At 38.9% G+C, this 144,179-nt stretch overlaps 1 non-coding gene and 2 pseudogenes across 1 annotated transcript; 1 reads left to right on the top strand and 2 right to left on the bottom strand.

The window, feature by feature from the left end:
• Window positions 1–18,675: 18,675 nt before the first annotated feature.
• On the bottom strand, window positions 18,676–19,349 carry LOC136338034 (large ribosomal subunit protein uL6 pseudogene; annotated as a pseudogene).
• Window positions 19,350–22,695: 3,346 nt separating this feature from the next.
• Window positions 22,696–22,771, top strand: TRNAT-GGU (transfer RNA threonine (anticodon GGU)). The gene has a single exon. It is a non-coding gene; the product is annotated as a tRNA-Thr (tRNA).
• A 17,695-nt stretch (window positions 22,772–40,466) lies between these two features.
• LOC136306615 (polymerase delta-interacting protein 3-like) lies at window positions 40,467–116,263 on the bottom strand (annotated as a pseudogene).
• Between the last annotated feature and the right edge of the window lie 27,916 nt (window positions 116,264–144,179).

Raw genomic sequence — 144,179 nt, 5'->3', positions numbered from 1 at the left:
GCCTCTGTGATTATTTTAAATCATAATTAAATCATGTCGCTTCCACCTTCAAAATTCTCCATCACACTGAGAATTAAATCCTAATCCTTCCTTACCTTGATGTGCAAGGCCTTGCTAGGATCTAGCTACTTGCTCACTCCTTCAGCCTAATTTCTTTCATTTCTTCCTTTCCTCAACCACTGCTAACACTCTGGCCTTTTTTGTTCTTTTTCAAAACCAGCAAGAATATTCCTGCTGTAGAGCCCTGACATTTGTTACTTAAGCTTAGAATGATCTAGATATTTGTGAGATTCCCTTCCCATTTCTTCTGTTGGTTCAAATACCCCCTCCTTTAAAGCCTTCCTTGGATAGCCTACCTAGCACAGCAACCCTGTTACCGTACTTTTTTTTTATTAGCAGTTATTTCCAAACGTTATATACTTGTTTGTTTTATTCACTCTCCACCCCACCGTAAACTTGATTAATATATGCCAAATGAATGGGTAAATTTTTGATCATTCCTCAATTCTTTCTTGATGTTCATGACATTGACAATTTTTTTTATTTATTCATTTTAGAGAGGAGAGAGAGACAGAGAGAGAGAGAGAGGAGAGAGAGACAGAGAGAGAGAGAGGAGAGAGAGACAGAGAGAGGAGAGAGAGACAGAGAGAGAGAGAGAGAGGAGAGAGAGACAGAGAGAGAGAGAAGGGGGAGGAGCTGGAAGCATCAACTCCCATATGTGCCTTGACCAGGCAAGCCCAGGGTTTCGAACCAGTGACCTCAGCATTTCCAGGTCGACGCTTTATCCACTGTGCCACCAAAGGTCAGGCGCTGACATTGACAATTTTGAAAATTACAGGCCACTTAATTGGGGCGTGGATGGGTCTGATGTTTTTTCATAATTAGACCCAGGTTCTGCATTTTTAGCAGGAATAAGACATGATGTGCTGTGCCCCTTCCATTGCATCCTATTAGGTGGCACATTCTTTTGATTTCTCCTGCCACAGAGGGTCTTCAGTTGGGGACTTAAGGTGGTGTATTATTGCTATATGAGGGAAGCTATAACAAAATCCCATTGATGGGGCTGCTGAAACTACAGAAATTTATTCCCTCACAGCACTGGAAGCTAGAAGTCCAAACTGAAGGTGTTGGCAGGATTGGTTTCTTCTGAGGCCTCTCTCCTTGGCTTTCAGATGGCCATCTTCCGTGTCCTCACATTGTTGTCTCTCTGTCTGTTTTCTGTGTTCTAATCTCAGAAAACTTGTAAGAACACCAGCCTTACAAGGACCCAGATAACTTCATTTTACCTTAATCACCTCTGTAAGGGCCCTATCTCCAAGTACAGTCTCATTTTGAAGTACTGGGTGTTAGGACTTCAACACACAAATTTTGAGAGGACACAAGTCAGCTCATAACAGATGGTGTCTCCCAGGCTTTTCCACTGTAACTTTCCTCTTTCTCCTCTGTTGGTTAATGAGTCATTTGGAAGAAGATACTTTGAAACTATCTAGGTATCCCATTGCTCATCAAACTTTTATTCATTTGTTTATTTATAATAGTATGGACTCATGGTTTCCTATTTCATTTAATGAATTAAAATCTATTACTGTTGTTATTTATTTTGATCGTGAATTCATTCCAGATCTGGTCCGTGGGAACCCCTCTGGCTGGCTACCATGTTCTTCTTTTTACATATCGTTATCATTTTAGGTCCTTGCTTTTAGCACAAGCTGTTCCATACTCATCTTTTACTTTCCCTGCCCTAGCCCTAAAATTAACATTCCTCAGGGGAGTCCTGGTTTCTTTCAGTGGAGAATGGTATTTAGAAGCCAAGATCTAGGTGCTAGGTGTGCATACTATTCCTGGGGTACTGCAGCTCCCAGGTCTTCCCAGTGGACAGGGCTGGAGAATATATGTATGCGCGCGCACACACACACACACATCTTTATTTGTTTTTGTCTGTCTATATATCATCATTATTATCACCATCACCATCATTGTCATCTCTCTAAAAAACTGTGAATTCTCTCCAATACCTCTGTTTCCATCCAATGCTACAGGGTTCATTTTAGTTTTCTCCCTTCCTATATTTGTTAAAAGTCCCTTCTTAGTCAGTGAGAAATCTGGCTCCCTATCTTTGATATATTTCCTTATTTGTAAACAATCTCTCATTGCCTTTGTCATCACTCTCTCACATGAGTGCTTTCTCTTTCCAGTCAGTTTCTGTCAGCTCATACTGGACCATCCCCTCCTACCAATACTTTTCTCAACCTGCTCAGGTGGGGCCACTCCATAACGTGGATGCCCCTTCACCTTGTGAGATTTGACTCCCCATGCCAGACTGTCCCTTCTCAATATGGAAGTACTCATGACCCTGCACAGGCTCTGTCACCTCATTCTACTAGGACTCCAATGCCCTGCACTGGGCAGCCGTCTTCCATGCAGGCTCACCCTACGCGGGCTCAGACTCCCGTTCTAGTCCTCTACAGACTTCCCACCACCAGTATCGAGGCCCAGATTACTCTGCCGCACCCCCCACCTGTGGCTTTAGAACTGAATTGTGTAGGAAGGGAGAAGGAGAGGAGGAAGAGAAAGGGGAAGAGCTATTCCTTTTTTTAAAATTTATTTTTAATTTTTTTTTAGTGGTTGCAGAGTATATCCTTTTTTTCAAATTTTACATTTATATTACATATAGATAAGTACAGTTGGCCCTTCCTTGTACTTGTGGGTTCTACATCTTCAGATCAACCAACTGTGGATGGAAAATACACTGGGCTGTGGGTTGGTTGGATCTGCAGATGTGGAACTCATGGATATGAAGGATCAACTAAAGGACTTGAGCATCCTTGGATTTTGGTAGCCATGGGAGTCCTCAGAGGAATCCCCCATGGATGCTGAGGAATGACTGTATACATATTTAAGATATACGTTTTTGAGAACCAGGTCACTTTCTAGGATAAATTCTAATTTAGCTTTAATAAATGAAGAATATTAAAATATTTTAGGCCTATGTTTTCAAGTTTCATTTTGATATTGCTATATTACTGATATTACTATAAAACAAATTAAGATCTGCTATTACTCTGATGAAGGGAGTAAATATTTATCTTTCCTTATTCCCATAATCTTTATTTTTATTGTCATGATCTAGTTTTGACCAAGTGAGTTCTGCCACATGCTGATTAGTTAGGGGACTTCTGGTCCAGTGGTGGACACATGACCTAGGAATGTCAAGTAGTCTTTTTGAAAGGATGATAGAGTCACAGAGAAGAAAGAGGTTCTTATTTTTTCTGAGATTGCATATAGAAAGGACTCTAAATATCCTGAGGGTCATCTTTGCTGCTACATGGAAAGTACCTTCTGAGAAGGAAGTGAGAACAGAGGAAAGCAAAGAGAAAAAGAGGGGCCCATTTCTCTTTTTAAAGTGAGAGGAGGAGAGATAATAAGACAGAGTCCCACATGCACTCTGGCCAGGATCCACCCAGTAACCCCCATCTGGGGCTGATGCTCAGATCAACTGAACCATTTTTTAGCATGTGAGGCTGACACGCTTGGACCAACCCCAAGCTATCCTCAGTGCCCTGGACTGACACTCGAACCAATCAAGCCACTGGCTGAGAGAGGGGAAGAGAGAGAGAAGGGAGAGAGGAAGCGGGAGATAAGCAGATAGTTGCTTCTCTTGTGTGCCCTGACCAGGAATTGAATGTGGGAGTCCATATGCCGAGATTATGCTCTATCCACTGAGCAAACCCACCAGAGCTGAGAACCATCTTATAATATAGTTTGATACTTTTCATTCACCCATGCCTAAAATTAGAAAACCTTCATTTGACTTTCTAGATACAATAGTCATAAAATCCTCCCACTTAAGCTATAATGGGTTTGCATTTAGAGTAAATTAAGTTTACAGTTTATACAGTATTGCAGATGAAACCATCCTAAAACAAATGGTTTTATAAATATGTGTGTACAGTATACATACTATATATATGTATACATCATGCACATATACATAAGCACTTTTTTTTTAAGCTCAGTAACATTTTCTGTTCCAAATGAAAATTTCTCTGGAACTCTAAAGCATTGTACATAAAGCATGATACTGAACTAGGGATGCGGTTCTGAAGGTCAGAGCTCCACTCACTTGACCTCCCTTTGCCTCTGAGGATATTCCCTAAGACAATCCATGGAACCCTAAGTCTCTGCAAGACAAAAATCACACTTGATTTTAGCCAAAAGTCCAAGAAGCAATGCAAGACAAAAGTTAAAGCACATCCTTACCGCAAAGAATATGCGATTTTAAGGAATTTCCTTTCCCTCAATTGTTAAGATCTAATATTAATGGTTTAAATACAAAATATCTACAACAGACCTTATTGAATGTTTAAAGAATCCAGTGTGTCACACAGAGCAAGTAAGTTTTTGGACAGCATCAACCATTAAACTTAACTTATATTTATGTAATTAAACCCGAGTCTAGCTGAGACAGGTAATTGTGCCCAGGAGCTTCTGGAAGCTTCCTTCCTACCTGGTGCAGAACTCCTCTCTGAGGCAGACAAGCCAGTGTGGGGTGTTGCCCCAGACAATGGGGCTGGCAGAGACATGAATTTTTTCCACAGCTGTAGAGCACAAAATCTCTGGTCAGTGCCAGGACAGATAGCCAGGCAGTCTGAGGCAGGACAGAGTTATGGCAGACTCATGGGACCTGGAGGGAGACTTTCCAGAAGTCTCCACCCCATTTTGGGGCAAGCTGGAGAAAAAAAGCATTTGAGGCCCTGAATATCTCTCATTGTTCATCTATGCTTGATTCTATCTTCTGCAGTCCACGGCAAGTCTGCGTACACAAGACTAAACACACAAACTTGTGTAACTCTGCGGAGTGGTCAATTTCAGCATAGAACACACCTCTCTATCACCTAGACCTAAAAGACATAATTTGACAGACTCTCAATAAGGAATTAGAGGTTCCACAATGCTGTGGTTTCACTTCTGGGGGGAGCAGGAGAAGACAGGTAGTAGTGCGTTTCTTCTGTAAACACACCCTGTCCTTTGGAGAGAATGCCGCTTCCCAGAATAACAACTCTCAGACTTTCAGAATGAATAAACCACACAGCTTTCACCAGAACAATGTAAGAAGTAACCCACTTTCTAACCATGCCCTGGGAATCTTAGTCTCTATTAAAGAAAACATTTTGATTTTTTTTTTACCTTGTTTTCTCTTTTCTTCTATTTATAGTGTGACTCTCAGCACTGGGCTGGCTTTGGTTGCCTGTGCTCAGTTCATTTTTGGTTTGCTATTTTTAGCACGTTCTTGAGGTAGTTTTGGAACAGAATCATGTGTATTGGCAGCACAAGCCATTCAGCTAACAAAGGCATAGTAATCACTGAAGTGATGACCAAATCAGATTTTTTTTAAATGTTCAGTTTTTATAAAAGCATTTCTAAGTGGATATGTGAATTCTTTAGAGATTTATTTGCTTTGTAGCAAGAAACATTTATTTCCTAGTACTGATCTCATTTCCTTCTAAAGTGGTCTCATCAAATAATTGCTTACATCGTTAAAAGAAAATTCATAGACATAAGTCAAAATCTGAGACCAAAAGTTCAACTTCATCTTCTACTAAGAAAGTAAGTAATGTCATATTAGCAGCTCTCTTTTTCGTTTTCCTTTTTTTTATAATGGGAAATTGCTATGAGGCTAGAGGGTTTAAACTTTTTCCTTTCTCTCTAATCTTCTGAATAAATTTCAATTCAGGTGATTTTGTTCTGCTAGTGTCATGTCATATTTATGAATAAAATTAAGCAAGTGGATCTGCTGGCATCAATTTAGAATACTTTTCTGATTAATCAACTGTTCTAGAGCTCAACTTTTGAGCAGAAACTTAAGAGACATTCATTCATTCATTCATTCATTCATTGGTTACTGAAATAGAACCTTTCTTAACAACCTTCTGGCTGGGCAGGGACAAACCTTATTTTTCCATGTTGCGTACCTCTCCTGTTTGGTCGCTCGTCTTGGGCAACCTCAGGTGGTCTGTTGCTGTGACCTCAGGGCAAGACCAAAGGTTACTACAAATCTTTCTTTCATCTTGAGCTAGGTGTCCACAGCTTCTTGAGGTGAAAGGACCATTACTGGTGAGTTAGGCTTCAAAGTTCTGGGTCCTGATGTTGGCTGATGTGCTTCTTTTGGAGGGGCTGCATGTAGTAACTGCCATATCAGCAGATTTGTACCTGACTAGTAATGGTGGTTGTCATTTCAAGAACTCTGATTTTACTAGGAGTTCTTTGCTTGTCCACTAGTGTTGATCTTTCTCCACATAGCTGGAATCTTCCTTTAAAATATCTCTCTCATTTTCTTCTCTGTCATCACTATTCAATCAGAATCCAGGTTTGTAAATCTCTTGTTTAGAACTAACATTCTCCAAGTCTGAAGCCACCATTAGATTGAGCTTCATCATAGAATACCCCTTTCATCATGTAATAGTTCCTTATTAGATACCAAATAAAGTTCAACTCCTTTGCTTGGAATTCTAGGCTTTCCACAGTCTGGTTCTAAATTACTGAAATTCCTACTTATCCCCTTTCTTCTAAGTAGATGTATATACTTAATGCTTTTAAAACATCCCATGACAGAAACTATTATTGTTCTTACATTTATTCTCTTCCTCCTTTTTTTTTTTTTACAGAGACAGAGAGAGAGGGATAGACAGAGACAGACAGACAGGAATGGAGAGAGATGAGAAGCATCAATCATTAGTTTTTTGTTGCGCATTGCGACACCTTAGTTGTTCATTGATTGCTTTCTCATATGTGCCTTGACTGTGGGCCTTCAGCAGACCGAGTAACCCCTTACTGGAACCAGCGACCTTGGGTCCAAGCTGGTGAGTTTTTGCTCAAACCAGATGAGCCCACGCTCAAGCTGATGACCTTGGGGTCTCGAACCTGGGTCCTCGGTACCCCAGTCCGACGCTCTATCCACTGCGCCCTCACATGGTCAGGCTCTTCCTCCTTCTTAGTAACAGAACCCCACGTTTATTCAAGCTATTAGCATACTCAGTTGAAAAACACATCCCCCAGGTCCTGTTGCAACCAGGTATAGCTATGGAACTAGGTTCTTGTCAAAAGAACATAAATCCAAATATTGTGTGGGACTTCTGGGAAGTATCTATAAATTTTTTTTTTCTTTGAAGATGGTGGTTTGGCGATTTGATGGCTGGAGGTCCAGTAGCCATCTTGAACCTTGAGGACAAGGACCACACTTTAGGCAAGGCAGACCAGAGGTCTGGAAGGAGTCTGGGTCCCAGTGACCTTGTGGACCTATCTTATCAGCTTTCCTTCAATATTATTTAAACTATCATTTTGTTTTCTTATTATATGAAGCTGAACCTAATCCCAACTGATATATATGCTTCATGGAGGAGGTAACAATAAAATGATTCTTGATGAAAGAGAAAGATTTAGATGGGCAAGAAAAGTAAAGAAACATCAGAAGCAAGGGGATACAATATTAATAATCCCCATTAAATTTATATTGCACCTTACAGCTTATAGAGTGCATTTATATCCACTATTTCATTTGTTCTCCATGTAACAATTGAGTATATTATATGCAAATACTGTATTATCCCCATATTACAGATAAGAACTATAAAGTCCATGGCTGGAAAATGATTAAATCGAAGAAACACTGAATTTGTAGTCAGAAAAGCTTGAGTTTGAGTTTCTTATTATGATAAACAAACTTTAGATGTGGCCTTATGATCCTTTTTTCTGGTATTTATATTTTTGTGTAGTCCTTTCCCCTTGAGTGTATGTAGACCTGTGACTTGCTTCTAACCAGTAGAATATAACAAAGGTTATAAGTTGTTACTCTCATAATTACATTGCATTGTATATTCACTGTTTTGTTAGCTTACTCTCTGTAGAGTCTTTTTCTCTCCATCACTGGCTTTGAGGAAGGAAGCTTCCATCAATACTACAGCTGTAAGGAACCAAATGCTGCCACAAGCCATGGAAGTGGGAAAGTAGTTGAGCCTTCAGATGAGACCTCTGCCCAGTCAACACCTCCACTGCAGTGCTGTGCTACTCTGAAGCAGAGACCATCTATACAGTCCAGACCCCGGACTCAGATTAACTGTGTGAAAACAATTATGCGTTGCTTTAAGAGTTTGTGGTAGTATGTTATACAGAAATAGAAAGCGATACAGTTATCTAGTAGTTGTGTAACATTAAGGTATTACAAAACCACTGTGCTGTGGCAGAAATGATTAACTTGGTCACCATAAAGTTATGCTTTCTCTTCCACAGAAGAACATTATCACTATGAAGTGGCTGGCTAGCCAGGGATTACATTTCCCCTTGCATCTAGGTGAAGCCATTAACTGGTTCTCACCAATGATATGTAAATGGAAGTCACTGGGGTTACTGCCAAGATAAGGTGGCTAAGAAGTAGGGGTGCTTTCTCCAATCTCTTTTTGCCTGTCTGCCAGCTGAAGACGAAGAATGCTAGGGGACGCTAGGGGACACTAGGTCTTAGGGACTGGTGGAGTCGCAGGCAGAAGGGGACTGAGTTCTTCAGTCACCTCAAGCAGGAAAGCCACTCAGATACCAGGAACACCTACACTATTATTGGGGATTATTGCTAGGTTAAGTTCCCGACTTTTGGGGGTTTATTATGGCTCTAAGTCTCCCCTTATACAGTATACATGTTCTGATCTATAACAAGGGGATAAAATTGTGATTAAATAAAACAATCAGTTTGAAACACATTGCATTATAAAATATTCTAACATGGAGCATTAGTAGTTTTTTTCACAAAAACTTTGAGATATGGATAAGAAAAAAATTATTTTCTCATTTTAGAGGAGATAAAAATAAAACAAAGGGGTGACTTGTGTGAGGTCGTTCCATGAGTTGGTGTAGGGGTAGGACGAGAACTTTTGATTTCCTGTCTCATCCTCTTCCACAACATCACGTCAAAAGGAGTGGAAGGGGTACAAAGCAGGGGAGGTTGCAGGCAATCATGAGCAGATGGATGAATGTAGTAACCTCAAGGCTGTCCTTGTGGAGCTGAACCCAGTACATTTCTCTGCAGAGGCTGTATATTCAACTGTCAATACATTGAGAAGAAGCATAGCCATACCTTACATATGTTTCAGTTAAATCAAGAGATTGACGTGTATTTATTTTGAAGTGATTGTTGAAATACCTTCCTTGTGTGTAATGGAATTTTCTCCTTGTGGCAGTGTGGGAGACAGCTCATTTAGCTACATATGTTGTCAGTAAAATTTCCCACATGCTTACATGAAACATTTGTCTTCTCCAGATGGCCCGTGTAAAGCCCAGTTGTTCTTCCAAGTAAATTTATGGTAATGACAAATGCGTTATCTCTCCAAAGCAGATGAGAGTTCTTTCTTGGGAGAGGAGGTGGTCTTCTACTACTCATATGGGGAAAGTGGACACTAAGTAGGTCCTGGTTAGCAGCCTGGGCTTTGACCTCAAATATCATGGGGTTGAAAACTGCCCCTCCACTTAGTAGCTCCATGACATTGGGCAAGTATATCCACCTCTGTAAGCCCCAGTTACTCCTTTGTAAAATGAGCCTAATTACACTGGTTCGTAGGGATGTTGGAAGAGTAAATGAGACAACTATGTAGTGATGGCAGAGAGTGCTTGGCAGAGACCAAGTATGAGTCGATGTGAGTTAAAAGTAAAAAGAAAATGTAGGTCTCTGTGTTTTTAGGTGACCCATTTAATTCCCCCATTTCTCCCTTCTCAAAGCTTCAGTGCCTTATCTTTGTAGTGAGGGGATTAGAAAGAATTCTTCAGGTCTTTCTGACTCTGACATTCACTGCTGCTAGACTGAGTTCCTGGGACTTCTGCTGACACAGTTCAACTCATTATTTGACTTGACAAAACCAAGTCCAAATGCCTTTGTTGTCTATTTTCTGTCTTCATGTAACACACAGATTAGTGTGGCAAGATAAAGTTGCAAATACTTTTCTTCCTTGCAGTTTTCTTATTGCCTCTTAGATTCTGCCTGTTGGCAGCATTCAATGGTTTGGCCTTGAGAAATGTAGAAAATGAGATTCTGAATCGACTGAGCAAATACATTACAGCAGTCATTATTATATTGAAAACCAGGGAAGGGTCAGATTTTAGGGAGAGCAAAAGAGTCCTTAGGCACTGAGTTTGTTTTCTAACTGTAGTCTGAAAAAGATACACAATAGTGTGGGAGTAGTTCCCCATGCGACAAGCATTGAAGTCTGTGTGACTGGTGGGAAGCCAAGACTGAGAGGAAATATGACCAAGGCTTTGATGTTGGTGAGTGTCAGAGAGGGGACTCCTACATAGAGCCATGTGGGGAGGTGGAGGATGACAAAAGACAGCACTTTCAATAAGTTTTAGAAGGTGTCAGGGCAGAGAGGACCTGCCCAACCACCATGCTAACGCGGTGCAGCTGAAGAAGAGCAGAAGTGGAGGCTGCATGAGTCCACAGCCCTCAGCCCCCTGCTCACCCACACGCATGCATGCAGTTGCACAGAACAGTCACCAAAGGGGACTGGATCAACTAGGAGGCAGCTAGGAACTTGCAGAGCCCTTGGAGTAAGAATGAGAAGGAGGCCTGACCTGGGGTGGTGCAGTGGATAAAGTGTCGACCTGGAAATGCTGAGGTCGCCGGTTCAAAACCCTGGGCTTGCCTGGTCAGGTCACATATGGGAGTTGATGCTTCCTGCTCCTCCTCCTTTTCTCTCTCTGTTTCTCTCTCTCCCTCTCTCTCTCTCCTTTCTAAAATGAATAAATAAAAATAAATAAATTGGGTATTATTTAAAAAAAAAAAAAAAGAATGAGAAGGACCAGGGAAGACTTGCTCGGGCATGGTGGCCAAAGGGAAGAAAGGATGCACAAGACACTTCTACATGCTTCAGTGGGGGCCACAGACAAGATGAACTATGTAAGCAACAAAACCAAGATGAGAGGAGACAGGAAGGGCTGGCCAACAGCATTCCTGCAGAAACCAGGATACTAGATGTTACAGCTTAGTCTGGCAGACAGGTAGACATGGTTACTAGGAATGCCATGTGTTATGTATTATGCTACATTATGTCCAGGGTACTGTGGCTTTGGGAATACAACAGAGGGTGGCTCCGAGGTGAAGGGCAATGTGAACTGGCTTGTAAAGAATGTGTACGTGCTTGTGATGTGGAAAAGAGATTAGCAGTCTTGCAGAAGAGAGGGAACTCGTCAGAGTCCCAGAGAAGTAAGGAGCATGGAATGTGTGGGAGATAGTAAAAAATTAGGTTTGCAGAAAGTCAGATGGATGTGGCAGAAAGGCCGGAAAAGAGGCTGGGCAGGGCAGGAATGCCAGATTTTAAAGGACTTTCTTTGATATGTTCATTTCCCCTAACCCTAGATCATTCTATAAAGGTTTCCAGAGGTGTTTTTTTTTTTTTTTTTTTAATGAAAGACAAATCTGATTATGTCATTTGACTTACAAATCTTATATTGGCTCCCATTAGGACAGGGATTCTTAACATATGCTTTTTTGATTAAAAATTCAGAAAAATATTTTTCAATGCATAAAATAAATAGGATCACAAAGAAAACTAGTTATATTGAAATAGTAATTAAAATAGTTTATTATAATACATGCACATCTTTAGTAGATTTGTAAGTTGGCCTAATAACTACTGTAAATTTGAAAGTAGTGATGAGTTTATATAGTATAATACTTCATGATATCTGCAACAACTGTAAAGTGTGTTGAAAATACTTGTGATATTGATTAGTTGACTAAGTCACAGATTACTGCTAACACTATGTGATTTTTTGCTTATATTCTTCCTTCCCTGCCATATATGACTTTTATTGCATTTTAAAAATATGCAAATAAGCCTGAGGAATCATCCAGCATCTTGCTCTTTCTATAACTGGGCAACTTAGATCTTACTCATCAGCTTACTGAATGGTTCTATTTTTTTTTCATTTATTAGCCAGGTTTAATTTCATACTCAATGTTTCACATGTTAAGCATTGACACTAAATATATGTATCAATATGTATACATATGTATGTATATATAAATGTATATGTATATAAATGTATATTTATATATACATGTATATGTGTGTGAGTGTGTGTATATATACACACATCTTTTGACATCTTTGCTCATGCTTTTTCCCAATTCTGGAAAGTTTTGTTATTATCTTAGGACAGATTTTAATATGATATGTTTAATTACATTGAGATGGAATTTCACGATACAAAAGTCCAAGAATTAAAGAATCACCCTGTCCTGACTTTTTTTTCTTTTTCTTTTTTAAATTAATTTTAATGGGGTGACATTGATAAATCAGGGTACATATGTTCAGAGAAAACAGCTCTAGGTTATTTTGACATTTGCTTATGCTGCATTCCCATCACCCAAAGTCCAATTCTTTCGTCACCTTCTAACTGGTTTTCTTTGTGCCCCTCCCCTCCCCCATCCTCCTCCCTCCCCTCCCCCCCACCCTGTAACCCCCACCCTCTTGTCCATGTCTCTGAGTCTTATTTTTATGTCCCACTTATGTATGGAATCATATAGTTCTTAGTTTTTTCTGATTTTCTTATTTTGCTCAGTATAATGTTATTAAGGTTCATCCATGTTGTTGTAAATGATCCGATGTCATCATTTCTTATGGCTGAGTAGTATTCCATAGTATATATGTACCACAGCCTTTTAATCCACTCATCCTCTGACGGACACTTGGGCTGTTTCCAGATCTTCGCTATTGTGAACAATGCTGCCATAAACATGGGGGTGCATTTCTTCTTTTCATACAGTGCTATGGTGCTCTTGGGGTATATTCCTAACAGTGGGATAGCTGGGTCAAAAGGCAGTTTGATTTTTAATTTTTGGAGGAATCTCCATACTGTTTTCCACAGTGGCTGCACCAGTCTGCGTTCCCACCAGCAGTGCAGGAGGGTTCCCTTTTCTCCACATCCTTGCCAGCACTTATTCTGTGTTGTTTTGTTGATGAGCACCATTCTGACTGGTGTGAGGTGATATCTCATTGTGGTTTTAATTTGCATTTCTCTAATGATTAGTGATGTTGAGCATTTTTTCATATGCCTATTGGCCATCTGTATGTTCTCTTTGGAGAAGTGTCTATTCATTTCTTTTGCCCATTTTTGATTGGATTGTTTGTCTTCCTGGTATTAAGTTTTACAAGTTCTTTATAAATTTTGGTTATTAACCCCTTATCAGATGCACTGTCAAATATATTCTCCCATTGTGTAGTTTGTCTTTTTATTCTGTTCTTATTGTCTTTAGCTGTGCAGAAGCTTTTTAGTTTGATATAGTCCCATTTGTTTATCCTGTCTTTTATTTCACTTGCCTGTGGAGACAATTCGGCAAATATATTTCTGCGAGAAATGTCAGAGAACTTACTGCCTATGTTTTCTTCTAAGATGCTTATGGTTTCACGGCTTACATTTAAGTCTTTTATCCATTTTGAGTTTATTTTTGTGAATGGTATAAGTTGGTGGCCTATTTTCATTTTTTTGCAGGTAGCTTTCCAATTTTCCCAACACTATTTGTTGAAGAGGCTGTCTTTACTCCAATGTATGCTCTTACCTCCTTTGTCAAATATCAGTTGTCCATAAAGGTGTGGGTTTATTTCTGGGTTCTCAGTTCTGTTCCATTGATCTATATGCCTGTTCTTATGCCAGTACCAGGCTGTTTTGAGTACAATGGCCTTATAGTATAACTTGATATCTGGAAGTGTGATACCTCCCACTTAATTCTTTCTTTTCAGGATTGCTGAGACTATTCGTGTTCTCTTTTGGTTCCATATAAAATTTTGGAATATGTGTTCTATATCTTTGAAGTAAGTCATTGGTATTTTAATTGGTATTGCATTGAATTTATAAATTGCCTTGGGTAGTATAGACATTTAATGATGTTTATTCTTCCTAACCATGAGCATGGTATATGCTTCCACTTGTTTGTATCTTCCCTGATTTCTTTTATCAATGTTTTATAATTTTCTGAGTCCAAATCTTTAATCTCCCTGGTTAAATTTATTCCTAGGTACTTTATTTTTGGGGTTGCAATGGTAAAGGGGATTGATTCCTTAATTTCTCTTTCTGACAGTTCATTGTTAGTGTATAAAAGTGCCTCTGATTTCTGAGTATTAATTTTATATCCTGCCACCTTGCTGAATTCATTTATCAGGTCCAGTAGTTTTTTGACTAAGACTTTAGGATTTTCTATATACAATATCATATCATCTGCAAATAATGATAGTTTTACTTCTTCTTTTCCAATTTGGATGCCTTTTATTTCTTTTTCTTGTCTGATCGCTGTGCCTAGGACTTCCAGAACTATGTTGAATAAGTGTGGTGAAAGGGGGCACCCCTGCCTTGTTCCTGATCTTAAGGGGATTGCTTTTAATTTTTGCCCATTGAGTATGATGTTGGCTGTGGTTTTGTCATAGATGGCCTTTATCATGTTGAGGTATGTTCCCTGTATTCCCACTTTGCTAAGAGTTTTGATCATGAATGGGTGCTGGATTTTATCAAATGCTTTTTCTGCATCTATTGAAATTATCATGTGGTTTTTCTCCTTCCTTTTGTTTATGTGATGAATCACATTGATTGATTTGCGAATATTGTACCAGCCTTGCCTCCCCAGAATAAATCCCACTTGATCATGGTGTATGATTTTTTTCATATATTGCTGATCTGGTTTGCTAATATTTTGTTGAGGATTTTAGCATCTAAATTCATCAGGGATATTGGCCTATAATTTTCTTTCTTTGTGTTGTCTTTGCCTGGTTTTGGAATCAGAATTATGCTCACCTCATAAAAGGACCTTGGAAGTCTTCCTTCCTCTTGAATTTTTTGAAATAGCTTGAGAAGAATAGGAGTTAGTTCTTCTTTGAATATTTGGTAGAATTCACTGTGAAGCCATCAGGCCCAGGACTTTTCTTTTTTAGGAGCTTTTTAATAACTGTTTCAATCTCATTTGTTGTAATTGGTCTGTTTAGGTTTTCCGATTCTTTCAGATTAATTTTTGGAAGATTATGTTTCAAGGAATTTGTCCATTTCATCTAGGTTGTCTAGTTTTTTGGCATACAGTTCTTCATAGTATTTTCTTACAATATTTTGTATTTTTGTTGTGTCAGTTGTTATTTCTCCACTCTCGTTTCTAATTTTATTTATTTGAGTCCTCTCTCTTTTTTTCTTGGTGAGTCTGGTTAAAGGTTCATCGATCTTGTTTACCTTTTCAAAGAACCAGCTCCTGGTTTCATTGATCCTCTGTATTGTTTCTTTAGCCTCTATGTCATTTATTTCTGCTCTGATCTTTATTATTTCCTTCCTTCTACTAACTCTGGGCTTTACTTGCTGTTCTTTTTCTAGTTCTTTTAGATGTAGGGTCAAGTTATTTATTTGAGCTCTTTCTAGCTTCTTGAAGTATGCCTATAATGCTATGAACTTCCCTCTCAGGACTGCTTTTGCTGTGTCCCATAAGTTTTGAGTTGATGTATGCTCATTATCGTTCATTTCTAAGAATTTTTAAATTTCTTCTTTGATCTCATTGTTTACCCATTCATTATTTAATAATGTGCTATTTTGTTTCCAAGTGTTTGAGTATTTTTCAGTTTTTCTGTTGTGGTTGATTTCTAGTTTTATGCCATTGTGATCAGAGAAAGTGCTCAATATGATTTCAATCTTCTTAAATTTGTTGAGACTGCTTTTGTGCCCTAACATGTGGTCTATTCTAGAGAATGTACTATGAGCATTTGAAAAGAATGTATATTCTGGTGCTTTAGGGTGAAAGGTTCTGAAGATATCTATTAAATCGAGTTGATCTAGTATGTCCTTTAAGTCTGCTGTTTCTTTGTTAATTTTCTTTCTTGAGGATCTATCTAGTGATGGTAGTGGGGTCTTGAAATCCCCTACTATTATAGTATTGCTGTTGATCTCGCTCTTTAAATCCATCAAAGTCTGCTTTATATATTTAGGTGCTCATATATCAGGTGCGTAGATACTTATAATGGTTATATCTTCCTGTTAGATTGCTCCCTTTATCATCATGTAATGACCTTCTTTATCTCTTACTATAGTCTTTGTTTTAAAGTCCAATTTGTCTGATATAAGTATTGCTACCCCAGCTTTTTTTCATTTCCATTTGCATAAAATATTTTTTTCCATCCATTTATCTTCAGTCTATGTGCATCTTTTTTTTTAAGGTGTGTCTCTTGTAGACAGCATATATATGGGTCCTGTTTTCTTATCCATGCAGCTACCCTATGTCTTTTGATCGGATCATTTAATCCATTTACATTTAAGGTTATTATTGATATGTAATTATTTATTGCCATTTTATTCTTTAAAATTGTATTCCTCTTTTGCTATATTCTTTTTTTCCTTTGATCAGTTTACAACAGGCCCCTTAGCATTTCTTGCAGCCTTGGTTTGGTTGTAGTGAATTCCTTGAGTTTTTTTTTTTTTTTTGTCTGTAAAGCTTTTTATTTCTCCTTCAACTTTAAACGATAGCCTTGCTGGATAAAGTAGTGTTGGTTGTAGGCTCTTGTTCTGCATAACTTTGAATATTTCTTGCCATTCCCTTCTGGCCTCAAGTGTTTCTGTTGAGAAGTCGGAAGTCATTCTTATGGGGGCTCCTTTGTAGGTGATAGTCTTCTTTTCTTTAGCAGCTTTTAATATTTTCTCTTTATCACGTAGCTTTGGTATTTTAATTATGATGTGTCTTGATGTGATTTCTTTGGGTTTCTCTTAAATGGAGTTCTCTGTGCTTCCTGAACATGTGAGATGTTTTCTTGCCTTAATTGAGGGAAGTTTTCAGCTATGATATGCTTGAACAAAGTCTCTATCCCTTGTTTTTTCTATTCTTCTTCTTCAGGAAGCCATTCGATTCTCAGCTTCATCCATCCTGCTTTTAATTCTTTCCATTGTGTTCTTCAGTTCTGATATTGTATTTGTCATTTCTGACCAATTCTTTTTTATTATTTCAATGTCCATTTTTATATCTGCTATCTCTTTATTTAGGTGTTTGTAATGACCACCTATTGTTGTTCTAATATCTTTGAGCATCCTAACAATCGTTATTTTAAACTCTGCATCTGGTAATTTGGTTATATCTGTTTCATTCAGGTCCTTTTTCTGGGGATTTCTCCTGACTCATTTGTGTTGCATTTCTCTGCCTTCTCATCATCTCTGTGTAAAAGAAGGTCTTGGCCACTGGTGTCCACTGGGTGTGGCCTCTGTTCCCTAGGTATGGTCTGTCTGCAGGCCTGCCACCTCCTCTGCTGTTGCTGTGTAGGGCGTTTGGGTATGGACGTTGCCGGTGCCTGCCCACTGGGGCTGTTGCTGTGGTTTCTGCCTTTCCTTCATGGGGTGGCTGTGATCACGTGCTCGGGTGTACAAGCCTTGGTGGCCTTGGATGTGGCCCCACCCCCGTGGGTGGCGTTATGCTCGGCCCTGACATCAGTGGTGGCACCTTTGCTCAGTTGGGGGTCTCTGCCTGTTTCTGGGCTTCCGCCTCACCCTTGCAGGAAGAGCCCGCTCATGGGAGGGCTGCAAGCCTTGGCTCCACAGGCTAGGTGGGACTGCATGCCCACACTCAGTAGCGGGACTCGCCTGTTCTGGGCTTTTGGCTCCACCCCTGCAGGAGAAGCCGGCTCCCAAGTCAGGCCACAAGCTTCGGTTCGGTGGGCAGGGCAAGGCTGTGCTCCTGCGCTCTTGCTCAAGGACTGATCTTCACCCCTTCCGGGGTTCCTGCCCTTCCCCCACAGGCTGGATTACAGGTGGCCCACAGCTGGGCTTGACCGCTTTTGCACACCCCTTCCTCCCCAGCCAGGCAAGACTGAGCTCACACCTGGGCCTCAGTGGTGGCCAGCCAGCTTCCGCCCTTGCCGACAGAACCACGCTTCTGCATCCCGCCGCCACCCGCCCTGGGGTGAACCCTCAGCCGTGTGGGTGTGGGCGCTGAAGCTCAGATCCTAACACTCACTACTGTAGCCCCCAAAGCTCCCTCCTTCTAAGCAACTCTGCTCTGAGTGCTGTGGGAGGCCTTGTTTGGCTGGTGTCCTGCTTCCCTTTGCTGGTATTGCTGTTTCCAGGGGAAATATTCACTTCAGATTTGGGGAGTGACTCGTTCTAGGGGTTAGGGTGGCTGTCTCCCAAAATGTTTCTCCCCGTGCCTCCTAGATTACACTCTCTTCCTGTTACTTCGGTCCTCTCCTCTCTCCCCATCCCCTGGAGCCCTGGGTAAGTGGTTGTGAGAGAGATGTTCTGCGCAGTCCCTTTAAGAAGAATCCTGGGTCTGAGAAATCAGTCTTTTTCTCACAAACAGTATCCTGTCTTGTTTCCAGCTAAATACTGTCCATATACCTCTTCTAGGCTCTGGGGCTGCAGGCTAGGGCTTTGTTCCTGGGACTCTGGACCCTCCCCTCTCTGCTAAACTCACTTCCTGCCACGCGAGTCTCTCCCGGCTGCCATTTGCTCCGGGGAGCTGGGCAGCCCTCTCCTTTTTTCCACTTTTCCTACCAGTCTCAGTGTGGCTTCTTCAGTGTTCCTTGGTTGAAGAGTCCTCTTAGTTTAGTCCAAAGTTGGTTTTTCCAGATGAGAGTTCTTAAAATTAGTTTGTAATCCACTTTGGTTCTGGGAGGTGGGAGTTGGTACGTCCGCCTACTCCAGCGCCATCTTGTCTTCCTGAACGGTTCTATTTTTAGAAACGCAGACACCATCCAAAAAAAATTTTTTTTTAACTGTTATGGCTTGCTGAATCAAAGCAGCTGAATTTGATATGAGTTCAATGTCATTTCCTTCAAGAATTAGCTCATCTTTCTGGCCTTGAGACACTGAACAAGTAACCCCTGACCTCATCCAAACCCTGAGGATGTATTTTTTACCCAAGAAATTTCTGACTCCAACAAGGGAACTACTCTCCTGAATAACGACATTGATGGGGAAGTGAGCATGCAGAGACCGCATCCTGTAACGGAAGCCCGGTGCAACACCCTTGAGCATGTTCTGTACAGGACTGCGGACAGTGCGAACAGTGGCCAGTTCCTTTCTATTTCCCCACCTCTTGTCAACCGCAGCCTCTTCTTTTTCTTTCTGAGGACAGAGTTCTACATTGATGTGATTGAAGTCCCTCTGCAGTGTGCCTCTGGGGAACAATAACTATACATTTCTTCAGAGTGATGTCCACATTTTCTCAGACCATTGCTGAGACTGGTCTTCATCCTTGAAGTAGTTGTGGCAAAGAGGGAATCTCTGTGTTGCTTATATTTTGAATGGAAGGAAACAGTTAAGTTAGTGGTTAGTGAAAATAAAGATGCCAAGTGTATGGCAGACATACTTCTGAGTGGTGGGAACTGACTAAAAGTCTGGAAAATAGGGGTCGGCCATTTTGCCTTTCCTGACTGGGCAGTGACCTCAGTTTGTGAGTGTGACAACTTTGCTACTCATCTTTCCCTCAGATGAGGTTCTGAGATCCAGACTTTGGGTTTAGAAAACCCATTTGACTCTCACAGTAGGTCTTGTTCATCAACCCAGACTTTCTGAATGAAGTTAGTATTTTGGCTCTGTTTGCTGTCTCACTTATCTCACTTTTGGCTTCATTCAAAGGTCAGGCAGAGAAGAGGAGTGTTTGGACCCCATCAACGATTCAATAATGGCAGATAGACGTATTGAAGGCTAGTCTCCCAACACCTGAGAAAAGTTTAACATAGTAAGCTCTTTTCAGCCTGTAACTTCCTCTCAGGATTTGGGTCATCAGGCTCCTTGTTCTATCATTAAAAAGTCCTTTAGTTGCCTGACCAGGTGGTGGCGCAGTAGATAGAGCATCAGACTGGGATGTGGAGAACCCAGGTTTGAGACCCCAAGGTTGCCAGCTTGAGCGTGGGCTCATCTGGTTTGAGCAAAGCTCTCCAGCTTGAGTCCAAGGTCACTGGCTGGAGCACAGGATCACTCAGTCTGCTGTAGCCCCCCAGTCAAGGCATGTATGAGAAAGCAATCAATGAACAACTAAGGTGACACAACGAAGAATTGATGCTTCTCATCTCTCCCCCTTCCTGTCTGTCCCTCTCTCTGTCTCTGTCACACACATACACAAAAAGCCCTTTAGTCATCAGGCTGCTGAACTTGAGGGAGGAAGAGTGGAGATGGGAAGAGAGCTCTGAAAGGGGGAAATGGTTTACAAGCAACACTTTATTAACAATAAACACACTATCTTATTTTTTTATGTGTGTAGCAATTTACTAAACAACTTTACATATATATCTTAATTGATCCATGTAAATTAGACTGTTATAGGTGAGAGACTAAGATTTCTCAATTGAAGCTCTTTTCACTATTTTAAGCAGGAAAAGGCAGTGCCTAGGTGTGTGTGTGTGTGTGTGTGTGTGTGTGTGAGTGTGTGTGTGTGTATCAGAGCAGGCTGAGAAAGGAGATCATTCTAGAGAGAAATAACAGTTAAAACAGAAAGAAAAAAAAAGGCAAACCATTGTGCCTCAACAAAGGCATGAATGAATGAGAGTGATTTGCTTCAGGGTTTGCCTGCATCTGGCTTTGGATATTTGACTTGTACCCATTTTAATTCCCACTTTCCTTCTGATATCCTCTGACATCATCAATTACCTATACTTGGTCCAAATGTCCTGGGAGGAACACCTTTAGGAGCAGCGCTCCAGCCCACCACTGTGGAGACTTCAGGGGAAGAACAGTCTATTTTCTTTACTTTCCTCAAGGATACATGGCACTTTAATACCCAGCGGGATGTATACTACATTTAGAGGCTCTGATGGACATCTGGACATAATCTATTTCCTTATTTTTTTTTTTTAGTAGCTGAAGCATTTCCCATGAATGGATTCTCCATGGGCTTGTCAACCAAGGTGCCCATCTCTGAATCAGTGTTGGTCACATGACCCTCTCTAGGCCAATCAGATGCTCTCTTTGGAATTGGAAGCTGGAGTGGAGTCCCCAAGAACTGAACATGAACTGGACTGGTTCACTTTGATTGAAGCATCTTGACAACAACCTTTTATTTCCTGTTACCCAGATCCTCAAATCTGCTCTATTTTCTCCTTGAGGACTGATTCTACACTTTTACTTTTTAAAAAAGATTTTATTTATTCATTAGAAAGAGAGAGAGAGAGAGAGAGGGAGAAGGGGGAGGAGCAAGAATCATCAACTTTCATATGTGCCTTGACTGGGGAAGCACAGGGCTCCAAACCAGCGACCTCAGCGTTCCAGGTTGATGCTTTATCTACTGCGCCACAACAGGTCAGGCCACTTTTACTTTTGATTCTATGAGTTATCACATGTCCTTCTAATATGTTGCTTTCTAGTTTAAGTTAGCCACAGGTCATTTTTGCTGCCTAAAACTGAATATCTCTAATGGGTATAGAGACAGTACTGGCCTTTGTCAGTATTCCTTTTTTGTGGGTGGTCTTCATATTCTATATAAATACTTCTGCACATCTGCATATTTGTAAAGAAAAAGTTCTTTTTAGCTGGGAGACAAGCTGGAGCGAGGTTAAACAGTTAATAAAAGTTTGGGAAATCTTACTCAGATCAACTGAAATCAGTGATTACTAGGAGAAAAAAATCAGGAAAGAAAGGATGATTAGAAAGATGTTAATTTATGAAGAGTTTTATGGAAGGCTGGGGATCAGGTTAAATGTGTTCCAGCAATGACCAAGAGAGTTAGTTGCAGGGGTCTCAAACTCGCGGCCCGCGGGCCGCATACGGCCCGCCGAACAATTTTGTGCGGCCCGCAGACTAATCCACGGGCTTACTTAATTTTATCCAAAATATTTTGAACTTCGTGGATTAGTCTGCGGGCCGCACAAAATTGTTCGGCGGGCCGCATGCGGCCCATGGGCCACGAGTTCGAGACCCCTGGTAGGGAGAACTCTGGGACAGAGACAGATCCAGAAACTTAGCCTCTTCCTCAGCTAGAGGAGAGTGTGTGGAAAGGGGTGGGATACCACTGCCCGGTCAGATCCTCGGCTTCCTGAGTGAGCTTTCCTCCCAGCCTGGATTGGGTTGGACTCTGGAACTGTACTGTACTGTGTACCTGCCATTGTTTATCAGGACATAAATCGTATTCTGATAAACAGTTGCATCTGTTTTTTAGTAACTCTCTGTATTCAGGAAATTGACTTAGAATTGTGACACTCTCATTTCTTTATTCATTCAATAAATATTTATTGAGTGTTAGTCATTCTTATAAATGCTAAATACATAATGGTGCAAAACAGATATGGTCCTTCCTCCTGGAGATAGTAATTGTAGACAGAGAGAGAAAAATATTAAGCGAATAGTTAAATAGAAATATATAATTACAAATTGTGCTAAGTGTTAAAAAGGAAAATTAGAAGCTGTGATCAAGATATAGCACACGACAGTGTTGTTTCACTGTCAAAAGAGGGGCAATGTAGAAGGACTTTTCACCCTAAAGAGGGTTTGCAAACATTTATTCTAGCGGTAGAATGCTTGTATTTTATTCAAGAGGCTTCGTCCCTGCATTTTCATGAACTCATATTAAAACACAACTCAAAGATAGAATCTGTAAGATGTAGTATATCTTTGTGTTGACCTATGTGTAGTAGGCTCTAACTGAAAACTGAAGACAGGCTTTAAGACTTCTTGGACCAATTGGCAGACACTAAATCTGGTTTAAAGACAGGAACATAGGCCCTGGCCGGTTGGCTCAGTGGTAGAGCATCGGCCTGGTGTGCGGAAGTCCTGGGTTCGATTCCCAGCCAGGGCATACAGGAGAGGCGCCCATCTGCTTCTCCACCCCTCCCCCTCTCCTTCCTCTCTGTCTCTCTCTTCCCCTCCCGCAGCGGAGGCTCCATTGGAGCAAAAGATGGCCCGGGCGCTGGGGATGGCTCCTTGACCTCTGCCCCAGGCGCTAGAGTGGCTCTGGTCGCGACCCCGGGATGGGCAGAGCATCGCCCCCTGGTGGGCGTGCCGGGTGGATCCCGGTCGGGCGCATGCGGGAGTCTGTCTGACTGCCTCCCGGTTTCCAGTTTCGGAAAAATACAAAAAAAAAAAAAAAAAAAGACAAGACAGGAACATATTCTAAGTGGCCAACAAGGAAAGTAGTTTAAAAATAATATAAAGCTGTGTTTGGCCACGAAGAAAGGGCAGATAATCAGGCTAATATCATGGGAAGATAATAGGAGTTTGGTGGTCTCAGTGGTCATATGGCATGTTGATATGACTAAACTCTCTGACCACATTGCACAGAGATCTGTTATTCTGAAAGAAATGACCAAACCTTACATTTTAATATTTGTCTAACATTTTAGTGATTTGATTTCTACTGAAGATCATTAAGTACAAGATGCTCTTTGAGGCACTCTGTAACTTCCAGAACATATACAGAACCACTAGAAGAGAATGATTTTGCGACCTAACAGGATCTATGTGGGGTGCAAATAAGACATTAGAATTTGAAAATGATCTCAAGTGTCTTGTTGAGAAGTCTTTGAAAGAATGCTTTAGGTGCCATCTTGTGGTCAGCATTATGAATGTATTGAGTTCAACTCATCTTCAACTTGTCAGAAAGATTGTGTTTAAAAACTTTATGAGGGCTTTTTGGGCTGTTTGGATTTGAAAATGTTTCCCCATAGAATCAGTGTCATAAAGGGAAGTTACCTTATATGGCCAGGGCAAAGCCCTGGTATGTTCATTAGGTCTCTTTTAGCCTCAGGTAACAGAAACCTATTTCAAAGTACAGGGGGTCAGTCCTTGGGTTACGACAATCTCGACATATGACAGTTCAAGTATACGATAGTCATTTCCATAAAAACTTAAAAAACTGAGACATGACTGTTTTGGCTTATGCCAGTAGCATCATACTTATGAACTATGTGGGCAAACTAGTTTGGTTGCGCACGGTGGAAGAATGAGCAGTAACTCAACATATAAGTGTGGAAATTGGCGTCCTCTATGCCATTTGGACTGTTAAAAGTGCTAGTATTCTGTTTGAATACTAGCACTGGTATTTTGTTTGGCAAGGAGCTGTCTGCTGAGGACCTCATTCAGTTGGAGAAGAAGCTGGTTGAAGAGGAAGAGTTAGAAACCCCAGAATCCAAGAGATTTACTACCAAGGTTTTGGCAGAGGTTTTTCTATGGTAGAAGATGAGTTGACAAAATTTCAGGCTGAAGGACCCCAGCAATGACAGATTCAGTAAGGTCTACAGAGCTGTTATGAATGCCTTGCAATGCTATAGGCAGATTCTGGAAAAGAAGAAGTCATCAACCTTCCAGACTAGCCTGGAACAATTCTTTAAGAAGGTAGAGAGGCCTGTAACAGATCCTATACCCTCTACATCAGCTGTTCCTTGGGTAAAACACCTGTAATACAGGTAGAATCATCTCCAGTGTCTCCTGTATGATCCTTAGGCAATCCTGATTTCCCTGACCCAGTATCTCCCGCACCTTCTGCGGGTTCTCCTGCCTCTCCAGCTTCCTCCCAATAGGTCACTCTCCCACCTTGCAATGCCCCTTCCAGTGTGCAAGCCAACCACAGGAATAAAAGTAAGGCTTTTTTTACACTCATCTTTTGTCATTTTGTCTGTTACTACAGTACAGTATATTTATGTCCTTTTTCTTTTTCTGTGGCTTAGTTTTTCTATGTCTAGATTATGATTTTACAATTACGTTAGGATAGGTAAGTGACTTAGGGTAGGGTGTGTTTTGACTTACATCAAAATTTGGGTTATATCACCATTGTAGGAATGGAACTATGTCTTAACCTGAGGACCCCCTGTAGCTTAAGCAAGAAAAAGGATTATGTCACAGAACTGGAGGAGTTGCTGTAAGAACCAAGGCTGTGAAAGCTAGTTCCAGGACCCAGCGTTGCCAGGACCTGCTTTCTGTCTTTCTCATTTCCATTTGGTTTTATTCTCTCTTGTTTAAAGAAATATCATTGCCAGAAGTCAGACCTCAATGGAGGACTGGCCTGATGTGGGTGCCATGCCTATCCTTACACCAATTAGCTGAGAAGAGGAATGGGGCACATGATCAGCCAGTTTGACTATAGTGATCATTCCCTGTGGTTGAGGGGCAGAGGAGAAGAAACCTTAGTGACATGGATACGTTACCTTAGCGACAGGTCATGTAGGAATGCTTGTAGGGCAAATGAGCAAACTAGAAGAACAACCACAATCTACTATATCCTACCACTTGGACACAAGCATATATCCATACCCTTTTCACATGTGCGTAATTCTGAAAAGTACCAAAATGTTTTGTTTCTGAGTACAGTGCAACAGTACAGACCCATCCCTCCTCAAGAAGAAACAACTCAAAGACACACTGAGTTGTGGAATTAAACATCAAGCTTAAGGGTTCTGGATAATGTACGTTCCTCATAGGTTCAGATATGGTGCTAGAGCTACTCTTGGTCCAACAATCTATTTCCATTAAGAAAAAGAGCTTGACAAGAAAGTCAGTTATCTTGAGTGGATCAACTTTGGGTTCACTTCATATAACTTTGAAAATATCCCAAAGAGAAAAATCCCGTGAGAAACTTATTTCAGTAAGTCAAACACTTCAGAGATATTCATTCATTCAAATAAACACTTATTTGAACCCCTAGTTCAGTTATTTTAGGAGCTGGGAATATAGTATTATTGACGTCTTTGAACTTAAAGACATAAAAAAATAATTACAGCATTCAGTACAAAAGAGCTGTAATTGCAATGTGAATTTTGTATATGTTCCATTTGTAGCATTTTCCTGAATTATATATAGTTTGATTCTCTATAAACACAAGTGGTGTTTATAGAGAATCAAAACTGCTTAAATAAGAGAATCTCATTGATAACAGAGCCTCAAAATGTCAGATAAATGGAACCTCAAAATGTCAGAGGTATTACTGGGATTAATTTCAGATTGGAAGATACTTGGCAATAGTTTGTCTAAAAAATGAAAGTAGAATCGATTTACATTATTCATCAATTAGTTTCAGATCTCATTGTCCTGTTGGCATTTCTATTTTAAAGTTAATTGAATGACATTTTTTCTATGTTTTTTGTTTTATTAAATTTATTGAGGTGATGTTAGTTAATAAGATCATATAAATTTCAAGTGTACAATTTTATAATATATCATCTGTATAATGCATTGTGTGCTTAACACCCAAAGTCAAATTCCCTTCCATCACCATATATTTCACCCCTTTACCCTCTACAACCTTCCTCCATGCCCCTACCCTCTGGTAACCAACACTGTTGGTTATGTCTATGAGTTTGTTTGTATGTGCCTTGACCGCGGGCCTTCAGCAGACTGAGTAACCCCTTGCTTGAGCCAGCAGCCTTGGTCCAAGCTGGTGAGCTTTTTGCTCAAGCCAGATGAGCCCACGTTCAAGCTGGCGACCTCAGGATCTCGAACCTGAGTCCTCCACATCCCAGTCTGATGCTCTATCCACTGCACCACCGCCTGGTCAGGCTGTGAATGACTTAATTTGAGACATACAGTTAGCTTAATGATTTTGGGGGAAGCATAGGGTAGTGCTTAAGAGCATGCGTTCTTTCATAAGACTGACCAAGGTTTGAATCCTAGCTCCACTCTTACTAGCTATGTGACCTTCAGAAAAATTTTTAACCCAAGTCTCAGTTTCTTGATCTGAGTAGTGGGGATAATACTAGTACTCCCCTCACTGAAATCCATTTATTAATTCTTGGAGACCATTGATTTAGTGATCATTGTTTATTCATATAATTGGTCACTGAGGCCTTAATTGGGGACCTAAATCACTTGAAAAGAGTACTGAAAGTGTGAAAATTAAAATATTTTTTAAAATAGGATTTACTGGAGGGACATTGGTTAATGTAATTATATAGGTTTCAGTTGTAGGGTTCTATCACGCATCATCTGTACATTGCACTGTGTGTTTGCCACCCCAATCAAGTCTCCTTCCATCACCATTTATCCCTGCTTTACTGTCTTCAACCTCCCACCCAACAGATTTTTGTTTTTATTACTATATTGAGCGGAGATGTGGGGGAATCGCTGAACGAGCTAAACTATGTTCAAGTGTTGTTGACAAGAGATGGACCATTGGTGGTTGTGGTGGGGACACTTCTTCCCTTTGTTGGTGTTTTGTTCTATGAGAAGGGAGCTCTGCTAGTATACTTTTGGCCATTTTTGTTTCTTTCCAAAGGAGAAGTCACTTATTTGATTGGTAAATGTGGAAGGAGTAACTGCTCCTATATGATTCAGCTTTTCCCCTTTTTTCTTGGGAATGAGGCTGTCTGCAGGAAGCTTGCATTCTATTCTGCTCCTCCTTGCCATAAAGATAGCTGGGACAGGCTCTGTCTCCCAGAGGTTTGCCCCCTTCTGGTAGTGCTTGTGACTCAGAAGATAAGTACAGTAGTCCCCCCTTATTCATTAAGGATATGTTCCAAGACCCCCAGTGAATGTCTGAAACCACAGATAGTACACAGATATATTATGTTTTTTTCTATATATACCTATGATAAAGTTTAATTTCTAAATTAAACACAATAAGAGATTAACAATAATAAATAATAATACATATTACTATAATATGTATATATAATAAGTAATAATAGTAAAATAGAAGTTATAACAAATATAGTATAATAAAAAGTTATGTGAATGTGGTCTCTAATAACTGATCTGATAACAGAGATGGCTACTAAATGACTTAGGAGTGCGGATATACTGGACTAAGGGGTGGTTCATGTCTTGGGTGGGAAGGATCAGGACTATGAGATTTCACCATACTACTCAGAACGGTGTGCAATTTAAAACTTCAGGATTGTTTATTTTTGGGATTTTCCATTTATTATCTTTAGACTAAGGTTGACCCTGGTAACTGAAAACTACAGAAAGTGAAACTGGATGGGGGTGGGAGAGGCTACTATAGTTTAATTCTTAAATGGAGCATAACAGAATCCATTTACCTCAAGATATGAGCCACATACTTCAATATTAACAATCTGATATTCAGTCTTATTCTTTGGTCTTATTTCTTTTTATTTTTACAGAGGCAGAGATAGACAGGGATAGACAGGAACGGAGAGAGATGAGAAGCATCAATCATCAGTTTCTCGTTGCGCGTTGCGACTTCTTAGTTGTTCATTGATTGCTTTCTCACATGTGCCTTGACCACGGGCTTTCAGCAGAACAAGTAACCCCCTGCTGGAGCCAGCGACCTTGGGTCCAAGCTGGTGAGCTCTTTGCTCAAGCCAGATGAGCCCGCGCTCAAGCTGGCGACCTCGGGGTCTCGAACCTGGGTCCTTTCACATCCCAGTCTGACGCTCTATCCACTGCGCCACCACCTGGTCAGGCTGGTCTTATTTCTTAATATCATACAGCATTTTTGGGAAAGATGGATTTATTTATTGAACCTATTGAAATCCCAACAGTGCTATCAACATATTAATTACATATGTTCCATTGGGACCTCTTAAGAGCCCGAGTGGAATAGGCTTCAGAATGATCTATTGAGGGGCTAGGAAGCTGGGGTATTTGTCCACCAACTCTCTTCCCTCACTGGTTGAGTGTTGCTTTGAGGGTGTTAATTCCCAGGCACTCCCAGCTGGCCTGTTTTGTGGAGACACAGATACTTGATGTGGAAAACCATCAGTGTGACTAGAAACTATCTATTGAAGCTGCAAGTGACTTTCAGCGTGGATTGAGAGATCTGGGTTGGCCCTGGCTGGTTGGCTCAGTGGTAGAGCGTCGGCCTGGCATGCGGGGGACCCGGGTTCGATTCCCGGCCAGGGCACATAGGAGAGGCGCCCATTTGCTTCTCCACCCTCCCCTCCTTCTTCTCTCTCTCTTCCCCTCCTGCAGCCAAGGCTCCATTGGAGCAAAGATGGCCTGGGCGCTGGGGATGACTCCTTGGCCTCTGCCCCAGGTGCTAGAGTGGCTCTGGTCGCGGCAGAGCGACGCCCCGGAGGGGCAGAGCATCGCCCCCTGGTGGGCAGAGCATCGCCCCTGGTGGGCATGCCGGGTGGATCCCGGTTGGGCGCATGCGGGAGTCTGTCTGACTGTCTCTCCCCGTTTCCAGCTTCAGAAAAATACACACACACACACACACACACACACAAAAAGAGAGATCTGGGTTGAGTACCAACAACAGTACATGCTATAAGGTTGTCCTTGAACCCTTCTTCACTATGTTACGGTCCCTTGCTCTGTAGTGCTACAATCCCCAATTTTCCCCGTTATAAAATTTATGATGTGCGAGTTGTCTACTCCTTCCTTTAGGCTATGATCTTTATGTGGGCAGAAATAAGATCCATGTTGTTCACTGTGGGTGATAAGTAAATATTTGTTGAATGACTGCTTTGATCAGAAATAAGTAAAACTTTACAGTGAAAAAACCCCCCCAACAACATAATTATCATTAAAGCTAGTTTTAGTGTTTTGTAAGAAATAAATTTACTACACATGGACTAGGACTGTGAACTCATTTAACACAAAGACATGAAATGCTTGGTTTGAATCCATCTGATATTGGTGAAACACTTGAAGGAAACTTCCATCTTTTATAATTTTATGGTCCAAGAATAAGGTAGAGATCTGATATTTTCCTTTTTTTAAAAAAACAAATATTGTGAGCAGGTAGTAGTTTCCATAAGGATAAGATAGAGTAAGAACTTTATTGTTTGCAGTCTTTTCTAATTGGTTCTCTTATGAGGTTATTTGTCAAAGTTTCCCAAAGGGAGCGAGTTCAGCAATTTTAAATGGATTTCAGGGCCGAAAACATGAGGGTGAAATGTGAAAATTCTGCCAGTAGATGGTGCTATTTCACATAGCAATTGAGGCTTTTGGGTTGAAACTGTGTAAAGGAAGACAAACTAATCTTGAAATGAATTAGATTAGTTTCTGAACAATTAATAGGATTTTTTTTTTAGCATCAGAGAAGCAATAGGGGAAAAAATAAGCCAAGATTCCCCTTCCCATAAGTAAAAATGTCAGAGGGAGATACAATTTTTCCAATTCAGACAACTGCACTCAATAGTATGGGGAAGAAATACACACACACAAAAAACCCAATGGCTAATCGTTTTTGATTATATGCCCTGGTTTGGTCTAGATAATTCCACTTTTTAAAGACCATTCTGGATGGGCATATCTCAGAAAAAGTGGGATAAAATGGATAGTTGTTTTTTGTTTGTTTGTTTTTGCTGCAGGATCAAGAGTTGCTTGATGAACTGGGAAGTGCTGGATTTAGCTTTGTGAGTTGCCACCTATAAAATATAATTATGCTTGCAAATTACTACAATTAAAACTAACTCATAGAGTAATTCTTTTTTTATTAAATAATTTTTTAAAAATAAGTGAGAAGCAGGGAGGCAGAGAGACAGACTCCCACATGAGCCCCAACTAGCATCTACCCGGCAAGCCCCCTATGGGACGATGCTCTACCCATCTGGGGTGGTTGCTCCATTGCTTGGCAACCGAGCTATTTTTAGCACCTAAGGTGAGGCCATGGTGCCTTCCTCAGCTCCCAGGGCCAAGTTGCTCTAATGAGCCATGGTTACAGGAAGGGGGTTAGAGAGAGGGGGGAAGGGTGGAGAAGCAGATAAGTGTTTCTCTTGTGTGCCCTGATGGGGAATTGAATCCAGGACTTTCACACGCTGGGCCGATGCTCTATGGCTAACCCAACCAGCCAGGGTATTCTTTTAATATTCTGATTCATATAACTTGACAAACTGCTGAGCTGTCTTAATATTTTATTTGAATTTAATAAACAGTTATTGGGGTCTACTGTGTACCAGGCAGCCTGCCAAGCATGGGAATCCACAACTGAATAAAACAGAATGCTTCCTTCTATGTTAACCTTTAACCCAGCTGTTTTCAGGCCTCATGAAGTCCCCGATACTTCTCCATCACAGCTACGGGTCTTGGTGCAAGGGCTGTGGTGAGAAGGGAGGAGTCAATACTCTATAAATCCATGTTTTGCTCTGCAGCAAAGGTCCCTGCTGCCCTCCTACATAGACCGTGTCTGGTCTGGAGGCTACAGAAAAGTAAGAATTGCTGACTCACTGATTATGCCCCTTGTACTACCACCCTTTAACACAGAAGAAAGAAGTACAGTCATTTTAGATGTTTATTAAAATATAGTGATGGATTTAAAAGCTATTACTACCCATCATACCTGAATTTTATAAAAATTATTTTTATTTATTTATTCATTTTAGGTGGGGGGAGAGAGAGAGAGAGAGAGAGAGAGAGAAGGGGGAGGAGCAGGAAACTTCAACTCCCATATGTGCCTTGACCAGGCAAGCCCAGGGTTTTGAACCGGCAACCTCAGTATTCCAGGTCGACGCTTTATGCACTGCGCCACCACAGGTCAGGCCGAAATTTTAGCTTTCTTTTTTTTTTGTTTGTTTGTTTTGTTTTTATTTTTTATTCATTTTAGAAAGGAGAGAGAGAGAGAGGAGGGGGGGAGGAGCAGGAAGCATCAACTCCCATATGTGCCTTGACCAGGCAAGCCCAGGGTTTTGAACTGGCGACCTCAGCATTTCCAAGTCGATGCTTTATCCACTGCGCCACCACAGGTCAGGCCATACCTGAATTTTATAATTGCATTCTTTCCCAGGGTGCCTGCAGAAGTTTCAAAGACACAGAGAAATGTCAAAGCCATATTCTAGGAGGAGGCTCTAAAACAACACCTCTGGTGCGGAGACACTAACAAGACTGACCCCAGGTACACCCTCTCCTCATCATCCAGAAAAATTCAAGATGGTGGTGAAAGTTGCCCCATGCAGCAGCGGAAAGATGTCCAGTTACCTTGTGCAAGCATCAAAGCTTTTAGAAGGAATGAGCAGCAAGTATTTCGAAGTAGAGTCACAGAACAAGAATATCTTTGGAAATACAGTCCTGATTTAGATCCCAAATGAACTGCATATTATCTCTGTGATATGAGGTAATTTGTTTAACTACCTTAAGCCTTGGTTTTCTCACTTAAAAACAGGAATTAAAATCCCTAGCTCATACGGTTGTTGTGATGCTTGAAATAGAATAACTTATGGGAAAGCCCCTAATTCCTGGCATATTGGCCACCCTAGAATATGTTTGTCCTTTCTTTCTTTGGAGGGGGTATCAGTAGTCAGTCACATGGTCAAAGATCATAAATAACAATTTTTAGTTTCAAAATCATGTCATCCACATCAGCCCATCCTCTCTCCTCTTGGCTTGCTACTAATGCTCCTCATTTAGATAGCAGTGTCAATAGGCAATTTCATGGTAAAGTCAGTGAGCAGATGACTTCACAGGCTAATTCTGGAAGCATTCATAGACAAATCCAGAGTAGAAAGAGGACATTTATAGTTTTCACATGTTTCCTTATAATTGGTGCATTGGAAAGCTGGCATTCTGCAAGAAACTGATTAAACAATGGGGTACGTTAGCGCATTCCAGAGCTCCCTCCTCTTCTGCTGTGCGATTCTCAGCCTGCCCGCTGAAGTGAAGTGAGGAACAGTTTCTCTTCACATGCCATGGACAATATGGGACCATGACTGCTTTTGTTGCTGATGAAAATATTATGGCCTCGGTTCCCTGTAATCAATTTACTGCTTTATGGACCCAAAGTCCTCCAGAGAATTTAATAAATTCACATAATGTTTCTAAGTGCTGCATTGTGCATTTGGAGAGCTGATTTAGCTGACAAATGTGAAAAATTCGTGTAGCTAGACAACTCCCTAGTGATTAGACATGTGTAGAAGCTAAAGAGAGCACGTTGCTCCAAGAAGGTCAGCATTACCATATAGCCGAGATCCTTCTGTCTTGATTGGCTTTGTGCCCCTCTGTCTCTGATAGATAATACTATTGGTACAAACATTTGTGAGGGGAGGGTTATTGAGTTCCAGTGGAGATGCACATTTACTTCTCCAAAAACTTGCAGCTTCTGATCTGGTCAGAGTGAGGAATAGTAAAGATAAAGATGATGGTGGAGCATGGACTAGAATGGCACCCACTGGATTCAGAGAATGAGATGGCACTGAATTAGGAACATTTGACCCTGAGGATGTCAGTGGTTTCTTTCTTTCTTTCTTTCTTTCTTTCTTTCTTTCTTTCTTTCTTTCTTTCTTTCTTTCTTTCTTTTCTTTTCTTTCTTTCTTTCTTTCTTTCTTTCATTCTCTTTCTTTCTTTCTTTCTTTCCTTCCTTCTTTTCTTTTCTGCATGTCAGAGGTTTCTAAGGGAGCTTTTTATAGGCCACTGTCCCAGGTCCCTTGATTAAAACTGGTTCCATTTAAGTTGTATTGACTCTTTCTGCACCTCTTTTCTTCCATTCTAATTTCCTTCCAAACTTAAACAAATTTATCAAAATAATATTACACTATTTTTTATTTAAAATAATTTATCTTTACTAGTGTGCATATAAGCATTCCTTGTAGTTATAATCAATCACTTTGTCTTAAAAATATAACTTTCTATTCCATTTTTTCTCTATAATTTTATTTCATACAAACAATAATGTTATTTTATATCCATCAAGATGGGCCACAGAACTGTGGTTTCAAATAGGTTTTTAGTATTGAATTTCTGAAGCTTATCTTTAAATTAAAGTAGACAGGTGCTATGTTGCTGCAAAGACTGCTATTGTTCAGAATTACTGCAGGTTTTACTATTGATTTTAGTTTGAATTTTTAGTTTTAGCTCAAGCTAAGATTTAGGATTCACCCCGTGTTCTCAAAATTAGGGGAAATCAGAAACAACTGTATGAGCCTGGGTATTTTGTAATAGCTGGTTTGGAAAAGAAGCCAACACCTGTCCCATCTCCCCACCCCAGTGACATATGACCCAGATTTCATCTCTACTGCAGCAGGTTGCGAGTGCTGACTGGTTGTGGGCTTTTTCCTGACGGACCCATAAGGTTCAGGACTGCCTCCATGGCTCTAGATGTGGGTGAGACAGACGCTCAGATAGTTCATGGATTACAAAGGAATACCGTTTCATGTATTTGGATGCAGTAAGCAATGTCATTTGACAAGTAAGCTTTCCATTGCTCACAAACAGCTGAAGAATTAGGGAACCACAATGTGTCAAGTATTGACAGTCAGAGATAGGACTGAAAGAGATAATCCTAATCAGTGAATCTGGGATTCATAATTATGGTTTTAGGTGGAGTTGGTATTTATTTGAGCAAAAGAATATTGTTAATTTGATACCTTTGGTCATGGTTAGTAGCTATGGGTTAGGAAGCTGGATAAGTCATAACTGTTTCCTTTGAAGGCTACTTTTAAACTCTGAGTGAGCTTCCCTTCACTTGTCCTCATTTATTTGATGTCGAGACCTAGACACTGAGAAGACAAATGATTTGTTTAAGCTTCTATAAGTAGTGTCTGAGATGGGATAAAACCCCAGGTGCTACATTTCCCACCCACACTTTTCCCACTAGATTGGTGGTTCCCAACCTTTTGAATATGAGGACTCTGTTTTTGTGTTGAAAAATTTAAGAACCCTTATATTGTAGTAGCTATATATATTTTTCCTTCCAGTTTTTAAATTGTGGTGAAATACACATAACATAAAATGTACCATCTTAACCATTTTAAGTGTACAATTCAGTGTTTTCAAATAGTCATAATAAATGTAACCATCACCATCCTCCATCTCCATAACTTTTTTCATCTTGTAAAAAGAAAACTCTATACTCATAAAACAAAACTCCTTATTTTCCCTCCTTTTAGTCTCTGACAACCAACATTCTACTTTTTGTCTTTATGAATTTCACTATTCTAATTACCTCATTTTGTGGAATCATACGGTATTCATATTTTGTGATTGGTTTACTTCACTTTCACTTAGCATAATGTTTTCAAAGTCTATTCATGTAACAGGTGTCAGAATTTCTTTCCTTTTCAAGACAGGATAATATTCCATTGAATGTATAAACCACATTTTGCTTATCTATTCACCTGCTAATAAACACTTGGGCTGCTTTCAATAACTAGATTTTTTTTTGTATTTATTAATTAGGAAAATCCAAAATAGACTGACAGACCTTTTGTAGTGGCTCTGTAACCAGTTGGGGCACACAGGTTGAAAAAATCATTGAATTAGAAATTTTAACTTTTAAAGACTTTTTAACAAACTCTGACCTGGATGGCAGCACAATGCAATGATATATAAAGATGATGTTTAATTATGAAGCTCCCTACATCCCAGGACTTAACAGTGAAAAATGAGAAATGGAAAGTTTAGGAGTATAGTGAAAGCCCCTTTCAAGAAGAGTGGACTTGTTAATGATTATATACATACTTTCTAAAGTTTCAGCTTTTCACATCAAAAATGGCACAACACGTCAAATCTAACGGTATTATGTTCCCACCAACCATCCTGAAATGTTAGAACCGAAATGTTTGTACCAAGCAGACAAGATTCTATATTATTACCCAAACGATAAACCAAAGAAACCAACGTGTGGTGAGGTTGTGATTTCATTCTTGCCACTCCTCTGTCGCTGTCATTCTTGGCAGGTGCGTCTCCATACTTGTCAGGTTGAATTTGCTGTCAATTGGAATACGTAGAATGCATAACTCTCCATATGTGTACATTTTTTTCATTTTCTAAAATGAACATCATAAAAAAAGACAGAAACGTGACCTCAAAAGGCAGAATACAGACTCAAAATATTGTAGAGCAGCTTCATCTTTTTATTAGATTCCCTGTGTTTTTTTCTCCCTAGTTGCTGGATAAAATCCATACAAATGAAATACTGGCTCACTCAGTAAATAATAATGAAAAGGTAAATTCATTTTACAGAGAAGCTAGTACATGTAAGACATCATCTTGAATGACTGTGATTTTCTTGAACTGATCACCAGGCTATTATAGTCTCTCAAAAATAACATCTGGCTTTTAGGCTCTCCAATTGTGCCTGCGACCTCTCCTTAACCCTTTGGCTCTTAAGAAAAATGGATTTTTTTTAAACATGTGCACAGTATGCTGCTAAAATGACACAGGTGCAGTGTAGTTCACATACATTGGTGTTCTGAGGGGCGACAGTACATGTGGAGGGCCTCGCTTCTCTATGCCGTCATTTCAGCCCACCCACTGTACCTTTCAGTAGTGTGGATCTAACAATCAGGCTCTTTAAAAAAGAAAAAGAAGAGAAATATCTTTTGGGCTAAAAATCTTTTCAAATTTATTTTGTAGCTAATTACGTTTCTATACCTGTCATGTTAGATTCCATTTCCTGTTTTGGAAAAGTCCAAATGTGTATGGATGATAATCTTGTTTTTTCCCTCAGAGTAATCCCTCAGACTGATGTGGAGGGCTGCCCTTAAAGTAGGTGTACATATGCCAGAGAGGATGATAGGGTGACTAACTGTTCAGATTTACTTCAAACTGAGGGAGTTCTAAACACATGAGACTTTCAGTGCCCAAACCACGAAAGTCTCTGGCAAACCAGGGTGACTTGGTCACTCCAGAAGGAAGGTTTTTGTCCATACTTTATTTCCATATGAGAAAAAGCTAAAATTCAACTCAGTTTTTTTTTTGAGAACTTCCTATGTGTAAAGGGCTTCCTTGGACAGAATATTAACAAAGCAAATCTATTCTCAATTTGCTTTCTACCTGGGGAGGCTGGTGAGCCAAGCTCCTGGACCAGAGGTACAAGAAAGGAACGGTCACTTCCGAATGGAGGTGATCTGTGCTTAGACAGTCCTTTTCCAATTAAGAGCAAAATACCTGCAGTTGTTCAGAAATGCCGTGCAAATCACTCAGTGTTTACTGTGTATCTAAGAAGATAAAAACATTCAAGTAAGCCCTTCAGTTAGAGTTTGTCCTCAATTTAAGATGATCTCAGCTCTATTGAAAACTGCATTGGGCTTTATTGTAAACTATTGTTAGGCCTGTAACATCTGAGAAGTGTGTACAGGTTGAAGAGGCCTTGAATGCAAGGAAAAGGAACTGTGCATTTGACCAGCTCAGCGCCTTACCTGTGAAGAAGCCAGGCTCATAGGGTGAGAGTCTTCAGATGAGGCCTTGGGAATTGAGCCAAGTAGTCCCTGTTCTGAGATTGGGAGGCCTTAGCACAGATTATGGTTAATGACAGAGGAAGGAGAAAACATGGCTGAGAGCAGGATGCCTATCTTGTTTTTTGTCACAAAGGTGTGAAAAGCAACCAGTGGCCAAGGAGGGAGGTTAAAGGCAGCGTCAGAGAATCTTTTACTGGAACCCTTTCCTACTACTTTCTAGCTGTGTAAGCTGGGGCAATCTACTTCATCCCCGCAAGCTCCATTTCCTTTTCTATAAACCGGCATACAACACCTTCATTAGTTTAGTTATTAGGATTAAATAAGGTCATGTAAGCAATTTAGCACAATCCCTGGTACATAGTACTCAATAAATAGTAGCTATGACTATTATCATTGTTAATAATAGGATAGTGACCTGACCAGATGGTGGTGCAGTGGATAGAGCATTGGACTGGGATGCAGAAGGACCCAGGTTCAAGACCTCGAGGTCGCCAGCTTGAGCGCGGGCTCATTTGATTTGAGCAAAAAGTTCACCAGCTTGGACCCAAAGTCACTGGCTCGAGCAAGGGGTTACTTGGTTTGCTGAAGGCCCACGGTCAAGGCACATATGAGAAAGCAATCAATGAACAACTAAGGTGTCGCAATGCGCAACGAAAAACTAATGATTGGTGCTTCTCATCTCTCTGTTCCTGTCTGTCTGTCCCTGTCTATTTCTCTCTCTGACTCTCTCTCTGTCTCTGAAAAAAAAAAAAAAGGAGAGCCATTTAACTCATTTGTTAAAATACATTAATACATGGTAGTTCTTTCTCTTGTCAATTTATCTTCTTTTTTTCTGAACTAAAACCATCCTTTTATTGATATGTACTATAATTATGAGAACCATTTTCTAGCTGATACACTTATTAAATGCATAAAATATCCATTTGATAAATTCCTTTAAATTAAAATTTGACCAATGTTTAAAAAAAATATGATGGAAGATTTCTTTAGAAGTAATAAGTTTTTTCCTGGGAGAGAGCCTGGAGTTTCCTGGCATGTGGTTCAGACTCTCCTCCATGCGATGCCTGCTCTCCTAGGCTGAGAACCATGATAGAAGGTAGAAGGACCTGCTCACTCCGGTGGGGGCCCTGCGGATGGCTGTCAGCACGGCACGGAAGTGACTGACCATGGAAGCAGCTGAAACGTAAACCAACCTTGTCCATACAAACCCACGCTGCCCAATTTGTTCTGCTTTTCTCCTCTCCAGGTGGCAGTTCCACTGACTTTCTGAATGAGGGGAAGTCATCCCGGTGTTGTGGATTAATCTTCCTCAAGTTTTCTGGTGGAGATGAGAGCAGGATGCAGACACAACTAAAGCCAGGTGTGTGTGTGCAAGGAGGAGAGAGACATGTCTGTCGTACCTGCCCTGGATAGTGAAGCAAACTTATGCCATGCCCTCCTTATTGGGAAGCTAGAAACTGTACATAGGCCTGAATTAATCTTCACATGGGTGAATTCTGCTGCTGAGATGATTCTTTGAGATTCAAAGGGAACTAGAAATCATTCAGTCTCTTAAAAATCACAGCTACAAATTGGGCGAATTTGACTATTCTCTGTTTAGAAGGCAAATATTTATGCTCCCCTCCTACCAGAAAACAACATTAAAGTTAATGGTAAATGCAGGGATTGAGCAAGCCATCTGAGCATCTGCTGTGTTGTAGCTGAGATTCTGTGAGCCTCACAGAGGTCTATCTGCATAAAGTGCTGAGGAGCCTCATAGGAAGGACTGACTCCAAGTGAGGTAGGAATCAGGTTTCATAAGCCCAATCCTTAGAAGAGCCCAGGGTAAGGTTTTGGGAGGAACTTTATTTGAACCTGTTCTACCTCAAGCCTGTGGTTGAGTAATGGGAAAACAAAAACTATAAGGAAGGAGCTGACATAGTGACAGTACTAAAGTTCTTACACCAAGTTTGTGAGACTGTTTTAGAAATCCTTCAATGATAAAATAGAAGAGGATAGGGCTCCTGAGGCATAGGACCCAGTAGGACCACACTACTGTTGGAGAAACAGAAGCTGGGGAGGTGCCCACAATATTGAGTTGGGATTGGTATCTGTAGAGTGTTGTTTTTTTTTTTTATTATTTTTTATTTTTTATTTATTCATTTTATAGAGGAGAGGGGGGAACAGAGAGAGAGAGACGAGAGACAGAGAGAGAGAAGTGGGGGAGAAGCTGGAAGCATCAACTCCCATATGTGCCTTGACCAGGCAAGCCCAGGGTTTCGAACCGGCGACCTCAGCATTTCCAGGTCAACGCTTTATCCACTGTGCCACCACAGGTCAGGCAAGAGTGTTGTTTTGACATGTAGCAAACTGGGAGTTTATATCTACAACATGTAGCAACTTGGTTTTGCAGGTGGGATTCTTTCAGGGGTCGTCAAACTTTTTATAAAAACCGCCCACTTTTGCAGTGCTGGTAGACCTGATCCCTACCGCCCACTAGTGGGCGTTTCAGCTTTCATGATGGGCCAATCGAGGCGCTGTTTGGTTGCACGGTAGGGACCAGGTTGACCAGCACTGCAAAAGTGGGCGGTTTTTATAAAAAGTTTGACGACCCCTGCGACATGCTCCTGGGATTAAAGCCTGCTAGAGAGGCGTTAGCAGTGGAAGAACTGGACTGTGAGTAGCTGACCCCATGGGGAGCTCGCAGCAGGAATGACCCTTTGGAGTTGTCCTCAGTTAGGTCTTGGAAGCTGGATTTTCATGTCCCTGCATCAACCAGTCACTGAAAGCAGGGTGAACTGGGACAAAGGTAAGACTTCAGTTGAGGTGGTTGTCTTCATCCAGCTGTGGGCAAGTCCCAAGGGCTGAGAGCTGAAGGTTCCTGGAGGGCAACAGTTAAGGGACTAAATCTTTCAGTACTGAAGTTGGGATTTGAGTGGCACAGCAGACGTAAAGAAGCCCTCTATTACAAAAGGACTTGCTTCTGGAAAGACCAATGGAATGTACTGAAGTATGTCTAGTTTGGAGAGATAGAAATCAGTGTGGATTATCAAAACAAACCAGAGTACCTCAAATCTGGGAGTCAGGAACTGACTTGTGTCTTTAAAATAAAGTTTTAACCAAGTCAGATGAAAACAAATGAGCCATTTCTGTGGCCTTCCCTTACTGTGAATAGCATACCTTGAGATTTCTCATACTTGAGTAATTACTCTGGGTACTTATGTGTGATGATAAGTAATAATAGCAGCAATGGTAATAACAACCATAACTAACATATTGACGGTTATTATGTGCCAGCATTCTCCTTCTTCTCCTTCTTTGGTGATGAAGTGGAGGGAAACACACTGCAGAAAATGTTGACAAACAGAAGAGCACACAGTAGACACAGTAGAAAAGCTGTCTTCTTCTGCCACCCTTCCCGTGTCTAACGGCTGCCTCCAGTCTAACGGCCCAGTGGTCACAAGCTTTGCATTGGGAAAGAGAGCCATCCTCCTCTGCCCCTCATTATGGCTGCCTCACTCTCCAAAGTTTGGTTTTGAATGCTGTGGGCCATGTGGTCAAAGAGGCTTCTAAGGGCTCAGAGAGCCCCTTCAGGATGGTGTCAAGGTTCACTTCAGGAAGAGGGTTAGGTGAGGTAGCAGAATTCACCCTGAGAAGCAGCTCTCTCTCCTTTTGACTGAGGGGCTATCACATATCTGTACCAGGATGGGCTGGTCTGAGGTGATAACGTTCCCATTTGTGTGAAGGTTGCATTTCAGCGGATGCCCATGCAGATACCAGTTGTTATATTTCTTATATACAGTGATGGCATTGTCCTTCTTCACAAAGGCCACCTCTGTGCCCCAGAGGATGGACCAGCTGAGTTCACTTCAGGGCCCCACACATAACACATATAGAAAAGCTTAACAATGTCCTCTTCTGTGACTCGAGCACGCACTGTCATCTTAGTGCTTCCAAAGGGCTGAGGACAGGGGCAGCAGGAAGCAGCTCTTTGGGGGGCTCCTCCTTGTCCTGGACATGTTGGTAAAGCTTTTGTTTGGACAGAGGAGGGGAGAGCAGGAACTGTGTATGCAGAGGCAGATTTAAGGGCAGCGCACCAGGTGTGTGCCCTGTGCCACGACTTCTGAAGGGCCCTGCAAAACCCCAACTTTACACTTTTTTCTAATGACACAAAGTTTGGTTTCATATATGCAATTTTTTTTTTCATTTTTCTGAAGCTGGAAACAGGGAAAGACAGTCAGACAGACTGCCGCATGCGCCCGACTGGGATCCACCCGGCACGCCCACCAGGGGTGAGGCTCTGCCCACCAGGGGGCGATGCTCTGCCCATCCTGGGCATCGCCATGTTGCGACCAGAGCCACTCTAGCGCCTGAGGCAGAGGCCACAGAGCCATCCCCAGCGCCCGGGCCATCTTTGCTCCAATGGAGCCTTGGCTGCGGGAGGGGAAGGGAGAGACAGAGAGGAAAGCGTGGCGGAGGGGTGGAGAAGCAAATGGGCGCTTCTCCTGTGTGCCCTGGCCGGGAATCGAACCTGGGTCCTCCGCACGCTAGGCCGACGCTCTACCGCTGAGCCAACTGGCCAGGGCCATATGTGCAATTTTAACATTAATAATTTTTTATTTATTTAGTAATATGTCTAACATGTATTTTTGTTTTCTTTGTCTCTCTTTTTTTAAGTGGCCTAATATTTTCTTCTGCGCCCAGGGCCTGAACCGACCTTAATCCACCTCTTTGTGTATGTGTACGCTTCATTCTGAACCACTTAGGTGAGAGGGATTCGGACATGGAAAGCTTGGGACTGTTCAGCCCCCACTGGGCAGTGGAGAAAGCGAGGTTGTGAATTTCATCTGTTTGGTAGGAATGGAAGCTACTAGTCATCCTCTTCATCAAGGTGGCATAAATTTGTTTGGCCATCTGTTTTACCTGATGGTTACTGACGACACTGATCCTCATTTCAGCACAGGCGCACAGAGTGGTGCCATGGCCTTTCGCTGTGACATCTGGTTTTAGTGAGTTACAGCTCTGGGCTCACCATTCCAATTTGGGTGGCGGGGGGGGGGGGGGGTGGGGGGGGGGGGGGTTGGAAGGTAACAGGGGAACTTGGCTTCAAAGTGAGCTTCCCCTAGCATCAGCCACCTGGCAGGGCTCCTGGGGCGCCATGCTCAGCAGCTTGCTGACTTCTCTGGTATTATGCATTTTCCTTTGGATCTGGAACCGGCCATCTTTCTGTAAAAGTTTTTCCCGGTCATCTGAGAAGCCAATCTTCTGCTGAGCCTCTGCTACAAGGTGGCTGTGTGAGCGGGCTAGGTGAGAAGGCTATTTTGTATCCCATCTTGAGAGCGGACAACACCAACTCCACGGCTGCCATCGCCCACGCCTTCGCCACAGTATCCGGGCTTTCGCTTCCGGGTGAGTTTGTCCAGGGAGCCGCCCTCAGTCCTTGAGACCAGCCGGTCTGCCTCTTCAGAGTGACTAGCAGCTTCCAGCGTTTTCCAGCTCTTTCTGCAGTGCTCTGTTTACAGTTTTATGTTCAGTCCTTATAATACTCCCCACTGGGTAAGTGGTTTTATTATGTTCATTTTAAGGAAGAGGGAAATGAGGCTTAGAGAATTTAAATCACTTGCTCATGGTTACATATAAGAGGCGGTGCTGGGTTGCAATCTTAGGCATGAATAGCAGCAATGAAAAGGTCAGAAGCAGAGCAAGGTGTGCTTTAACAGAAATGATTGTGTCACATTTCCGGGGCGATGGCAGTGGGCAGGGCTGCCTTTTCTGTTTGGAGAAGGGAGTTTGCTGTGGAGCTGTATCCAACCTGTTCACTGTTACTCTTCTGTGTTACCTCAGGGCTCAGGGGCTGCGTGGCCCCTTGTTAGTGCTCAAAAAAGTTTTACTAAATGATGGATTGAATATATGTACTGGAGGGATGATTGTATTTAGTGTTAAACAGAGTTAAAACCCTGGGCAATTTACTTTCTCTGTGCCTCCATTTTGTCATCCAGAGAAAAGAAATGATGTTTCAGGGGTGATGTGAGGTTTGGAAATAATTGTTGATCTAGCATATAGTTTTCCATAGCATAAGCTTTCAGTAGGTAGGTGCTATGATGATGACAATGATGATTTTTCTCCATATAGTGAAAGATGGTGGTTGAATTAAAAATTGCAAAGAACTAACTGACTCATTCTCTGAGCCATCTTTGGAAGGCCTGACTATATTATTGTAAGTGTTCTGTCTTAACTCTAAGTATGGAATCCTAGATTTTGATGTTTCTCAGATGCAAAGTTTTCTAACAAAATAATTTTTAATAAAGCAAAAGTGGAATTTCTGGAATCCAACCTGCTCCACCCAGGACCCTTACAATGTTTTCAAGGCACGTCTTGTTTTTATGACCCTTACATTAACAGATCTACTTCAAGGAGCTTACCATGACCCAGGAAATGGAGGCTGACTAAAAATGGAGGAGGAGAGAGGACAAGGAGACATAAAAGGAATTTTATGTTCCTTTTTTAGGAGTCATTAAAGTAGTGTAAAAAAAAAAAAGAACCTTAAAATACCACACAAAGTAGTGTTTAGATAAGACTCAGAGAATGTTTTCTGCAGAGGCTACTGGTTTTGATGATTTACCTCCTGGGTCAAGTTGTGGTTCAGGGTTCTTTCTTTCAGGACTGGGCTCCATGTAAGAGAATCCACTTTAGCTAATTTAAGCAGAGGAGATTTAAGGCAGGTGTGTGCTCATAAAATTTTTGGAAGGATTGGAAGAACAGGCCCCAGCTAGCCCTCTAGGGACTACTGCCAAAAGGACAAACCCACCTATCAAAGAAATTGGAACTTCAGCATAATCAAGAAGTGGGGAATCAGGAGGCCATTGGGCTTATTGTTAATTCCAGAGGCACATTCCCTTAATTGTGAGTCTGGATCAGGAAGGCACTGCCTCCACTGTCGGTTCAGAAGCACACCACCTGGGCCAAAATCTGGAAATCAGTAAGCTCGTCCAAAATAGGCTCTGGAGTCATGATCTGCCTGCTGTGTGTACCAGCGAAACAAATGTCTCTCTCCTCATTTGACAAGTTTAATCTGGATCTTGCTCATGCACATCTTCAAAGGAGTCAAGATTTAAATTTTTTTTTTTTTACTTTTTTCAATGTTTCCAGCTTCTGCCGTGCATGAAGTTGGAGTGAATGTTGAGTTAAACCATCTATTACTACTGCAGTGGTTTACGTAGTAAAACTGGGAATGCTTCAGTTTTCTCTTCTCTGTTAAGCTTGCTTTTGTATGTTTATGGAAAGAATAAATGTGTGTTTGTAAGCATAACCACACATTCACCTTATTGTGATCTTCTGACCATTTTCAATGAACCCTAACACAGAACTTGCATTATTTGGAGTCCAAATAATTAGACATAGACAAGCATAGAGAAATATATTTATTAACAATGAATTTAATGAAACTGTTTACTTTGTAATACACTTAGAAAACCATCACTTCTCCAGTGGTCATAGTCAAGTAAGTGTCCAAATTGTTTCTCTATTTTAGATCTTTTAGCTGCTCCTGGATGCTTGGATCATAATCACGTCTCTTTTTAACAAGAGCACCAGAGACTCATGGCCATAGATAAAAGTGAAGTGGTTGGGGGAGGAAGATGTGCGGAGGGGGTAAGGGTGTAAAGAGGGACAAATATAAGGATGGGAAATGATTTGACTTTTGGTGATGGGTATACAGCATAATCAACAGTTGAAATGCTATAGTAATATTTATCCTGAAACCTATGTACTCTTACTGATCAATGTCACCCTGTTAAATTTAATTTTCTAAATAAAAATTAAATTAAAAAGTATTTTTGATTTCACAGTTGAAGTTTTCCCTTTTTATTTTTTAACAAGAATGTTTATGAAAGCAGTCCATGGATGTCATAGACAATTTTTTCCCTCTCAGGTTTTTATTCCAGACCAAACCCAATATCAAATGAAATTCACATTGTGACTATAATTTGGGTTTTTCATTCCCTAGAAGATATAGCTGTGGACACAGAGAAGAAACACATTCTCCCAGTAGCATCCTTGCTCTAGTCTTCTTTTCAGTATTTAGCATGCTCTCGTGCTTTTTCCTAGATTTCAGATTTCAATCTAGAATGACTATTTACTCAGAATTTATTACCCCTCTTGAACTTTGATCAGTGCTGTCCTTTGTGACCTTTGCAAGGAACAGTGGACAAAGCAAATTTTCTTATGTAGATAATCTACAAATTATTTTTTCCATGAGTTTACAATGAAAGACTCAGAATAGTGTTTCACAACAGATATTTCCAAGCTGCAATATCATTATAAAGTCAAATTCTTTTCTTTTCTATAGGACTTCTGATAGAGCAAAGGCATGAGTTCCAAGCTGTCTTTTTATTTATTTTATTTTTTATCATGGTTTTTAATTTGTGTCCCTGAAAAAACATAGTAAATTATGTGGTAAAAAGATCAGGGATTATGTCATCATTTAACCATTTCATAATTATTGATATATTTTGAGTACTTTCTGTATGACAGGCACTGTCTCAGTTGCTGGAAATACAACAGAGAACAAAACAGACAAAATCCCTGCCTTCACAGAACTTAGCTTCTAGTAAGAAGACATGTTAAACAAATGCACATAAGTATAGCAAATATGCCAGGTTGTGGACATGGAAATGAAGAAAAAATAAAGCAGGTCAAGATGCATGTAATGAGTATAGATAATTAAGCAGATAGTGATGTGAAAGGAAAGTACCAAAGGTCCAAGTATTGAAGTGAGCAAGAAGGTGGGTGGGCAGGGGTCAGATAATGGAAGGCCTTGTAGACCATGATAAAGAGTTTGAATTTTATTTTGAGTGTGAAGGGAAGCCAATTGAAGACTAAGAGTAAAGAATCAACATGATGCCATTTATATTTTCTAAAGATCACTCTGCTACTATATGGAGAATAGATTCCGGGTGGAGTAAAGAGGGTAGCAAGCCAACAATTGGGGGCTATTATAGTTATCCATGTGGCTTGGACCGAATAAAATTTGGGGTTATATTAAGAATAGTAACAGTCTAGTTTTTATTCCTACTCTGCTTGAGGACATGACAAGAGGAAATGGCCTCAGTTGACAAGTAGAGAATTTAGTTTAAGTGTAGAGTAGAGAGTGGCAAGGACAAATTTTGGATTGGGTAGATGGACATAATGTGGAATATCTTTCTCCGGGATAATTTAGAAGAGGGAAGTATTAAGCATTTAATGGAAGAAAATGTTCCAAATAAAAGTGACCAAATAATCCTCAGTGTTGAAAAAATCCCAACAACACATGTTACATTCTTTTTTTTTTGTATTTTTTCTTAAGCTGCAAATGGGGAGAGACAGACAGACTCCCACATGCGCCCGACCGGGATCCACCCGGCACGCCCACCAGGGGCAGCCGCTCTGCCCACCAGGGGGCGGTGCTCTGCTCCTCTGGGGCATCGCTCTGCCGCGACCAGAGCCACTCTAGCGCCTGGGGCAGAGGCCAAGGAGCCATCCCCAGTGCCCGGGCCATCTTTGCTCCAATGGAGCCTCGGCTGCGGGAGGGGAAGAGAGAGACAGAGAGGAAGGGGGGTGGAGAAACAAATGGGCGCTTTTCCTATGTGCCCTGGCCGGGAATTGAACCCGGGTCCCCCGCATGCCAGGCTGACGCTCTACCGCTGAGCCAACCGGCCAGGGCCATGTTACATTCTTTTAAGAAACTTTCTACTTACTTGGACTCCTTCCTTTCATCTCGTTTTTTCAACTAATTACTTAAGTTGAGATTAGATTTCATAAAGTGCATTATTAGAACTTTGTAAAGGGCAAGAGGGAAAACAGAGTCACATGTCTAAAAGTGTTGGTAAGACAGAAAAATATATAACTGATTTATCAAAGAATCACATAAGCTTCTGAAATAGAAAAATTCTAGAGAAAGTTGATGCTTCAAGGATAAATATCTGCAGAAAAGTTCACAGAAGTAAGGTCAGAATTACTAAAGCAGGAAATGAGATGCAACTTTCAAAGTTGAAATAGGACATCCTTTTTTTACTCTATCAGGAGCAAGAAAAGACTAAGGCAGAGTGTTGTCCTTTAATTAGATAGGAAAGAAAGACTCAGTGATGACATAGAAAGGCCACAGGGCATTTATTGTCTTTTTTTAAAAAAAATTTCTGCATGATCAAATGAATGAAGCTCTGGAAAAAGGTAATGCATACTTTAAAGGAATGGAAAGGGAAAAGAAGACTTGCAGGAAGATAATTTAAATAAGTGAGATTTGTATCTAAATGTGCAGACCCTAGTGATTTTCATCCAAGGGTATTAAAAGAATTGGCTGAAGTATTGTGGACCATAAATTAAATATGAGTCAGCAATTTGTAATGCAATTATTTTAAAAAAGGGAACATGATTGAGAGTTGTATTAACAGGGATGTGACATGAAAAGGGCAAGAATACATTTGGCATTGATCCACCATTATTTAGAATATAATTACCAATTTTGATCACTGTATTTAAAAGAGTAGGTTTAAGGAAAGAAGCACAAAATGATGAATGGGATAAAAATGAGTGAGAATGACTAAAAGTGGGGATAAAAAGTTATGTCAGTTTGGTTAGGCATACGAATTTTCAGATTTCACTGACTTAAAGGAAGTGGGTTGCTTTATTTAGAAAATAGTCAGTGCATAAGAAGGCTTATTGTGAAATCCATTCTGGCTCATTGTTCTTCATGATTTCTAGAGAAGAACATGACGGGGTTTGGGAGTTGTTATTTATTGGTATTAAGAGAGTTAGACCCAAAAGGAAGTAAATAACAGTGATTAATTACCAAAATGAAGGACTTAATTTCCCACAAATAATTAGCATAATAATCTAGACTCAAGTGTTTACACTTGACTCTCAAACAACTCAGGTGTTAGGGGTACTGAACTTGTACAGTGGAAAATCTACATATAACTTTTTTGACTCCCCAAAACTTAGCTACTGATAACTTACCATTGACCAAAAGCATTTCCAACAACATGAACAGTCAATTAACACGTATTTTGTATATTATATACTGTGTTCTTACAGTAAAGTAAGCTAGAGAAAAGAAAATAAAATCAAAAGGAAGAGAAAATATATTTCTAGTACTATATGGTATTTATCAATACCATAAGTTTACATTCTCTGTTTACAAGATGAAAAATTTATGGGTTTAGTGGACCTGCATAGTTCCAACCTGTGCTCGACAAGGGTCAGCTGCATAGTGGGCTCTTTGTATTCTTGGCTTTTGCATCTGCAGATTCATCCAACCAAGGAATGAAAACAGTATTTTTGCATTCCCAATGGTGGTCTCCCAAACTTGGATTCCCAGTTGAGGATGGAAAATACTGCTTTTAATCCAAGGTTAGTTGAATCCGTAGATGTGAAGGGCTGACTGAACTTGCTTTATTGTCAGAGAGTCCTCTGTTCCTTGATTCAGTGGAGAAGCAATGTTTAGACAAGAGTCAATGATAAACAAGTGCCTATTTCAATTGGATGCTGGAATTGCTAAATGGGCAAGATTTTTTTCTTTTCTTTTTTTTTTTCTTTTTTCTTTTTTTTTCATTTTTCTGAAGCTGGAAACAGGGAGAGACAGTCAGACCGACTCCCGCATGCGCCCGACCGGGATCCACCCGGCACGCCCACCAGGGGCGATGCTCTGCCCACCAGGGGGCGATGCTCTGCCCATCCTGGGCGTCGCCATGTTGCGACCAGAGCCACTCTAGCGCCTGAGGCAGAGGCCACAGAGCCATCCCCAGCGCCCGGGCCATCCTTGCTCCAATGGAGCCTCGGCTGTGGGAGGGGAAGAGAGAGACAGAGAGGAAAGCGCGGCGGAGGGGTGGAGAAGCAAATGGGCGCTTCTCCTGTGTGCCCTGGCCGGGAATCGAACCCGGGTCCTCCGCACACTAGGCCGATGCTCTACCGCTGAGCCAACCGGCCAGGGCTTATTATTTCTAATTACTCTTTAGTTGTCTCCCGTTTCCATGGCCACACCCAGGACACCTTCCCAGATACTCAGAGCATTTATATTGCCTCTCCCTGGCAGTTCAGTGCCCTCCTCCTTCCTCACTTTGATATTTTCCCTTGGACTGTTTCCTCTGTGACAGTCTTGGTCTTCTTTCTGCATACTTGTCAAAATGCCTTTTCTCTGTCCCATCATCTGGCATTCTTTATTTGGCTTTCCACATTGACAGTTTATGAATTCTGATAACTCTTTCTAATGGGGTTAATGGTTTTTCAGTGTTTTTTAGTGAATAGCAGTGTGAGACTGACTAGTGGTATGAGGGAGAATATTTTACATGGCATATAAGTGTGGCGTTACATAACATTGAATTACATAAATGGAAATTTACCCCCTTTCAGTTTCTTAAATCTTTCTAATTAAGACAAGGAGAAAGTTTCATTTTGGTGCTTAGCATGACTTTAATCCTTCAACAATTGCTGATGTCCTAAACAAAGCAAGTATAGGCTTCAGCTCAAAACCTTGGGAGGCAGAATTATTTCTTAGACTTTTTTTGTATTGGAATATATACACTAGCCCTGGCTGGTTGGCTCAGCGGTAGAGCGTTGGCCCGGTGTGCAGGAGTCCCGGGTTCGATTCCCGGCCAGGGCACACAGGAGAGGCGCCCATTTACTTCTCCACCCCTCCCCCTCTCCTTCCTCTCTGTCTCTCTCTTCCCCTCCCACAGTGAGGCTCCATTGGAGCAAAGATGGCCCGGGCGCTGGGGTTGGCTCTGTGGCCTCTGCCTCAGGTGCTAGAATGGCTCTGGACGCAACAGAGTGACGCCCCAGAGGGGCAAAGCATCGCCCCCTGGTGGGCATGCTGGGTGGATCCTGGTCGGGGCATGCGGGAGTCTGTCTGACTGCCTCCCCGTTCCCAGCTTCGGAAAAATGAAAAAAAAAAAAAAAGAATATATACACTAGAAAGGGACAAAAATGAAAAAAATGTATTCCTTGATTAATTATATTAGCTAGAATTTAAAATTAATTTTTAAATTCTCATTGCACACAGAGTGCCCTTTTATTTATGTCAGTGACTCTAGTTTCTAAGGCAGTGTTGAAGAAGTTTTATTTTAAAGAGAAATTTATTAAGTAAAAAAAAGTGAGTTGAAAGAGAAAAATATTACTCTATTTCAAAGATTCTAAAGATTTCCTTTCCCCCCAGTATTTTAACTTCTCTGAAATCATGCATCATGTAGTTGGTGTCACCGTATGATGCCATGGGCTAGCTCAGGCAGTGCACTCACAGTGGTGTAAACCTGCAGTTGACACCTTGTAGTCAAATCAAGAAGGTTCAACAATCAGAGCGTTTTAGATTCAATGAAACATGGTAAATGTGATATGGAAAATAATGGAGATTTGGTGTGCAAATACCTGAGGTTTCCGAAACAGTAGCTTGGTGACCTACTCGTTCGATCTGATGTTTCTGTATTTTACTAGGAACTCTCTAGTGATGCACATTCTTAGCCTCCAAGAGTGATAGCAGTAGTAGAAATTTTAGCCCTGTGGCTGGGTTGTGGTGGGTGCCAGGGAATCCTGGAGAGCAGGTGAACCTGATTTTACACCTCCTTTTACAGTGTTGTGTGCTTATCAACTCTGTGTCAGTCTTTGACACAGGGCTTGTCTGGCCCTCTTTGACATGATATGTTATCCTTGCTTGGAAATTTATGAACATTACATAATCAGGAGGCAAACTTTTGAATTATAAGGCAACTAGCTTTCAGATTCAGAATGTTGTCACACTAGAATGTAGAGCAATACCCTTGAACATCAGGTATCTGCCTAGACTTGCTCCCTGCACCATGATGACCTAACATGATGTCTTTGTATAGGAGCCTCTGAATACAGATTTGTTAAAGGAATGAATGAAAGAAGTTTACCCTTGATCTCCCACTTGCAGATTTCAGCAGTGGCCAAACTCTACAGGCTGAACAGCTAGGGGACAGCAGCAGCCCATAGTTAGCTCCCACAGCCTCTCTGAGACTCCTAGGGCAATGGCTGTGCATTTGTATGGCATACCATTTGCATACTCTAACGAGATGGGCTATAATTGGCCTTTATTGATTTTGTTTTCATTGAGCTAAAATAGAGTCAGAGCTTCTTAGGCTAGAAGAACTGATTGATTTGTGGTAGAATTCAGGACTATTCAGTTGAAGAAATAATTAATTATGTTCTTATTTAGTAATCATCAGTGTTCAGCCTGTTCCTTAGCAGGAGAATGTGCTCAGCAAAACTGGAGTTTACTAAGGTGAGGATGCTTTAATTTTGGTACTTTATATGGGCAAATGGATACCACACATAGTAGCTAATATTATAATTATTATTATTATTATTTTTTAAAAAAAATTTCTGTGCAGGTTAGAGACAACAATGTATATACATAGGATGTAGAGGCCCTGGCCGGTTGGCTCAGCGGTAAAGCGTCGGCCTGGCATGCGGGGGACCCGGGTTCGATTCCCTGCCAGGGCACATAGGAGAAGTGCCCATTTGCTTCTCCACCCCCCCTTCCTCTCTGTCTCTTTCTTCCCCTCCTGCAGCCAAGGCTCCATTGGAGCAAAGATGGCCCGGGCGCTGGGGATGGCTCCTTGGCCTCTGCCCCAGGCACTAGAGTGGCTCTGGTCGCAGCAGAGCGACGCCCCAGAGGGGCAGAGCATCGCCCCCTGGTGGGCAGAGCCTCGCCCCTGGTGGGCAGAGCCTCGCCCCTGGTGGGCGTGCTGGGTGGATCCTGGTCGGGCGCATGCGGGAGTCTGTCTGACTGTCTCTCCCCGTTTCCAGCTTCAGAAAAATACAAAAAAAAAAAAAAAGGATGTAGAGAACAAGATACAGATACCATATTTTCCTGTTCTTCATCTTTCTGATCACTGAGCATATAATTCATCTGTCTATCTACCCACCCATTCATCCATCCTTTTAACTATCTGTGCATCTTAGAATTTACCACCGTCTGTCAATGTTTTATAACATCTCTGTGAATTAATTCAGTCTGAGTGAATGATACCTTCCATCTTTTTGTCTTCCACTTCTCAGACTTGGGCTGGTCCAGATTGGCCCCAACCCTAGAGGAACAGACAAGGGAATATCAACCTGATTTGGTTATCCCAAAGCTTGGGACACTTAAGCAAACAGAAGTGTTTAACAGGTCATTCTGTGTAGATAAGATAGCTTGGAATTTTGAACTGATTATGTTAAAATCTTTCTAAATGGTCTAGTCCCATGTCAATCTCTCCCTTTTAAATATTTCTTTTGAAATTTTTGTGTACAATTTTTGAGTATTATTAGTCCTTATTAGAGTGAAGCTAGTCTCTAAATTGACACCTTATAACCTTTGAGGAACAAGGTATAGTTATAAGTAAATAACCACATTTTCCTTTTATTTAACAGACATTTATTCAGAAGCTCAATGTGTAAGGTATTATGGTAGGTGCTGTGAGGGGTACAAAGATGAATAAAACACTGTGACTACTCTGAAGTATTTTACAAGTTAATATAGAAATATTTGTCAGAAATTATTTTTTATATTAATGTTTGGAACTACATAGATGATATTATATATGGCCAACAACCTAGACTACAAAAATCTACATGTATTAGGCTGAACCACATGAAATTGCTAACGTTTTACAATTTTTGCCCTATAAAATGGCATTTTTATATGGTTCAGCCTAACATATGTGTAAGACAATGTAGTTTATACTAAAGGATAAAACAAAGAGTAATTAATGATTATGAATTATAATGATTATGTGGGGGAAAATATGTCTAGAAACCTATCTCCTCTTATTGAAGATCTAGAAATGAAACAAAGGTCTCCTTTATGGATGTCCTCATTTTGGAGGATAGTTGATATAGGGGTTTCTGACTTTGAATCCTAGTTCTATCTTTTATTAGCTGTGTGACTGTGAAGAAGTTTCCAAGCTCTCTCTTTCTCAAATTCCATAGTTACACAGCAGTATTACCTTATAGGCTTTGGGGAAGATTAAACAAGTTAAATGTTGGGAAACACATAGAGTAGTGTCTGATCATAATAAGCACTCAGTAAATATGAGCTATTTTAATCTAATGTCAGTTACTTCCAGGTGATATCAGTTACTTGCTATCTCTGTGACATTGGGCATATTATTAGTGTTTCTGGGTCTACAGCATTATATTTTAAAAGCCTTATAGCATTGTTAGAAGGCTGAAGAGAGATTAATCAGTGTGGAACTCAACAGTGATGTATTATATGAGTATACAGGATTAATATTAAATTGTTCATTATATAGTATATTCTTGTTATTAATCCCATTTCCAGTTTTTCTTGAAAATTTTATCAAAATATTCTCGCAAAGAAGACAAGTGCTCAAGGACTCAATTGTTTCTATCTCAAATCTTCCAAATATCTTTTTGCTAAGGTTTCTAAAAAAATGTAATTCCAATGTTCTCTGTTGACCTTTAATATGTATTATAAATTTTGATCATGTAGTAGAAATTGCTTATGAGTGGATAAGGTATGCATGCAATAACTTTTTAAAAAAAACAGCAAAGTCAAGTTCAGTAGTTCCTTGAGCTATATTTTTTAGGGGTGGTGGTGGTGATGGTGGTGGTGTTGGTGGGGTGTCCTTGGGCTACATTATAGTAACAACCCATATCTGACAGTGAGCATACTTTTCAAATAGCTTCCTCTCCTTTTACAACAATCTTTTACAGCATATGGGACATGGGTTGTCATCCTCATTGTACAGGTAAGAAAACTAGGGCTCCTAAAGTTTAAGCAACTAATGTTTCATCTAGAATATTAATGTTGGAATTCTTCTCTTATCTCATAATCTACAACACTATATGTATCATTGTTTAAGATAAGCATATCAATTTCTGGGCTTGATATATTGCACTGACTTCATTGTCAGATATGATTTTCTGAGAGCATTTCTGTTTTTTCTTAGAAGAAAGTACTTGAAAATTTTGTTGGGAAGAAACAGTTCAGTTAGAAATGAGAAAACCTGTTTCTAGAATTTCCCTTAGAATTCCAATAACCAGTTCTTCTGTAGAAAATTACAGTGTAATTATATCTCATGAAACACACATATGCGCGCAGGTACACACACATGCAGGCAGACACACATATAGTGGAATGCTGGAGCTGCAGCTCGCAGCTAAATCCGGGGTTGCTGGCCTTTGGGTGAATTTGGAGTGGCTTCCTGGTACCTCTGTCCTCTTATTGCCATGGTGGTTTCAGGAAGGGAAAGCATGCTTCTACTAGGGGGTATCCTCATACTTTGTAATACAACTAATTGATTACCAAGTTCTGCTTTTATCCTGGGTTTTTAATGGTGATAAAGAGGGAATACCTTAACCTCTTTAAGTCTGAGTTAGGTCAAAGGTTAGAGGTTAAGGGCACAGAACAGAGCAAAACTGTATCACTTAAGATGGCAGTTACAAGTTTGGGGGGGTGTCTCCAGGTCACCTGCACTTCTGACCAACTGACTATATATTTGGGGGGTTCTTGTGACCCCTTCAGTTTTGATAATTCCCTAGAATAACTCACAGAACTCAGGAAAGTGCTATACTTATGATTACAGTTTTATTATAAAGGATGAAGTCTAGGAGGGTTTCAAACACAGAGCTTGCATATCCTTGGGACATGGAATCAATTGATATGTTCATTACCAGGAAGCTCATACAAACTTTAAGGTCCACGGTTTTGATTGGAGTTCCATTGATTAACTTATTAGCCATGTGGTTGAACTCAATTTCTAATGCTTCTTTTCTCTGTAGAGGTTAGGCTTATGTCACCTAGCTCAAAGCCCCAAACCAGAGTCTAGTCACATGGTTGATCTTCCTGGCCTGACCATCTCCATCCTGAGTCATTTCTTTAGTATAAACCCAGGTGTGATACAAGGATCACCTACCAAAGACACCTGGGAAATTCCAAGAGTTTAGAAACTCTCTTCCAGGAACATGGGACAAAGACAAATTTTTGTTATAACAGTATGCAGAACAAAAATCAGTAAATGCTTCTTAAATGAAAGCATAGAGGAATGAATGAATATGACAGGCTTTCTGAGTGATATGAACCGGGCTCTTCAAGGTCTTTTCAAGGGTAATAAACTTGGGAGAACCCAAATTCACATACTTACAGGGTTCACACATCTTGAATTCAGGATCCTAATTGTCTTTCAACTGGGTGTGGCAGTGATAATGCTGACTGTGCTCCTCCAGAGTGCAGCATACTTTGCATGTGCCACACCACAGGGCAGTCATTGATTTAACAGATATTTATTTATTTATTTATTTATTTATTTTTTATTTTTCTGAAGCTGGAAATGGGGAGAGACAGTCAGACTCCCACATGCACCCGACCGGGATCCACCCGGCATGCCCACCAGGGGCGACGCTCTGCCCACCAGGGGGCGATGCTCTGCCCCTCGGGGGGGGGGTCTCTCTGCTGCGACCAGAGCCACTCTAGGGCCTGGGGCAGCGGCCAAGGAGCCATCCCCAGTGCCCGGGCCATCTTTGCTCCAATGGAGCCTTGGCTGCGGGAGGGGAAGAGAGAGACAGAGAGGAAGGAGGGGGGGGTGGAGAAGCAAATGGGCGCTTCTCCTATGTGCCCTGGCCGGGAATCGAACCCGGGTCCCCTGCACGCCAGGCCGACGCTCTACCACTGAGCCAACCGGCCAGGGCCTGACAGATATTTATTGAATGCCTGCCATATCCTAGGCACTTTTCTAGGTGCTGGGGATACAGTGGTGAGCAAAGTAGACAAAAATCCCTGTCTTTTTGGAACTTTCATTCTAGTGGGGAGAGGCAAACAACAAGCACATAAAAATATGCTAATCTGGTGGTGATAAATACTTCGGAAAAAAAGAAATGAAATGCCCAGAACCTGTCTGTGCTCCACTGCAGGCTGGGCAGGTGCGGGCTGGACAAGCATCCAACCCGGGGGCAAAGTCTGTAATTCGTTGTTGCTGCTGCATGCCCTCTGGGTTAGAAAAAAACCTGTCCCTGAATGTTTAGTGAGTCTGCTTGGCCTTCTGATTCTGCAGTGATTAAATGCCAGGCTATTGGGAATTAGTTTTATTCTAATTCAAGGTTAAATGGAGAAAAGACCTCCCTCTTCTCCATTTATCAAAATTTAACTGTGGATCTTTTAAGGGTGTCAGCCCCCCTTTGAAGCCTTCTCTGACCTCTGCACCACACAATTGCATTTAATCCCCCCTTTCTCTTCTTTCAATTTAATTTATAGCTCTGTTGTATCACATTTCATTCTGTCTTATATGGAATTACGTGCTTATAGGCTCAGTTTTTTCAATAAAATTTGTAATTTCCTTGGAGATGGGGAGGTTGTTTTTCACTCTGTTCTTCACTGTGTTCATCTCCTCTCCATCCCGAGGACTGTTAGAATGACTGGTACACAGTAGCTGTTCAATTAACTATTGATTGAAAGAAAGACACCTTAAAGCAGGGGTCTCCAAACTTTTTAGACAGGGGGCCAGTTCACTGTCCCTCAGACAATTGGAGGGTCAGACTATAAAAAAAACTATGAACAAATCCCTATGCACACTGCACAGATCTTATTTTAAAGTAAAAACAAAAACAAAACGGGAACAAATACAATATTTAAAATAAAGAACAAGTAAATTTAAATCAACCAACTGACCAGTATTTCAATGGGAACTATGCTCCTCTCACTGACCACTAATGAAAGAGGTGCCCCTTCCGGAAGTGCGGCAGGGGCTGGATAAATGGCCTCAGGGGGCCGCATGTGGCCCGCGGGCCGTAGTTTGGGGACCCCTGCCTTACAGCATGCTTATCGGTGCTGATTTGCCAATATGTAAGTTTTATATTTAATTTCCATTGGCTTTCTAGCTTTCACTTGTTTCCTTGGGACATCACTGTGACTGCTTCATAGGAAAGCATTCCAGAGTTAAGGCTTTGGAAGGGACAAGCATCGGGAACAACAAGAACAACAGTAAAAATACACGTGCTGTTTGTTTTCTCATTGTAAAGGAATATATTCTCACTACAGAAAGTTGAGGACATATAAATGAGCATAAACAAGAAAATGAAATTTACTTTTATTCACTTAAAAGATAACTGTTGAGCTGTTATGACTATCCAGCTACATGCAATTCATTGGGAATAGAGCAGTAAATAAGATAGGCCAAGTGCTGCCCTAACAGGAGAGGGAAATTAAACAGATGATTATAACTTACACAGTCAGTTAATGAATTGTCATTTCCATAACCTTTATACATGAAGATAGTTAAATCTAACATTTTAGTATATGATTATCCAATCTATTTGTATAAGCAGTGTACCCATATAAAATTTAAAAATGAGGTGATACTGCAAAACTTTTTTTTTTTTTAAATCGGCCTTTTTATCTAAAATATTTTGTGCATATTTTATTAGGCATTTTAACATTATTCTATAATATCATTTTAAATAGCCACTGTTATTTTGTTTTAAATATGTTCAAAACTTTCAAACAGCAATGCATTCTTGATTTACTTAGAATAAATCATGGGGATTGGAGTTTTTCTGTCAGTGGGTCAGCAAAAATTTCAAGCTTTTTAATTTTTTTGAAAAAATGAGTATGATTGTGTTACCTCTCACTCTGCCTGACGCCTGCTTGTTTATACTTGTACTAGCAATGTAGAAGAAGATTATTATAAGCATTTTTAAAATTTAAAAACAAATTAACTGCATGTTTTTGTTTATGAATGTGTGATCATTTCTTGTCATTGATCACTGATGAGATCGGCTTCAAAGTAGATAATAAATGAAATTTGTAATCAGTGTGAGGGCAGAGAAGCATTTTGCCAAGGTGGATGTCAGGACCATTATTAGATGGTTTCAGCCCTTAAACCAGGGGTCCCCAAACTTTTTAGACAGAGGGCCAGTTCACTGTCCCTCAGACCATTGGAGGGCCAGACTATAAAAAAACTATGAACAAATCCCTATGCACACTGCACATATCTTATTTTAAAGTAAAAAAACAAAACGGGAACAAATACAATATTTAAAATAAAGAACAAGTAAATTTAAATCAACAAACTGACCAGTATTTCAATGGGAACCATGGGCCTGCTTTTGGCTAATGAGATGGTCAATGTGCTCCTCTCACTGACCACCAATGAAAGAGGTGCTCTTTCCGGAAGTGCAGCGGGGGCGGATAAATGGTCCCAGGGGGCTGCATGCGGCCTGCGGGCCGTAGTTTGGGGCCCCTGCCTTAAACCATCAAGTGGTTATTTTTTATATTAGTGTTAATTGGTTCTTGAGTTTGGCTATTGTCTCACTGTCCTGAGGAGAAAGGGCATTTAAGAACTGTGCTGGACTAGAATGTTAGGAACACAGGGAGAGAGCCAGTGCCACTGATGAGACTGCAGAGGAGAAGCAGACCATGGAACTGTGAGAAGGACTGAAAAGAGCAGTTAGTCAAGAAAAGCTTTTTGCCAGCAGAAAATCAAAGCATTGTGGCTCAAGGCAACACTCCCACATGAAACCAGGGGCCTCATCTTTTGCAAAAGGAAAGTGAGAGATGCAGTGGGAGGGTTTTGTTCCCTCTGATAGCATCCTCCGTGTGACACTTGGCTTAGAAAGTGCCATGAGATTGCTACTTTACATTGATATTATGGTATAGGCTCTAAAGAGCTTTCCCCCTAAAATGTTGTCATTTTTTTTTCCATACAAAAGAGAAAGCAAATAGTATTAAACAGGGAAGAGGCCTGTGAATTTCCTGTGATGTGGGAGGTAATGCAAGACCAGCTGGGAACAGATGCTGGAATGCTGGTCATTGGGCTTGTGTTGTAGTCTTTTCTACTGCCACCTGCCATTATAACCCAGGGCAGGTCCGTTAACCTTTTATGATTTCAGTTGCCTCAATTTTAAGGCAAGAGATTTGAACAAAATGGTTTTAATGTTTCTTCTGGCTTTAAATGTTCTGTGACACTTTGCCACCTAAACCAAAGCTTGTGCAGATTCAGACTGGAAACTTATCTTATTCCCCCTGCTCAAATATGGGCAATAATGTGTGATTATAACAGTGTTTAGACTCTCATCTCTCCTATGTGATTCCCTCTGGAGTTATATGAGAAAGAGATGATCTGGGATTAGTCACATAATTTAATATCCACAAATGACTATTCTTTATATTTCTTTCCTGGTCTTAGTAGTTACCATCAAGGTCTGACTTCATATTCATAATAGTAATAATGGAGGAGGAATCCTTTTTATTCCTCATTACTTTTTTCTCTACTCTGCAATTAATTTTCTTAACTTTCTATCTCATCTCATAAAACAAGGAACACTTTCCAATTTACTGAAACAGTTGTTCCATAGAAGACCAGCATGCTCCAATGCCTCTCAGTATTGTTATATCTTCATCGACCCTGGAAAGAAGAGTGTGCTCGTGTGTGTTGTGTGTGTGTGTGCTCACGCATCCTCGCGGAGTTGAGAAACGTGAGTTAGGCCGAGGAATGATTAGGTGGTTGGGCTTCAAAGAGAACATTTTTAGATTCTATCTGGAACACATTTTATTAAAATTGCAACAAACTTTATAAAATCAGATGTATGGTTCATTAAGGGAACATTACCTTACAATTATGATTAATTAGATTAAACTTATGAAAGTGTGTTATTTGTTAAATCAAAAGGGTGGGGGAAGATGATGGATGATGAAAGAGTGTGATAAATGAAGAAAGCAGCTGAACTAAATTGAATGTGTATTCATCCGTTTTCACTTCATAACTAATGATAAATTGAGCATGTCACATTTAACAATACATGTCTGGGCTTAAGCACACAGTTTCAGCTCCTGTTCGCTAATGCCTTGTGATAGGTAGTTGAGACCAAAGAATTGAAATTTTAGCTCCTGGACTTTTGTCTGCTTACATCTTTCCTTGGAAAGCACAATGGCTACTTAATGACAAGAATTTAAAAAATTTATTTTTTGTATAATAAAAACTATACTTCCTAACATCATATAGTAATGGTATTTGAAACTAAGAGATTTACCTTATATTCCTCCAAATGGGTATTTCTCCCTTTGCAGGCCTAATCAGGTGGCAGACGTGGAAAGCACCCAGAATTATAGAAATACCTGTCTCCTCTTTCCCTTCCTCATATGTGGCCATATTTACCTTGGCAATCGATGGGAAGCAACACCCTGAAAAGCTCATTAGACAGTCTGGGAGATTTGAAAGTGAGGAGTAAATATTAAACAGGTTACATCAGTTTCCTGAAATCTCAAGTTTTCCAATATTTTAAATCACATTGTAGTCTCTGAAGGACCATCTGAGATTTACGAAGCTGGTGATGGGGTCAGGGAGAAAGTGTGTGGAAAATATTTCCAGTCAGGCTGAAATTAGACAAGTTTGCCACACTGAGTTGGGAATGGTTTATATAAAGAATCCTTTTTTTTTTTTTTTTTTGCTAGAAAAGTTCAAGAGGGTTATGATATAGGATCTGACACACAAGCAGTATTTCTGTGCTCTTTAATTTTCACTGAAATTGGATTAAGACAATTTGAAGTGAGTGATGGTTTCTGAAAAGATTATATAACTTGGTTTCCTTTTTCCTGTTTGTTTTCTAAAAGAATTTTGGCGAGATTCACTTTGAGTTGTGGAGGATGTTTCTAGTCAGGGTCAGGCCCCGTATTCCTCTGAAGCTGGAAATGGGGAGAGACAGTCAGACAGACTCCCGCATGCGCCTGACCGGGATCCACCCGGCACGCCCACCAGGGGCGGCGCTCTGCCCACCAGGGGGCGATGCTCTGCTCCTCCGGGGCGTCGCTCTGCCGCGACCAGAGCCATTCCAGCGCCTGGGGCAGAGGCCAAGGAGCCATCCCCAGCGCCCGGGCCATCTTTGCTCCAATGGAGCCTTGGCTGTGGGAGGGGAAGAGAGAGACAGAGAGGAAGGGGGGGGGAGCAAATGGGTGCTTCTCCTATGTTCCCTGGCCGGGAATCGAACCTGGGTTCCCCCGCACGCCAGGCCGATGCTCTACCGCTGAGCCAACCGGCCAGGGCTAGTCAGTTTTGATTTTAACTATACCTTATCTCTAAGCCCTACCTCAAAATCTATTTAAGCATACCTAGTTCAGTATTTTCAGGAAAAAATAAGGCTTTTAAGGAGTTTAATCTTCTTTAGATAATGTTCAGAATATCTCGTGCTTGGGCTTACAATATGTATTTTCCTATGGCTTTAGGCAACCCCTGTGTTTTGGTCGTTCAACTCCCACCGAGGTCACAACCCACTGGTTGAGAACCGCTGATCTAGTGGGTAGAGACCAGGGGTGCTGCTAAGCATCCTACTATATACATGAACTGTTCCTCACAACAGAATTACTCCAGTTACGCTGTTCAAATGTCACTAGAGATCAGATAGAACAGTTTGGGCCTAGGGTGAGGCATGAATTTAAAAACAGCAAATTAGTGAACTTGGTGAGCAAGTGAAGATGAGATTTAGGGTGAAGTACAAAGCTGACAAAAATAAGTCTATATTATATTCTCAAAGCAACATAACAAATGCATCAGCCAATACTATGTCAAATAAATCCTAAATTCAATAACTTGACTTTAACACTAATAACTTAAAGTAGAATATAGTATAAATTGGATTAGTCTTAGATCCCAACCAAAGTGATTTAATTCTTGAAGTACCAAAATAATTTTCCTCTGTTTAAATTTTCATAATGTATTCCCTTGGGATTTGATTGGTTAAATTACAGTGAGGTTTTTAGGAGGCGATAGCCTCTCCTTTTCCTTAGAGAGGAATTGGGGGGAGGGTAGGCTTTGGCCTTATGGTTAAATTAGGAATAGCCCTGGAACGAGAATTCGGCTTTCCCGAGTGTGTTGCTTGCTCTTCCAAGTTAAACCACCTCCCTTTTCCAGGCCAGCAGGCTGCTCCCTGTCCTGTGAGGAGATGGTGTTTATTAATGGCAAATTGCCTTGGAGAAGAATATCCTGAAGGTGAGGGAAGGTGGTAAAGGCGTGGGTCATGCTAAACTATTCAAAAGAGGAGCTTATAGGAAGAAACTGTCACACTTGTCTGAGTTCTGATGTGAAAATACATCTCGGGGCCAAGACAATTCATCTGTCAGGCTTCCCGTTGAAAGAATATTTACTCAGCTGTGAGAAGAGAGCTTCAGTGAACATCCAAGATAATGAAAGTTTGATAATACTCAATATTCTGGAAATAACCCCGATTCAAGTAGGTTCTCGGTGTCGGAATGTAAGATGATAAAGAACCTCGAGAAGACTTCCTGGGGAGCAGGAAGCAACAGGATCCGTATCAGCCGAGTGTTCTGACTGGGAGGTGAGGGTCCTGTCTTTGTTGGGAAGAAGAAAGAATTTGTTAATTTTTTTCTTTTGGTTTCATTTTTTTCTTTTAGTTTCAATTTATTATGGTAAAATATACATAACATAGAGCTTACTATTTTAACCATTTTGAATGTACAATTTAATGGCATTATGTGTATTCACGGTGTGTATAGCCATTGCAGCGATCCATTTCCAAATCGTTTTGTCAGTGGGAACAGAAACTCTGTACCCGTCTTCCTCTCCCCCCTCCCCTGGAAAACTCTATTCTATTTTCTGTCACTATGAATTTGCCTATTCCAGATACTTAAAAAATTTTATTTTACTTGCTGATTTTAGTGAGACAGGAATTGAGAGAGAGAAACAGGAACATCCATCTGTTTCTGTATGTGCCTTGACTGGGGATTGAACCGGCAACCTCTACGCTTTGGAATGATGCTCTAACCAACTGAGCTATCTGGCCGGGGATCTAGATACTTCTGTTAGTGAAATCATATGTTTGTCCTCTGTATCTGGCTGTATTCCCCTTTTGCCTTCTCAGTGCCTAGTTAATGCAAGCACAAGAAAGGTACTTGATAAATAAATATGGACTAAATGAAAGTACTAGTTGGCAGATGGGGATAGCATGCATCTTCAGAATTTAACACATTAAAAATTTTTTTTCTGCTTAGTAATAATGACAAAGCCTTATATTTAACTAGTGCATAATATTCTTTCAAAGAGCTTTGACATGCTATGTCTCATGATGCTTGATTGTTTTGGGGAAAAATGCCATTCTTAAGTTTACATTTAAGTAAAACATATATTTGCCATTGTGTGTGTATATATATAATCTATATATATGCATACATACATATATACATATATTTAGCTTAATTGTAACTAGAAACATTTTAATTTGCTTTTTTTGAGAATAACCCTGTGTAATAGGCTGCTCTGGGAGAGTGAATGAAATTCATGCTTCATAATCATTTATTGATAAAGTTCAGGGCCACCTCTCCCAATAAGGAAATTGAAACTCGATGACATTAAGTGAATACTTTCAAGGTCCCATGGGAAAATAGCAACAGAGCCGGAATTAGAATTCACAACCCTCAGGTCCCTGAGGCTCCACTGTGCTGAGCTGCCCACCAAACAACTTTCCTTTTCCCATGCGTCTATTCCCAGTGATCTCTAATGGTGCCTACAAAGCATGAAACAAAGTAACCGTTCTTCCATGTATTCTCCCACCAGCACAAACAGTGCAAATTGTTTTCTTTTAGGGTCAGAGCTTTGCCATCTGCCATTTCGGACTCGGTGGAAAGCTAAAATACATCACTTGAGGGGTTATACACTTGATCTCACCCATTACTGACTAGTCCTGACTTCTCCCTGGGTGATTAGCTCTCTCTCCTGCCTGACGTTGCCTCCAGGGTCCTTGTTTTCCTGATAAGTACCAGGTGCCTTCAGGACACTGGGGGAAACATTTTGCTCCACTTACAGATGCAGTCAAAAGGAAAGGTTAAGCAATTAAACTAATGCCCTCTTCACTGCCAACTTTATTTGTCCCTGTTTCTACAATCTCATATTTTTGTGCAGGCTGTGGTTTGACATAGCCCCATTGCACTTCCCCCTCTGATATTGTCTCATAAAACTCTCTGTCAGTAATATAATTGCTCGCCCAGCTCTCCAGGTTTTGTTTTTTTTTTTTCCTCCCTTAACGCACACCGGTAGAGAAAGCATTTAAGCTTGACACTGTGACATTCCTGGGCTAAGTTCCGTCCTTTTATCGCAGAAATGCTTTCAAGTATGCACTATAGTGCACTTCCTTTTTTCTTAATATAACTTCCATCCCACCTTCCTCGTCTGCTTGCCAAAGGAGGAAAATAGACTTCTCTACTTTGTAATAATCAAATGAGACTACGATAGGAAGAATAGGTCAGGGAATAGTAAGTAGCTAATTTACTGGGGACAATACAATCATTCCAATTCAGATGTTTTTAATCGTCAGACTTTGGCAAAAACAAGTTTTAATGGCTGAGGAGATATTTCAGTGACAAGATCTGGGTCTTGTAGGAGCACTGATTTGGAATCGGAGCAGAGAAGCAGGAGAGAGGATGAAAAGAGTCAATCAAGCAGTGTTAGCTAGGGCAGGGCAAGGTTTCTTCTAATATAAAACTTTAACTCTTTAACACATGCCATTAGAATTTAGGTGGTAATTTAGGGATATCATGTTGATTGCCTGGCCTCTCTTATCCTACTCTAGGTCCCAAGAGGCAGGTCCTCTATAATTCCTGGGACCATACAAGAGACTCCTGCATCAACTGCAATCCCCACAGAATCCTGAGAATTCTAATTAAGAATTGAGTCTTTAATCCAGACTTTCTTTATTCTCACTGATACTGTTTTATTTATTTATTTATTTATTTAGTTTTTTGTTTTTTACTTTTTTTTTTGTATTTTTCTGAAGCTGGAAATGGGGAGAGACAGTCAGACAGACTCCCGCAAGCGCCCGACCGGGATCCACCCGGCACGCCCACCAGGGGGCGATGCTCTGCCCCTCCGGGGCGTCGCTCTGTTGCGACCAGAGCCACTCCAGCGCCTGGGGCAGAGGCCAAGGAGCCATCCTCAGTGCCCGGGCCATCTTTGCTCCAATGGAGCCTTGGCTGCAGGAGGGGAAGAGAGAGACAGAAAGGAAGGAGAGGGGGAGGGATGGAGAAGCAGATGGGCGCTTCTCCTGTGTGCCCTGGCCGGGAATCGAACCCGGGACTTCTGCACGCCAGGCCGACGCTCTACCACTGAGCCAACCGGCCAGGGCCCTCACTGATACTGTTTTAATTAAAGGACTCCAATGGAGTTTTTAAAGATCCCAAACCAGGCTTACCTTCAGAATCAGCTGGAGAGTATCTCTCTCTCTCACACACACACCAGCACCAGCACCACCAGCACCAGCACCATCATCACCACCACATCACACATGTATACACAAACACATACATGGATTCCCCAGCTCCATCCTTTTGATTTTGACTCATTTGATCTTGGGCAAAGCTTAAGAATCCAAATTTATAAAACATTCTTCAGGTCATGCTAACGATCAACCACATTTGGAAATGTCTTTTTTTTTTTTTAACAGAGGCAGAGAGAGAGTCAGAGAGAGGGGTAGACAGGGACAGACAGACAGGAATGGAGAGATGAGATGCATCAATTATTAGTTTATCATTGCGTGTTGCGACACCTTAGTTGTTCATTGATTGTTTTCTCATATGTACCTTGACCGCGGGCCATCAGCAGACCTAGTAACCCCTTGCTCGAGCCAGCGACCTTGAGTTCAAGCTGGTGAGCTTTTGCTCAAACCAGATGAGCCCACGCTCAAGCTGGCGAGCTCAGGATCTTGAATCTGGGTCCTTGGCATCCCAGTTCGACACTCTATCCATTGTGCCACTACCTGGTCAGGCGGGAAATGTCTTTCTAAAACCATTTTAACTATTTGTTAATTAAATATCCTGCCAATAATGTGTTTCTAGCCTGTTCTATCATCTTCCAGGGTTAGTGTTCTAAAAAAATAATTGAATCACAGTAATTGAATTGTACAGCTGTTTACAAACTGTTTCCCCTGACTCCTGTTTCAAGGATAAAATTAAGACTTCTTGGTTTGCTATGTTGGAAATTTTCCAATGTCATTGTGCCCATCTTTCCAGCTTGCTTTCTTGTTACTCTCCTTCATGCAGCTGATGATCTGAATGAACTTCTCACTGGCTCCAGTACATTGGCACACTTGAAACCCAAGGTCATTGGCTTGAGCCCAAGATCTCTGGCTTGAGCAAGGGGTCACTCACTCTGCTGTAGCTCCCCCATCAAGGCACTCAATGAACGACTAAGGTGCCACAATGAAGAATTGATGCTTCTCATCTCTCTGTCTTCCTGCCTGTCTCTCTCTCTGCCTCTCTCTCTGTCTCTGTCACAAACAAGACAAAACAAACCTGTTTGCATCATAGGTATGTAGTAAGAATCAGAAATAACAACAGTTACCACTTATTATGCACTTCTCATGTGCCAGGCTCCTCCTCTGTTAACAAATATCTTTATATGTTTCTTTTACTGATAAGGAAATTGAATCACTTGCCCATAGTCACAAAGCTAGTAAGCAATAGAGCCAGGACTTGGACCCAGGCCTGGCTAGCTCCAAATTATACACCTAACTATTGTGCAAAACTGCATCTGCATCTCAAATAAGAACAGTGCACATGAAAGAGTGTACTAAATACACTGTATGAAATTACTGATCATTTTGCTTTTGCTTAATGCTTTATTCTTCTTTTTCAAAATTGTTTTGACTATTCTCTTTCTACGTAAATTTTAGCATAAGCTTGTTTTTTTATTTTTATTAATTTTAATTTATTGTGTTAACATGGATTCAATATAAGTCCCTCACCCCCAACCCAGCGTAAGCTTGTTGTCTACAAAAACCTTGCTGAGAATTTCATAGGAATTGCATTACCTATATAAATCACTTTAAGGAGAATTGACATCTTTAGTATGTTGAGTCTTCCAGTACATGAACACATTTCATCTTTCTAAGTATTTAGATCTTCTTTGATTTTTTTAATCAGCATTTTATGCATTTTTTTAATCAGCATTTTCATCATGCAGATCTTGTACAAATTATGTTAGATTTTATAGCTGAGTATTTTCTTTTCTTTGGGGCAATTGTATTGTAAATGGCATTGACTTTTGGATTTTCCAGTTATTTATTGGCAGTGTATAAAAATGCAGTTGATCTCTATATGCTGATCTTGTGTCCTGTGACCATACTGAACTCATTTATTAGTCCTAGCAGTTATTTTTCTAGATTCTTCAGGATTTTCTAATAGATACTTAAGTCATTTGAAGACAAATATGGTTTTACTTATTCCTTTTCAATCTTTTTCCTTGCTTTTTATTTCTTTTTCTTGACTTACTACAATGACTAAAACATCCAGCACTATTTCAAATATGAATATTTTTGAATTGAATATTTTGGTGAGAGTAGACATCCTTGCCTTGTTTCTACTATTTTAGAGGGAAAGTATTTAGTCTTTCACCCTTCGTCTGATAGTAGCTCTGAGCCTTATGGAGATGTTGTTTATGATCAGTGGCCACAGGGTAAGAGTTGGTTCCCTAGCATGAGGCCTGGCTTATGCTGGACTCAAGACATGTAATTTCATCTGTGTAGAACAGAAAAAGTTTCTCTGTATTCCTAGTGTGCCCATTTTTTTTTCAAAGTCATAAGTAATTATTGAATTTTTTTTTTTTTTTAATTTTTCTGAAGCTGGAAATGGGGAGAGACAGTCAGACAGACTCCCGCATGCACCCGACTGGGATCCACCCGGCACGCCCACCAGGGGGCGACGCCCTGCCCACCAGGGGGCGATGCTCTGCCCCTCCGGGGCGTCGCTCTGTTGCGACCAGAGCCACTCTAGCACCTGGGGCAGAGGCCAAGGAGCCATCCCCAGCGCCTGGGCCATCTTTGCTCCAATGGAGCCTCAGCTGCGGGAGGGCAAGAGAGAGACAGAGAGGAAGGAGAGGGGGAGGGGTGGAGAAGCAGATGGGCGCTTCTTCTGTGTGCCCTGGCCGGGAATCGAACCCAGGACTTCTGCACACCAGGCTGATGCTCTACCACTGAGCCAACCGGCCAGGGCCTATTGAATTTTGTTAAATGCTTTTCTCTGTCAATGGATTTTTCTTATTTAGCCTGTTGATATGGTAGATTATATGAATTGACTTGGATATTGAACAAGCTTGTGTACTTGAAATAAAATCTGCTTGATCCTAGGGTATTATTCTTGATTTTATTTACTAATATTTTTTTTAGGATTTTGGTGTTCTAGCTCATGAGAGATATTGGTCTTTAGTTTTCTTTGTCTGATTTGGGTATCAGGGTAATACCGGCCTGAAAATAAGTTGCAAGGTATTCTCCCCTCTTAAATTTCTTGAAAGAGATTGTGTTAAGTTGGTGTTAACTTTTTAAATGTTTGGTAATATTCTAAAAGAAATCATTGTGATCTGAAGATTTCTTTTTCAGGCGTCTTAAAATTTCCAGTCTGAGTTCTTTAGTGATTACCAAGCTATTTTGGTTGCCTATTTCATATTTGCTGCTTTTTGGTAGTTTTTGGTTTTTGAGGTAATTGGTAATTGGTCTTTTTCTTTCAAATTGTCAAATTTATGCAAATGAAGTTGTTAATAGTACTTTCAATGACTTTTAAAGCACTTTTAATGGCTGCAGGATCTGCTGTGATATCCCATTAAATTTCTGTGATTTCTCTTCGCATTAAATATTCTTGACAACTGAGCAGCATCTTTGGGCAGTTTTTTATTTTTTATTTTTTATTTTTTTCTATCCATGTAGGCCCTAATTTAATATTGACACTTGATTTTTAAAATTGGTAAAAGGCAGCTGCTGGGATTAAAAATAAGAGAGGAGCCTTGGGAATCTTAATTGCTGGTTCCTCTATCCTGTTTCCACCTGCCCTCACAGTGTGGAGTTTGACAAATACTGCCGCAGGACATGCATTGCATATAGCTTGTCCTGTGAATTACAGACCAAGAGAACACTCATTATTACTGAAACTATGCTGAACAAGATTAAATTACCTTTCATGAAACACTGCCAGGCTTCAAGATTGTGTTGTATCTCGGGATTATCACTATGAATAATTGTCATTGTGTTTTATAAAGAGAAGGAAAAAGTAAAGAAGATTTGACAGTCTGTTCTGACTCTTATCACATGGTTACTATATACTTAGATGCCATCTGTAGCAGTCTTGTCCCTTGAAGGTATAATTGGATTATGGCAGTCAATTCCTGTGTCTGTGAGCGCTAACATCCTTCTCCGATTTCAGCTGATTTCTAGGTTTTATACACTTGCAGTCTGGATCTTGGTTTATAAAGTTATGCTTTACCCCACCTAAATTTTCTTGTTAATAAAAACTGTTAAACACTTGGAAACAAGGCAAAGAGTGGTTGGTTAGTGTGTCCTTTCAGCGTCCTCTCAGAGTATTTTTTCTAGGCCATCTCGGTAATCTATTTAATCATTTAGGGCAGGGGTTGGCAGACTTCTCCTTAAAGGGTCGCATAGTAGCTATTTTAGACTTGCAGGCATACACTCTCTGTCACAACTACTCAACTCTGTTTTGTAGCTTGAAAGGCGCCATAGGAAATATTTAACCAAATGAGCATGGCTGTGTTCCAAAAATTTTTATTTATAAAACCAGGAGGCTAGCTTGAAGGTCATGGTTTTTTCATCTCCTCAAAGGTGTAAACACCTTCTTGACTTTCTATTTGCTGTGATTCAGAGCCCAGACTGTAAAGTTAATGTAGCTTCTGAATTTTTTTTCTAGTAGAAATGCAAATGTTTTGTAGCCTAAGGTTATGCTTTAATTACCCTGTAGGATACTAACTAGTTTGATATCTAATCTAACAGTCTTATTTTAACATTCTCTTTCACATGGCTATAGTTACCCAATTCCTCCAACCTCCTGAAACTAGCTGTCCATCCTTCTGGGCCCCTCATTAGTAAGTTAAATGAGCCATTGACATGTGCTTTATGAGAATTAAAAAAAAAACTTTTGGAAATAATACTTTCACATCACAAGCCCAAAGTTCACCCTATTTCACCGGTTTTCCTTCCTCCCCATAAGGTGACATTCAGCAGAGATCTTTTAAGTTTTATCAGCATTGACTAAATATTTGAGGAAATGTTACAAGGTGGGGAGTCACTGCAGAGCACATTGTCTTTTACCATCTTCCCATTCCTCCCTCCCTCCTTCTTCCTTTGATCTCTCTGTCTCCTTTTTTCCTTTTTGGAAGACTGACCTTTTCTCTCCACTCATGTTAATTCTTTTTTCTACAGAGTAGCTCAGATGAATGAAGGCTTCTAACTATTATGATTTTGCCTTTTTTTAGAGCTGTGACATTATAATTTTCTCTTGCTACATAAAAATATTTCCTTTTGAAATGAACTCTTGATTAGTCTGTATATTTTTCATTTGTCCCTTTCAAAATGAAGTGTTTCAATGAACAGGTATTTGGGAGCAGAACACAGCATAATCTGCAAATGTAATTATTCTAGCAGTGGTTGAAGCAACTTTTTTCAAAGTTATTTTTTTTTCTTTTCTAAAATTTTCTTCAGTATTTTTTTTATTATTCCTATATCAGTATTACAATGACCTATTATTTGGTCTTATTTATGTGATTTAGATTCCATGTGTTAATTTAGTGAGAAGAAGGAGTATTTATCGTCTCTGGGATTCCCCACTATGCACAGGCTTGAGAATTCAGAAGCATTCAAACTCTACTTTAGCAAGTACATTTTTTTTTAATAATTTTATTTTTTTTAATGGGGTGACATCAATAAATCAGGATACATATATTCAAAGATAACAAGTCCAGGTTATCTTGTCGTTCAATTATGTTGCATACCCACCACCCAAAGTCAGATTGTCCTCTGTCACCTTCTATCTTGTTTTCTTTGTGACCCTCCCCACCCCCTATCCCTCTCCCATTCCCCCCTCCCCCCCGTAACCACCACACTCTTATCAATGTCTCTTAGTTTCACTATTATGTCCCACCTACGTATGGAATAATACAGTTCCTGTTTTTTTCTGATTTACTTATTTCGCTTCGTATCATGTTATCAAGATCCCACCATTTTGCTGTAAATGTTCCGATGTCATCATTTCTTATGGCTGAGTAGTATTCCATAGTGTATATGCGCCACATCTTCTTTATCCAGTCATCTATTGATGGGCTTTTTGGTTGTTTCCATGTCTTGGCCACTGTGAACAATGCTGCAATAAACATGGGGCTGCATGTGTCTTTACGTATCAATGTTTCTGAGTTTTGGGGATATATACCCAGTAGAGGGATTGCTGGGTCATAAGGTAGTTCTATTTGCAGTTTTTTGAGGAACCACCATACTTTCTTCCATAATGGTTGTACTACTTTACATTCCCACCAACAGTGGATGAGGGTTCCTTTTTCTCCACAGCCTCTCCAACATTTGCTATTACCTGACTTGCTAATAACAGCTAATCGAACAGGTGTGAGGTGGTATCTCATTGCCGTTTTGATTTGCATTTCTCTAATAGCTAAAGAAGATGAGCATCTTTTCATATATCTGTTGGCCATTTGTATTTCTTCCTGGGAGAAGTGTCTATTCATATCCTCTTCCCATTTTTTTATTGGATTGTTTGTTTGTTTGTTGTTGAGTTTTATGAGTTCTTTATATATTTTGGATATTAGGCCCTTATCTGAGCTGTTGTTTGAAAAAATCATTTCCCATTTAGTTGGCTTTCTGTTTATTTTGTTATCAGTTTCTCTTGCTGAGCAAAAACTTCTTAGTCTGATGTAGTCCCATTCATTAATTTTTGCCTTCACTTTTCTTGCCATTGGAGTCAAATTCATAAAATGCTCTTTAAAACCCAGGTCCATAAGTTGAGTACCTATGTCTTCTTCTATGTACTTAATTGTTTCAGGTCTTATGTTTAGATCTTTGATCCATTTTGAGTTAATTTTTGTACAGGGAGAGAGACTGTAGTCCAGTTTCATTCTTTTGCATGTGGCTTTCCAGTTTTCCCAGCACCATTTGTTGAAGAGGCTTTCTTTTCTCCATTGTGTGTTGTTGGCCCCTTTATCAAAAATTATTTGACTATATATATGTGGTTTTATTTCTGGACTTTCTATTCTGTTCCATTGGTCTGAGTGTCTATTTTTCTGCCAATACCATGCTGTTTTGATTGTCGTGGCCCTATAATAGAGTTTGAAGTCAGGTATTGTAATGCCCCCAGCTTCATTCTTTTTCTTTAGGATTGCTTTGGCTATTTGGGGTTTTTTATAGTTCCATATAAATCTGATGATTTTTTGCTCTATTTTTTTAAAAAATGTCATTGGAAGTTTGATGGGAATTGCATTAAATTTGTATATTGCTTTGGGTAATATAGCCATCTTGATTATATTTATTCTTCCTAGCCAAGAACAAGGTATATTCTTCCATCTCATTATATCTTTTTCGATTTCCCTTAACAATGGTTTATAGTTTTCATTATATAAGTCCTTTACATTCTTTGTTATGTTTATTCCTAAGTATTTTATTATTTTTGTTGTAATCGTGAAGGGGATTATTCTTTTGAGTTCCTTCTCAGTTGTTTCACTGTTGGCATATAGAAAGGCTATTGACTTCTGTATGTTAATTTTGTATCCTGGGACCTTACTGTATTGGCTTATTGTTTCTAGTAGTCTTTTTGTGGATTCTTTGGGGTTTTCGATGTATAGGATCATATCATCTGCAAAAAGCGATACCTTTACTTCTTCTTTTCCGATATGGATGCCTTTTATTTCTTTGTCTTGTCTGATTGCTCTGGCCAGAACCTCTAGTACCACATTAAATTAGAGTGGAGAGAGTGGACAACCCTGTCTTGTTCCTGATTTAAGGGGGAAAGCCTTCAGTTTAGTGCCATTTAATATGATGTTAGCTGATGGTTTATCATATATGGCCTTTATCATGTTGAGATATTTTCCTTCTATACCCATTTTGTTGAGAGTCTTAAACATAAAATTGTGTTGTATTTTATCGAAAGCCTTTTCTGCGTCTATTGATAAGATCATGTGGTTTTTGTTCTTTGTTTTGTTGATAGGGTGTATTACATTAACCGTTTTACGTATGTTGAACCATCCTTGAGATTCTGGGATGAATCCCACTTGATCATGATGTATTATTTTTTTAATATGTTGTTGTATTCGGTTTGCCAGTATTTTGTTTAGTATTTTAGCATCTGTATTCATTAGAGATATTGGTCTGTAGTTTTCTTTTTTTGTGCCATCCTTGCCTGGTTTTGGTATGAGGGTTATGTTGGCCTCATAAAATGTGTTTGGAAGTATTGCTTCTTCTTCAATTTTTGGAAGACTTTGAGTAGAATAGGAACCAAGTCTTCTTTGAATGTTTGATAAAATTCGCTGGTATAGCCGTCAGGGCCTGGACTTTTATTTTTGGGGAGGTTTTTTAATGGTTTTTTCTATTTCTTCTCTACTGATAGGTCTGTTTAGGCTTTCTGCTTCTTCTTGACTCAGTCTAGGAAGGTTGTATTGTTCTAGGAATTTATCCATTTCTTCTAGGTTGTTGAATTTTTTATTTTTATTATTTTTATTTATTTATTTATTTTTGTATTTTTCTGAAGCTGGAAACGGGGAGAGACAGTCAGACAGACTCCCGCATGCGCCCGACCGGGATCCACCCGGCACGCCCACCAGGGGCAACGCTCCGCCCACCAGGGGGCGATGCTCTGCCCCTCTGGTGCGTCGCTCTGCTGCGACCAGAGCCACTCTAGCGCCTGGGGAAGAGGCCAAGGAGCCATCCCCAGCGCCCGGGCCATCTTTGCTCCAATGGAGCCTTGGCTGTGGGAGGGGAAGAGAGAGACAGAGAGGAAGGAGGGGTTGGGGGTGGAGAAGCAAATGGGCCCTTCTCCTATGTGCCCTGGCCGGGAATTGAACCCGGGTCCCCCACATGCCAGGCCGACGCTCTACCGCTGAGCCAACCAGCCAGGGCCTAGGTTGTTGAATTTAGTGGCATAAAGTTTTCCATAGTATTCTACAATAATTCTTTGTATATCTACAGTGTCCGTGGTGATTTCTCCTCTTTCATTTTGGATTTTGTTTATATGAGTTCTTTCTCTTTTTTCCTTGGTAAGTCTTGCCAAGGGTTTGTCAATTTTGTTGATCTTTTCAAAGAACCAGCTCCTTGTCCTATTAATTTTTTCTATAGTTTTTCTGTTCTCTAATTCATTTATTTCTGCTCTGATTTTTATTATCTCCTTTCTTCGGCTGGTTTTGGGTTGTCTTTGTTCTTCTTTTTCTAGTTCATTAAGGTGGGAAGTTAAGTGGTTCACTTGGGCTCTCTCTTGTTTGTTCATATAGGCCTGAAGTGATATGAACTTCCCTCTTATCACTGCTTTTGCTGCATCCCAGAGATTCTGATATGTCGTATTTTCATTTTCATTAGTCTGTATATATCTTTTGATCTCTGCACTTATTTCTTCTTTGACCCATTCATTTTTTAAAAGTATGTTGTTTAGTTTCCACATTTTTGTGGGATTTTTTTCCTCTTTTTTGCAGTTGAATTCTAGTTTCAAGGCTTTATGATCAGAAAATATGCTTAGTACAACTTCAATTTTTCTGAATTTGCTGATGTTGTTTTTGTGGCCCAACATATGGTCAATTCTTGAGAATGATCCATGTACACTGGAGAAAAATGTATACTCAGTCACTTTGGGATGAAATGTCCTGTAGATGTCTATCATATCCAGGTGCTCTAGTGTTTTGTTTAAGGCCACTATGTCTTTGTTGATTCTCTGTTTGGATGACCGATCTAGAGCCGTCAGTGGTGTATTGAGGTCTCCAAGTATGATTGTATTTTTGTCAGTTTTTGTTTTAAGATCGATAAGTAGCTGTCTTATATATTTTGGTGCTCCTTGGTTTGGTGCATATATATTAAGAATTGTTATGTCTTCTTGATTCAGTGTCCCCTTAGCCATTATGAAATGGCCATTTTTGTCTCTGAGTACTTTTCCTGTCTTGTAGTCAGCATTATCCGATATGAGTATTGCTACACCTGCTTTTTTTTGGATGTTATTTGCTTGGAGTATTGTTTTCCAGCCTTTCACTTTGAATTTGTTTTTATCCTTGTTACTTAGATGAGTTTCCTGTAGGCAGCATATAGTTGGATTTTCTTTTTTAATTCATTCTGCTACTCTGTGCCTTTTTATGGGTGAGTTTAATCCGTTTACATTTAGTGTAATTATTGACACTTGTGAGTTCCCTATTGCCATTTTATATCTTGCTTTCTGTTAGTTTTGTGTCTTGTTTGATCCTTCTCTTTCATTTTTCTATCTTTTGTTTTTATTTGGTTGTATTCCATACATCTTTCCTCTGTTGCTATCTCTTTTATCTCATGTGCTTCTGTGGTGGTTTTTTCAATGGTGGTTACCTTTGAGTAATGAAAAGGGTCCCTACCCTGTTCATTGTAGCGAACTATTTTGTTATTACTTTTGCACTCCATCGTCCTTTGCTACTGTTAATCTCCATCTTCTCCCCCTCTTTCTTTTTGTTGTTGTCACAGTTTAAATTTGGTTTTATTGTGTTCTTCTTGGAGCTTTTACTTGTGGCTCTGTTTTTTTTTTTTTTGTTCTTTGTATCTGATTGGAGAACCCCTTTTAGTAATTCCTGGAGTGTGGGATTTCTGATGATAAATTCCCTCATCTTTTCTGTATCTGTGAATGTTTTTATTTCTCCTTCATATTTGAAGGATAGCTTTGATGGGTATAGTATTCGTGGCTGAAAGTTCCTCTCTTTCAGGACTTTAAATATTGGGGTCCACTCTCTTCTAGCTTGTAGAGTTTCTGCTGAGAAATCTGATGATAATCTAATGGGCCTTCCTTTATATGTTGTATTCTTCTTTTCCCTGGCTGCCTTGAGAATTTTTTCTAGCAAGTACATTTTTTTAAGATACAATACGGGATCTTTTTTTTTTTAAAGCTTTCAATGATAATTCTTAAAACATTATGCCAGGAGCAAGCAATTTCTAAAATGGTATTTTTATGATTTAAGAAGTTTTAGAATTCTTAGTTTTGCTCGCTTGTATGAATACCCACTATCTAATGAAAAGTATAATGTAATAGTATCCTGTATTAAGGAAAAGATCTCAAAAAAGGACAAGTTCTTATTCCATAGGTTTATTTAGTTCAGCAATAGTTTCTTGGGCACCTACTATGTGTTAAATATAGTATTAGGGATTGGAATCGAAGCTGAATCAAGGATGTAATACTGATTGCTAGAAGATATTTGTTAAAATGTTGGTGGTGAAACGGCACCAGGTGTTAGACCAGTGGAGTCAGTCTGGACTTTGGTTTAGCAACCTCAGTACTGGAGTTCTGGCTAAGAAAGAACTCAGAGCCAAGACTCAAACAATGAGAGAAAGTTTATTTAGAAAGTCCCATAGCCCTGGCCGGTTGGCTCAGCGGTAGAGCGTCGGCCTAGCGTGCGGAGGACCCGGGTTCGATTCCCGGCCAGGGCACATAGGAGAAGCGCCCATTTGCTTCTCCACCCCTCCGCCACGCCTTCCTCTCTGTCTCTCTCTTCCCCTCCCGCAGCCAAGGCTCCATTGGAGCAAAAGATGGCCCGGGCGCTGGGGATGGCTCTGTGGCCTCTGCCCCAGGCGCTAGAGTGGCTCTGGTCGCAATATGGCGATACCTAGGAGGGTCGCAACATGGCGACACCCAGGATGGGCAGAGCATCACCCCCTGGTGGGCAGAGCGTCGCCCCCTGGTGGGCGTGCCGGGTGGATCCCGGTCGGGCGCATGCGGGAGTCTGTCTGACTGTCTCTCCCTGTTTCCAGCTTCAGAAAATTGAAAAAAAAAAAAAAAAAAAAAAAAAAGAAAGTCCCATAAATTTAATTTTATAAATAAAAAAAAAGTCATAGAGGTAGAAAAAGTGAGCTGTAGAAGAAATGGGCTTAGGAAACAAGTTTTAGAGGGAAGAAAAGGGTCTTTGGAGCTTAGGAAAGAGAGGGACAAGCAAAACCCAGCTGGAAGAAAAGGGTGGGGGTAAGGCGCAGACGTGTTTTGTAGAGAGAGCCACACTGGGTCTACTGCCTTGAGAGTACGTATCTGGAGGGCTCAGGGCTGGATCCCGATAGAAAATTCATCACCCTCAGGTGCTCCTTTCAGATGATAGCCTCTGTTGATTGGTTGGCACCAGGGCAGGAGGTCATTAGTTGATGCAGCTGGTCTTGATGTCTGGTTTTGCTGCTTTTCTGGGTCTGGAGCTGAAATACAACTGAGGCCTACATGTATTTGATGTGGATCAGAACTTCATTGTTTTGGGGCCTTAATGCTTAAGGGCTATTCTCCGGATTCCTTGTTTGTTCCCTCTCTGAGAGTAGGCCTAACCTGCACGACTAGCAACACATCAGGGGAAGAAAGGTCAGGGGGTTTAAACTGCATGACCGATGATATGCTAGGGAAAGAAAGGGTACCCTGGGAGTGAGGTCCCTATTTTCCCAATTTCTAGGCACTTGGGGCTTTCCCCTGGTGACTTTTGGTACCTGCCCCATTCTCCTCGCTCTGCTTATGTCTGTCTAACTGCCTACCACAGAAGGTTTCTGGATATTAATTTGCTTCATGAGAGTAGTCTATTTTGATGATTTTTAACAGAATAGCTTTGTTATCTTTAATTAAGGCTATGTTTTTTGAGATATTCTTTCCAGTGCTTTTGGTAGTAGGATGGATATAAAAAGAAAAAAGGAAAAAAAATATGATCCAGATGTCAACAGCTGTCACTTTGTCTATGAGATTTAAATAAAATGATGCCCCAATCTTCTGTGAGAAGCTCAGCACTCAGTCACAATTTCAGCAACGTCCTCTAAGTTCACATTTCTATACTCACGTCTAACTCTAGGTTCCTATTTTCTCTGACCTTTCCATTTCATGAACATTCTATCTTCCATAGCTTTTTTCTATCAATTACAAATATGAAACTGAGCCCCTTTTTCTGAATTTTTTTTCCAGATAGCTCTCACAGGGAATTTGTGTTTATAACAATTTACTAAAGATTTTAGAATGATGGAAAGGATTTATAGCTCATGGCACAAACAGCATAAAATTAAATATTAAGAATCCTGTTCTTTGAAGTCCTTTAACTAGCCTGGATAATCAGCTTCGTATGTAGGCTCCAGGCTCCTGCCAGTTTGTCCAGCCTTCCCTGTGGTTCTCCCTTTCTCCTCTCCTCACCTCTCCTCTCTTTTATATAGCCCTTCCACATCTGCCTATTGCCCCCAGCATAAGAGATTATTTCACTGTTCTTAGCCAGTCCTTAATCTCAGGGACTTATTTTTCATATGTTAATAAACTTTTGAAGGATTTCCTACATAAATACAAAATTTTTTCCTAAGAAGCACTCAAGAGACAACCATTAAAAACAATCGTCTTTTTCCTTGTTTTACAAAATTTGTTTTGATAAATAGTAATCTCTCTCTCTTTCTTATCTTTTCCTTTTGCTTGTACCTCTATTTCCGTTTCTGGTATTTCCAAGTTTGCAACCTTTAGTACAGGGAATGCCAAGTTGTAGGCCAATAGAACATGGTGAAAACCATGAAAAATAACAAGCAGAAGATACAAATATTTTTAATATCTAAGCTGGGAAAAAATAACAATGCTCTGTATGATTTTTGATATAGATGACCATGTAGATGATTAGCCACTAAAATTATAGTTCTGGCCAAAAGATTGGTCGAAAAAAGATGATTATCTGAAAGTCTATGTGCCATTGTTGCTCTGAATAAAAGCTCCCAGGATTGTGAGTCAAAGCATGGCAGCACAAACTATCTAAACTTCCCTTTCACTTTTCAAGCGAAGGTGAACTCAACCCCCTGCCACCCTAAATGAAGTTCTGGTTCCTTATTTGTAAGAATAAGAACATATTGGAATTGATCAGTTTTCACAAGGTAGTATTATTAAAAATTACTTTGTACTATGTAAGCAATAATTTAAAAAAATATAGGAAAATTGTACTACATAATCACCAAAATGTTGATTTATAGGAGATTAAAGTTCTAACACGTGCAGGTATGTTTATACAGTTATTAATTTACTAAAAATAGTGATACCATGATCAATTTTACGTATTAGATTTTTTTAAATCAATGTTTTTTAAAAATTTTTATTTTATCTTATTTATTCATTTTTAGAGAGGAGAAAGACAGAGAGGGAGAGAGAGGAGAGAGAGACAGAGAAAGAGAAGGGAGGAGGAGCTGGAAGCATCAACTCCCATATGTGCCTTGACCAGGCAAGCCCAGCGTTTCGAACCGGCAACCTCAGCATTTCCAGGTCGACGCTTTATCCACTGCGCCACCACAGGTCAGGCATACTTTGATTTTTGAAGGCCATTTTTTGCTGTGTTTAGAATTCTAGATTTTGAGCTACTTCCTTTCAGCACTTTGAAAATACTATCCATTGCCTTCTGGTTTCCACTGAGAGGTCACCTATCATTCTTATGGCTCTGTTATTTTCCTTTTCTTTTTCTTTCCAGGTTTATTGAAGTATAATTGACAGAATTGTGTATATCAAAGTGTATTACTTAACAACTTGATATACATTTTGAAATGATCACCAAAATCAAATCTATTACATCTATCTACCTACCTCCTACCTACCTACCTACCTACCTACCTACCTACCTACCTACCTACCTACCAATTATACATCTATCATCTGTCCATATTCTTTTGCTGTATTTGTTTATTGTTTCTAATATTTTTTTTATAGAGTCTTTAAGGTTTTCTTTTTTTGGGGGGAAATATCTTAACAGTTTTATTGTCTTTTGTTAGGTATTATATAATATTTTTCATTAATATTTTAAAGCTCTTTCTTCTAGTTTTGTGTACTTCTTTTATTGTTCTTATTTAAGTATTAAGTGCATTAAATAATAAACTACCTCTGGGTATATCAACTTTTATACTTAAAACAGTCATTAGGACAGAGAATTATTTGAATCCCACCACTGAACTTATCATTTCTTCTACCTTATTGAATTTAGTGGCATATGGTCTTTCATAGTATTCTACTATTATTCTTTATATTTGTATAATATCTATAGTAACTTCTCTTCTTTAATTTCTGATCTTGTTTTTTGAATTTTTAAAATGTTTATTGTATTGATTTTTTAAATAAATTTTTATTAATGTTAATGGGGTGACATCAATAAATCAGGGTACATATATTCAAAGAAAACATGTCCAGATTATCTTGTCATTCACTTATGTTGCATACCCATCACCCAAATTCAGATTGTCCTCCGTCACCTTTTATCTAGTTTTCTTTGTGTCCCTCCCCCTCCCCCTCCCCCTCTCCTCCTTCCCTCCCATGCCCCCCTTCCCTCCCACCCCTGGTAACCACCACACTCTTGTCCATGTCTCTTAGTCTCGTTTTTATGTCCCACCAATGTATGGAATCATGTAATTCTTGTTTTTTTCTGATTTACTAATTTCACTCCATATAATGTTATCAAGATCCCACCATTTTGTTGTAAATGATCCGATGTCATCATTTCTTATGGCTGAGTAGTATTCCATAGTGTATATGTGCCACATCTTCTTTATCCAGTCTTCTATTGAAGGGCTTTTTGGTTGTTTCCATGTCTTGGCCACTGTGAACAGTGCTGCAATGAACATGGGGCTACATGTGTCTTTACGTATCAATGTTTCTGAGTTTTTGGGGTATATACCCAGTAGAGGGATTGCTGGGTCATAAGGTAGTTCTATTTTCAGTTTTTTGAGGAACCACCATACTTTCTTCCATAGTGGTTGCACTACTTTACAGTCCCACCAACAGTGAATGAGGGTTCCTTTTTCTCCACAGCCTCTCCAGCATTTGCTATTACCTGTCTTGTTGATAATAGCTAATCTAATAGGTGTGAGGTGGTATCGCATTGTAGTTTTGATTTGCATTTCTCTAATAACTAATGAAGATGAGCATCTCTTCATATATCTGTTGGCCATTTGTATTTCTTCCTGGGAGAAGTGTCTGTTTATGTCCTCTTCCCATTTTTTTATTGGATTGTTTGTTGTTGAGTTTTATAAGTTCTTTGTAAATTTTGGATAATAGGCCCTTATCTGAGCTGTTGTTTGAAAATATCATTTCCCATTTAGTTGGCTGTCTGTTTATTTTGTTATCAGTTTCTCTTGCTGAGCAAAAACTTCTTAGTCTGATGTAGTCCCATTCATTTATCTTTGCCTTCACTTCTCTTGCCTTTGGAGTCAAATTCATAAAATGCTCTTTAAAATCCAGGTCCATGAGTTTAGTACCTATGTCTTCTTCTATGTACTTTATTGTTTCAGGTCTTATATTTAGGTCTTTGATCCATTTTGAATTAATTTTCATACAAGGGGACAAGCTATAGTCGAGTTTCATTCTTTTGCATATGGCTTTCCAGTTTTCCCAGCACCATTTGTTGAAGAGGCTTTCTTTTCTCCATTGTGTGTTGTTGGCCCCTTTATCAAAAATTATTTGACTATATATACGTGATTTTATTTCTGGACTTTCTATTCTGTTCCATTGGTCTGAGTGTCTATTTTTCTGCCAATACCATGCTGTTTTGATTGTCGTGGCCCTATAATAAAGTTTGAAGTCAGGTATTGTAATGCCCCCAGCTTCATTCTTTTTCCTTAGGATTTCTTTGGCTAATCGGGGTTTCTTATAGTTCCATATAAATCTGATGATTTTTTGTTTCATTTCTTTAAAGAATGTCATAGGAATTTTGATGGGAATTGCATTAAATTTATATATTGCTTTGGGTAATATGGCCATCATTTTGATTATATTTATTCTTCCTACCCACGAACAAGGAATATTTTTTCATCTCATTGTATCTTTTTCGATTTCCCTTAACAATGCTTTGTAGTTTTTGTTATATAGGTCCTTTACATTCTTTGTTATGTTTATTCCTAGGTATTTTATTTTTGTTGTTGCAATCGTGAAGGGGATTATTTTTTTGAGTTCGTTTTCTAATATTTTATTGTTGGCATAGAGAAAGGCTATGGACTTTTGTATGTTAATTTTGTATCCTGGGACCTTACTGTATTGGTTTATTGTTTCTAGTAATCTTTTTGTGGAGTCTTTGGGGTTTTCGATGTATAGGATCATATCATCTGCAAAAAGTGATACATTTACTTCTTCTTTTCCGATATGGATGCCTTTTATTGCTTTGTCTTGTCTGATTGCTCTGGCCAGAACTTCTAGCACCACATTAAATAAGAGTGGAGAGAGTGGACAACCCTGTCTTGTTCCTGATTTAAGGGGGAAAGTACTCAGTTATATGCCATTTAATATGATGTTGGCTGATGGTTTATCATATATGGCCTTTATCATGTTGAGATATTTTCCTTCTATACTCATTTTGTTGAGTGTCATAAACATAAAGTTGTGTTGTATTTTATCGAATGCCTTTTCTGCATCTATTGATAAGATCATGTGGTTTTTGTTCTTTGTTTTGTTGATGTGGTGTATTATGTTAACTGTTTTACGTATGTTGAACCATCCTTGAGATTCTGGGATGAATCCCACTTGATCATGATGTATTATTTTTTTAATATGTTGTTGTATTCAATTTGCCAGTATTTTGTTTAGTATTTTAGCATCTGTATTCATTAGAGATATTGGTCTGTAGTTTTCTTTTTTTGTGCCATCCTTGCCAGGTTTCGGTATGAGGGTTATGTTGGCCTCATAAAATGTGTTTGGAAGTATTGCTTCTTCTTCAACTTTTTGGAAGACTTTCAGTAGAATAGGGACCAAGTCTTCTTTGAATGTTTGATAGAATTCACTAGAATAGCCATCTGGGCCTGGACTTTTATTTTTGGGGAGGTTTTTAATGTTTTTTTCTATTTCTTCTCTACTAATAGGTCTGTTTAGGCATTCTGCTTCTTCATGACTCAGTCTAGGAAGGTTGTATTGTTCTAGGAATTTATCCATTTCTTCTAGGTTGTTGAATTTAGTGGCATAAAGTTTTTCATAGTAATCTACAATAATTCTTTGTATATCTATGATGTCCATAGTGATTTCTCCTCTTTCATTTTGGATTTTGTTTATATGAGTTTTTTCTCTTTTTTTCTTGGTAAGTCTTGCCAGGAGTTTGTCAATTTTGTTGATCTTTTCAAAGAACCAGCTCCTGTTCTATTAATTTTTTCTATAGTTTTTCTGTTCTCTATTTCATTTATTTCTGCTCTGATTTTTATTATCTCCTTTCTTCAGCTTGTTTTGGGTTGTTTTTGTTCTTCTTTTTCCAGTTCCTTAAGGTGTGAAGTTAAGTGGTTCACTTGGGCTCTCTCTTGTTTGTTCATATAGGCCTGAAGTGATATGAACTTCCCTCTTATCACTGCTTTTGCTGCATCCCAGAGATTCTGATACATTGTATTGTCATTTTCATTTGTCTGTATATATCTTTTGATCTCTGCACTTATTTCTTCTTTGACCCATTCATTTTTTAAAAGTATGTTGTTTAGTTTCCACATTTTTCTGGGTTTTTTTCCTCTTTTTTGCAGTTGAATTCTAGTTTCAAGGCTTTATGATCAGAAAATATGCTTAGTACAATTTCAATTTTTCTGAATTTGCTGATGTTATTTTTATGGCCCAACATATGGTCAATTCTTGAGAATGTTCCATGTACACTAGAGAAAAATGTATACTTTGTCGCTTTGGGATGAAGTGTCCTATAGATGTCTATCATATCCAGGTTCTCTAGTGTTTCATTTAAGGCCACTATGTCTTTGTTGATTCTCTGTTTGGATGACCGATCTAGAGCTATCAGCAGTGTATTGAGGTCTAAAAGTATTATTGTATTTTTTTCAGTTTTTGTTTTTAGGTCAATAAGTAGCTGTCTTATATATTTTGGTGCTCCTTGGTTTGGTGCATATATATTAAGGATTGTTATGTCTTCTTGATTCAGCATCCCCTTAATCACTATGAAATGACCATTTTTATCTCTGAGTACTTTTGCTGTCTTGTAGTCAGCATTATTAGATATGAGTATTGCTACGCCTGCTTTATTTTGGATGTTATTTGCTGGAGTATTGTTTTCCCAGCCTTTCACTTTGAATTTGTTTTTATGCTTGTTGTTTAGATGTGTTTCTTGTAGGAAGCATACAGTTGGATTTTCTTTTTTAATCTATTCTGCTACTCTGTCTTTTTATTGGTGAGTTTAATCCATTTACTTTTAGTGTAATTATTGACACTTGTGGATTCCCTATTGCCATTTTATACATTGCTTTCTGTTAGCTTTGTATCTTGTTTGATTCTTCTCTTTTGTTTTTCTATCATTTGTTTTTGTTTGTTTGTATTTCATACTTCTTTCCTCTTTTGCTACCTTTTTTAAGTCATGTGCTTTTGTGGTGGTTTTTCAAGGGTGGTTACCATTAAGTAATGAAAAGGGTATCTACCATATTCATTGTAGTACCTTATCTTGTGAGTGTTTCTGCACTTCATCATCCTTTGCTACTGTTAATCTCTGTCCTCTCCTCTTTTTTTTTTTGCTTTTGTTGTCACAGTTTAAATTTGGTTTTATTGTGTTCTTGGTGGAGCTTTTACTTGTGATTTTGTTTTGTTTTGTTCTTTGGACCTGGTTGGAAAACCCCCTTTAGTATTTCCTGGCGTGGGTGTTTTCTGATGATAAATTCCCTCATCTTTTCTGTATTTGTGAATGTTTTTATTTCTCTTTCGTACTTGAAGGATAACTTTGATGGGTATAGTATTCTTGGCTGAAAGTTCCTCTCTTTCAGGACTTTAAATATTGGGATCCACTCTCTTCTAGCTTGTAGAGTTTCTGCTGAAAAATCTGATGATAATCTAATAGGCCTTCTTTTATATGTTGTATTCTTCTTTTCCTGGCTGCCTTGAGAATTTTTTCTTTGCTGTTGGTTTGTGCCAATTTCATTATGATGTGCCTTGGAGTAAGTTTGTTGGGGTTAAGAAAACTCGGTGTTCTGTTTGCTTCTTGAATTTGAGGCTTTAATTCTTTCCACAGGCTTGGGAAGTTCTCGTCTATTATTTGTTTGAATAACTTCTCTATTCCACTTTCTCTCTCTTCTCCCTCTGATATACCTATTATTCTTATGTTATTCTTTTTGATGGAGTCAGACAATTCCTGTAGGGCTTTCTCATTTTTTAAAATTTTTAGTCTCTCTCTTCTTGTCTCTGTTGTGCCTCAAGTTGCTTGTCTTCTATTTCACTAATCCTACCTTCTATCTGGCCTGTTTTATTAGCTAAGCTTGTTACCTCATTTTTCAGTTCATGAATTGAGTTTTTCATCTCTGTTTGATTTGTTTTTATAGTTTCAATTTCCTTGGTAATATATTCTTTGTGTTTGTTGAGTTGTTTTCTGAGCTCCCTAAATTGCCTTTCTGTGTTTTCTTGTATATCTCTGAGTATTTTTAGGAATTCTATTTTAAATTCTCTGTCATTTAGCTCCAAGGTTTCAAATATATTAAATTTTTTCTCCATAGATTTTTCCACATCTATCTGTGTTACTTCTCTTTCTTTTGTATCCATGATATTTGATTTCTTTTTTCTTAATGGCATCTGAGGGTGGTCTTATTGATAGCACTTCACCTTCAGGGTGTGAAACTCTCGGATGCTCCAAGAATAGGTTTTTCTTTCTCTGGTTGTTGAACTTGTTGAAATTTTGGGGAGATTTTTCGGTCCGTGTCCTCACGGCGCCATTTCTATGACCTAAGGTTTTCTTTATAATCATGTCATCTGCATAAAGTGACACTTAACTTTTTCATTCCCTATTTAGATGCCTTTTTATTTATTTCTCTTGCCTGATTGCTCTGGCTAGGACTTCTAGTACTGTACTATGTTGAATATGAGTGGTAAGAGTGGAATACTTGTCTTATTCCTGATGTTAGAGGAAAATGTTTCAGTTTTTCACCATTCAGTATCATATTTGCTGAAGTTTGTCATATATGACCTTTATTATGTTGAGGTATTTTTTTCTATACTCATTTTATTGAGTGTTTTAATAATAAATGGATGTCTTATCTTATTAAATGCTTTTTATGTATCTATTGATAAGATCCTATTATTTTATTTTTTATTTCATTAAAGTATTGTATTACACTTATCTATTTGCATATGTTGAACCATCTTTTTGCCCCTAGAATGAACCCCACTTGATTGTGTGATATATTATTTTTTTAATGTATTGTTGCAATCAGTTTACTAATATTTTGTTTAGAATTTTTGTATCTGTATATGGGAAATCAATGTAGAAAAATCCACTGCATTCTTATATAATAACAATGAAATTTCAAAAACAAAAGAACAATTTCATATGCAATTGCAACAAAAATAATAATATATCTAGGAATAAACTTTAAAGATCTGAAGGATATGAAAACTACAAAGCAGTATTAAAAGAGATTAAAAGGACACAATGAAATGGTAAAATATTCTGTGTTAATGGACTGGAAGAATCATCATAGTTAAAATGTCCTTACTACACAAAGCAATACAGTATATGGATTTAATTCAATCCCTATCAAAATCCCAATGACAGTTTTTAAAGAAATAAAACAAAGAAACAAAAATAGACATCAGTTTTACATGAAATCACAAAATACCTTGAATAGCTGAAGCAGTCCTGAATAAAATAACAAAGCCAATGGTATCACACTACCTGATGTTAGATTGCAGTCTGCAACAAGAGCAATGGCATTGGCAGAAAACAGCATGCATTGACAGAAATACAGACACATGGACCAATGGAACAGAATTGAGAGCCCAGAAATAAACCCACATATGTACGGGCAAATAATTTTTGACAAAGGAGTAAAAAATATACAATGGAGAAAAGGGTCTTAGAGAAGATTTTATGAATTTGAGCCCAAAAGCAAGGGAAATAAAGGCAAAAATAAATGAATGGGACCATATCAAACTAAAATCTTCTGCACAGCCGATGAAACCACCAATAAAACAAAAAGTATACCAACTGAATGGGAGGAGATATTTGCAAACAACAGCTCTGACAAGGATTAATATCCAAAATACGTAAAAGAACGCATACAACTCAACACCAAACAAAAAACCCAACAAATTAAAAAATGGGTAGAGGATTAAAACAGACACTTCTCCCAAGAAGACATACAAATGACCAATAGATAAATAAAAAGGTCAACTTCTCTAGCTATTCAAGAAATACCAATCAAAACTATGATAAGACACCACCTCACACCTGTTAGATTGGCTGTTATCAATTAGATGAGTAATAACAAATGTTAGAGAGGTTGTGGAAAAAATGAACCTTCATCCATTGCTGTTGGGAATGCAAATTGGTACAGGCACTATGGAAAGCATTCTGGAGGTTCCTCAAAAAATTAATAATCGAGTTTCTGTATGAACCAGCAACCTTTTTCTTGGGTATCTACCTGAAATATGTGAAAACATTTATTCACAAAGATTTATACACCCCTGTGTTTATTGCAACATTATTTATATGGGCCAAGACATAGAAATAACTGATGTGTCCTTTGATAGAAGATTGGATAAAGATGTGGTAGATATATACAATGGAGTCCTACAGAGCCATAAGGAAAGATGAAATACTGCCATTTGTGACATCATGGATAGACCTTGAGACTATCAGACTAAGAGAAATAAGTCAATCAGAAAAAAGCTGAGAACTATATGATTTCACTTATATTTGGGTATAAAACAAACTCATAGACACAGAAACAGTGTGATTGTTACCAGAAGGAAGGGAGGTAAGGGTGGTAAAGAGTTCCAAATACATACTGATGGAAGATGATTTAACTTGGGGTGGTGGACACACAATGCAGTATACTGATCATGTTTCATAGAAGTGTACACTTGAAACTAATATAATTTTATCAACCAATAACAAGCCAATAAATTTAATTAAAAAAATTTTTTTGGTGTGTAGTGAGAACACTTAAGATTTTCTGTCTTACCAGATTTCAAGTATACAATATAGTGTTAAATATAGTCACCATGCTGTACTTCAGGTCTCCAAAACAATTATCTTGCATAACTGAAACTTTGTACTCTTTGACCAATGTCTCCCCATTTTCCCCACATCCCCCCAAGTCCTGGAAACCAACATTCTTATGTCTCTATGAATTTAACTATTTTAGTTTTCATATATAACTGAGGTAATGCAGTATTTGCCTTTCAGTATCTGGCTTATCCTACTGAGCACAGTGTCCTCCAGGTTCATTTATGTTGTCACGAATGAGAAGATTGTTTTTTCTTTTTTAAGGCTGAATAATGTTTATGAGTGTATTAAAATTTCTTTATACATTATCTGTTGACAGACATGTAGGTTGTTTCCATATGTAAGTGATTTTGAATAATGCTACAGTGAACATGGGCATGCAGTTATCTGAGCTAATGATTTCATTTCTTTGGGATATATACTCAGAAGTGGGATTGTTGGGTCACGTGGAATTCTATTTTTTAGGAACCTAAAAACCATTTTCCATAGTGACTGTACTAATTTTCATTCCCCACCAGAATGTACAAGGATTCTCTTCCTATCTTCACAACATGAATCTTTTGTCTTTTCGATAATAGCCATTCTAACAGGTGTGAGATGATATTTTATGGTTTTGTCTTGCATTTTTCTGATGATTAATGATGTCAAGCACTTTTGAATTTATCTGTTGCCCTTTTAAGTGTCTTCTTTTGAGAATTTTTTATTTAGATTTCGTCCATTTTTAAATTAGTTTACTTATTTGTTTACTCTTGAGTTGTTTGAGTTTTTTATGAATTTTAAATATTAACTCCTTACTAGATATATGGTTTGCAAATAGTTTCTCTCATTATGTAGAGTGTCCTTTCACTCTGTTCATTGTTTCTTTTGCTATAAAGAAGCTTTTTAATTTGATGCAATCCCACTCGTCTATTTTTGCTTTTGTTGTTTGTGCTTTTGGGGCCATATCCAAAAAATCATTGCTCAGGTCAATCTCAAGAAGTTTTTTTCTTATGTTGTCGCAGTAGTTTTACTTTTTCAGGTCTTAACATTTCAGTCTTTAATTCATTTTAGTTGATTTTTTTTATATATGTTATAAGAGTACAATTTTATTCTTTTGCATGTGGATATCTAGTTTTCCCACCACCAGTTTTTGAATGAATTGTTCTTTCCTCATGTGTGTTTCTGGCACTCTTGTTGAAAATAAAGATTAGGGGTGGTAGGTGAGTGTGGGGGGCTGGGTGAAATAGGTGAAAGGATTAAGCAAACAAGCAAAACAAAACCTTGTGGACACAGATATCAGTATGGTGATTACTAGGGGGAAGGTGGTAGGGCAGATAGAAGAGGGTAAAGGGGGATAAATGGTGATGGAAGGAGACTAGACTTTGAGTAGTGAACACACAATACAATATACAGATGCTGTATTATAGAATTGTGCACTTGAAACCTATATAATTTTATTAACTGATGTCACCTTAATAAATTCAATAACAATATAAAAAAGATAAGGATTTATATTTAGATGTGAATTCACTTCTGTGTTCTCCATTCTGTTCTGGTGGTTTATGCTAACAGTCTGAATGATTTTGCTCCCCACGCCCAATTCATATGCTGAAATTCTGACCCCCCAAAATGATAATATTAGAAGGTGACACCTCTGGGAGGTGCAAAAGTCATGACGGTGGAACCCTTATGAATGAGATTAGTGCTTTATAAGGAGGCTTTAGAAAGATCCCTAGCTCCTTTTGCCATGTGAAGACACAGAGAGAAGGTGCTGGCTATGAACAAGGGAACAGGTTCTCACCAGAGCAGACCATACTGGCACCTTTGGACTTTGCAGCCTCCAGAACTCTGAGCAATACATTTATGTTATTTATAAGTTACCTAGTTTGTGATATTTTGACCAGCAGCCCAAACAAATTAAGACAGCCCAAACAAATTATGTGTCTGTTTTTATGCCAGTACCACCGTGTTTTTCAACCACGGGTTCATGGACCAGTCCGCCAGAAATTTTGTTTGGTCTGCAAAAGAGTTCACCACTTTAATGTTGTGTGAAGGGTATAGACCCAATGATATTAGTCAGATTTGCTTATGCTCAGGGTGACTTCTGCTTTAACAGTCAATGAAGTAATTCTCCTATTTTCACCAGTCCCCAAGTATAAAAAGGGTGAAAACTACTTCAGTACCATACTGTTTTTGTTTTACTCTATCTTTGTAAATCAGGATGTGTTATGCTTCCAGTTTTGTTCTTTTTGCTCAAGGTTACTTTGGCCTTAAGGAGTCATTTGATTTGTGATTATTTTTCTTTTTCTGTAATGAATGCCATTCGTGTTTGATAGGGATTACATTGATCTGTAAGATCACTTGGGTGGTATGGACATCTTAACAATATTAGTTTTTCCAATGCATACACGTAGGATATTTTTCCAGTTATTTGTGTCTTCTTTAATTTCCTTCATCAATGATCTATAATTTTTAGTGTATAAGTCTTTCTACTTTTTATTATATGTATATAAGTATACACACATATGTGTGTGTGTGTGTGTGTGTGTAGTATATATGAGGTCTGCTGGAAAATTCTGTCCGTTTTTGGAATAAAACAAAATACAAATTTCTCTTACTGTCAATAAACTTTATTAAATAATATAATTGCCATTATTATTAATGATTTCTTGCCAGTGTGAGGGCAATTTATATATCCCATTTTTGAAAAATGTTTTATCTTTTGATGCAAAAAATTGAACCAGTGCTTGTTTGATATCTTCTTCATTTTTGAATTTTTTGCCCTTCAAAAAATTTTGTAAGGACAAAAACAAGTGATAATTGGAGGGTGCCAAGTCTAGGGAATATGGTGGATGCGACAGACATGCTTCTGTAGCATTTCTTCCTTGTTGAAATTCATAAAAATTGGCCCTGGCCAGTTGACTTAGTGGTAGAGCATTGGCCTGGTGTGTGGAAGTCCCAGGTTTGATTCCCGGCCAGGGCACACAGGAGGCACCCATCTGCTTCTCCACCTCTCCTCCTCTTCCTCTCTGTCTCTCTTTTCCCCTCCTGCAGCCAGGGCTCCATTGGAGCTAAAGATGGCCCGGGCGCTGGGGATGGCTCCTTGGCCTCTGCCCCAGGTGCAAGAGTGGCTCTGGTTGTGACAGAGCAACGCCCCGAATGGGCAGAACATTGCCCCTTGGTGGGCATGCCGGGTGGATCCCAGTTGGGCGCATGCGGGAGTCTGTCTGACTGCCTCCCCATTTTCAGCTTCAGAAAAATACAAAAAAAAAAAAGGAAATTCATAAAAATTACAGTGGCGTAAATTAACTTTATCAGTAGTCATGGGTACACTATCGCTTCACACATAAGACTAACATGAATCAACTTTGTTTTAGTTAATTTACTACGTCAGTATGTATACATTAAGTGACAAAAATAGAGAGGCATACATGCACCAAATAAACATGTGCTTACGTGTCGAAACTTGTGATAGAAACGGACAGAACTTTCCGGTAGACCATATATATATTTTTATTAAGTGAGAGGCGGGGAAGCAGAGACAGACTCCTGCATGTGCCTTGATCAGGATCTACCCGACAAACCCCCTTCAGGATGATACTCCGCCCATCTAAGACTACTGCTTCATTACTTGACAACCAAGCTATTTTAGTGTCTGAGGCAAGGCCATAGAGCCATCCTTAGCGCCTGGGCCAACCTGCTTGAACCATTTGAGCCATGTCTGCAGGATGGGAAGAGAGAGAAGGAGGAAGAGAGAGAGAAGGGGGATGGGTGGAGAAGCAGATGGTTGCCCTAACTGGGAATTGAACCCAGGACTTCCACATGCCAGGCTGATGCTCTACTGCTGATCCAAATGGCCAAGGCCTATATGTTGATTTATTTGATTTTAGAGAGAAGAGAGAGAAAGAGAAAGGCTGAGTGAAGGATATCTGTATATCTACTTTTAAAACAAGGCAAATACACCTGTAACTGTGAACCAGTTAAAGGAATAGAACTCACAAGCTAGGCTGACATACTCATCAGGCTCAGTAGGTAAATGCCTAAGGCACACAATATTCCCAGGGGCAATGAAAACACTTTAATTTCTTTTAAAATATTTTGAATATTTTAGATGTTGATTAAAATGCCTTAATTAAAAAATTAAAATATTTTAATATATGACATTAATATATGAATATATTTACCTTTATACCAGCATAGTCATAAACTATAACTTATACAAGATTTTTAGGGAGGTAGAAGATCACAAAGCATCATGTCTCAGGCCCACTAACATCATACTGTACTCTTGCTTAGAATTGTTCTAATCACAACAGCTTATTTTGGTTAATGCCCCTTTTCACATTGAGGATACTCTTATTTTAGTTTTCTATACTTTTTATCATAAGTAGATGGTTGAGCATTAGCAAATGCTTTTTCTGCATTAATTGATATGATTAAATGTTTTCTTTTTCTTAGACTGTTAATATGGTGAATTATATTGATTAATTTTTAAATTTTATTTTTTTATAAATAAATTTTTATTAATTTTAATGGGTGACATCAATAAATCAGGGTACATATATTCAAAGAAAACATGTTCAGGTTATCTTGTCATTCAATTATGTTGCATATCCATCACCCAAAGTCAGATTGTCCTCTGTCACCTTCTATCTAGTTTTCTTTGTGCCCCTCCCCCTCCCCCTCTCCCTCCTTCCCTCCCCCCCTAACCACCACACTCTTATCCATGTGTCTTAGTCTCATTTTTATGTCCCACCAGTGTATGGAATCATGCAGTTTTTGTTTTTTTCTGATTTACTTATTTCACTTCGTATAATGTTATCAAGATCCCACCATTTTGTTGTAAATGATCCAATGTCATCATTTCTTATGATGAGTAGTATACCATAGTGTATATGTGCCACATATTCCTTATCCAGTCTTCTATTTTTTTTACAGTGATTAAAGCCTTTAAGCAAACTCTTGGCCAATACAGCAAGAATCCATAAAAGAGTGTGTCCTTAACATGTTCACCAAGTCCAAGTTGGCACCAACACCATTCCAAATCCCTGCAAATGCAACTCAACCCCAGTTCAGTCCATTAGGAGCTGTCACAAGGAGCAGGAGTCCAGGAAAAGTCCATATCCAGGAAAAGTCTGCATGGCACTGGAATTGTTGTCACAATTCTATACTTTGCAGCTCACGTCCAAGTCCCAATGACCGCTGCTTCTAGCTGGTAATGATTCAGGTAGACTGGAAAAGCCATCTGCAGCATGTGTGGAGATGGAACTTCTGTTCTCCTGGAGTGATGAGACCAGGTTGCTTTTCCCTGGAGCTCTGCAACTGTGGCGTGGTAAAGAGAACCTTGGGATACACTAAGCTGGGTGGCAAAGGTAAATTCATAATAGAAGTTGGCAAAAGGAGGAAAGAGAGCTCTAAATTAGGAGTAGGTCCCAGCCTGAAATATGAGTGAGGCATTGAGGTAGGAGGAATAAGGAAACACTATATATTAAACAAAGTAGCAGAAAATAGGACTATCAACACCCACAACAGACATCTTCAAGGGAAGAATAAAAAACCTGTCTCTTTAGGCAAGACATAGTTAAGTGGCCCTTGTGCAAATGAGATCAGTTTACCTGCTTCTTGGAAGAAATACCCTAGGCTCATCCACAGTGTCGTAGATGGGGCCAACGGCCCTGAGCATCTTCAGCCTTCAGTGGCAACTCCCAGCATTCTGGGCAAGGTTCGGTCATAGGTGGCTGGAGCAGGGCTGGAAGAGACTGAATTCTCCCTTAGAGGAGTGAGGGGGAAACCTACCTTCCAGTGTCCTTTTTTCTTCACAGCAAAGGCATGTAAGCCTGGCAGGCTTTAGCTCAATGATCTTCCTATTCACTATTGAAGCAGGACCCAGATGGAATCCTATGAGACCCCTTTGGGGCATTGGAGCCTTTAAGGGCGTATCTTAAAAGCTGGTAGTTCACCTGATCTCTATTGGGCTTTTTCTGCCTCTTGGTACCTTAAAAGTCATGCTCAGAAGATCTCGCTGAGGGGTTTGAGGATCCCCATCCACCTATATAAACCTTTTCCGTATATCTGGAGCTATTTGGAAAAAGAGAAAACAGTAATTTTTAAATTTTAAATCATCCTTGCATTCCTGTGATAAACACCAAATGCATTTGGTGTATGATTGCTTTTGTAGATCACAAGGCTCAATTTACTGTTTCTTTTGAGAAGTTTTATGTCTATATTCGTGAAGAATCTTATTCTGTAGTATTCCTTTTGTCTAGTTTGGTATTACAGGTTTTAATTTACATTTATTTTACAGAAACTATAGCATAGTAATTATGTCAGTTACTCATTAGAAATCTATAATAAATTTCCATTGTTTAGTAGGTGAAGTCTGTAATACCTTTGATTATATTCTATCAAAATTTTTAATGTTGATGTCCTATTTTATAAAGTTTCTCGTTTTGATCTCTTACTCTTCCCTTTTTCTAACTCTAATCTCCAGGCCGATTGTATTATTTAGAGCCTGTTTGTAGTTTCCCAAGCACAGGCTATGATAGTTTCTTACTTTCTTCACTAGCTGTTTTTTCTACTACCAGGAATATTCAGTTCCTAGTTCATAGGTCTAATGTCTTCTAATTTTTCTGGGCTCAGTTAATATTACATCCTTAAGAACTTTCTAAAACTCTAAACATTTTACTTCTTCCCTCATGACTGTTTTACTTTATATCAGTACTTATCAAAGCACTCATTTATTTATAATTCCTCTCCTCCTACCTCCCCTCCTCTACTGGTTAGTGAGTACGTTACGTTGGAAGCAGGGATTTGTCTTTAATTTTCAAGTACTTTATGAAGCCAGGTACACAAGTGGTACCTCCTATTTATTTGTTGATTGGGTGAATGAAAAATATCTTTGAACTCCCAGTGTTATCCAAGCTCATCGAGAGATTGCATATACTTTTATATTTCTTGTTTCCTAAGGAGTAATGCAAATAATTTTTTTTTACTTAAAATTTTTAATCTTAATAATTAAGATATTAATTACATTATGATTTCTCTCTTGAACTTTTAAAATATGTAATTATGAATGTAAGTTTAAGAGAGTAAATTTATAATGATTTTAGAAATCTGGTTTCTAGACTAGGATCCTTGGACTCTAGTCAGTTCAAATATAATAGTAGGCATCAGTGAATTGTTTTTACTACTACAAAAAAGTAACAGAAATTATATATTAACCTTAATGAGGTTGTCCAGATTAACTGAAATATTAAATTCTTTACTTTTGACTATAATTTTGTTACTTGTAAATCAGAAACTTAGAATGACAACTATAATCATTTGAGTAAATAAATATTGAATAATTGCAATTGGAAACAGAAAATATTTCACAACATGGTGTGCATGGGAGGGATATTTAAGAGGTTATTATTAATGAGATAAAATTATCTTTATGAATGTTTTTGTTATATTTGTATTCCTATGATAATTTTTTTTTTAATTTTTTTTATATTATTTTATTTATTCATTTTAGAGAGGAGACAGAGAGGGACAGAGAGAGACAGAGAGAGACAGAGACAGGGGGGAGGAGCTAGAAGCATCAACTCCCATATGTGCCTTGACCAGGCAAGCCCAGGGTTTCGAACCAGCGACCTCAGCATTTCCAGGTCGATGCTTTATCCACTGCGCTACCACAGGTCAGACGATAATTTCTTTTGTTTGTGTCAAAAGTTTAGCATTGGGAAATGTCTCTCAATGATTGAGGGTTCTATTGTGTTGGTTTCCAGTGAATTATTTGAGATTATATAGTTAAATTGCCCCGGAGGATAGATCAAGTTCACCAATTAAATTTCTTGAGAATATGCAAATTTTCCTTGTAACTTTATGGTGCATTGATATGTTTTTCATGAATTGCACTGGATTTCTGATGTGCTTTAAATAATGCACAGTTCATCCTTGAGCACCCCAAAGAACATGGATGAGTCAATGAGTTTCCTCCTAAGAAACTTCTTTGTCCATGAATAAGACTAAAGGGAGATAGATATTCTGGTTGTTTTTCAGAAACTCAATTAAATTAGTATACTGCTTTTGTTTTATGCTGATTTGGAAAAATTTGTATGCAGCTTTACATAAATCTAAATTAGTAAATAATTTGTTTAGTGATCATTTTGAATCATTTATCCAGAATGTGCATACTATAAACAAATAGAATATTTAACAGTATTGGCTTTTTAAAAAAATGTAACAATTTCTATGCCAAAGACCAAGTGGTCTCTGTCACAGGAAGTCAGTTTTCTTCCCTAACCATCTCACTGACTGTGTCTGTGATACAGGGTCATCATGAATGGTACCCTTTAGAACAGTGGTCTCAAACTCAACTCAGCATGTAGCCGCAGAGCAAGATCACAGCCGTTTGGCGGGCCGCACTAGGTCTACAAAAGGCAACTGTTACGTAACACTTTTCTCACTGCAGTTGAAAACAAAAAAAATCAGTACAACAAGCACAATCGTACATGCAGTTTACTCAGTGTCACAAGACGACCAGAAACTGTAGTTCGCATCACAACTGCTGTTAACTAAGCTAATATCTAGCTAGGATGCTAGAGAAATGAAAAATACAAGTAGGCCCCTAGGCTTACTTAATTTTATCCAAAATATTTTGAACTTCGTGGATTAGTCTGCGGGCCGCACAAAATTGTTCGGCGGGCCGCATGCGGCCCGTGGGCCGCGAGTTTGAGACCCCTGGTTTAGAAGATGAGCATTGCATAACCTGCAAAACTGTATTTGACAGCCCTGCTCTACTCTTTTTGGGCCTCTAGTCTCCTGAAGACTTCTTGCTAAATTTCTAGGATCCTTTTCATTTGATTTAATTTTATTGGTGAAAACTTTCAGTTATTTAAACTTTGCAACTGTTTATAATCTCCATAATAAAATAATATTACTTTATATGAACATGGTGAAAACATATAATGGAAGGACTCCTTTCCTTTAGGAGACACTCTTTATTATTCTGTGTTTCCAAGGTTACAGTCATTGCTGTTATATAGTAGTACAATATAACTGCCCTCTGACTGTGTTGATTAATCTAAGAGTTGGAAGCTGGCCCAAGGTGGGCCAGTCATAGCCTTTTCATTGGTGGCTGACAATTCTAGTGCCTTTGTTTTCTTCCATGTTGGTCAGAAAAGTAGGAGTGAGTCTGGAGAGAGGACAAGTGATAAATATAGCAAATATAAAACAAAGCACATAGATTGGAGGTGGAGAGAGACAACTGAGGGTGTTCTGAAGCCCTGGTTCCAGGTGCTTCTTAACACCTGGTACATTTCTTTAGAGTTCTGTAGGACATCCCAGAAACCTTATAATAAATTACCATTTTTATTTGGGAGGAATTCTGCAGTACCAATGCTTTAATTTATGCACGAAGGGCCCCTGTTTAAGGGTTCATGCTTTAAAAGGCTTTCCTCAAGCTCTATTCCCCTCACTGGGACAAAGAGTATGCAGAGTCAATGGGATATGCTCATTAAGAGCCATGCCTGTATTCAAGACCATGCTCTGGGTACATGGGATCTTGAGATTCCTGCCCAAATAGTTCTTAACCTCATTTCAGGACCTCTATTAGCTTCCTCTCTGGTCTTTTTCCTTGTGGGCAGATCATACAGCCAGTGTAACCTCCTCAGTCTCTGGGGGTAACTACAGGATTGCTATTTATGGTAGGGTGTTAACTGAAGTTGGACTTGCAGGTTGGGGTATTCACTTGTGTGTAAAACAAGCCCCTTAAGGTGCAAAACAGAGCCTGTGGCAAGAAGAGAGGGAGGGATGTCACTAGTCTATGTCCAGGAGCTGGGGATTAGGAACTACTATATTCATGTGCTGATCTCCTAAAATTCTGAGAATTTTAAGTTTGAGAACCTGGTCTTCCAGGCATTATGAAGATATGTTTGTCAACATAGAAGGATAGAACAGATTTTATTTAACAGTTAAGCTTGATTAGAAATTCTAAATATTTAGACATGTAGTATGTGGCATTTCATTCATACTCTGTACTAGGCTCTGCAGTTGTTAAAGGTGGACCTGATCAAACAGGCAATATAAAGAAAATCGAATCTTATAGTAATTAAATTAAAGGTCAGTGGTTTACAGTACAAAGGAATTTGTAATAAGATCTTTTTTTTTTTTTTTTTTTTTTTTGCATTTTTCTGAAGCTGGAAACAGGGAGAGACAGTCAGACAGACTCCCGCATGCGCCCGACCGGGATCCACCCGGCACGCCCACCAGGGGGCGACGCTCTGCCCACCAGGGGGCGATGCTCTGCCCATCCTGGGCGTTGCCATGTTGCGACCCTCCTGGGTGTCGCCATGTTGCGACCAGAGCCACTCTAGCGCCTGGGGCAGAGGCCACAGAGCCATCCCCAGCGCCCGGGCCATCTTTGCTCCAATGGAGCCTTGGCTGCGGGAGGGGAAGAGAGAGACAGAGAGGAAGGCGCGGCGGAGGGGTGGAGAAGCAAATGGGCGCTTCTCCTATGTGCCCTGGCCGGGAATCGAACCCGGGTCCTCCGCACGCTAGGCCGACGCTCTACCGCTGAGCCAACCGGCCAGGGCTGTAATAAGATCTTTTTAATTACACAAACTAGTAAAAAGATTACTGACTTAAAACTTGTATTAGTTGTCTATTACCCTAAATATTACAAACATTTGGCCCTGGCCAGTTGGCTCAGTGGTAGAGTGTCGGCCTGGCGTGCAGAAGTCCCGGGTTCGATTCCTGGCCAGGGCACACAGGAGAAGCACCCATCTGCTTCTCCACTCCTCCCCTCTCCTTCTCCACCCCTCCCCCTCTCCTTCCTCTCTGTCTCTCTCTTCCCCTCCCACAGCCGAGGCTCCATTGGAGCAAAGATAGCCCAGGTGCTGGGGATGTCTCCTTGGCCTCTGCCCCAGGCGCTAGAGTGGCACTGGTCATGGCAGAGCGATGCCCCAGAGGGGCAGAGCATCGCCCCCTGGTGGACGTGCCGGGTGGATCCCGGTCGGGCGCATGCAGGAGTCTGTAGAATGTCTCTCCCCATTTCTAGCTTCAGAAAAATACAAAAAAAGAAAAAATTACAAACATTTATTCTCTCCAGTTTCTGTCAGAATCTAGGATAAGCTTAACTGGGTCGTTCTTGTTCAGAGTCTCTTAAGAGATTGCAGTCAAGAAGTTGGCCAAGGTTATGGTTATGTTGGGCTTGACTGGGGCTGAGAGATCACTTTTGAGTTTACTCAGATAGTTGTTGGTGGGCCTTAGTTCTTTGCCATATGGGCCTCTCCATAGGTTGCCTGGGTGACCTCATGAGATGACAGCTGGAGAGAGAGGAGAGAAAGGAGAGAGAGGGAGAGGGAGAACACTCAAAATGGAAGTTGCATGTTTTTTTTATAGCCTAATCTTAGGAGTAAGTTACCATCATTTATGCTGTGTTCTGTTGGAAACACAGACCGACTCTGGTACAGTGTGGGAGAGGACTACCACAAGCAGTTCTTACTTGGTTTCTCTAGCCCACTAGCCTTCTTTTGATTCTTGAACCCACCACTTCTTTCTCACCTAAGGGCTTTTGCATTTGTGGCTGCTCCCTGGTATGCTTTTCCTACTGATCTACCTTGGCTAACACTTTCTTTTAGATTTCAGCTCAAAGGTTGCCACTGTAAAGAGGCCTCCACTGATCATTCAGCATACGGTAGTTATCTCATCATTCTCTTTTCTGTCACATTATTTTACTTTTAGGTGCCCAGAACTTAAATATATGTTAAATGAGTGAATCTTAATAATTACATGATCTTGGGGAAAAGATAAACTCCCTAAACCTTAGTAGCTTTATTTAGAAACCTCCTACCCCACTCACTACAATCAAATGAGAATCAAATGAGCTAGAATTTTCTATAACCATTGATGAAATTATTATTGGTGTTTAACTATTTCCTCTGGGGCAGAAAAACTGCCCAGGAATGTGTTTTCCTATTTTACTTTTCAAGTTCCCTTTATCTAACTGCTTTGTAGGACTGTGCTATTCATTTTTTTCATTTATCCATTCACTAGAGTCATATTTACTGCCCTGTAAATGTTTCAGAGGATTTATTTTGAATTAAAGTTATGATTTCACATGTGAAAAGTATTCATTTGGGAACAAGGTTAGTAAGGTTTATTCAAAATGGAAAATGACATTGTGGTTTTGGATCATAACTAATCGTAACATCCCATTGAACATGGGAGGTAGTATGTACTATTTAGAAACTAGTTATGCACAAAAGAACAAATACTCATGAATCAAAGCAAACCTTTAATATAATGCCCAATTGGGGTTCTGGTCATGTTTGAGCCATTCAGAGTCTAATCAGTAAAACCCCCTTGAGTCAATAATTGCCTTCTCCTTAAATCATTGCAGGTATCTATTATGCTGCACATTATCCACATAGAAATGAACATATGGTTATTGAACACATAACAAAACTGACTCTGTTGGAGAATGTTTCCTTTAGGATGCCTTAAAACATTCTTGAGCAGAATATTATATTGGCTGCTTACTATACCTTCTGTTCGTGGGGTCATAGGAGGGAAGTAGCTAGTCCTTTGTATTAAAAACAGTGAATAGTGTACTGCAACATGTTGAAAACCTCAGACTTTATTTTTGATTTAGAAAGAATAATAATTATCTACCATGATGAAAACAGCAATAAATAGAGTTTATTTTTGTTAAAGTTGGGAAGACATATTTTTTTCTTTTGTATAGCATTTTAAAAAACTCAAATGTTAAGGAAAGGCTTTTTGAAAGTGTCACAGTCTCTAACCTATAATTTGTTGCTGCCTTATTGTTACAAAGAAGAGACATTTGACATGGTCAGAAAAAGAAGGGAGGAAAAGCTTAAAAAAGAGGAGTAGAGCAAAACCTTTGTTAACTTGAACCTGAATAATTTCTGCTCTGAATTAACTGGATTTTCTCTATTTATACTTAACATAAAAAAGAAACTAAGTCAAAAGAATTTATTAAGAAGCTACCTTATTTGAAACAAATAATTTAAATTATTATGATCTCTTATAGGTATTTATCAACCATGTTTAAAATAACAAGAACTTATGGGAGATCCAAGATGGCAGCAGACTAGGTGTATGTCCCAGACTGATTTTAATTATAAAATATAGAATAGTCTGAATAACCAATGAAGACTAGTTGACTAGTCTTCATTGTCTTATAACCAAGGATTTATAGAAGAAGCCATATTGAGACTGCTAGGAAGGGCATAGGCTGAAAAGGGCTGAGCCCAGTCCCACAGGTTGTGGCTGATATTCCAGATGGATATCTCAGCTGAAAAGGTTAGCCCTGAGGAGCATAACCCTATGCCAGGATCTACAGCTCAGAGTAGCAAAGCTGGTAAGAGGTGCCTACATAACATATTTCTGTGAAACTCGGGGGATTCTATCTGCCAGGGAGAGATGAGAGATTGCTAGAGAAACAGGTGCCCTCCTAAAGGGCCAATGCACAAAGTCTCATTCACAGCCACTCACCCTGGGCTCTGGCAGAGGGAGGGTGGAGTGTGTTTGAGTTGTATGAGGAAAGACTGGGATTGGTGGCCATGGGAAGAAAGCTGAGGAAAAAGCTATTGGGATCCCCCTGCTGAGTCACTCTTCTGTACCAGAGACACTATCTTTCTTGGGTGAAACACTGCCCTCCTTATGGCATCAGCTTAGAGGAATGCAATAGCCCCAGCCTCTGGACTCCCTGTTGCCCCACCCTGCAGATTTTATACCCTCCTGAGTAGGCAGAATCCTGGGCAGAAGTGTGGAGGCCTTTGCATAGAGGTCTGGGAAGACTCAGTGAGTGTCAATGACTAAATGGTATAGCTTTGGGATGAGAGCCATTCTCCCCACTTTCCCGTGAATATGACTGGTGCCTCATCCTCATGGGAGATTCTCTAGCTCCATCTGGTTTCTATATGCCCTACTCTCTCAATTCCTGGTGGCCCCACCCGGCCAAGATCTGGGAATAATCTGGGATAGACTAAGTTATGTGGCTCTAGGATGAAGTCCACTCCTCCAGCCCCCAAATGAAAGAACAGGAGAATAATCCATAATCCAGAAAAACTAAATGAAATGGAGGCAAGCAATTTACCAAATATAGAATTTAAAACTGGTTATAAGATTGCTCAAGGAATTTACTGAGAACTTCAACAAAGAGATAAGCAAACATACAAAAGGACATAGAAAACATAAAAAAGAACCAATAAGAAATGAAGAATACAATATCTGAAATGAAGACTATAGTAGAAGGAATACACAATAGATTGGATGAAACAGATGCTTGAATCAGTGATTTGGAAGACAAAGTAACACCCAATCAGAACAGCAAAAAATAAAAAAGAATTAAAAAAAATAGGATCGTTTAAGAAATGTTTGGGACAACATAAAGCATAACAACATTCAGATTATAAGGGTACCAGAAAGAGGAGAGAGAGCAAGAGATTGAGAACCTATTGAAGAAATAAAGATTGAAAACGTCCTTAACCTGATAAAGGAAAATGACATATCAGTCCAGGAAGTGTAGAGAGTCACAAACAATATTAACATAAACAGGTCCACACCAAGACACATCATAATTAAAATGGCATAATTAAAAGGTTAAAGACAAAGAGTCTTATAAAGCAGCAAGAGATAGACACTTAGTTACCTACAAGGGAGCTTCCATAAGACTGTCAGCTGATTTCTCAACAGAAACTTTGCAGGCCAGAAGGGATTGGTATGAAATATTGAAAGTGATGAAAAGTAAAGACCTACAACCAAGATTACTTTACCCAGTAAGGCTATCATTTAAAATTGAAGTAAAAACAAAGAGCTGCCCAGACAAGAAGAAGCTAAAGATTTATTACCACCATATTAGCATGACAAAAAATGTTAAAGGGTCTTCTTTATAAAAATTATTGTATTTTAATGTATTTTAATTGATTTTAGAGATAGAGGACAGAGAGAGAGAGAGAGAGAAACCAATTTGTTTTTCACTTATTTATGCATTCATTGATCAGTTCTTGTATGTGCCCTGACTGGGGTTCAAACCCACAGCCTTAGTGTATCGAGATGATGCTCTAACCAACTAAGCCACCTGGCAGGGGCCTTTAAAGATCTTCTTTAAGAAGAGAAAGAAGAAGTCCTGGCCAGCTGGCTCAGTGGTGAAGCTTTGGACTGGTGTGTGGAAGTCTCAGGTTCGATTCCCAGCCAGGGCAGACAGGAAAAGCATCCATTTGCTTCTCCACCCTTCCCCCTTATCTTTCTCTCTATTCTCTCTTGCCTTACCACAGCCAAGGCTCCATTGGAGCAAAGTTGGCCCAGGTGCTGAGGATGGCTCCATGGCCTCCACCTCAGGTGCCATGGCTCCGGTTGCAATGGAGCAATACCCAGATGGACAGAGCATCGCCCCCTAGTGAGCTTGCCGGGTGGATCCCAGTCGGGTGCATGTGGGAGTCTGTCTCTCTGTCTCTCCATTTCTCACTTCAGAAAAATCCAAAAAAAAAAAAAAAAAAAAGAAGAGAAAGAAGAAAATAAAGCCAGAGAAACATAGTTAAAAGAATAAAATGACAATAAATATGTACCTATCAATAATCACTTTAAATGTAAATGGCTTAAATGCTCCAATAAAAAAACATCAGGTAGTCAGAGAAAGACAGATATCATATGCTTTAACTCATATGTGGAATCTAATGAACAAAATAATCTAACAAAAAAAATTGAAACAGACTCATATAGAACAGATTGACAGCAGTTGTGGGGGGGAGTTTGGGGTATGTGTAAAAAAGGTGAAGGGATTAAGCATAAAACACACACATAAACTAACAAACAAAACAAAAACTTATAGAAAAAGACATAGGTACCTGAATGGATGAGAAAACAAGACCCATATATGTGTTGTCTACAAGAAATCCACTTCAGAATGAAAGAAGGGATGAAAAACAAAATTTCATGCAAATGGAAATAAAAGGTAGCAATACTTACATGTGATAAAATAGACTTTAAAACAAAGGCTGTTGTAAGAGATAAAGAAAGATACCTCATAATGATAAAGGGAGCAATCCAATAACATAATATAACCCTTGTAAATATTTATGCACCCAACATTAGAGCACCTGTTATGTATATATAAAGAAAATCTTGATGGGTTTTAAGGGAGAGATTTATAGCAATACAGTTATAGTACAGAAGTTTTACACTCCACTGACATCAATGAATCAGTTTTCTTCACAGAAAATCAACAAGAAAACAGTGGTTTTAAATGACACACTAGATCAGATGGATTTAATTGATATTTTCAGAGCATTTCTCCCAAAAGCAACAGGCTATACATTCTTTTCAAGTGTATATGGAACATTTTTTAGGATAGACCACATGTTAGGACACAAAACGAGTTTTGATAGATTTAAGATTTAAATCATATCAAGCATCTTCTCTGACCATAATAGCATAAAATTAGAATTCAATTACAGGAAAAAAAGTGAAAAAAACCCCACAAAGATATGAAAGATAAATAATACATTACTATATAATAAATGGGTTAACAATGAAAGGAAGGGAGAAATTAAAAGATACCTTGAAACAAATGAAAATGGGAACACAATAACCCAAAAGTTATGGGACACAGCAAAAGCAGTCCTGAGAGGGAAATTAATAGCATTACAGGCCTTCCTCAAGAAACAAGAAAAGTCTTAATTAAACAATCTAACTTTACTCTTAAAGGAATTATAAAAGAACCCCAATAAATAAAGCCCAAAGTGAGTAGCAGAAAGGAAATAATAAAAATCAGAGCAGAAATAAACAAAATAGGGTCTAAAAAAGCAATACAAAAGATCAATGAAACCAAGAACTGGTTCTTGGAAAAGAGAAACAAAATTGATAAACTTTTAACTTGACTCATCAAGAAAAAAATGTGAATGGACCTAAATAAATGAAATCAGAAATGAAAGAGAAGAAGTAATAACTCCACAGAAATACAAGAGATGATAAGAAAGTATGAACAACTATATGCCAACAAATTAGAACACTTGGAAGAAACAGATAAATTTCTAGAAACATAACATTTTTCAAAACTGAATCAGGAATATTCAGAAAATCTGAATAGATCAATTGCACCTAATGAAATTGAAGCAGTAATCAAAATAACTCCCAAAAAACAAAAGTCCTGGACTGGATGGCTTCACAGGTAAATTTTATCAAACATTCAAAGAAGAACTAACACCTATCCTTCTTCAAGTATTCCAAAAATTCAAAAGGAGGGTTTTAGGAGGCATTATTCTAACTCCAAAATCAAATAATGACACTACATGGAAAGAAAGTTATAGGCCAATATCCCTGATGAACATAGATGCTAAAATTCTCAACAAAATATTAACAAGCCAGATCCAATAATACATTAGAAAGATCATACTGCATGATCAAGTGGGCTTTATTCTGGGGACACAAGTTCGGTACAATATCTTCAAATCAGTAAACATGATACACCACATAAAATGAAGAATAAAGATTACATGATCTTGTCAATAGATGCAGAAAAAGCATTTGATAAAATCCAGCACCTGTTTATGATAAAATTTCTCAGCAAAGTGGAATAGAGGAAACATAACTCAAAATAATAAAGGCGATATATGACAAACCCACAGCCAACATCATACTCAATGGGCAAAAACGACAAGCATTTTCCTTAAGGTCAGGAACAAGACTGGGATGTCCACTTTTAACACTCTTATTCAACATAGTACTGGAAGTCATAGCCACGGCAATCAGACAAAAAGAAGAAATAAAAGTCATTCACATTGGAAAGGAAGAAGTAAAACTGTCATTACTTGCAGATGACATAATACTGTATGTAGGGAACCTTAAAGATTCCACCAAAACTACTAGAATTGATAAATGATTTCAGTAAAGGAGCAGGGCACAAAATAAATATCCAGAAATCAGTTGCATTTTTATATCTCAATAATGAACTATTAAAAAGGGAAACTGAGATAATGATCCCCTTTACAATTGCATTAAGAAAAATTAGGAATAAATTTAACCAAGGCTGTAAAATACCTGAAAGAACTGTACTTGAAAAATTATAAGACACTGAAGAAAGAAATTGGAGATGATACAAATATATATTCATGGATAGGAAGAATTAACATCTTTAAAATGTTCATACTGCTCAAAGCAATATAAATTCAATGCAATTTCTATCAAGATACAAATGTCATATTTCAAAGAACTAGAACAAATATTCCAAAAATTCCACAAAAGACCCTGAATAGCCACAGCACTCTTGAGAAAGAACAAAACTAGAGGAATCACCAATGATTTCACTTATATGTGGACTCTACTGAGCTGTTGGGGGGCGTTTGGGGGCCAGGGGAAGAAGGCGAAGGAATTAAGCAAGACATATCCCCCTAAAACTAAGACACAGTTAAGAATACGGTGATTACCAGAGGGAAAGGTGGGTGGGGATGGTAGAAGAGGGCAAGGCAAGATAAATGATGAAAGAAGACTTGACTTTGAGTGATGAACATACAATATAATATATACACATGCTGCATTATAGAATTATACATTTGAAACCTATATAATTTTATTAACCAGTGTCACCCCAATAAGTTCAATAAAAATAAAAATATTTTTATATGTATTAACCATAATGCCCACTTCCTAAATATTATTTAAAACTGGGGTTTAAATGTAAAGAGTAGTCTTATTTATATGTATGATAGATACATACATTCAAATATGCACATACATGTCCGTGTATAGTATAAAATGATGTTAAAATAGTTCAATCAAGAACTCTATATTGAGAGATCTCAAATATTAAAGTGACTGATGAAACAATAAATGAACCAGTTAAGTGGAAATGACTACATAACTTTATTTTTTTTAAAATGAAGTGACTGGTGAGACTGACCATCCCATAGGAATTACAAGAATAGTGTAAAAAATCAAACTGATGATTCTTAAACCTTTTTTATACCTTAAGGATATAAAAATTAGGGGAGTGGAAATTGAAGGTAGATTTATGTAAAGCCAGTGGTCCAGGCTGGGCAGTTTCTCATTGAATTTGGGTAGACGGTAGAGGAACTGCAGAACTGGAAAGCATCAGCTATTCCCCGTTTTATTGAAGGCTTGGAGAGACAGGCAAATGACTAAGCAAAGGAAAACTGATTTTTGCAGTGGAGAGCAAGGGATCAGGAAAGCCGCCCCTCCTGGTGGCGGCTGAGGGAATCAGGAAACCGCACCTTGCAGTGGCAGGAGAGCGATCTGGGAGAATCGCTGAGGAAAAGCACCCATAGATTTTCATAGAGACATACGTGTCTTTCTGCCATGTGCTCATGAACTAATTGTGCAAAGTGCTTGCAGCCGGGAAACCATTGAGCAAGCCTAGCCCAGCTCTTTCCCCCACAATTTATGAAGAAGATACAGTGTGTCCGTAAAGTCATGGTACACTTTTGACCAGTCACAGGAAAGCAACAAAAGACGATAGAAATGTGAAATCTGCACCAAATAAAAGGAAAACTCCCAGTTTCATACCTATTCAGTGCAGTTCGATGTGGGCTCCCGCACAAATTTTTTTAGGGCTCCTTAGGTAGCTATCCCATATAGCCTCTACAGACTCGTCACTGACTGATGGCCTACCAGAACAGGGTTTCTCCATCAAACTGCCGGTTTCCTTCAACTGCTTATCCCACCCAGTAATGTTATTCCTATGTGGTGGCGCTTCGTTATAAATGCGCCGATATTCACGTTGCACTTTGGTCACGGATTCGAATTTAGCTAGCCACAGAACACACTGAACTTTCCTCTGTACTGTCCACATCTCTACTGGAATGGCCATGGGCTTCTCCGCTGTATACACGGTGTTATGTCATCATCTGCGCATGCGCACATGCTGCCACATCATCCTACAGAAACTGGGAGGGTTTTCCTTTTATTTGGTGCAGATTTCACATTTCTATCGTCTTTTGTTGCTTTCCTGTGACCAGTCAAAAGTGCACCATGACTTTATGGACACACTGTATTTGTGGAGAACTGTTGATGTGTTGAGTTTCCCTCTTTCCCTTTGAGGGGGTTGTGGGGTCCCTGCTCCTCACTGAGCTTGGCGAAAGGGGTTTCAGTGGGGCCACTGGAAAGTATGGTATGTGTTCTCTGTAATTTGGGGCATGGTGGAGTAGTGTCTGACTTCCATCTGAGGAATGGAAAGGGTAGAAGATAGCTGCTGGCAGACCCAAAGGACAGGTGTCTGCTCTGGCTGCCCTCAGCTCTGAAGTTGGTGGGGAGAATATCCATGGGTGTTTCCCCTGAATTCAAGGTGGACCATGCACGAGAGACAGAAACACCCGCACACATATGCAGGTGCACACACACGCACACACACACACAATGAGCACTCACGGGGCTTATTTTAGACCCTGCCCAGGAACAACACCTGGAGGAACAATAAGACCAGAGGCGGATTAAGGTTGGTTGAGGCCCCGGGCACAGAAGAAAATATTGGGCCCCCTTAAAAAAAAGAGAAAGACAGGGAAAATAAAAATACATGTTTAACTATATATTTTTTAAAGTTACTTCCCTACTTTATTTTAATTAATTAATTAATTAATTTATTTTTTACAGGGACAGAGAGAGAGTCAGAGAGAGGGATAGATAGGGACAGACAGACAGGAACGGAGAGAGATGAGATGAGAAGCATCAATATCAGTTTTTCATTGCAACACCTTAGTTGTTCATTGATTGATTTCTCATGTGTGCTTTGACCATAGGCCTTCAGCAGACCGAGTAACCCCTTGCTTGAGCCAGCGACCTTTAGTCCAAGCTGGTGAGCTTTTTGCGCAAACCAGATGAGCCCGTGCTCAAGCTGGCGACCTCAGGGTCTCAAACCTGGGTCTTCCGCATCCCAGTCTGATGCTCTAACCACTGCACCACCTCCTGGTCAGGCTTAACCATTTTTTAAAATAAATAAAAAATCTTATGTACTATCAATGGTAAAATTACACATATGAAAGCCAACTTGGTGTCATAAGAAAAAAGTATAAAGTTGGGGTTTTGTGGGACCCTTAAGAAGTCGGGACCCAGGGTGCGTGCCTGGTGCCCGGTGTGCCCGCCATGAAATCTGCCTCTGAATAAAACCATAGCAGAGAGAAGCTGCAGGTATAGTTGGATTCCTGGGGGTGACAAGGAAGCCCCAACCAGCAGAATGAGATGAATTTACCAACATTAAAGGACTTGACAGGTGAGACAGCCGCACAAGATAGATGGAAGGGGGACTTAAGGAAATGTCCCAAAGTCCTTAGCTATAGATTTCTGAAGGGTTGGGAAGCCCCAAATCAGCTTTTAACAATAAATAATGAAGAGATCTTTTCCTTTCTCCTGACATTATAACCCTTGAGGGATCAGAAAGTGCAGGTTAGATGGATGACTAGAAATGCTAGGTGGTGAAAGAGAAGAAATCAGTCACACTCTTCCCAATACAGTTGTCCAGTGTGATCCACACCTGAGCAGTATCCACTTAATCTGCAGGAGAGAAGCTTGAACTTTATGTTAAGAATGAAGTTGTTATGACCTTAGACATTAAACGCAGATTTGAGTCTTTTTTGTTTAGGACTTAAAGTGACCATAAGATTGGCTCTTTCCTAATAGAGACTAAACCAGAAGTCGTGGGGCCCAGTTCAGTTTCCATCCAGGGGCAGAGGAGGACATTCGGGTTGCATATACTGTATTTGTAAAAGTGTAGAAAAACATTTCAATGGATAAACATCCAGCTGTTCACAGGGTTACCTCTTGGAGGTAGAATTGGATACAGGAAATGGATGTACTATTCCCTTCCAAATTGGCAGAGTTTGAATTTAAGATTTCTAGATTTACATTTTCGAAGTCTACCATAATTTAAGTTTTTATGCATGTGTGCTTACTCAAATGAACAAACATTCTACATACTCACAAAGAGTGAATAAGTGTGTGTGATTTCAGAACTTAAAGGAGTTATATTCTTAGTGTATCCTTACTTATTTGTTAAAAAAATAATTGGCATGAGCAGTGCTGACATTTCCAAAATAGCCACCCACCTGTGTTAGTGACCTCTGATCAGGCATTCCTCCTGCTTTATGTGTCGGCACCTCTGGCTTGCAGCAGAAGGAAACACTGTGTCTGGTTTCACTGTGAAATTCATGGAGCTCTCTGCTTGATATAATATAAAAGACCTTTATTATTCAACCTGTGCATTCATCTATGCAACCACATCTCCTTAGGGAAATGCTTGAAAATGGGATTTTTGTGGCCTTCACTCCTATTTGACTTTTCTCCCCTTCGCCACCCCTCCTTTCCCCATCCTCACCCAGGTATCTATTAGTTATCTCTTTCAATAACACTGTTCTGGCTGCATTGAAAGTGCTTTTTAATGTAGGCGATGTACTTCAGTCATAACACCAGGTCACTTTCTGAGTAACATTTTATGGGATTGATTAAACTTGAGCACCATAACTGTTGACTTTACAGGCTAGAAAAGAGACTCAGAGTGTTACACTCAGGACAATTTGTGCCCCACAATTTTGAAAAATCAGATAGAGATAAGAGTTTAATGTGTTTGAAAAAAAAAGCTGTCATCTATTTTTGAGCCTTCTGTATTTAAAAAACCTCAATGTTTAAAATGAAATATCTTTACACTAATGAAGTTAAGTTACAGTAAATAACTATATAAAAGAAGGTGGACTTTTTAATTGTAGGTGTGATGATAAAGATTTAAACTGGTTTCTTCATGTGTTCAAAACTAACTGCCTAATTTTTCCTCTTTTACTGTTGGAACATGAAGATACATTTGCTCTGGTGAAGTTTTCAAGGTTGTGAGATGATGCAGAGCTAATCTTTTATTAGCAAAATGCATCTTTTGGACTAAAGTGCAGCAGAATCATGGATCAAAAAGGTAAACTTAATAAAAAAATCTGTTTGGGACTTGGATACAGAAATCGTTGACTTTATCTGCACACAAAGGTATGTCACCAGTGGCTTAGTGATGTGGATCATAGTTAGCAGAAACATATTAAGGAAAGGATGAAAAACGGGAACAGGACAAATACCTACCATTAATTCATAGGGTTGGTTTTGTACTGTGTCAGCTTAGGTACGTTGGAACTATGTCTCTCAGAATCTCCTTCTCTCTCTAGTTCTGTGTTAGGGTTGACTAGTAGAAACACATGGGTGAGTTGGCTGGCGGAAGTACCCCAGCAGTCATCAGCAGTCATTGCACTTGGAAGGTCAAAGACCATCTACATTGTTGCCGGTTGCTGGAAGGTGGTGTGCAGCTGGCTGATCTGCCTCCTTACTTCCTTGGTGGAGTAGGAGCGGGGCTCCCAGCTCCTCCAGCTCTGGCTGTGTTAGCAACTTCAGTTTCTCTAAATCTTGGGCCACATACATGTGAAACTCAAAGGTGGGCTGTGCCAGCTTCTTCTGCAAGTCACTTTCATTATTGGGGTTAGATGAGGTGAGAGTCAGCTACAGATTTCAATTTGTTTTTCTTTTCCTCAATTAGTATCTAGCATTTCTTCTTGACTGCCTATCCTACTGGCCTAAACACCTGATACAGATGCCACACCAGACACACAGTTTACAGCCTTCCAGAAGCCTTTTCGTTGTAGAGAATGAATGCTGTTAATCTTGAATTATTTGTCTGAAAAAATATTGCCATCTCAATTAACTTATGTGTTAGCTCCTATTTTTTTCTTAAATTTTATTTTTGCCACTAGACTTTAAGAGAATCTGGCATAAAAAACCTGCTGAATAATTTTTTCTAATATGTACTATCTGATTAAAATTTGCAATAAGTATAGAGCAATCTGAACTTGGTATATTAAATGATTTTCAAATTGCAATGTGCTGCACTTTTCAGTTACATGCGTAAGTAAAATAAATCAACTTCTGTCTTATCAGCATTGGGGGAATTTTTCCTGTGTGATCATTGCATTTTTAAGTCAGCAATATACACACTGTCTTTTTAAATAAAGATGATATTACTAACTTTTCTTTAGTAAGGCTTATGTCTGAGTTGTGATGAAGCTATGTTTGTTTGTTTTTTAAGTGAGAGGAGAGGAGACAGAGACAGACCCCTGCATGTGCTACAACTGGGATCCACCAGAAAGCCCCTTACTGGTTGATGCTCTGCTTATCTAGGCTGTTGCTTGACAACTGACCTATTTTTAGCACCTAGGTCATGGCTCCACAGAGCCATTCTCAGTGTCTGGGGCCAACTTGCTTGAACCAATCAAGCCATGACTTTGGGAGGGAAAGAAAGAGAAAGAGAGAAGGGGAGGGGGAAGGGTGGAGAAGCAGATGGTCACTTCTGTGTTCCCTGACCAGGAATGGGACCTGGGACATCCACATGCCAAGCTGATGCTCTACCACTGAGCCAGGCCAGCTGTGTGTTTCTTGTTTGTTTAAAGTACCTTTTCCAGAATAGAAGGTAGCATTTACTAAATGATAGGTATTACCATTTCAATGATATAATTTAAAAACAATTTTTTAAATTGACTTTACAATATGAAAATATTTCCCTTAATATTATCATTTTTTTGTATGTGTATTTGGCAGTATGATCTACCTAGATGTAGACTGAATAGTGAGAATGTTATTGGGCAGATCATTTTTTTATAAAGAGAGGGAGAGAGGAAAGGACAGACAAGGACAGACAGACAGGAAGGGAGAGAGATGAGAAACATCAACTCATAGTTACAGCACTTTAGTTGTTCATTGATTCCTTCTCATATGTGCCTTGACCAGGGTCTTTCAGCTGAGCCAGTGACCTCTTGCTCAAGCCAGAGACTGAGGCTTCAAGCCAGTGATCTTTGGGCTCAAGCCAGCAACCATGGAGTCATGTCTATGATCCCACACTCAAGCTGGCGACCATGGGGTTTCAAACTTTGGTCTTCAGTGTCCCAGGGTCAATGCTCTATGCATTGAGCCACCATCTGGTCAGGCTGGGCAGATAATTTTTATAGTAAGTGCTACTTTCATTTATTTGAAGCAATGTGGGTGTGTATGTGTTTGCTTATACTCATTATACATAAACAAACACCCATGTTAATTCGTAGACTCAATCATTGTACATTTTACTTTGTATTTGTCTCTAAAATGCAAGTTGAAGTTTTAACCCTGGCATGGTGTTCTGAAACAGTCACTAGTGATAGGAAAACATATGATCATGTCAAGGCATAATCTAAAAGTAGATGTCCTACCAAAAGAAAGCTGCTAACATTTATTGTTTGTTTAGAAAGTAAAGCCTTTATGTTCATTTGTGTGTATGTACACAAATCCATATATGCATTTATATACATTCAGTCATATAATATGCACAAATATATATATAGTATAATGCACAATAATATATATTATAATATATAATATACATGGTCTACAATTAACTGATTATTATCAACCAGAATATTTTATATTCTGATCCTGTCCTATAATCTTTCTATAAAGCTTACTCTGAATTCTGTAAGGATGCAACAAACCATCTCCTTTCTGTCCTTGTCTTTGATTCTATGTACTCAGGGACTCAGTGATGACGTCCTTTATTCTTCCCTTTCTTACTTTCCATTCTGGTTCCTCTTTCCCTGGTCTCAATGTTCCTATCAAGCTGTATGGCTTCAGGTACATCAAAAATTAGTTATCTTTTTCCAAATGTCTGGAGACTCCTAGTATAAATTCATGTATATATATATATACATATATATATATATGCATACATACAGATTTTCTGAAGCAAACCTCTCTCACTCTACTGCACTTGCAAATTTCCCAAACACTGTTATGATAATACTAGGTGATTTATTTTACATAAGGATGCATCTGAAGGGTGAAGCACATTGTGATTTGCAAACCATTTAACCTGCTAAGATCAGATTGTTCTGCTTTATCTGCAAAGTTCACCCACAAGGAATTTAATATAAAGGCTTTTATTCTTGTTGTTTCATGTATTGTACTTTCCTGAGATGTGATGGATGAGTTTGAAATGAGTATGTGGGGGAGGAGAGAAAGAAATTAGCCATTCTATGGAAAAGCAACCCCTAACCCTCCATTTCCCACAAGACTGTTGAGAGTATTCAAGGACTCCCGAGAGAATAACAGCACAGTCTCACAGGGAGTCATTATTACTCAGATGTAAGGTGAATGGGCAAGGGCCCAGGAACAATGAATCAGAATACTGTCTCTCTAGCTCATATTATTACTTTGAAACTCACATAGAGAGTAAGTGACTGAGTAAGTGACCCTCACTAAGAGCAGAGAAGACACTTCAGGTTGTTCCCTTTTCTCTCTCTGCTAACATTCATTGCATTGGGTGGTGTTGTACCAGGGAGGTATAATACCAAGACTGGTGTCCTTGTTTTGCCATTAGCTCACGTGATTTTGGGCAAATTGCTTTTTTGGATCCATCATGTATAAAATGAGTAGGAATTTTCTAAGGTCTTTGCAATTCTCAAATTTTATGATTGTCTTATATATCAGCTTCATTTACTTTCCTTAAACTCCTTCCCTTCCTGAACTATGATTTCCCATCTCTTATATCCTTTTATGATGGACATATGTATTTATATATATGATTAAATGTTTATTGAGCCCCTACAGTGTACACTGGGGTATAAATATTGAACAAGAGAGTAAAGAAGCCCTCCTTTCAAAGAAGAGGGGATGCAGATGAAAAAATATTAATTATTTTGTTACCTAGAGTAATATTCTAGGAATGGGAAAGTAGAAGGAGTCATGAGACTGGCACCTGCCTCCTAAAGATTAGGAAAGAGATACTGGAGAGGTAACAGTTTAGTGGAAGCTTGAAAGTTAAGTAGGAGATAACTGAACAGGTGGGAGATACTTAGGAGGTCAATAGACAAGGCTTAGTCATTGATAAGACATAGGGTGGTGAGGGAAAAAAAAGAGTAAAGATAATATTCAATTGCTCACTGGCTTGTGGATAGTGGATGAGTTGGGGAAAACAGAAAGAGGAGAGGGAAAAGCAGTGAGTAGGTTGAGAGTGTTTAGCAGAAGTTGATTCAATTAGAAAGTCACTAGTAATAATACTGTGGTAGGCAGTTAGACAGACATGAGCAGAGCAAGGACTATAGGCCAGGCACAGAAGGTCACCATAGCAACAAGCAAAACTGGGAAAACAAGGATCTCACCTTCTGAGTGACCTTTCCTCCCTTAGCTGTTGATGCAGTTTAAAACTCGTGACATTTCATGTAGCTGGTTGTACAGTTTGGCCCCTCCCTGACCTTTTCCCCCTTGGCATGCTGTTAATTGTGCAGGCTAGACCCCTTTAGAGGGGAACAAACAAGGGGCAAGAGAATAGCCCTTAAACTTTAAGCCCCCATGTAATGCTGGTGGTTGGGGTCAGGCAGGTTTGCATTGAATTTAGGCAGATGGTAGAAGAACTGCGGAGCTTGGAAGCATTGGGCCATTACCCATTTATTGGAGGCTTACAAAGACAGGAGAGTGAATAAACAAAGGAAAACCTGCTTTTTTGCAGTGAAGGGCAAGGGATCAGGAAAAGCACACCTTGTAGTAGTGGGAGATTGATCTGGGAGAATCGCCCCCAAGGGAAAGCACCCAAAGCCTCACATGGACTATAAGCACATGGCGCTGCCATGTGTTCATGCACTAGTTGAGTGAAGTGCTTGCAGCCAGTAAACCAGTGAGCAAACCTAACACAGCTGTTTCCCCCACATTCCTCCCCTTTAGGGTTGCTCACCTCACAATCTACGTGACAGGTGTCTTCCACATGGTCCCTGAGCAAGGGGTGAGATACATTACATAAATAGTATAAACTACAGCAACAGAATTACAAAGTACAAGTTATGGGCAAATTGAGAGAGTGGTTAGCAGCACCAAGAGAGGCAAGTCTTTCCCTTCTGGCAGAATACAGGCTAGAGTTCTATCCGCAGACAGCACAGTAGCTGGTACTAGAGGCCGCCCCAGGCCACCAAAGCTTCAAAAGAACTTTATTAGACCTGCCATCAAATTTTTCCCTATCTGCTGCAGTCACAAGCAAATCTACCCACATCTGTGTGCAGTAACCTTTACAGGCCCATTTCTGTTGTTAGTTGAGGGGGCAGAAAAGGCAGCAGCCCTCACAGCATTATAATTCTGTGCTGCCTCCAGCTCCCTCCAATATGCTACCGTCTGTGTAACCATGTTGATGGGCTTCTCCACATAGGGGCTCAAGATAGACACTAGTGACCAAAATAGGGCTGACAGGATGCTACAGAGAATAAGGTCTCTCATCTGTGCCATAAACACTTCTTCATCTGGCCCATTGGATTTCAGGTTGAAAGCAGCATTCTTCATACCTAGTTCCCAAAGGACCTGGGGCAGCTCACTATAGGACTGCCACCAACTTATTGCCCTGGCAAGTCCCCAGCATTCTGCCAGACTATCCGAATGGCAGCCATCACCCATTCTAATAGGGTATGGTCTCCTGGGTTGCCGTGGCAGTTCTGAAGCTGCTTCCTCAAGGAGGAGTGTGTGGTAATGGCGGCCAATTTCTCCATCTCTGTTCCACAGAGCATGATGTCATTCACCCCTATGTCCCACAACCGCAGCAACCATGTTGCAAGGGGTTTGTTGGGTTTCTGCCTGAATTTCACCCCTAACTCCATCAGCTCTGCCTGGGTGTAGGGCTGTACCACCACCTGGTTAGGCTATAGACATTTTCTTTCAGCTAGTCTTTGGGAACCTTTCTTTTTCTCAGTATTTGACTATGGATGTGGGATCACAACTATGGTCTTTTCAATATCCTGGAATGTAATTATGCCCCTACTGTCCTCTACCTTTCTTGAGCTTTAATTATTTTTAAACTATATTGGCGCTTTCCCCTCCAGAGGAAAATCATGCTTCCGCTAGAGAAGACTAAATGAAATAGGTGTTTGACTACACACAGTGGGTTGGCCAGGATGTTTTCTTTGTCTTGTGAAAATAAATAGTTTAAAAAGACACAGTTTGGTCTTCTGAATTTTCCCAATCTTCAATTCATTCTAGATTTTAACTTCCAACACAATATTTCTATAGCTTCTTGGACTTAGAAACATTCCTTATAGATTATGTCCTCCCCCTTTTTTCATTTTTGTACAAGGTTTTAAACCTAAGTTTATTAGTGTATAGTCCTTAGCCAGTTACTTTTTCTTTTTCATTGGAATAATCTTTTATTGTACAGTATTGTCAGCATTTGGTTAAAACTCTTGTGTTCTTCGTGACCCCTTTCCCCACATAAAGTTTCTATTAACATTCATTCACCAAGGGCTGAGGACATATGTGTTATGGAAAGATTATGTGATGAAAGTTGAACATAAATATTCCAATATCTATCTAGCTATCTATTTGTATGGACTTGTTTATATACATTTATATATAGTTGTATATAATATATTTTTAGTTTTATAACATATAAATATTTATATAGTTGCATACATATAACTTAAAAAAGTTTTCTCTCTCTTTATATATAAACCTTAAATATGGCTAAGCACAAGTTTATTGAAGAGATTTAAAAAGTATTTTTTCACCAAAGGGCACAAAACCCTCTTGAATTTTCCAAAAATATTATTACAGGGGTGCTCAGGTTACAAGAGTCTCAACATATGATGTTTTGAATTTATGATGCTTACTCCCATAAAAACTTTAAAAAATTGTGACATGTTTTGGCTTATGCCATTAGAATCATACTTACGGACTACGTGGGTGGACTAGTTTGGTTGTGCGCAGTGGGAGAATAGACGGCCTATGAGTGAAGGAATTGGCGTCCCCTGTATGCTTACCGACGCCATTTTGAACTGTCAAAAGTGCAAATGTTTTGTTTGTGTTGCTTGCTTTGACAATGTTTTGGCCCTTATCATGATTCCTATATTTCTTATGTCCTTTTCCTTTTTTTGTGGCTTAGTTGTGCTTTTATGTTCTAGATTATGATTTTACAACTGTGTGAGGATACATGAGTGACTTACGCTAGGGGGTGTTTTGACCCACACCAAAATTTGCGCTAAGTTACTGTTGTAGGAACAGAACTGTGTTGTAAGCTGAGGACCCCCTGTATTTTAAAGTTGGAAAACAAAAGAAAAGAGGATCGGATTAAACCTTTTGGAGAACCTTGCTGTACTATGAATGTATCCTGGAGATCTGTGTTCTTCTGAACTCGACCTATCAGGCAGGGAGTCACTTCTGTGTTGAGGTTATTCTGCTATGACAGATCAGCACATCTCATCCTGTGGTTTGAGATTCACTGACACAGCAACTTGAACTTTCCCTTTGACCTTTCTGAAATTCAACTTTTGGCTTGCAGAGAAATCTGTGTTTCATTGACTGTGAAATTAGGAGAATCTCCAAAGGGTATAAAATGATTAGCTTTCACTTTTGGATGAAAACATGCCAAGGACAAACCCTGATTTTTAAAAAATCCTCTTTATAGAGCACTGTACCTTATGAAACCTCCCGGGAACCACTGAGAGCTCTCTGCTGTAGCACTGAAGCCAAAGTCTCTCAGTCCTGCTCATTACCTCTCATCTTAAAAAACAACAACAACTTTTTAAATAACTTTCTAAGTTAGTTTGTTTTCGTCCTTGATAGCAGTGTTTTTAGATATTATGATACAATTGTCAGGTGATATTTACTAAAGCTTCAAACAGTGGGTATTCAAATACTCTGTATTTCTTTAGATTCCATTGAACGGACACCTTCTTTCTTCGACCCTCCCTAGCTGAGAAATTGTATTTTCTGGGCAAGCATATCACTTTGTTTATACTTTTATTATATTACTTATCACCTACGTTTAAGTCATTTGTTTATATGCTTTCCTCTGGACTGTAAGCTGTTCAAAGGCAGGATCTCGCTTTTACAAGCCTGTGTGCTCCTAGCATACGACACAGGACTTGGCACATAGTGTTCAACTAAATGTTGACTGCATGGACTCATTAGTTGAAAAATTCAAAACACAACTTTTGTAAGGGTGGTTTCAGTGGGATGCAGTGGGAGTGAGTGTGGAAATAACCTATTACTTATATTTTATTTGTAAATTGCTGTACTTGGAGACCTACACCACATATACAGTCCTATAGAACAATGACATCAAGGCCCCCTCTCTCTCTTCCTCTGTTTTATTGTATTAAAATAGCCACCCATCCAGTTCTGAAACTGGTGGTCTCTATAGGTAGAGCGCCAAAGTACCAGGAGACCCTTTCAATTTTGAGAGCAGCCCCTAGCTTAGCAGAGGGAAGTTCAAAAGCAAATACTAGTCCGCCCACCCTTCGTAGGTAAATTTTACTCCACCCAAATTTTTAAATAACTATTTTAAAGAAACAAAATGCCCAGTGTAGTGGAAAAGGCAGCTATTGCTTTGATATCCATTTCATACCTTTCCCTTGAAGTCAGGGAGTTATATTGCTTCTGTGAAATAACTTTCCTTCTTTAGTGTTTCAGTTTGATTCAAGGATTTTTGATCAAGCATTCAGGGGTTAGAATAAATAAAAGCCAGCAGTCTGGTAATTGGGATATCATTACTATCTAGTAACACACTGAGCACTCAGCTTTGCTATGCTATGTAACCTTTTTCTTCCGTCTTTCTCCATGATATTACACCCCCACCCCCTCGGAAAAAAAAAGGCAGTAATGTCATTGCAAGCTTCAGAAGTTAGCATTAAAATGAATACTTTTTAATTTCTTTGGATGAGATAGGGCTCTGGGCTCTGGGACAATGCTGATGGATGATGTTTTAATGCAGCTGAAATGTTATTTTTACTGAACCAGGGAAAACTATAAATTTTGCTTCATTGCCACTGATGGCTCTATGCATAAAACTATGGTGGCGCCCCTCGGCCGTGAATAATCACCTCAGCACGGCAGATGTTACTTTTCGGGGAAAGCAATTCTTATGCCGAAGAATTGTGGAAAGATTAATTGTCTACAGCTGTTTCATGGCCCACAGCAATCTTGATACATTTATGATAAGTTTAAGAGCTCACTAGAGGCAGCTCCTATTCCCTGTTGTGAGAAGGGGGCGGGGGAAGAAGCCAGAGGCTTTATTTTGACACCTGGATTCATAGAATCTGTCAGCTCCATTACAGCCTTCATAGAAATCAGACCACTGGCAGTTTTGAAATGATTGTAAGTGAGGTAAGATGCAGGAATTATCCAGACGTAGATAAAGAAAAGGAGACTGAGAAGAATTATTCAAATTTGTGCAAATGAATTGCTTCCATTTTTCCTCCCTCTGCCAAGTGGAAATTGAATGTGACCCGCTCTGACCTTTCTCTATTAAGTGCTGCAAATTGCAGTAAATGCACAGTTCTGAGTGCCCTAATGAGACAGAGCCCCAGCAAAGCCTCATTAATAAGGGGAGTTTGACCTTGCTGGTCAGCCCTTCATTCGATATTGAAAAGAAGTAAGAAAAAAGAAGAGATGACCCACTGTAAATTTTGAACAATACATTTGATTTAGTTTGCATATACTCCTAGCCAGACGTTCTCAAGCTTTTTCCTTCTCCTGTTTCCCTTCAGCCACAGGCTTAAAGGAGTTAGTTATACTTACCTTTTAGGCCCCAGTGGAATGTGGTGACAGAGATGGGGTGAGTCTTGCCAAAGCCAGCACCAGGCTTCACCCTGGATGAAAAGGACATTTATCTCCTGCCTTCTTGTTCCTTGTGAACGAGGTTCATGAGTTCTTGTTTTACTTTCTTCCTTCCTCTCCTACCCCTCCCTATCACCCTCTCTCCCTCTCTTCTTCCCTCCATCAATTCCTCCCTCTCTCCTTCCTTCTTTCTTTCCTTTTTCCTTGTACATAAAGGAATGCGTCCCTTATGAAGTGTACGTGTGTGTATAACAGAGGGGTTGGCTCTCTGGTTTTTATTGTGGCTTTGTGCAGACACAGGCTGAGATACTTTCTTCTTGTCTGATACAAGAAATTCTAGGGCAGCTTGACCAGGGGGTGGCGCAGTGAATAGAGCATCGGACTGGGATGCGAGGTCCCAGGTTCAAGATCCCAAGGCTGCCAGTTTAGAGGGTAGCCCATGGACCTGGAACAGGGACTCATGCTCCCTGGGTCCTCTTCTTAGATGCCTTGTATTTAGTTACAAATATAACTCTTGGCTTCCTTTAAACCAATGCTAGTAACACCTCTAATTCTCCTCAGGGAATTTGCTGAATACATGGAAGCCCTATAAGCAAGGCAGACAACAGTTCTTAAATTTATTTGAGGAATGTGTTGAAACACTTAGGGATGTGTTGAAACGTTCCTTATAGAACCTTTAAAAAATTTTTTTTTGTTTATTTTAACTTATTGTGTTTACATGGATTCAAGTGTCTCACTGAATATAACTTCCTCACACTCACCCCTGTGTTCCTTTTAATTCCCCCTTTGTCCCCCTCCCCCTATCTCCCTCCCCCCTTCCCTTTAGAGGATTTGCTGTCCTGTTATCTATATATCTGTTATGTATATATAATTTCACTAATCCCTTTACCTTCTCTAATCCCATCCTCTCATCCTTCTTTCCTCTGACTGCTGTCCCTCTTGTCCCTGCTTATGCCTCTATTCTGTTCTTCAGTTCACTTTGCTCATTAGATTTCACATATAAGTGAGATCATATGATATTTTTCTTTTTCTTTCTGGCTTATTTTACTTAGCATAATAATCTCCAGGTCCATCCATGCTGTTGCAAAAGGTAAGATTTCCTTCTTTCTCATGGCTGCATAGTATTACATTGTGTATATGTGCCACTGCTTTTTAATCCACTCGTCCACTGATGGACACTTAGGCTGTTTCCAGATCTTGGCTATTGTAAACAATGCTGCAATAAACATGGGGTGCATGTCTTCTTTTGAATCAGTGATTCGGTATTCATAGGATATATTCCTAAAAGTGGGATAACTGGGTCAAAAGGAAGTTTCATTTTTAATTTTTTTGAGGAAACACCATACTGTTTTCCACAGTGGCTGCACAAGTCTGCATTCCCACCAACAGTGCAAAAGGGTTCCCTTTTCTCTACACCAGGGGTCCCCAAACTACAGCCCGCCGGCCACATGCGGCCCCCTAAGGCCATTTATCCGGTCCCCGCGCACTTCCGGAAGGGGCACCTCTTTCATTGGTGGTCAGTGAGAGGAGCATAGTTCCCATTGAAATACTGGTCAGTTTGTTGATATAAATTTACTTGTTCTTTATTTTAAATATTATATTTTTTCTCGTTTTGTTTTTTTACTTTAAAATAAGATATGTGCAGTGTGCATAGGGATTTGTTCATAGGTTTTTTTTTATAGTCGGGCCCTCCAACGTTCTGAGGGACAGTGAACTGGCCCCCTGTGTAAAAAGTTTGGGGACCCCTGCTCTACACCCTCGCCAGCACTTATTGTGTGTTGTTTTGTTAATGAGAGCCTTTCTGACAGGTGTGAGGTGGTGTCTCATTGTGGTTTTAATTTGCATTTCTCTGATGATTATTGACGTTGAACATTGTTTTCATATGCCTATTGGCCATTTGTATGTCATTTTTGGAGAAGTGTCTATTTAGTTCTTTTGCCATTTTTAATTGGATTATTTACCTTCCTGGTATTGAGTTTTAGAAGTTCTTTATAAATTTCGGTTATTAACCTCTTATCAGAGGTATTGGCAAATACGTTCTCCCATTGTGTGGGTTGTCTTTTTATTTTATTTTGTTCTGGTATCTTTTGCTGTGCAAAAGCTTTTTAGTTTGATATAGTCCCATTTGTTCATCCTATCCTTTATTTCACTTGCCTGTGGAGATAAATCAACAAAGATATTGCTACAAGAGATATCAGAGAGTTTATTGCCTATGTTTTCTTCCAAGATGTCTATGGTTTCATGACTTACATTTAAGTCTTTTATCCATTTTGAGTTTATTTTTGTGAATGGTGTAAGTTGGTGGTCTAGTTTCAGTTTTTTTGCGTGTACTTGTCCAATTTTTCCAATGCTATTTATTAAAGAGACTGTCTTTACTCCATTGTATGCTCTTACCTCCTTTGTTAAATATCAATTGACCATAAAGGCATGGGTTTATTTCTGGATTCTCTGTTCTGTTCCATTGATCTGTATGCCTGTTCTTATGCCAGTGCCAAGCTGTTTTGAGTACAATGCCCTTGTAGTATAACTTAGTATCAGAAAGTGTGTTACTTTCCACTTTATTCTTCATTTTCAAGATTGTTGAGGCTATCCGTGTTCTTTTTTGGTTCCATATAAATTTTTGGAATATTTGTTCTATATCTTTGAAGTATGCCCCTTATAGAACCTTAACATTTGAAAATATTTTAAAAATTACCTACTTCAGACTTCTTGCAAAGACTGATCTTGTATCTTTTTTTTTTTTTGGCTTTTTAGTTTTATTTTTTTTAAATTTATTTATTAAATTTAATGCAGTGACATTGATAAATCAGGGTACATCTATTGAAAGAAAACATCTCTAGATTATTTTGACATTTGATTGTGCTGTGTACTCCTCCCCCATAGTTAAATTGTCTTCTGTCACCTTCTATCTGGTTTTCTTGTGCCCCTCCCCTCCCCCAACCCCTCTCTCCTTCTTTGCCCCATACCCCCTCTCCCCAACCCCCACTCCTGTTGCCATCACATTCTTGTTCATGTCTCTGAGTCTCATTTTTATGTCCCTTCTATGTATGGATTCATATAGTTCTTAGTTTTTTTCTGATTTACTTATTTCACTCCGTATAATGTTATCAAGGTCCATCCATGTTATTGTAAATGATCCGATGTCATCATTTCTTATGGCTGAGTAGTATTCCATAGTATATATGTACCAAAGCTTTTTAATCCACTTGTCCTCTGACGGACACTTGGGCTGTTTCCAGATCTTTGCTATTGTGAAAAATGCTGCCACAAACATGGGGGTACATTTCTCCTTTTGGAGCTGTTCTATGGTGTCCTTGGGGTATATTCCTAAAAGTGGGATAGCTGGGTCAAAAGGCAGTTTGATTTTCAGTTTTTTGAGGAATCTCCATACTGTTTTCCACAGTGGCTGCACCAGTCTGCATTCCCACCAGCAGTGCAGGAGGGTTCCCTTTTCTCCACATCCTCACCAGCACTTATTCTGTGTTGTTTTGTTGATGAGCGCCATTCTGACTGGTGTGAGGTGATATCTCATTGTGGTTTTAAGTTGCATTTCTCTAATGATTAGTGATGTTGAGCATTTTTTTCATATGCCTATTGGCCATCTGTATATCCTCTTTGGAGAAGTGTCTATTCATCTCTTTTGCCCATTTTTGGATTGGATTGTTTGTCTTCCTGGTGTTGAGATTTACAAGTTCTTTATAAATTTTGGTTATTAACCCCTTATCAGACGTATTGTCAAATATATTCTCCCATTGTGTAGTTTGTCTTTTTATTCTGTTCTTGTTGTCTTTAGCTGTGCAAAAGCTTTTCAGTTTGATATATTCCATTTGTTTACCCTGTCTTTTATTTCACTTCCCTGTGGAGATAAATCAGCAAATATATTACTCAGAGAGATGTCGGAGAGCTTACTGCCTATGTTTTCTTCTAAGATGCTTATGGTTTCACAGCCTACATTTAAGTCTTTTATCCATTTTGAGTTTATTTTTGTGAGTGGTGTAAGCTGGTGATCTAGTTTCATTTTTTTGCAGGTAGCTGTCCAATTTTCCCAACACCATTTGTTAAAGATGCTGTCTTTACTCCATTGTATTTCCTTACCTCCTTTGTCAAATATCAGTTGTCCATAGAACTGTGGGTTTATTTCTGGGTTCTCTGTTCTGTTCCATTGATCTATATGCCTGTTCTTATGCCAGTACCAGGCTGTTTTGAGTACAATGGCCTTGTAGTATAACTTGATATCAGGAAGTGTAATACCTCCCACTTTATTCTTTTTTAAGATTGCTGAGACTATTCGTGTTCTCTTTTGGTTCTATATAAATTTTTGGAATATGTGTTCTATATCTTTGAAGTATGTCATTGGTATTTTAATTGGTATTGCATTGAATTTATAGATTGCTTTGGGTAAAATAGACATTTTAATGATGTTTATTCTTCCTAACCATGAGCACGGTATATGCTTCCACTTGTTTATATCTTCCTTATTTCTTTTATCAATGCTTTGTAATTTTCCGAGTACAAGTCTTTAGTCTCCTTGGTTAAATTTACTCCTAGGTACTTTATTTTTTTGGTTGTAATTGTGAAGGGGATTGTTTCCTTAATTTCTCTTTCTGACTGTTCATTGTTGGTGTATAAAAATGCCTCTGATTTCTGAGTATTGATTTTATATCCTGCCACTTTGCTGAATTCATTTATCAGGTCCAGTAGCTTTTTGACTGAGACTTTAGGGTTTTCTATATACACTATCATATCTTCTGCAAATAATGATAGTTTTACTTCTTCTTTTCTAACTTGAATGCCTTTTATTTCTTCTTTTTGTCTGATTGCTGTGGCTAGGACTTCCAGGACTATGTTAAATAAGAGTGGTGAAAGGGGGCACCCCTGCCTTGTCACTGATCTTAAGGGTATTGCTTTTAAGTTTTGCCCACTGAGTATGATGTTGGCTGTGGGTTTGTCATAGATGGCTTTTGTCATGTTGAGGTATGTTCCCCGTATTCCCACTTTGCTGAGAGTTTTGATCATGAATGGGTGCTGGATTTTATCAAATGCTTTTTCTGCATCTATTGAAATTATCATATGGTTTTCTCCTTCTTTTTGTTTATGTGATGAGTCAGATTGATTGATTTACGAATATTGTACCAGCCTTGCCTCCCCAGAATAAATCCCACTTGATCATGGTTTATGATTTTTTCCATATATTGTTGGATCCAGTTTGCTAATGTTTTGTTGAGGATTTTAGCATCTATATTCATCAGAGATATTGGCCTATAATTTTCTTTCTTTGTGTTGTCTTTGCCTGGTTTTGGAATCAGAATTATACTTGCCTCATAAAAGGAGCTTGGAAATCTTCCTTCCTCTTGAATTTTTTGAAATAGTTTGAGAAGGATAGGAGTTAGTTCTTCTTTGAACATTTGGTAGAATTTCGTTGTGAAGCCATCAGGCCCCGGACTTTTCTTTGTTGGGAGTGTTTTGATAACTATTTCGATCTCATTTGTTGTAATCGGTCTGTTTAGGTTTTCTGATTCTTCCAGATTGATTTTTGGAAGATTGTATGTTTCAAGGAATTTGTCCATTTTATCTAGGTTGTCTAGTTTTTTGGCATACAGTTCTTCATAGTATTTTCTTACAATATTTTGTATTTCTGTTGTGTCAGTTGTTGTTTCTCCTCTCTCATTTCTAATGTTATTTATTTGAGTCCTCTCTCTCTTTTTCTTGGTGATTCTAGTTAAAGGTTCATCAATCTTGTTTACCTTTTCGAAGAACCAGCTCCTAGTTTCATTGATCCTCTGTATTATTTCTTTAGCCTCTATGTCATTTATTTCTGCTCTGACCTTTATTATTTTCTTCCTTCTACTACATTTGGGCTTTACTTGCTGTTCTTTTTCTAATTCTTTTAGATGCAGGGTTAAGTTGTTTATTTGAGCTTTTTCTAGCTTCTGAAAGTGTGCCTGTAGTGCTATGAACTTCCCTCTCAGTACTGCTTTTGCTGTGTCCCATAAATTTTGAGTTGTTGTATGCTCATTGTCATTCGTTTCTAGGAATTTTTTTATTTCTTCTTTGATCTCATTCTTAATCCAATCATTTTTTAACAACCTGCTATTTAGTTTACATGTGTTTGAGAATTTTTGAGCTTTTCTGTTGTGGTACATTTCTAGTTTTATGCCATTGTGATCGGAGAAAGTGCTTGATATGATTTCAATCTTCTTAAATTTGTTGAGAGCACTTTTGTGCCCTAAGATGTGGTCTATCCTAGAGAATGTACCATGAGCACTTGAAAAGAATGTATATTCTATTGCTTTAGGGTGAAAGGTTCTGAAGATATCTATTAAATCGAGTTGATCTAGTGTTTCCAATAAGTCTGCTGTTTTTTTGTTAATTTTCTTTCTTGAGGATCTATCTAGTTATGTTAGTGGGGTCTTGAAATCCCCTACTATTATAGTATTGCTGTTGATCTCACCCTTTAAATCCATCAAAGTCTGCTTTATATATTTGGGTGCTCCTATATTAGGTGCATAGATATTTATAATAGTTATATCTTCCTGTTGGATTACTCCCTTTATCATTATGTAGTGGCCTTCTTTATCTCTTACTATAGTCTTTGTTTTAAAGTCCAATTTGTCTGATATAAGTATTGCTACCCCAGCTTTTTTTTCATTTCCATTTGCATGAAATGTTTTTTTTTCATCCTTTTACCTTCAGTCTATGTGTATCTTTTGTTCCAAGGTGTGTCTCTTGTAGACAGCATATGTATGAGTCCTGTTTTCTTATCCATGCAGCTACCCTATGTCTTTTGATTGGATCATTTAATCCATTTATGTTTAAGGTTATTATTGATATGTGTTTGTTTATTGCCATTTTCTTTTTTAAAGGTGTATTCCTTTTTTGCAATATTCTTTTCCCACTTTGATCTGTTTACAACAGGCCCCTTAACATTTCCTGCAGCATTGGTTTGGTTATAATGAATTCCTTGAGTTGTTTTTTGTCTGGGAAGCTTTTTATTTCTCCGTTGATTTTAAATGATAGCCTTGCTGGATAAAGTAGTCTTGGTTGTAGGTTCTTGTTCTGCATTACTTTGAGTATTTCTTGCCATTTCCTTCTGGCCTCAAGTGTTTCTGTTGAGAAGTCGGATGTCATCCTTATGGGGGCTCCTTTGTAGGTGATAAGTTTTTTTTTTCTCTTGCAGCTTTTAATATTTTCTCTTTATCGCTTAGCTTTGGTATTTTAATTATGATGTGTCTTGGTGTAGGTTTCTTTGGGTTTCTCTTTAATGGAGTCCTCTGTGCTTCTTGGACTTGTGAGAGTTTCTCTTGCATTAATTTAGAGAAGTTTTCAGCTATGATATGATTGAACAAAGTCTCTATCCCTTGTTCTTTTTCTTCTTCTTCAGGAACCCCTATGATGCAGATGTTATTTCTCTTCATGTTGTCACAGAGCTCTTTAAGGGTTTCCTCTGACTTTTTGAGTCTCTTTTCTTCTCTGCTTTCATGCCTTCATTCCAGTTGTCCTCCAACTCGCTGATTTGATCCTCAGCTCTATCTATCCCGTTTTTAATTCCTTCCATTGTGGTCTTTATTTCTGATAATGTATTTGTCATCTCCGACTGATTCTTTTTTATACTTGCTATTTCTTTATTTAGGTGTTCATAATGACCATTCATTGTTGTTCTAAGATCCCTAAGCATCCTTACAATCATTATTTTGAACTCCACATCTGGAAGTTTGATTATTTCCATATCACTCAGTTCATCTCCTGAAGGTGTCTCTTGTGGTTTCATTTGGATTGCACTTCTTTGTCTTCTCATTGTCTGTTTTTGGGTTTTTTATTTGTAGAGTTGGTTGAGTCTAGGTTTGGTGTTGTCTGCCTCCAGTTTTCAGTTATTTCTAGGTCTTCTTGGGTTGCTATCAGCTGTTATCTGTAATCCACTTTCAGATTTGGGCAGCTTTGAAGTCTTGATTTGTTTGTTTTCTTAACAGGTGATAGTCTTTTTACTGATCTCAGCAGTGGGCTTCCTTGAAACTGTATCCAGGAATGCAGTGGGTGTAACCTGAGACTCTGAAGGCCTCTTTAGCCAATTAATCTCTCTGGGGGCAGGGTTTTTTCTCAGCTTCAGAAGGGGGAGGTGTATCTCAGATCTCCATGGAGACCTAGTTACTGCCCCTCCTCCCCACTTCTTGTTTTCAGCTGTGTCTTGTTGCGCTGATTGGAGCTGGATAGATGTCCAGAGATCTCTGATCCGGAAGCAATTCAGCTCTGTTTTGTGAAAGGTTCAGTCCCTCCCCCAGCTATGGCCACCTCCAGCATGGATGAGTCAGCTTTTTTAGGTTGTCTCCTTCATTCCTTAGCCCCTCACAGTCTTTCCCTCTCTCTTTCCTTTCTGCTTGGGAGATAAGCTGGTCTTTTTAACACACCTCACTCTGGTCGCCAGGCAAGTGGCTGTGAGCAGTAGTTTCTGCCCTTTTCTCTTGTGTGAGATCCCCTCTGGGCTCTCAGCCTCACCCCCCCCCCCGTTCCTGTAAGCAGGGGAGATTCAGGCATTCCCTACCAGGTTTGTTGTGGCTTCTTCTTTGCTCCTTGGTTTTTGAGAGCTGTTCTTGTAGTTCAGAGTTGGTTTTTCATGCTGATTTTTCCTAAATTGATTTGTATTCCAGTTTGGTGGTGAGAGCTGTGCGTCTGTGCGTCTGCCTACTCTGCTGTCATCTTTTCAGTCTCACTGAGTCTGATCTTGTAGTATCTTGATATTGAATATAAGCAAGTACCTGAGAATTGGGCTGTTTCATTACTGGAAGCTCTGACCTGGGGAAGTTCTTTCATATATATTATAAAAAGAAAATATTGTTATCATGTACTGACCATATTCCAAGATCCAGTTTGAATGGAGCATATGAAACTATCAAAATGAGATGGTTGGGCCCTGGAAGAACCACTTTACCAAACTGTGTTTTTGGGTTATACTTTTGGCTTCCCTGAAGGCATATCTAAGGATCTACAGCCTGAAAGTCATTGTTAAAACTATTTAGGAATATTGTTGTAGGTTTCTCCTATGCAATGTTGATTTCATGAGGACCCACAGGAAAACATCTTTGTTTTTTAGAAACAGACAAAGCTAGACTTGTTTTCATGCACTGGTTTGATTTTATCTAAATGAACATGTGACTTAAACTTGATTATGTTTCTCATGTTTCTTTGACTATGGAAATACTCAGAACTAAGTTTGTAGTCTACTTATGGCAAATATGCAGAATCTTATGGCATACATTTTTGAATAGATAATACCTGACTCTGGTACCAAATTAAAAATATATATAAAAAGAGTTATAATAAATGTATGTCTCTGTCTTCTCTTATTTTTCCAGCTAACAAGTCCTTTTAGAAGTAACCACTTTTACCAATATCTGAATGTTCTCTACTTTTATAACATAAACTGAGATGATTATAGGTTATGCTCTTTGCTAAAAGTGAAGAACCATTGAATGGTTTGAAGAGGGAAGTCAAATAGATCAGATTACACATTGGGTAAGGCTTGTTGATTTGTGTTAACTGGAGGTACAGAGGGACAGCTGGGAGACTGCTTTTCTTTTCTAGGGAGGTGGTAGTAAAGGAGGATAGAGCTAAAGAGGGACTGACACCATCAAGATTTAGATACTGAGTATGAGAGACAGAGAGATTCAAAGATCACTGTCTAATTTCTAGCTTCAGAGATTGTATGGCTACTGTAATGACCTGTGGAAACAAACAGGTTAGTTTGGGAGAACATGAGGTAAATTTACATATATTGAATTGGAATAGATTGAGGAACTGAACACCCAGTAGGAGGGTCAGGATAAAAGTCTGGTGTTAAGATAAAAGATCTGGGTTGAGTAAAATGATTTTGGAATTGTAAGCGTAGAGGTCCCAGGAAAAGACTTCTAGGAAAAGACTGAAAGTTCAGGGTATCATCTAGGAAAAGTGAGGAGCTTAAGAAGAGTGTTGAAATATGACAGACTGAAATGTTTAAATATTTTGCCTTTAGTTGTCTTTTCTCTAGCCTACTTCCAGTGCCTCAGGCCATCATGGGCCCAAGTAGATGTTAGTGAATAATGCACTATTTAATCACTACCTAATTCGTAGAACCCTTCTCCACTTTCATCTCTAAATTGTGAATGGAGGTGTTGAAAAGATCGTATTTGGATGCAATCCTCTACATAAAGTATAATCTTGGAAAATTATAATGAGATTGAATTGGACAGTATTTGAAAAAATTAATGTAAGTAACTGTCAGAGGTATTTTGGCTGCTACATAATTCTAACAGCATATATTAAGTTTGTGAGAAGTTAAGACCTCAGAAGTAGTTTTACACAAACCACTGCCTACTCTATTAAAATGCATTTAAAAACATAAATGAGTTTATAGTTAAAAATGAAATATGTTTAGTTTCAATAGATAATACTAGGCTGTTTTCCTAAGTGATTACACCAATTATGCATGAAGATTATAAGGAATTTGTGTTGTTGCATATCTTGACCACCACTTGCTCTTGTCAGTCTTTTCATTCTAGCCATTCTAGTGGCTGTGTGTAGCGGCATCTCATCATGGCTAACAGTTACATTTCTTGAATATTTAATAGGTTGAGAATTTTTTTTTTTCAAAATTAGGATAAAAACAAATTTTAATACATTAAATATAAAAATAAATCCTGAGAAGTTTTCTAACTGTTTACAATTCTGTAAAGCCAATAGTCACGGCCACTGTCACAGCCTGGCCCATGCAGATTCGTACAGTCGGTAAAGAAACAGCGGAGCCAAAAACTGGTGGGCCATAGTCTTTAATTCTAGCTTGCACCCGGCGGGCAAGCAAAAAACACAAACTGGGCTCCAGAACCCACTCACATTCAGAGCTCACAAAGCTACTGACTTATCTGAGTTTCCTAGAATCAAAGGTTTCTAGCTCACCAGACTTTATTCACCTCTGTTCCCCATCTCCTTCCTTCTCCAGTGTCAAACTCTGCACTAACTCACTTCTCACTCAACACTGCGCCATCTTGGCTGCTTCACCTGGCCTCCTCCATGTGGCCTCTCTTTGCTCTGCTCTCTCCTCTAATGCTAATCCCAGGAACCAAGAGGGCAAGCTCCTGTTCTGCCCCCATTTTATAGTGTAGAAATCCAAACCTTTAATCCAATATACAAAATAGGGAAATCTCTAATACAAAGTCACTTATCTGGGGCATGATGGGCTTGTACCACCCCACATCAAAAAGGGTGGGAAAGGCTTAATCCCAAAACCAAGCCACAGGCTACAAGGATTCTGCCTGCCCACAGCCCACAGAGACACACATTAATATCACCTGGGCAACGGCCTCCACGTGGGCAGCGCCATCTTTAACAAAGTGAGCATAATACATTTTATCCGCCCAACAAATTCTTAAACAGTTTTCAATAATAAAGACCACATTTAACTATTCTTTTTTTTTCCAAGGAAAATTTTTTTAATTATTAATTTTAATGCCATAAGAAATGATGACATTGGATATTTACAATAACATGGATGGACCTTGATGACATTATCTGGAGTGAAATAAGTAAATCAGAAAAAACTAAGAACTATATGAATCCATACATAGATGGAACATAAAAATGAGACTCAGAGACATGGAAAGAATGTGATGGTAACAAGGGGTGGGGTGAGGAAGGAGGTTGAGAATCTTTTAATGTTCTTTGATTATTGAATATCCTTTTTATAAAATGTCTCCAAAGACTTATTTCTGTTGGACTTTTGGTATTTTTGTTATGTAATATATATTTTAAAATTTTTAATTTATTGTGTTTAAATAGATTTGAGTGTCCCTCTGAATGCATCCCCCCCATGTTCCCCACAACATTTCCCTTACCTCGCTCCTTGTCCTCCCCCTTTCCCTCCAGGATTTGCTTTTCTGTTCTCTATAACTGTGTTATGTGTGTATAATTTCATCAATCTCTTTCCCTTTTCTGATCCCTTCCTATCATCACCTTTCCCTCTGTCCGCTTTCCATCTAGACCCTTTGATCCCACTTCTGTCTCTACTCCATTCCTCAGTTCATATTATTCATTGGATTCCTCAAATAAGTGAGGTCATATGATATTGCTCTTTCTCTGCCTGGTTTATTTCACTTAACATAATAGTTTCCAGGTCCATACATGCTGTCGCAAAAGATAAGATTTCCTTCTTTTTCATGGACCCATAGTATTCCATTGTGTATATGTACCACTGCTTGTAATCCACTTATCCACTGACGGACACTTGGGCTATTTCCAGATCTTGGCTATTGTAAACAACACTGCCATAAACATGGGGGTGCATTTCTTCTTTTGAATCATTGATGTGGTGTTCTGGAATTATATTCCTAAAAGTGGGATAGTTGGGTCAAAAGGCAGTTTCATTTTTAAATTTTTGAGGGATCTCCATACTGTTTTCCACAGTGACTGCACCAGGCTGCATTCCCACCAGCAGTGCAGTAGGATTCCCTTTTCTTCACATCCTCACCTATTCCGTGTTGTTTTATTGATGAGCGCCATTCTGACTGGTGTGAGGTGATATCTCATTGTGGTTTTAATTTGCATTTCTCTAAAGAGTAGTGATATTGAACATTTTTTCATCTGCCTATTGGCCACCTGTATGTTCTCTTTGGAGAAGTGTCTATTCATTTCTTTTTCCCAATTTTTGATTGGATTGTTTGTCTTCCTGGTGTTGAGTTTTACAAGTTCTTTATAAATTTTGGTTATTAATCCCTTATTAGACATATTGTCAAATATGTTCTCCCATTGTGTGGTTTGTCTTTTTATTTTGTTCATATTGTCTTTAGCTGTGCAAAAGCTTTTTAGTTTGATATAGTCCCATTTGTTTATCCTGTCCTTTATTTCCCTTGCGTGTGGAGATAAATCAGCAAATATATTGCTGCTAGTGATGTCGGAGAGCTTATTGCCTATATTTTCTTCTAAGATGCTTATGGTTTCATGGCCTACATTTAAGTCTTTTATCCATTTTGAGTTTATTTTTGTAAATGGTATAAGTTGGTGGTCTAGTTTTATTTTTTTTGTAGGTAGCTGTCTAATTTCCCAACACCATTTGTTAAAGAGACTGTCTTTACTCCATTGTATGCTTTTACCTCCTTTGTCAAATATCAATTGTCCATAGAGCTGTGGGTTCATTTCTGGGTTCTCTGTTCTGTTCCATTGATCTATATGCTTGTTCTTATGCCAGTACTAGGCTGTTTTGAGTACAATGGCTTTGTAGTATAACTTGATATCAGGAAGAGTGATACCTCCCACTTTATTCTTTTTTAAGATTGCTGAGGCTATTCGTGTTCTCTTTTGGTTCCATATAAATTTTTGGAATATGTGTTCTATATCTTTGAAGTATGTCATTGGTATTTTAATTGGTATTGCATTGAATTTATAGATTGCTTTGGGTAATATAAACATTTTAATGATGTTTATTCTTCCTAACCATGAGCACGGTATATGCTTCCACTTGTTTGTATCTTCCTTGATTTCTTTTATCAATGTTTTATAATTTTCTGAGTACAAGTCTTTAATCTCTTTGGTTAAATTTACTCCTAGGAACTTTATTTTTTTGTTGCAATAGTGAAGAGGATTGTTTTCTTAATTTCTATTTCAGACAGATCATTGTTGGTGTATAAAAATGCCTCTGATTTCTGGGTATTTATTTTATATCCTGCCTCCTTGCTGAATTCATTTATCAGGTCCTGTAGTTTTTTTACTCTAACTCTAGGGTTTTCTATGTACAGTATCATATCATCAGCAAATAATGATAGTTTTACTTCTTCTTTTCCAATTTGGATGCCTTTTAGTTCTTGTCTGATTGCTGTGGCTAGGACTTCCAGAACTATGTTGAATAAGAGTGGTTAAAGGGGGCTGCCTGCCTTGTTCCCAATCTTGAGCAGATTGCTTTCAACTTTTGTCCATTGAGTATAATGTTGGCTGTGAGTCTGTCATAGATGGCCTTTATTATATTGAGGTATAATCCCTGTATCCCCACTTTGCTGAGAGTTTTGATCATGAATGGATGCTGGATTTTATCGAATGCTTTTTTTGCATCCATTGATATTATCATGTGGTTTTTCTCCTTCCTTTTATTTATGTGATGAATCACATTAATTGATTTGCAATATTGTATCAGCCTTGCCTCCCCAGAATAAATCCCACTTGATCATGATGTATGATTTTTCTCATGTTTGCTAATATTTTGTTGAGAATTTTAGCATCTAAATTCATCAAGGATATTGGCTTATAGTTTTCTATTTTTGTGTTGTCTTTGCCTGGTTTTGGAATCAGAATTATGCTCACCTCATGAAAGGAGCTTGGAAGACTTCCCTCCTCTTGAATTTTTTGAAACAGCTTGAGAAAGACAGGAGTTTGTTCTTTGAATGTTCGGTAGAATTCACCTGTGAAGCCATCTGGCCCAGGCCTTTTGTTTGTTGGGAGTTTTTTTGATAACTGTTTTGATCTCATTTGTTGTAATCAGTCTATTTAGGTTTTCTGATTCTTCCAGATTGATTTTTGAGAGATTATATTTTTGAAGGAATTTGTCTATTTCACCTAGGTTGTCTAATTTTTTGGCATACAGTGCTTCATAATATTTTCTTACCATCCTTTGTATTTCTGCTGTGTCAGTTGTTACTTCTCCATTCTCATTTCTAATTTTATTTATTTGAGCCCTCTCTCTTTTTTTCTTGGTGAGTCTGGTTAAAGGTTCATCAATCTTGTTTACTTTTTCAAAGAACTAGCTCTTGGTTTCATTGTGTTTTGTTTTTTTTTTAGCTTTTATTTCATTTATTTCCTCTGTGATCTTTATTATTTCTTTCCTTCTACTTTCTCTTGGCTTTACTTGCTATTCTTTTTCTAGTTTTTTTAGTTGCATGGTTAAGTTGTTTATTTGAGCTTTTTCTAGCTTCTTACGGTATTCCTGTAATGTTATGAACTTCCCTCTCAGGACTGCTTTTGCTGTGTCCCATAAATTTTGAGTTGTTGTATGTTTGTTTTCATTTGTTTCAAGGAAATTTTTGATTTCTTCCTTATCTTATTGTTGACTCATTTGTTATTTAATAACATGCTATTTAGTTTCCAAGTGTTTGAGTGTTTTTCAGTTTTTCTATTGTAGTTGATTTTTAGTTTCATGCCAGTGTAGTCAGAGAAGATGCTTGATATGATTTCAATCTTCTTACATTTGTTTAGGTTCGTTTTATGCCCTAACATATGGTCTATCTTAGAAAATGCACCATGAGCACTTGAAAAGAATGTATATATATTCTGCTGCTTTAGGGTGAAAGGTTCTGAAGATATCTATTAAATCCCATTGATCTAGTCTGTCCCTTAATTCTGCTGTCTCTTTATTAATTTTTCTTTTTGAGGATATATCCAGTGATATTAGTGGGGTACTGAAATCCCCTACTATTATAATATTGTTCTTGATCTCTTTATGTCCATCAAAGTCTGCTTTATATATTTAGGTGCTCCTATATTAGATGCATAGATATTTATAATGGTTATCTCTTCCTGTTGGATTGCTCCCTTTATCATTATGTAGTGACCTTCTTTATCCCTTACTATAGTCTTTGTTTTCAAGTCTATTTTGTCAGATATAAGTATTGCTACCCCAGCTTTTCTATCATTTTCATTTGCATGAAATATTTTTTTCCATCCTTTTACTTTCAATCTATGTGTATCTTTTGTTTTGAGGTGGGTTTTCTGTAGATAGCATATGTACGGGTCCTGTTTTCTTATTCATTCTGCTATCTTATGTCTTTTGATTGGAGCATTTAATCCATTTACATTTAAGGTTATTATTGATATGTCATTTTTTATTGCCATTTTTTTCTTTAATTCTACATTACTCTTTTTTTTAAATAAATTTTTATTAATGGTAATGGGATGACATTAATAAATCAGGGTACATATATTCAAAGAAAACATGTCTAGGTTATTTTGTCATTAAATTATGTTGCATACCCCTCGCCCAAAGCCAGATTGGCCTCCGCCACCCTCTATCTAGTTCTCTGTGCCCCTCCCCCTCCCCCTAACTCTCTCCCTCCCTCCCTCCCTCCCATATCCTCCCTCCCCCCACCCCTGGTAACCACCACACTCTTGTCCATGTCTCTTAGTCTCGTTTTTATGTTCCACCAATGTATGGAATCATGTAGTTCTTGTTTTTTTCTGATTTACTTATTTCACTCCGTATAATGTTATCAAGATCCCACCATTTTGCTATAAATGATCTGATGTCATCATTTCTTATGGCTGAGTAGTATTCCATAGTGTATATGTGCCACATCTTCTTTATCCAGTCTTCTATTGAAGGGCTTTTTGGTTGTTTCCATGTCTTGGCCACTGTGAACAGTGCTGCAATGAACATGGGGCTACATGTGTCTTTACGTATCAATGTTCCTGAGGTTTTGGGGTATATACCCAGTAGAGGGATTGCTGGGTCATAAGGTAGTTCTATTTGCAGTTTTTTGAGGAACCACCATACTTTCCTCCATAATGGTTGTACTACTTTACAGTCCCACCAACAGTGGATGAGAGTTCCCTTTTCTCCGCAGCCTCTCCAACATTTGCTATTACCCGTCTTGTTGATAATAGCTAATCTAACAGGGGTGAGGTGGTATCTCATTGTAGTTTTGATTTGCATTTCTCTAATAACGAATGAAGCTGAGCATCTTTTCATATATCTGTTGGCCATTTGTATCTCTTCCTGGGAGAAGTGTCTGTTCATGTCCTCTTCCCATTTTTTTATTGGATTGTTTGTTTGTTTGTTGTTGAGTTTTATGAGTTCTTTGTAAATTTTGGATATTAGGCCCTTATCTGAGCTGTTGTTTGAAAATATCATTTCCCATTTAGTTGGCTGTCTGTTTATTTTTATATCAGTTTCTCTTGCTGAGCAAAAACTTTTTATTCTGATGTAGTCCCATTTATTTATCTTTGCCTTCATTTCTCTTGCCATTGGAGTCAAGTTCATAAAATGTTCTTTAAAACCCAGGTCCATGATTTTAGTACCTATGTCTTCTTCTATGTACTTTATTGTTTCAGGTCTTATATTTTAGGTCTTTGATCCATTTTGAATTAATTTTCATACAAGGGGACAGGCTGTACTCAAGTTTAATTCTTTTGCATGTGGCTTTCCAGTTTTCCTAACACCATTTGTTGAAGAGGCTTTCTTTTCTCCGTTGTGTGTTGTTTGCCCCTTTATCAAAGATTATTTGACCATATATATGTGGTTTTATTTCTGGGCTTTCTATTCTGTTCCATTGGTCTGAGTGTCTACTTTCCTGCCAATACCATGCTGTTTTGATTATCGTGGCCCTATAATATAGTTTAAAGTCAGGTATTATAATGCCCCCAGCTTCATTCTTTTTCCTTAGGATTGTTTTGGCTATTCTAGGTTTTTTATAGTTTTATATAAATCTGATGATTTTTCCTTCCATTTCTTTAAAAAATCTCATAGGAATTTTGATGGTAATTGTATTAAATTTATATATTGCTTTGGGTAATATGGTCATTTTAATTATATTTATTCTTCCTATCCAAGAACAAGGAATATTTTTCCATCTCATTGTTTCTTTTTCTATTTCTCTTAATAATGCCTTGTAGTTTTCGTTATATAGGTCCTTTACGTTCTTTGTTATGTTTATTCCTAGGTATTTTATTTTTTTTGTTGCAATCGTGAAGGGGATTATTTTTTTGAGTTCGTTTTCTAATATTTCATTGTTGGCATATAGAAAGGCTATGGACTTTTGTATGTTAATTTTGTATCCTGCGACCTTACTGTATTGGTTTATTGTTTGTAATAATCTTTTTGTGGAGTCCTTCGGGTTTTCGATGTATAAGATCATATCATCAGCAAAAAGTGATAGCTTTACTTCTTCTTTTCCGATATGGATGCCTTTTATTTCTTTGTCTTGTCTGATTGATCTGGCCAGAACTTCTAGCACCACGTTAAATAAGAGTGGAGAGAGTGGACAACCCTGTCTTGTTCGTGATTTAAGGTAGAAAGTCCTTAGTTTTATGCCGTTTAATATGATGTTGGCTGATGGTTTATCATATATGGCCTTTATCATGTTGAGATATTTTCCTTCTATACCCATTTTGTTGAGAGTCTTAAACATAAAATTGTGTTGTATTTTATCAAAAGCCTTTTCTGCATCTATTGATAAGATCATGTGGTTTTTGTTCTTTGTTTTGTTGATGTGGTGTATTATGTTAACTGTTTTACGTATGTTGAACCATCCTTGAGATTCTGGGATGAATCCCACTTGATCACGACGTATTATTTTTTTAATATGTTGTTGTATTCGGTTTGCCAGTATTTTGTTTACTATTTTAGCATCTGTATTCATTAGAGATATTGGTCTTTAGTTTTCTTTCTTTGTGCCATCCTTGCCAGGTTTTGGTATTAGGGTTATGTTGGCCTCATAAAATGTGTTTGGAAGTATTGCTTCTTCTTCAATTTTTTGGAAGACTTTGAGTAGAATAGGAACCAAGTCTTCTTTGAATGTTTGATAGAATTCACTAGTATAACCGTCTGGGCCTGGACTTTTATTTTTGGGGAGGTTTTTAATAGTTTTTTCTATTTCTTCTCTACTGATAGGTCTGTTTAGGCTTTCTGCTTCATGACTCAGTCTAGGAAGGTTGTATTGTTCTAGGAATTTATCCATTTCTTCTAGATTGTTGTATTTGGTGGCATATAATTTTTCATAGTATTCTACAATAATTCTTTGTATATCTATGATGTCTGTGGTGATCTCTCCTCTTTCATTTTGGATTTTATTTATTTGAGTCCTGGGCCTTTTTTCCTTGGTGAGTCTTGCCAAGGGTTTGTCAATTTTGTTGATCTTTTCAAAGAACCAGCTCCTTGTTTTATTGATTTTTTCTATAGTTTTTCTGTTCTCTATTTCATTTATTTCTGCTCTGATTTTTATTATTTCCTTTCTTCGGCTGGTTTTGGGTTGTCTTTGTTCTTCTTTTTCTAGTTCCTTAAGGTGTGAAGTTAAGTGGTTTACTTTGGCTCTCTCTTGTTTGTTCATATAAGCCTGAAGTGATATGAACTTTCCTCTTGTTACTGCTTTTGCTGCATCCCAGAGATTCTGATATGTCGTATTGTCATTTTCATTAGTCTGTATATATCTTTTGATCTCTGCACTTATTTCTTCTTTGACCCATTCATTTTTTAGAAGTATGTTGTTTAGTTTCCACATTTTTGTGGGTTTTTCCCCCTCTTTTTTGCAGTTGAATTCTAGTTTCAAGGCTTTATGATCAGAAAATATGCTTGGTACAATTTCAATTTTTCTAAATTTGCTGATATTGTCTTTGTGGCCCAACATATGGTCAATTCTTGAGAATGTTCCATGTACACTAGAGAAAAATGTATACTCTGTCGCTTTGGGATGAAGTGTCCTGTAGATGTCTATCATATCCAGGTGTTCTAGTATTTTGTTTAAGGCCACTATATCTTTACTGATTCTCTGTTTGGATGACCGATCTAGAGCCGTCAGCGGTGTATTGAGGTCTCCAAGTATGATTGTATTTTTGTTAGTTTTTGTTTTAAGGTCAATAAGTAGCTGTCTTATATATTTTGGTGCTCCTTGGTTTGGTGCATATATATTAAGGATTGTTATGTCTTCTTGATTCAGTGTCCCCTTAATCATTATGAAATGACCATTTTTGTCTCTGAGTACTTTTTCTGTCTTGTAGTCAGCATTATTAGATATGAGTATTGCTACACCTGCTTTTTTTTTGGGTGTTGTTTGCTTGGAGTATTGTTTTCCAGCCTTTCACTTTGAATTTGTTTTTATCCTTGTTTCTTAGATGTGTTTCTTGTAGGCAGCATATAGTTGGATTTTCTTTTTTAATCCATTCTGCTACTCTGTGTCTTTTTATTGGTAAGTTTAATCCATTTACATTTAGTATAATTATTGACACTTGTGGGTTCCCTACTGCCATTTGGTAAATTGCTTTCTCTTAGTTTTGTATCTTGTTTGATTCTTCTCTTTTGTTTTTCTTTTTTTTTTTTTATTTTTTATTTTATTTTTATTTTATTTTATTTTTTTTATAATTTTATTTTTTTAATGGGGTGACATCAATAAATCAGGATACATATATTCAAAGATAACAAATCCAGGTTATCTTGTCTTTCAATTATGTTGCATACCCACCACCCAAAGTCAGATTGTCCTCTGTCACCTTCTATCTTGTTTTCTTTGTGCCCCTCCCACCCCCTATCCCTCTCCCATTCCCCCCTCCCCCTGTAACCACCACACTCTTATCAATGTCTCTTAGTTTCACTATTATGTCCCACCTACGTATGGAATAATACAGTTCCTGTTTTTTTCTGATTTACTTATTTCGCTTCGTATCATGTTATCAAGATCCCACCATTTTGCTGTAAATGTTCCGATGTCATCATTTCTTATGGCTGAGTAGTATTCCATAGTGTATATGTGCCACATTTTCTTTATCCAGTCATCTATTGATGGGCTTTTTGGTTGTTTCCATGTCCTGGCCACTGTGAACAATGCTGCAATAAACATGGGGCTGCATGTGTCTTTACGTATCAATGTTTCTGAGTTTTGGGGATATATACCCAGTAGAGGGATTGCTGGGTCATAAGGTAGTTCTATTTGCAGTTTTTTGAGGAACCACCATACTTTCTTCCATAATGGTTGTACTACTTTACATTCCCACCAACAGTGTATGAGGGTTCCTTTTTCTCCACAGCCTCTCCAACATTTGCTATTACCTGACTTGCTAATAACAGCTAATCGAACAGGTGTGAGGTGGTATCTCATTGCCGTTTTGATTTGCATTTCTCTAATAGCTAAAGAAGATGAGCATCTTTTCATATATCTGTTGGCCATTTGTATTTCTTCCTGGGAGAAGTGTCTATTCATATCCTCTTCCCATTTTTTATTGGATTGTTTGTTTGTTTGTTGTTGAGTTTTATGAGTTCTTTGTATATTTTGGATATTAGGCCCTTATCTGAGCTGTTGTTTGAAAATATCATTTCCCATTTAGTTGGCTTTCTGTTTATTTTGTTATCAGTTTCTCTTGCTGAGCAAAAACTTCCTAGTCTGATGTAGTCCCATTCATTAATTTTTGCCTTCACTTCTCTTGCCATTGGAGTCAAATTCATAAAATGCTCTTTAAAACCCAGGTCCATGAGTTGAGTACCTATGTCTTCTTCTATGTACTTAATTGTTTCAGGTCTTATGTTTAGATCTTTGATCCATTTTGATTTAATTTTTGTACAGGGAGAGAGACTGTAGTCCAGTTTCATTCTTTTGCATGTGGCTTTCCAGTTTTCCCAGCACCATTTATTGAAGAGGCTTTCTTTTCTCCATTGTGTGTTGTTGGCCCCTTTATCAAAAATTATTTGACTATATATATGTGGTTTTATTTCTGGACTTTCTATTCTGTTCCATTGGTCTGAGTGTCTATTTTTCTGCCAATACCATGCTGTTTTGATTGTCGTGGCCCTATAATAGAGTTTGAAGTCAGGTATTGTTATGCCCCCAGCTTCATTCTTTTTCTTTAGGATTGCTTTGGCTATTCGGGGTTTTTTATAGTTCCATATAAATCTGATGATTTTTTGCTCTATTTCTTTAAAAAATGTCATTGGAATTTTGATGGGAATTGCATTAAATTTGTATATTGCTTTGGGTAATATAGCCATCTTGATTATATTTATTCTTCCTAGCCAAGAACAAGGTATATTCTTCCATCTCATTATATCTTTTTCGATTTCCCTTAACAATGGTTTATAGTTTTCATTATATAAGTCCTTTCCATTCTTTGTTATGTTTATTCCTAAGTATTTTATTTTTTTTGTTGCAATCGTGAAGGGGATTATTCTTTTGAGTTCCTTCTCAGTTGTTTCATTGTTGGCATATAGAAAGGCTATTGACTTCTGTATGTTAATTTTGTATCCTGCGACCTTACTGTATTGGCTTATTGTTTCTAGTAGTCTTTTTGTGGATTCTTTGGGGTTTTCGATGTATAGGATCATATCATCTGCAAAAAGTGATACCTTTACTTCTTCTTTTCCGATATGGATGCCTTTTATTTCTTTGTCTTGTCTGATTGCTCTGGCTAGAACCTCTAGTACCACATTAAATAAGAGTGGAGAGAGTGGACAACCCTGTCTTGTTTCTGATTTAAGGGGGAAAGCCTTCAGTTTAGTGCCATTTAATATGATGTTAGCTGATGGTTTATCATATATGGCCTTTATCATGTTGAGATATTTTCCTTCTATACCCATTTTGTTGAGAGTCTTAAACATAAAATTGTGTTGTATTTTATCGAAAGCCTTTTCTGCGTCTATTGATAAGATCATGTGGTTTTTGTTCTTTGTTTTGTTGATATGGTGTATTACATTAACCGTTTTACGTATGTTGAACCATCCTTGAGATTCTGGGATGAATCCCACTTGATCATGATGTATTATTTTTTTAATATGTTGTTGTATTCGGTTTGCCAGTATTTTGTTTAGTATTTTAGCATCTGTATTCATTAGAGATATTGGTCTGTAGTTTTCTTTTTTTGTGCCATCCTTGCCTGGTTTTGGTATGAGGGTTATGTTGGCCTCATAAAATGTGTTTGGAAGTATTGCTTCTTCTTCAATTTTTTGGAAGACTTTGAGTAGAATAGGAACCAAGTCTTCTTTGAATGTTTGATAAAATTCGCTGGTATAGCCGTCAGGGCCTGGACTTTTATTTTTGGGAGGTTTTTAATGGTTTTTTCTATTTCTTCTCTACTGATAGGTCTGTTTAGGCTTTCTGCTTCTTCTTGACTCAGTCTAGGAAGGTTGTATTGTTCTAGGAATTTATCCATTTCTTCTAGGTTGTTGAATTTAGTGGCATAAAGTTTTTCATAGTATTCTACAATAATTCTTTGTATATCTACGGTGTCCGTGGTGATTTCTCCTCTTTCATTTTGGATTTTGTTTATATGAGTTCTTTCTCTTTTTTCCTTGGTAAGTCTTGCCAAGGGTTTGTCAATTTTGTTGATCTTTTCAAAGAACCAGCTCCTTGTTCTATTAATTTTTTCTATAGTTTTTCTGTTCTCTAATTCATTTATTTCTGCTCTGATTTTTATTATCTCCTTTCTTCGGCTGGTTTTGGGTTGTCTTTGTTCTTCTTTTTCTAGTTCCTTAAGGTGGGAAGTTAAGTGGTTCACTTGGGCTCTCTCTTGTTTGTTCATATATGCCTGAAGCGATATGAACTTCCCTCTTATCACTGCTTTTGCTGCATCCCATAGATTCTGATATGTCGTATTGTCATTTTCATTAGTCTGTATATATCTTTTGATCTCTGCACTTATTTCTTCTTTGACCCATTCATTTTTTAAAAGTATGTTGTTTAGTTTCCACATTTTTGTGGGATTATTTTCCTCTTTTTTGCAGTTGAATTCTAGTTTCAAGGCTTTATGATCAGAAAATATGCTTGGTACAACTTCAATTTTTCTGAATTTGCTGATATTGTTTTTGTGGCCCAACATATGGTCAATTCTTGAGAATGATCCATGTACACTGGAGAAAAATGTATACTCAGTCACTTTGGGATGAAATGTCCTGTAGATGTCTATCATATCCAGGTGCTCTAGTGTTTTGTTTAAGGCCACTATGTCTTTGTTGATTCTCTGTTTGGATGACCGATCTAGAGCCGTCAGCGGTGTATTGAGGTCTCCAAGTATGATTGTATTTTTGTCAGTTTTTGTTTTAAGATCAATAAGTAGCTGTCTTATATAT

This window comes from Saccopteryx bilineata, chromosome 5 (assembly GCF_036850765.1).
Source record: "Saccopteryx bilineata isolate mSacBil1 chromosome 5, mSacBil1_pri_phased_curated, whole genome shotgun sequence".
Lineage (NCBI taxonomy): Eukaryota > Metazoa > Chordata > Mammalia > Chiroptera > Emballonuridae > Saccopteryx > Saccopteryx bilineata.
The sequence above is the reverse complement of the archived record's forward strand: the minus strand, read 5'-3'. Positions and strand labels throughout refer to the sequence as shown.